The following is a 144179-nucleotide window of genomic DNA, read 5'->3' as shown; positions in this document are numbered from 1 at the left end:
ATTCTGTCTGTCTGTCTCTCTCTCTCTGTTTCTCTCTGCCCCTCCTTTACCCTCTCTCTCTCAAAAATAAATAAATAAACTTAAAAAAAATAAAATAAGTGGTTGAATTCAACTTCTGGAATGGCATCAAATTTCACAGACCCATTCCTCAGCAAATCAATCATGCTGGCACAAATTGTTTAAAAAGCAACCATTTAAAGTCTCTGGAAATTGCCCTAGGGATATATAGCAAATAAATAATTATTCCAGAAATTGTACTCAATTTTGGAAAGAACAGAGTCCACAGCACTTGAGCCACACCCACACCCTCCCCCACTCCTCCCAGCTCAGCAGGAATCTACACTTTTGGTAGGCGTGGCCAAGAAAACGAGGATCTCTCTACCCTCAGCTTCCAGTCAAGGGACAACATACCACACTGGGAAGGACAGACCACCAGCATTTTTCATCATTCTCGGCTCTGAGTTGCAGAGGCTAATTTCCTGGTGAGTGCAGTCAAGAAGCAAGGGGCTTCCTTTCTCATTCATTGGATAAAGGATCTAGGGCAGATGCAGCAGGCAGAGAATACTCGCATCGCGTCCCGATCACACTTGCATAGCTCACCCATAGGGCAGAGATTACACTTCAGGGGAGGCATGTTGAGAAGATAAGAGGCTACTACCCTTGCCCAGCACCCTGCTTTAAAGCAGAGGGAAGTGGGCTACTGTCTCACCACTTCTACCGTCCTAGACCACAGCTCAGAGATTTTGCCTAGAGGGAGGGCAGTCCATAATAAAAAAGACTCTGAAGCTCTCCCCCAGTGAACTGACTTTATTTGGAACTAATTGTAGGGGAGTCCAAGCCTAAGGACACTATCAAAACCAATAGCGATTTGGGTGGTAATCAATTGAGAAATTATATACTTCTCTTAAATAAAAGCAACAAGTTAAACCATAGGCTAGCTAGTTCATCAGAACCAGAAAAAGAGAGTTAAGAGCTCTCCTGCAGTTAGAACCCCCAAAACTATCCGTCCCCAAATTTATTTATTTTTTTAAATTTACTTATTTTTTTTAAATATGAAATTTATTGTCAAATTGGTTTCCATACAACACCCAGTGCTCATCCCAACAGGTGCCCTCCTCAGTAGCCATCACCCACCCTCCCCTCCCTCCCACCCTCCATCAACCCTCAGTTTGTTTTCAGTTTTTGAGAGTCTCTTATGTTTTGGCTCCCTCCCTCTCTAACCTTTTTTTTTTTTTTTCCTTCTCCTCCCCCATGGTCTTCTGTTAAGTTTCTCAGGATCCACATAGGAGTGAAAACATATGGTATCTGTGTTTCTCTGTATGGCTTATTTCACTTAGCATCACACTCTCCAGTTCCATCCATGTTGCTACAAAGGGCCAGATTTCATTCTTTCTCATTGCCACGTAGTACTCCATTGTGTATATAAACCACAATTTCTTTATCCATTCATCAGTTGATGGACATTTAGGCTCTTTCCATAATTTGGCTGTTGTTGAGAGTGCTGCTATAAACATTGAGGTACAAGTGCCCCTATGCATCAGCACTCCTGTATCCCTTCCTTCCCCAAATTTAATTGGATCAGACCGGAGCGATTCCCCAGGGCACTGTCAAAAACTACAGAGCAATCAGGTGGAAACTAGTGGAGCCTAACAGCTGGCTGAGATATGGGTAGTGGAAGACAGAGAGCTTACGGAAAGAGACAAAGAAAAAGCTGACAAAATCACTGCCATCCCAGGGTGATTCTGTGCCTGCTCAAGGATATGCCCTTTGAGAACCAACACCAGACACTTCACACCAAAGGGGAAGTAAACTTTACTAAAATAGTCCAGCCAAGTTATTAAAAAGATAAATTAAAACTTGTCTTACGTCCCAGAGTGTAGTCCTTCTTAGGAAATGTTCTATGTACATGTGAAGGAATATACAATTTGCTGTTGTTGGGTGAACTCTTTCATAAATCTCTATTAGGACAAGTTAGTTGATAAAGTTGTTCAGGTCTTCTATGTACTGATTGTCCATCTACTTGTTCTATCGATTATTTAGAGGTATGGAAATTTCCAACTGTTACCGTGGATTTGTCTATTTCTCCTGGCAGTTCTATCTGATTTTGCTTCCTGCATCTTGAAGCTCTATTATTTGATGCATAAACACTTATGATTTTGATGTCCTCCTGATGAATAGGATGTCTTTTCATTGTGAAAGGACATTCTCGTTCCTTGCGGTATTAACTGCTGTGAAATCTACTTTGTCTCGTGTTAATTTGGCCTCTCTGGTTTTCTTTTCCTTGGTGTTCCAGGTTTTATCTTCTGTTTCATTTCCTTTGTGGCAGTGATGATGTCCTTAGGTTTTTTTCAGCTTCCATAAAGGACATAGAAGGGTGGGAGGAGAGGTGGGAGAGCAAGGCTGAGAGAGGCAGATGAGAACTTGTTCTTGAACTCACTGCCATGCAAGTGCTGGGAAGCAGCAAAGCTCATTCATCAGCTTTCTGCTACATGCAACTTAGCTTAAAGTGCTCCATCTCTAATTGAAAACAGCAGTGGAAGAATGGAGAGATAAGGAAGAAGTTTCCTTGATAGTTTAGCTGGCAGGGGCCAGTCACTGCCATCACTCCTGGGGAAGTCCAACTTCTCCATCTGGACTAGAGGCCACTGGGAGCTGACAGTCTCATGCCACATCACATAGCCCAGGGCAGCAGCAAGTAGAGTGGAATGAACACTGCATAGATAGATATAGGCCTTCTTCTGGTTCTTTAAAAAGGGGGAGAGAGACAGTTTTCATCCATGATCTCAAGTTATCTGTGTGTATGATAGACCACTGGTTCTCAATCTGGCTGCATAGGAAGTACCGTTAATTCCCTCTCCTGCCCTCACCTGATTTAATTAATCTGAAGAGTGCCCCAGGTAGCAGCATTTTTTAAACAACCCACACCCCTGTCAGGTGACCATAACGTTCAGCCAGTTACAGGAAACACTAAACAAAACCAGAAGGGCTTTCTCACAATGTCTCCCAATGCAAAAGCCTGTATGACTCACCTCACTGCAGTTAAAATGCATTCCTTGGATACATATGCTAGAATGGTGATGTGTGAGGTAAGTTTAAACTCACAGTTCTCAAGAAAAATCTTTAAAGGTGCTTCCATGCCCATATTCAAACAGATATGAAGTATGGCTCCCACCCTCAAAGTGATTTCACTCATATGTGGTATCTAGGAAACAAAACAGATCAACATATGGGAATGGGAAAGGGAAAGAAAAGAGAGGGAAACAAACCATAAGAGACTCTTAACTATAGAGAACAAAAACAAACTGAGGGTTAATGGAGGGAGGTGGGGGCGGGGAGGTGCTGGGCTAAATGGGAGATGGGTATAAAGGAGGCATTTGGGATGAGCCCTGGGTATTACATGTAAGTGATGAATCACTTACTTCTATGCCTGCAACCAATATTACCCTATATGTTAACTAACTAGAATTTAAATAAAAAATTGGAAAAAAAATAAAGTAGATCTCAAGGGGAAAAAAATGCTTATGAGCCTTTTTTTTTCCTTTCTAACAGCTAAGCCTAATCTTAACCGAATGGTTACCTTAGTGTCACTTTGAGGGTGGGAACCATACTTTATGCGTCTTTTCATCTCAGGAAACAGACACATAAATGGAAAATTGCCTATGATGTGAAAAGGATTAGGAAGGTGGGCTGCACAAACGGTGGTAATAAAAGTAATGATAATATTACAAATATCTTATATTAAACAGGTATTGTCAATGGGACAGATAAACTGTCAAGCACTTATCCTAGGTTTTCTCATTTAATTCTCTATTATGGAATCTGAACTGTGAGGTCATGCGGGTTAAAAAGAAATTCCTAATCCAGCAATGGCAGCAGCACAGATTATAAACAGCATTGTACATCGGGAAGATGACCTAGGGGACCTGGAAAAAGGAGTGTAAAGTAAATTTTGTTGTATTTATATTAGTTTTCTCAGTTGACATGTTACCTACGGAGAAGAGTCCCAGGCAAAAAAACAGCATGTGCAAGAATGTGAAAACACCAGCGATTACGTGTTTTTAAATAATATCCTCTTGGTATATGCTGCTGTTTTGGAAGATTCTAGAATGATCTAACAGAGCCAAAATTAAATGGGGTTCCCAGGGTATCAAGTAGAAATTCTAACCAACTATATCTAATGTAAGCAGAAAATGGGTCGCTTTACCAAGGTCACTGCCAATTAGCAGAAACCCTGCTAGACATGGACACATGCTGACCTAAAGATAGTAGATACACACAGCCACAGAGACACTGCAGTTGTTTTCAGGTGAGGATAGCCTAGAATCAGCACACGGCACAGGGAGAATACTCTTGTTTTCCTACCTGGAAGTTTTTCTATCAGATTTCTATATCAGCTTAGAAGTTCCCATTTTTCTTCTAACATATGGGTGAAAAAGCCATTCAGACCATAAGCTCTCTCCCAGTAGTGTAATTTTGGCCAGAGTATCTTACAGAGGTTGTCCTCTGACCTGACATAGCACCCCAGTATTACCCTCATAATAGGTGACTATAAGGAAGGATATGCTATCTTTCCTGTCTCCTTTCTAGACTAAACAAAGTACTATCTTGCAAGTATCCTCTTATGATCTAATGAGAGAAAGGACTTTTAAATTTTAAATTACTTTTAAATTACTTTAAAAATTTTTAAAGTAATTTGCTGTTTAACATCCTATAATCACAGGGCAGTTCCCTGTGATTATAGTAAAAGGATTTTAAATTAGATTAAGATTATAGTAAAAGGATTTTAAATTACTTTTAAAAGGAAAATGCAGACAATTTTATAAATTGTTAATATAAAATTGTATTCATGAAAGAGTGAGGATTTTTAACAGTACAACATTTACTAGCCAATCTCCTTAGTTTTAGATCCAAGTTGACAGGCTTACATCTAGCAACAAGAGTCAGAATTCTGAGTGTGCCACTGGGGCCTAAATTTAGAAATAAAGTAATAGAATACGTTAGAAAATAGAATCAAGTGCATATGGGAATGCAGTCTATGTCAATCCTCCTTCCTTCTGGTTACCTAGTGTTAAACACTACTTGGACTTCTATCACCAATCAAAGTTTAATCTGTTTCTGATTTTCATATAAAATAACTTCATGTACTCTTTCCTGATTGACTTATTTGTTCAATGTTATGTTTGTGACAGTTATTCTTTTTTTTTAAATCTTACTTAAATCCAAGTTAGTTAACATATAGTGTAATAATGGTTTCAGAAGTAGAATTTAGTGATTCATCACTTACATATATCACCCAGTGCTCGTCCCAACAAGTGCCCTTCTTAATCCCCCTCATCCATTTAGTCCATCCCCCCATGCAGTATCCCTCCAGCAATCCTCAGTTTGTTATCTGTATTTAAGAATCTCTTATGGTTTGTCTCCCTCTCTGTTTTTATCTTATTTTTCCTTCTCTTCCTCTATGTTCATCTGTTGTGTTTCTTAAATTCCACATATGAATGAAATCATATGACATTTCTCTTTCTCTGACTTATCTCGCTTGGCGTAATACCCTCTAGTTCCATCCACGTTGTTGCAAATGGCAAGATTTCATTCTTTTTGATGGCCAAGTAATATTCTAGTGTGTGGGTATCTGTGTGTTTGTGTATGTGTGTGTGTGTGTGTGTACCACATCTTCTTTATCCATTTGTCAATGGACATTTAGGCTCTTTCCATAATTTGGCTATTGTTGATAGTGCTGCTGTAAACATTGGGGTGCATGTGCCCCTTTGAAACGGCACTCCTGTATCCTTTAGATGAATACCTAGTAGTGTAATTGCTGAGTCATAGGGTAGCTCTATTTTTAATTTTTTGAGGAACTTCCATACTGTTTTCCAGAGTGGCTGCACCAGTTTGCATCCCCACCAGCAGTGCAAAGTGTTCCCCTTCCTCAAGACCTGTTTGTGACAGTTATTCTTATTGTGTACAAGAGTTCACTCTTTCATTGCACAGCAAAATGTTTCTCAGCCTTGGCACTCTTGATTTGGGGCTGGATAATTTTTTGTTGTGGGAACTGCCCTGTGATTATAGGATGTTAAACAGCAATGATGGCCTCTAACCATCTGATGCCAATAGCACCTTTTCTGCTAAGCAACCAAGCTGTGACAATCAAATATGGCTCCAGACATTGCAAAGATCACCACTGGGGCAAAATGACCACAATTGGGTACTGAGCTGGAATAAATAAAATCATCTCTATTCAATCACATTCTAGTCTCGTAATAGGTGTTCCAGGGTCTAAGCAGCCATAAGGGCCAGACAAAAGCATGGAAGAAAGGGCCACTTGACAATGTCTAAGGAAGAGGTCGTCTTTGCTTCAAAATATGTTTAAATTTACTGATTCTCTATGGAGAAGCTAACAGTAACATTATCCAACCCACTGATTCAGGTTATAAATCCTCTCGGTCAAGATAAAAAGAGAGAGGGAGGCAAACCATAAGAGACTCTTAAATACAGGGAACAAATTGAGGATTGCTGGAGGGGTGTTGGGTGGGGTAATGGGCTAAATGGGTGACAGGCATTAAGGAGGGCACTCGTTGGGATGAGCACTGGGTGTTATATTTAAGTAATGAATCACTATATTCTACTCCTGAAACCATTACTACATTATATGTTAATTAGCTTGGATTTAAATAAAATTTAAAAAATCAAATTAAAAAAAAAACAAAATTAAAAAAATCCTCCTGGTCTCTGTATTTTGTGACTTTATCAATGGGTAAGAATGTTTACCCAATTTTATCAAATTTTTAAATATTTTTATGTGAAGTATTTTTCATATTTTGAAGTTGAAAATATCTAGTTCAAAACATTGCCAAATGCCGAGAGTTCTTGTAATTTTCCTTTTTACCGTCTTATTCACGATAATATTAAATAATTGAATTCAGAATGAAATCTAAAACTTTCACTAGAAATATATAACAAATCTAAGTAAAGCCTTCAAACTTGCTGCCTCTGGTACAACATGTTTACCTCATACAGATAACATTAATTAATCCTTGGATTAATGATCCATCAAATCTGAAGGTAACATGATAAGATGATGATGATGGCACTGTTAAGGATGACAAATGTCAACATCAAATAGGTTAGTAACACAAGCTCACATTCATGAAGTCATTTGTGAGCACTATGGGATGGATTTTCCATAGTTTGTCTTATGAGACCAAAATACCAGGATGCTGTGAATCAAACTCAAATGTAGTCCTTACTAACACCAAAGCAGGTACTTTTAAACATGATTTCATCTAGTTGTTCAATAAGTATTCACCACTGACCATTTCCTAGACAGTGTGGAAAGGATCAAGGATTTGTGGTTAGCAAAACAGACTTGGTCCCTGTGCTCATGTAGTTTTTCATTTAGAAATAAAGACATTAACCAAATTGTTATACCAATAGGATTTTGAACTTATAAGCATTGTAAAAGAACAGTACAAGGTACCAAGAGTAAATGCAGAAAGGAGCCCCAATTTAGATTTGTCAGTCAGTGACCCTCCCCTGAGGAAATGAGAGTAAGATGAATTTATAAGAGCACAACCAGGAAAGATACGAGAGAAGTGAGTTTCAGGCAGAAGACTGTGCCTAATTCCTTACTGGGGAAGAGACTGCTGTGTTTGGTCCGGGGAGGATGATCCACGTGGTGAAGTAGAGACAGCCCATGTTTAGAAGGGCAGGCAGGAGCCTCATTGTGTAGGACCTTACAGGCCTTGTGTGGAGACTGGACTTTACCCTAACTGCAGTAAGAAGCTTTTAAGATTTTGTGCAGAGAAGTGACATGACTTAATTGGTGGGGGTTTTTTTTTGAAAATCGCTGTGATGGCTGCATGGAGAATGAATTGGACGTGGCCCATTGATGATTCCTGGCCATGTCAGCAGCCCTGAAAAAAGTTCAACCTACAGCTTCTTAAAATGACCAGCCTTTTGAGGGTGTCTGGGTGGCTCAGATGGTTAAGCTTCCAACTTTGGCTCAGGTCATGATCTCATAGTTCATGGGTTCAAGCCCCATATCAGGCTCTGTGCTGACAGCTCAGAGCCTGGAGCCTGCCTCAGATTCTGTGTCTCCCTCTCTCTCTCTTTGCCCCTTCCCCACTCATGCTCTGTTTCTGTCTCAAAAATAAACAAACATAAAATTTTTTTTAAATGATCAGCTTTTTGTACAAAGAATGAAAATGCCAAGGGCTATCTATATACTTTTTTTCTGACAAACAGTAGGCTCTTTCCTTCCCACCTGCACATACTTCCAGTCATTGTTTCTTGTTTTAGATTTTTTTATAATCATTTTAACCATTTGTAAGTGTACATTTGAGTAGTATTAAATACATACATATTGGGTTTTTTTATTTTTACCTCTTGAATTTTTTTTAATGAAATTTATTGTCAAATTGGTTTCCATACAACACCCAGTGCTCATCCCAGCAGGTGCCCTCCTCAATGCCCATCACCCACTTTCCCCTCCCCCCCATCCCCCATCAACCCTCAGTTTATTCTCCATACACATTGTTATGTAACAGATCTCCAGAACGTTTTTTATCCTGCAATGTTGAAATTATATCCATTAAATAATTTACATTTCCCCCTCCCCTAAACCTCTGGTAACTACCATCCTACTTTCTCTTCCTATGAATTTGATTAGTCATTATGTTTTTTCTTAATTAACTGTTGAAGTGCAATTGATAGCATATTTTTTCCTCCCAAATTCAAACATTTGAAATTTTATTTTTCTTAGCTTGGTACTTTTTAGTTTAAGCGAACTTTGTTCTGTACCTTTCCTGCCTCTCCCTACAAAACAAACTGGACTTTTTCCACCCTCTCTTTTCTCATCCATACACTTCTGTTACATATGCCCTTATTCAAACCTAGACACATCATGCTGCTTTGCCTCTACTTCACCAAGAACAGCAGGAAACCCCCAAGGGGTTAGACAGAAAGCTGACCCAATGGAAAGAGTCTGTTTGTTGCTGTTTCATAGATGTTACCTAGAAACTGCACCAAAACTCGGCCCTTGTTATCAATCTCTCTGCTCCAGACTTTCCCGTTTGCTGCAATCCCTCATAGCTTTAAACTGGAGAGTATGTTTTAAAATAAACTCATGCAAAGGTTTCAAGCCAGAAAAACAATCTCTGAGATCATGCAAGTCTACTGGAAAGGTATTTCCTGAAATTGTACTTCAGGTTTGAAACCGAAAGCAATGACCTGCTATTTTCAAAACAATTCTAGGAAATCAGTTGCTTTTCAGTTATGGGAAAAAACAAACATGATTTTTAAAGTCTCTAAACTATTAGCAGACTGCATAAAAAGTGTTCAAGGACAACCAGACCACTGTCCCTGAGGAGCCTCTCTCTAGATACCACCCTCCACAGGGGTTATCTGTGTTTCACCAATCAGAAAAATGTGATGGCATGTGCAGCTACTGCTTATTTCAAAACCATCACCAAAGCTCCAGAGCCCTCAAAATGTCTACTCAACGTCAGCTCCATGTCTCTGTCCACCTGTGGAACACCCTCCCCATTGTTTCCAAAGCAAGTGTGTCTGGGCACCATTTATAAAGCTCACGATTTACATATGGCCTCCTTCTCTCTCATAGCAGAGTAACAATTGGGATAACATGGTCATTATGTAAAACAAATGTCACTATTTTAACAGGTCTCCCAAATTCGTGACATAGAGGAAAATGTGTATGTTTATAAAGATACTTTGAAATGCTTACTGGAACATAGGAGACTATACCAGGTTGTAAGTCTCTGCAGAAAGCTAAATCATGGAAAGTGACAGTGAACTTGCCTTGCCAAATGATTTTATTTCCTCCTAAAGCAGATGGTGGGTGAGAAAAGAAAACAGAAAAGGTGGAGGAGAGAAAGTGCAGACCCAAGGGCTTCAGAGGACTGGAAGTCTAGTCACTCTCCACAAAACGGACAGTCAAAAACAGCGGAAGAAATGATATCCCCAAATTAGGGGAGCTTGGGAAGATGGCTGAGCAGGAGGACCACATTTAAAACTAGATCTCATCCACATCCAAGTCAATAACAGTAAGCCTGGCAGAACGAACTCCATAAGTAAATACAGAGTAGAAGCTGCATCTGAAAGGTTAGGAAGGTCAGAAAGGCAGAGGGAGGCTGCTGGCAAGAGGGAGCCAGCTGCGTGCTCTGAGAGGGTGGAGAAAAGGCCCAGGCCCTTGCACCCCATAATGTTTGGCTTTAAAGACCAAAGGGGATGGATTCCATGAGTTTTTTGGGGGGAGGGCTTAAGATTTTTTTAAGTTTATTTATTTTAACAAAGAGCACAAGCAGGGGAGGGGCAGAGAGAGAGAGAGAGAGAGAGAGAGGGAGAGAGAGAGAGAGGGAGAGAGAGAGGGAGAGAGAGAAGAGAGAGAGAGAGAGAGAGAGAGAGAGAGAATCCCAAACAGGCTCTGCTCTGTCAACGCAGAGCCAGATGCAGGGCTTGATCCCAGGAACCATGAGATCATGACCTAAGCCAAAACCAAGTGCTGTACCCAGCCTGGCACCCCCATCCACTGTAGCACACTGAGCTCATATGCTGGGTGAACCAGCAACAAATTTGAGCACCACACCCAGCTGCCCCACTGCACCCAGCCTCTTGGCCCCCAGTCATTGCTGTATGCTGCACCCAGCCTAGGCCAGGGACCCTGCTGAGCAGCCTCCAGCCGAGGTATCGCTTCAGGGGATCTGGCCTAGGACTAGAGGCCCAACCAAATTTTGCTGACACTGCCACTCCAAAGTATGTAACTTACACAACTCAACACCCAAAAAGCTAATAATCCAATAAAAAAAATGAGTAGAAGACATGAACAGACATTTTTCTAAAGAAGACATCCAGATGTCCAATAGACACAGGAAAAGATGTTCATCATCACACACAGATGTTGGCAAGGATGCAGAGAAAGGGGAACCCTCTTGCACTGTTGATGGGAATGCAAATTGGTGCAGCCTCTGTGAAAAACAGTATGGAGGTTCTTCAAAAAACTAAAAATAGAACTACATTATGATTCAGAAACGGCACTACTATTTACCCCAAAAATACAAAAACACTTATTCAAAGGGATACATGTACCCCCATGTTTGTTGTAGCATTTATTACAAAAGCCAAGCTATGGAAACAACCCAATTGTCCATCGATTGATGAATGGATAAAGAAGATGTGATGTATATATACAATGGAATGTTATTCAGTTATAAAAAAGAATGAAATCTTGCCGTTTGCAATGACATGGATGGAGCTAGAGAGTATAATGCTAAGCGAAATAAGTCAGACAGAGAAAGACAAATACTATACAATCTCACTCATATGTGTAATTTAAGAAACAAAACAAACAAGCAAAGGGAAAAAGAATGAGAAAGAAACTAAGAGACAGACTCTTAATTATAGAGAACAAATTGATGTTTACCAGAGGAAAGGGCGAGGGGGTGTTGGGTTAAATAGGTGATGGGGATTCGCGTGATGAGCTCCAGTGATGTATGGAATTGTTGAATCACTACATTGTACACCTGAAACCAATACAACACTGTAAGTTAACTAACTGGAATTAAAATTAAAACTTAAAAAAAAAACAATAACCCCTTCCACATATTCAGTAAAATCCGTTACACTTACACCTGCTTTTTAGATAGTCTTGCATTTGAGTGGAAATGAAAAGAGAAGCTATATCCAGCCCTATCTCTGATTCAGGTACACCCCAAAGCTGAAAGATCATCATCACCATGACTACAAAAATCATGCTGTATGGGAATAGAAAATGATTGAGTGTGATCTCAGCTTTCCCTGGAAAACCACTCAAATATTACAAATATTACATTAACACAGTGAAAATCAGTCCTTCCACTTCTTCTACTTTTGGGAGGGTGTACAGGTTGAGATGATATGTTTGAGTGAGAAACAAGGTTTTGCCGTAATAGGTGTTCATTGTAGAGTAAGTAAGTCCAGCGTGACCTAGTTTGTGAGAGAGAGCTCTGAAAGTGAGGTCTCAGGAAAAGGAATGGAGGTCCTTCCCATAATCTTGGACCAAAGAACATAAATCATTCCTTTGTCTCATGTGTCAAGAGAGTGTCTTGCACAGTAGTTCCTTGTGTAAGATTGAAACTGAGATATTCCCAGGGCTCCTGGGTGGCTCAGTTGGGTAAGTGTCCAACTTCGGCTCAGGTCATGATCTCACAGTCCATGAGTTCGAACCCCGCATCAGGTTTTGTGCCAATAGCTCAGAGCCTGTAGCCTGCTTCAGATTCTGTGTCTCCCTCTCTCTGTGTCCCTCCCCCACTCACACTCTGTCTCTCAAAAATAAAATAAAAACATAAAAAAAAATTTTTTAAAAAAGAAACTGAGAAAGCTTATGAAGGAAATGAAGACGATATAAAGAAATGGAAAAACATTCCGTGCTCATGGATTGGAAGAATAAATACTGTCAAAATGTCAATACTACCCAAAGCTATCTACACATTCAATGCAATCCCAATCAAAACTGCACCAGCATTCGTCTCAAAACTAGAACAAGCAATCCTAAAATTCATATGGAACCACAAAAGGCCCCGAATAGCCAAAGTAATTTTGAAGAAGAAGACCAAAGCAGGAGGCATCACAATCCCAGACTTTAGCCTCTACTACAAAGCTGTCATCATCAAGACAGCATGGTATTGGCACAAAAACAGACACATAGACCAATGGAATAGAATAGAAACCCCAGACCTAGACCCACAAACGTATGGCCAACTCATCTTTGACAAAGCAGGAAAGAACATCCAATGGAAAAAAACAGTCTCTTTAACAAATGGTGCTGGGAGAACTGGACAGCAACATGCAGAAGGTTGAAACTAGACCACTTTCTCACACCATTCACAAAAATAAACTCAAAATGGATAAAGGACCTGAATGTGAGACAGGAAACCATCAAAACCTTAGAGGAGAAAGCAGGAAAAGACCTCTCTGACCTCAGCCGTAGCAATCTCTTACTCGACACATCCCCAAAGGCAAGGGAATTAAAAGCAAAAATGAACTACTGGGACCTTATGAAGATAAAAAGCTTCTACACAGCAAAGGAAACAACCAACAAAACTAAAAGGCAACCAACAGAATGGGAAAAGATATTTGCAAATGACATATCGGACAAAGGGCTAGTATCCAAAATCTATAAAGCTCACCAAACTCCACACCCGAAAAACAAATAACCCAGTGAAGAAATGGGCAGAAAACATGAATAGACACTTCTCTAAAGAAGACATCCAGATGGCCAACAGGCACATGAAAAGACGCTCAACCTCGCTCCTCATCAGGGAAATACAAATCAAAACCACACTCAGATATCACCTCACGCCAGTCAGAGGGGCCAAAATGAACAAATCAGGAGACTATAGATGCTGGAGAGGATGTGGAGAAATGGGAACCCTCGTGCACTGTTGGTGGGAATGCAAATTGGTGCAGCCACTCTGGAAAACAGTGGTGGAGGTTCCTCAAAAAATTAAAAATAGACCTACCCTATGACCCAGCAATAGCACTGCTAGGAATTTACCCAAGGGATACAGGAGTACTGATGCATAGGGGCACTTGTACCCCAATGTTTATAGCAGCACTCTCAACAATAGCCAAATTATGGAAAGAGCCTAAATGTCCATCAACTGATGAATGGATAAAGAAATTGTGTTTTATATACACAATGGAGTACTACGTGGCAATGAGAAAGAACGAAATATGGCCCTTTGTAGCAACGTGGATGGAACTGGAGAGTGTGATGCTAAGTGAAATAAGCCATACAGAGAAAGACAGATACCATATGTGTTCACTCTTAGGTGGATCCTGAGAAACTTAACAGAAACCCATGGGGGAGGGGAAGGAAAAAAAAAAAAAAGGAGGTTAGAGTGGGAAAGAGCCAAAGCATAAGAGACTGTTAAAAACTGAGAACAAACTGAGGGTTGATGGGGGGTGGGAGGGAGGGAGGGTGGGTGATGGGTATTGAGGAGGGCACCTTTTGGGATGAGCACTGGGTGTTGTATGGAAACCAATTTGACAATAAACTTCATATATTGAAAAAAAAAAAAAAAAGAAACTGAGATATTCCCTGGATGATGAGCCAGAGATAATTATATTACCAAAACTAGAAACAGTCTCAGAAAAAAACAAAAAAATTTAAACTGCCTAAAGGGTTTCAGTTGGGAAATACAAATGTTATATCTACTCTAAGCAGCTATTCAACACCACCACCACCACCACCACCACACAGACACACACACACACACACACACACACACACACACACACACAGAGGCATGCAAAAGATCTCCAAATAGAAACATAAACAAGCAAAAAAAACGCACATTAAAAACAGACACATATATAAATGGCAATATTTTTGTTAAAAAAATCATGAAAGAGGATCTCTAAAAAGCATATCAAGACACGTCATTCATAAGTCATTAAAAACACAACACATTACTATTACTCATCTACCAAATGAAGAAAAGGCAGACCTTACTGAGGTTTGGCGAGCTTGCACAGCACCTGGAATGTTCTACACTACTGGTGCAAATATAAATTGGCACAACCATGAGACTGTTTGACCAGTGTCTGTCAGATCTATTGGGCGGAACATGTGCTCTTCAGCAACCCATTCATAGGTATATACACAAGGAGAATGTGCAGGCATGATGTGATCTACAAGATGCATGCAAGAATGTTTATAGCAGCCAAGAAAACAGTAACTGCTCTAAAGTCTGTCAATAAATGAGGGGATAAATAAATTACAGAAGATCCTTACTGCTGAATACTATACAGCATAGAAAATAAACAGTCTGTAGCTATACACAAAAATATGGGCAAATCTCACATGCGTAATATTGAGTATAAGACACGAGACATTACAGAATACATACTTCAGGGATCCAGCTGTATCAAGTGCCAAACAAAGCAGAATAGTTGTTCCCTTGATGTGGTCAGGGAGAGACGGTGGTGACAGAGGGAGCAGGCGGAGAGAAAGGTCTCCTGCAATCGTCACCATCTTAGCAGAGCTTTCAGGGTTTCAGCACAAGGTCAAAGCTTCTGCATCAGAAGGTCACTTGCTATTTGAAAAGCTACTTTGGGGCTGCTGAGCTCCTGACTCTAGTATATCAAGTCAGAACAGGAGCAGAGCTTTCCATCATGAGGTACATACTGTCTGACCATCCAAATCTCAAGTTTATTTGGGTGGCTACCAGACAAAACAAAGTTACATGAGCAGGTGGCCTAATTCCCATATCAGCAACCTCTATCACACTGCTGACTCTCCCTCCACCAGATTCATTGTGCAATGAGGAATTCTCTGAGACTCACTGAATTTCATTCCGGGTAGGCTGGCAGGACTGAGCCCCAGGAGCTCAGAGTGGCACCATAACACATCAGTGGATTTGTTTACTTTCTTTCCTTCCTTGCTTCACTCTTGGCTACAGTCTCCTGGTTGTGTGTGAGGCCTTGCATATGCAGAAATAATGCCTTCTGAAAGGCTATGGACAAAGGATAATTTTATCAGCTCGAGGTATTTAAGCATAAATTCTAGCTTAGCATGGGCTCATCAGTAAACTATGATGACTCAGAGGTCAGAGGTGACTTTTAAGAAGTCTATCTTAAAAACTAAATGAAAGAAAATTTTTATTTTTTTAAAATGTTTATTTTTGAGAGAGAGAGAGAGTGCAAGCAGAAAGGGGCAGAGAGAGAGGAAGACACAGAATCCAGAGCAGCTCCAGGCTCTGAGCTGTCAGCACGGAGCCCAACGCAGGGCTCAAACCCACTAACAGTGAGATCATGACCTGAGCCTAAGTCAGATGCTTAACTGACTGAGCCACCAGGTGCCCCTAAGTGAAAAATACTTTAAAACATAACCAAGCAGAGTCATGAGTGGCCACATATGGCAAGCTCATCAGACCATACAGAATTAGTCTCAGTAAGGGGCTCCTGGGTGGCTCAGTTGACTTCCACTCAGGTCATGATCACTCAGTTCATGGGTTCGAGCCCCACATAGGGCTCCATGCTGACAGTGCCCAGCCTGGTTGGGATTCTCTCTCTCCCTCTCCCATGCATGTGGTCTCTATCTCAAAATAAACACAACTTAAAAAAAAAAAACAAAGAATTAGTCCAGCCAAGTCACTAAACAAAGTATAAAGCCATCAACAATCTCTTCAGGGGACACTGGAGTCCACATCATATTATTTATAATGTCCAGTTTTCAAAACAAATTATGAGACATGCAAAGAAACAGAAAAGTTGGCCTAATCATAGGAAAAAAAGTTAATAGAAACCATCTCTTGGGGCTTTAGCAGACAAATACCTTATTTAACAGGCAAATACATCAAAGCAGCTATTATGAGTATGTTTAAAGAACTAAAGGTAACTATGTTTAAAGACCCAAAGTGTGTTGAAAATGACTCATGGTATAGAAGATACTAATAACAAGAAGAAGTTAACCAAAATAATGAAATAGAAAGTGGCTCAAAAACCAGATTTGATCTGGCAAAGGGAAGATCTGTGAACTGAAGATAAATCAACAGAGAGAACCCATTTTGAGGAACAGAAAAGAAAAAGGAATTAAGAATAATAGAGCCTCAGTGACTGTGAGGCATCACCAGGCATGCAAATATAGGCAGAATGGAAGTCTCATCAATAGATAAAAGGTAGAAAGTGTTAGAAAAAAATATATGAAGGAATAATAACCAGAAACATGCATAATTTCTGAAAAACATTAATCGACTCATTCAAGAAGCTCCATGAATTCCAAGACATAAAAGTACAACAGAATGCACACCTACAGACATCGTAGTCCTGGAAAAGGATCGAGTCTAGGGAGGACTCAAACTACCCACATTTTGACTTCAGTCTGTACTTTCTAACTGATTAAGTTCTCTTAAGACCAGCAAGACCCTGGGTGATTGACCCCAAGACAATGATCCACCTGACCTTTGCTGCCCAATTGCACCTACCTACCACTTTGTCCCACATTTTCCTTATATGAACCTGGAAATATTTTTTGGCACTTTGGGGACAGCCTTTGGGACACAAGCCCACTGTCTTCCCAGTGTCGGCCTCCCTGAAACAAATTCCTTTCCTGACTCGCCACCACTCTTCTCTCTGCCTTTGGGTTTTGTCAATGGCCAGCTGCCAAACCTAGTCTGCTTGCGGCCTCTGGAGCCAGCAGCTCTGTGCCCTTGGTCTCAGGCAGCAGTCCCTTTGTGGACAGGCGAGCTGGGGAGAAAATAAAGCTGGTTTGGTGCAATTTCCTAGGGCCTAACTGCAGAGTCATCGGGCTGCTCTCACTTGCTTCACCCTCATACCTTCTCTGGCTCTGGCGTCTGGGTTCCAGCAGGTTTTCCCCAAATAATTAAAAATAGCATGAAGTGCTTTTACTTTCAGGTTCAGCTTTATGCTCATTTCCTTTCTTAACAACCTCAGTTTGTTTTCAGCTTCTGTGGGAGAAGAAAACAGCAAGGGTGAGTTAAGAGGTACCTGGATGCTCATTCTTGAACAGAACAGCAATCTATGGCTCAGGTATGTTCATTTCTAAACTGTCTTTTACATGCACTTTAGGTTTGGGCTTAAAACCCTAATTTCTGACATAAACATGAGAACTCAGAAGAGGAATGCAATAGATACATGTAAATATGTAAGCTATAAAACCTTGTGTTTGAGATTTTCCACTTAATGCTGTTACATATTCTTGTTCTAAAATCTACACATTAAAAAAAACTGAATTACAGAGGAAGTTTAAGACTACAATGAATTCTTACACACCATTCACTTGGATTTGCCCCTGTGGTGATATTTTGTGACATCTGCATGCTCTCTTTCTAAATAGATATGTAAGTTTTTCTATTAACATTCTTATTCTGATTATTATTTGGAGCAATAAGTAACAGAGGCTGTGACTCTTCACCACTAAATACTTTGGCACGTAGATCTTGGGATCCAGACATGCTTCTATTTTCTTTCTTTGGATCCATCTCATTCCCCCACAGCCATTCCTACCTCTCCCTCTGGCTACTATTCCGTCACTCTGGTAAGGACATCCCTGGCCATCCTGCTAATGCTTGCAGTGAATTCTCTGGGTATTTAACATAGCTAACCTCTCCCTTCTTCTAGGGCTCACTCTGTCTGCGTTGCCTCTGAAACCCCATGGTCTGCCAGTGCTGTCACCCCTTATAGTTCCCAGAGGCTTTTCTTCTTTTGTATTCCCAAACTGAATTAAGTCGTCTCCACTTGTAATTCAATGAACCCCTATCACTCACATCTCTCTCTCTCTCTCTCTCCTCAGGATTATTTCAGTTTAACCGGTGTACCATGTGCCCAACATGGGGACCAGGCAGAGAACAGAATAGTCAGGACACCTTTCTCCTCAAGCTTAGACCTTGGTGGAGATGATTAGAGTTGTGATCAACAGTAAAGTATAATCCTTGTTGCATTGTCCGTCATCTTCCTAGTTTGAGATGGTTACTGGGAAGTAGTGTTAACTATCCCCTTGTAACCATTCTTCCTTTCTCCCCTACTAATAGAACTCCTGCTTCTTTGCCATGCACATAGTTTCCCAGAATAATGATGGCAATTCCAGCCTCTCTTGTGGTTGTGTACGGGAATATGGATAACCTAAGAAGCGATTTAGTTTACATAGACTTTACATAGTAAGGTAAAGAGTTAGTATTCTCTGCTTAGAATACAAATGACAGCACACCAGGGACTGCCCCTTATAGATGGTTGAGCATATGATAGGATCTGAAGCTTCCGTCCTTATGAAACACAACTACATACCATCCCCAGACTACTAACCCTGAAATTTATGAGGGAGAAATAAGTGTAAACTGCTTATGACACATTTCTTTCCTAACTGTCACAGCTAAGCCTAATTCTAACCTAATAGTTATCTTAGTATCACTCTGAGGGCAGGGGCTGCAGCTTATTTATCTTTTAATCCAAGCACACAAGCACAACATGTGGCAAATAAGAGATGTTCAACCAATGAGTTGAAGTAAAAAAAAAGGGGGGGGCACAGTGAATGGGACTAGATATCAAGGAATAAAAATATGAAAAGATATCTTTCATAAACCTGAGCTGAACTGGAGCCCTTGGTGAAGCACTGAGCTGTGCCAGGAGAGAGCCAGGTCTAGAAACTGCTGAGTGGTTTGCAGCTGTCATCCTGACTCTGCAGAAACAAGAGGAGCCCATCGGGTCACAATAATACATTAGAGCAGGTATTGTGAAGATAGGAGAGTCAACAGAAATCCCGTAGAAGTTACTGATCATGGCATATGGGTAACCAATGTTTTTGAAGAAAATTATCTTGCCAGGTAATTGGGTGTCAAACATAGAATAGTAAAACAGACCTTCAGGCTTCTAGTCATGGGTCTACCATTTATTCACTATGTGCTTTTGGCAAATACCTTACTTTGACTTTCTGATCTCATTTGCAAAGTGAGTAGAAGAAGCCTACTTTGCAGGTTCTTGTTAGAATCAATGAGAGCAACACATCAGAGACTGGTGATACCCAGGATTTTGTCTCTAGCTTCATCAGAGATTTGGAGAATAATGCAGGCAGCACTCTGCAGATGGCCAATGGTAGCCTGCATTTTGTGCCATGGAAAAGTACAGAAGTGCTGATGTATTCATGCTTCGGATAACTCTGAGGCTAGAGAATGACTTTGTGGTCTTATTTTACTGTGAAGCTCTTCTGGGTTTGCAATTTTCCATTGTATCTGAGGAGACAACCTGTATGAGAAATGCTCTTCTCAGAGATTAAATATATATAATATATAATATATAATATATAATATATAATATATAATATATAATATATAATATATAATATGTAATATGTAATATGTAATATGTAATATGTAATATATATAATATATAGTATATTATATATATATTCCAAGAAAACTAAATTTCCAACAATTAATTCCTCAAAGTCGGTAGAATTTTAGTAGGAATATATACAATCTCATTCACCCTCCTTCACCTCATATCTACTTTATTTTTATTTTTATTGATATAAATGACATATAACATTTTATAAGTTTAAGGTATAAAACTTGTTGAATTGATATATTTATATATTGCAACATGATTACAATCATATTAGTCTTAACTAACATCTCTATCATGTCACTTAATTATCATATGTGTGTGTATGTGTGTGCTTAGCAACTTTGAAGTTTATAATCTGGTGTTGTTGTCTATAATCACTATGCTGTGCACCTCTAGGACTTATTTATTTACTAGTTGCAAGTTTATACCCTTGTAAACCACAAACCTCCACTTCCCCCACCTCCCAGCCCCTGGTAATTACCCTTCTACTGTCTTTATGAGTTCAGGTTTTTTAGATTCCACATACAAGTGCTGTCATAGAGTATTTGACTTATCTCACTTACTATAATGCCCTTGAGGTCCATACATGTCACAATCAGCAACATTTCCTTATTTCTCATGCCTGAACAATATCCCACTGTATATATGTACAGAATTCCTTTATCCATTCATCTATTGATGGATATTTAGGTTTCCATATCTTGGCTATTGTCACTTATGCTGCAATAACATGAGAGTGCATATATCTCCTTGAGATCCTGATTTCAATTCTTTTAGATAAATACCCCTAAGTGGGATTGCTGGATAATAACAGTAGTTCTATTTTATTTAATTTGAGAGAGAGAAAGAGTGAGTGAGTGTGTGTGTGTGTGAGAGAGAGAGAGAGAGAGAGCAGGCAAGGGGAGGAAAGGGAGGAAGAGACAGAGTCCCAAGCAGGCTCTGCACTGACAGCACACAGAACCTGGAGGGGGAGGTGAGGGGTTCAATCTCACAAACCATGAGATCATGACCTGAACCGAAATCAAGAGTCAGATGCTTAACTGACTGAGGCACCCAGATGCCCCATGGTAGTTATTTTTTAATTTTATGGAACCTCCATACTGTTTTCCATAGTGGCTGAACCAATTTACAATGTACATTTCTACCATCCGTGTACAAAGGTTGTCTCATTTCCACATCCTCACTAATGATTATCTCTTGTCTTCTTACTATTAGCCATTCTAACAGGTGTGAGGTGACATCTCATTCTGCTTTTGAGATATCTCTTATTTTCCTGATGATTAGTGATCTTTTCATTTACTGTTGGCTATTTGGATGTCTTCTTTGGAAATATGCCTGTGTAGTTCTTCTGCTGATTTTGTAATTGATTATTAAGTTGTGTGGTTGTCCACTATGTTTTTATGCCTCATTTGGAAATTCTTTTTCCAAAAGATATAAGAGCATGTTAACTGAGAATAGATACTGAAAATTTTTAAGTGCAGTGATCAGGAGGAAAACACTTATTTAGTAGGAGGAGATGGGATTTATAAAAAGTTTCAAACTTCATAGCGTCTTTAAAAAATCATTTTAGAATTTATAGTTTCTAATTTTGAATCTCATTGATACCCTAAACTTCTTGCCTCATTCAGGGCTGGGGATTCTGGTGACCTTAGTGGATGCCTTCAACAGCGGAGCGGTTCCCTCTCTGGAGAACACGGTGATATCTGTGTCCTAGTGTGAGGACTCAGTGGCTCTGCAGAGTGAGGTTCCCACAGAAATGGTCGTGGCAGTACCAGACCTGGGCTATGGAGCCGCCCCCACGGAGCAGCCCCCCCAAAATGACGAGGAGTTATGGAAGAAGTACATGGTACTTAGTCTTAATAGTTGATTCTTCATGTTACCCCCTCTACCTAAAGGGCACCTGATTGGCCATAGATTAGCTAACATTCACAGCAGAAGGATGCTGATTATTCTGAATAAGAGAGTTAAAAGGACACTATTACTCTATTTTATCTCCTTCTCCTCCAAATGCAGGCACTTTATCTGGAAATCTGTCTAATGTCTGAAGCAAAGTCAGTACAGACACTCAGATGGCCTCCTTGACGGAACATCTAGTTTCCCTGTGGGCTTGAAACATGCTTCAGTTATTTTGAGCTGGCTGCTTTTCTGTGCACTCTCACCCATTCAATCCAAAGTTCTCTGGGAAGATTGTTACCAGATCATTCTTTACCTTTATTTTACTTTGAGTTGTATGACTGTGAATCATGCCTTGTAGATAGCATTACAGGATGCCATAGCTGCACAGAGCCATAGAGATCATATAATACAAACTCAACATTTCACAAGGAAGGCTCAGGGAGTTCAGAAACTTAACCAATAGTCTTGAAGGAGTATTTCTGAGATGGTAGTAATTCAAGTTTCATTGAACAGTAATTCACACACCATAAGTTTCATGCAGTGAAAATGTACAATTGACAAAAATGTACAAATGTAAATGTACAGTGATTTCTTTCACACAAGGAAGGTGGTCTAAGAAATCTTCCTGAAAGAGGAGTGTGACATACATTTTGAAAGATTTGTACGTATCATCCAGGGTGGAAGTTACTGGAGGAGTCACAAGCAGGAAAAAAAAAAACCCAGCATGTGAAAAATATGAAAGCATCTGAGGTTACACGTCTGGAAAACTGCAATTTCTTCTGACTGGTGGAACCTAGCACGAGTGGAGGGAAGCAGCATTGGCAGACGAGGCTGGAGGAATAGTGAGACAGGCAGGGTCTTAGAACATGCATTTGTAGGTGGGGGGCGGGGAACAACTAGGGAATTTGATCAGAGCAGTTTTTTTCTCAGAATATTTCAATGGAAGTTCAGGTTAGACCTGCCTGATATGTCTCTGCCCTTTGTGGTTCCCAGAGTTTAGTGCAGATGAAGAAGGAACTAGAGGGAAGCTGCATGAAGAAAGATGAGCTTCTCCATGAAGCACGAGAAGCCTTAGCAGGTATGGGGAGGGCTCTGGGCATGATGGGGAGGGAGGTTCCTGCCAGGCCCTCTGAGACCTCTGACAGGAAGATCTTCTCGAAGCAAGGAGTTTCCTCTCCTGTGGAAGACATGCTCTGCTAAATCTGAAAATAATGAGACAAGGTGTGGTTGTTCGTTGGCCAGCCAGTCAGGGGGCCTTTCCCACCTTGTTCTCAAACCTGCCCTCGATGTGTGGTCACGAGTTAAATTTGGACATTTCTGTCTGCTCTTCCCAGACAGTTTGGTGTCTGAGAAAGTGGTGGTTGTGGGACAGAGGGTTTTTGCTTTCAGGCTTAACCATTGTTTTCTTGCCTGGAGCAGAGGAGCAAGCCAAAAGAGAGACAGCTGAGAAGGAAAAGCGGCTTCTTGAGAAAAGGTGTAAAATGCTGCAGCAAAAGTTAGAGACTCTAGAAACAATTTTCCAGGAATCCATGGCCCAAATGAGAGAGGAGATAAAGAGAGAGAGAAAAAACCTTCTGAGAGGGCAGAATGAGAGGATTCAGAGGCTGGAGGTAAGCCTGGCTCGGGTCTGGGCAGTGACTGCAGAAGAAAGCCCTGGAACCCTAGCAAGGGAGGACTGAAAGTTAAAGCAAAGCCAGACAGAGAAGCACTGCTGTCATTTACTGCACCCAATTCACTACAAGCCCTGAATCTGTAATGGCTTGTGTCAGGGCACGTGGGCTGTGTTCACGCTGAGTTTCTGGAGAGTCCCATAGGAACTTGGTAGCTCCAAGAATTTCCGGAATATAAATCACCTTCCCAGGACATGTGCTGCTGTTCTGAGGGATTCCTGGATGATCTCACGGAGCCAATATTAAATGGGGTCCTCAGATTTATCATCGAAGATGTCCTAACTGGGTGTATGTAATAAAAGCAGCAATTGGTTCACTTTCCCAAGATTATTGCCAGTTTTCAGGCACCCTACCCACCCAAAGACCCTAAGACAGATCCTTGCTGACCTAAAACCATCAGATATGTATAGACTCAGAAGTGAGGGGGACTGATAGCTCCGAACCTGTAGCTGTCCCCAGGAGAGGATGGCCTGAGTCAGCATGCGACATAGGGGAAATTCTCTCTTCTCCCGACTGGAAGTGTTTGCATCAGATTTCTCAACCAGCTTAGACATTCCCATTATTTCTAAGATGTGGGTGAGCATTTGTGTCATTCAGATGAAAGAGTCCCTCCTAAATAGCATTAATAGAATATCATACAATTGTCCTCACACCTGTTTAGCACCCACGCAAAACCTTAGTGATGGATGAATATAAGTAAGGTGGTACTGTGCTTCTTATTCTTCAGCCCCAAACCAGGAGATATTCCTGCTGTAAATGATCTAATAAGAGAGAATACTTGAAAAAGGAAAATGCAGATAATTTTATAAACTATTAATATGTAACCTTACTCCTGAAAGTTTGGGATCTTTAAATGTTTTTCTTTTATGAATGTATCACACAATTTTAGGCCCAAACAAAAATCATGACTGGTAACAAGCAACATACTGAAACTGACTGCACTCCAAAGATAATGGAGAACAATGACAGAGAAGATACTTCGCAGCCTTCGTGGTGGCCTCAAATTTGTGAGCTGCTACAAGAGTTGATTTTACTAATGGTCAAGTTTTTCTCTTGTATGTAATTTCAGGTAATTTTCACAAGTTTTCATAACAGCTTTTTGATATAGCTTATTTTCACGCGTATGTACCTTTTCTATTTTTCAGCAAAATTTAACAGAAAAATTTTGAACAGAAAAATTTGAACAGAAAAAAAAATTTGAACAGAAAAAAAAACAGAAAAGTAGAAAACAGAAAAAATAGAAATGCCCTACTATAGGGCATCAATGGTTGACAAAAGATAGAGTAAATGTGGCTGGACAGTTAATTTAAATGGATGTGGAAATAACTGATTAGAAGACAAAGAGAAGGTCAAATTTGTAGCCTCCTGGAAAGAAACACATTGGAATATATTTATCAAGAAGTGCTTCTGAAAGTTGCATCTGAATAATTACTCAAATAGATATCCATAGTGTGTTCTTGAGTAGGATGGGACAGCACCATATGCAAAGCAATTCTTTCTTGGTTTACCTGTAAATTTTATGCATTGCAAGTTAAAATTTCAAAAAGGCTAATTGTAAAATTTAAACAGAGCTGATCAAAAAAATCAAAAGCCAAGACAATTCAGAAGAGGTACAATGAAATGTATAGATCTGCAAGAATGAGAACAGTGTGTCACCGAACATAAATATAAAAACATAAGAACAGAACACACCGTGTAGTCTAAAAGTAGACACCCCACCACATATAGGAATTAAGTGCATGTGAACAGTGTTATTTACGTACTTATTTTTTTAAGTATATTTATTTTTTTTTTAGAGCAAGAGAAAGCACGTGCATGCACACACACACAAGCAGGGGAGGGGCATACAGAGAGGGAGAGAGAGAATCCCAAGCAGAATGCGCACTGTCAGCCCGCTGCGCCACGTGGGGCTCAATATCACAAATCATTAGATCACGACCTAAGTCAAAATCAAGTCAGTCACTTAATTGACTGAGCCACCCAGGCACTTCCCCCAGTAATTTAAAATAACACTTTGGGGGCACCCGAGTGGCTCAGTCAAACAACAAACTTGATTTTGGCCCTGGCCATGATCTCACAATTTGTGAGATAGAACCCCACAGGCAGCAGGCTGACAGTGCATAGTCTGCTTGGGATTCTCTCTCTCCCTGTCTCTCTCTCTGTGTGTGTTCATTCCCCCACCCCAAAATAAATAAATGTTTTTAAGAAATAAAATAAAAAAGTAAAATCAGTGGGAACATACAGTTCAGTATGAACTACATAACAGCTGTTGTCAGACAACTGTAGAGCTGTGTAGAATAAGAAGGTGAGTAGATCTATTGTAAATTTTGTGTAAAGTAAGTTCCAGCTTGACTTCAGATGAAACATCAAAAAGCTCCACAGAAACAGTAAATGTCAGATAATTATAAAATTATGTTGGAACATCAAATTTATTTTTAAATGCCATAAAACCCAAAGATGTATAAACACTGACAAAAACTACATTAAAATAAAGATAAATTCATTATAGTGAAAAAGAACCTAAAGAAATTCAGAAGCCAAGAATGTTCTGAAGAGACAGCCTTGATTTCTGTCAGAGGAAAGAGCTGATTTATATGAGTTATACATCATAAAGGGCCACAAATCAATAAAAGTGGGCAAGCTTTGAACAGATAGCTTATAGAAAAGCAAGATATTCAAGTAACTCAAAATAAGAGAAATGAAACAAAACTATAAGATGCAATATTTTACCTCCCATGCTATCAAACTGTGTTTCCAATGTTTCTGAAAACCTGTCCTTTCATGGAAGCCCAAATTGTATAATATCTATTGCAAATTGTGTCTAATATATATTAAATGTTAATAGATGTCCATTTTGGCACCACATATTCAGTTTTAAGGTATACACACACTCTCTCATACACACACAGAGTCATGAAAATTGTGTATTAATAACATGTCCATTGTGGCATTGTCTGTAACTCTAAAGATTGGAACTACTTATATGTCTATATGGGAGTGGTAATGTAAATTTCAGCACACTTCTACAATGGAAAATTATATAGCCAGAAAATTGAGAAATAGCACGATTTGTAATGACACAGAACAACTTACTAGATCTATTGCAATGTGGAAAAACTGGGGTGCCAAGCAATGAGACTAGGGCACTATTTCTGCAAAAAAAAATGGAATTCATAATACTTATTGGTATACACATGAGGAACTAGCACTGTTGGTTGATTCTAGGGGAAACTAGGTTTCTGAGATCAGGAATGAGAGGAATACTTATTTTATTCGGTATAAACCTTTGTATCTTTGGAAATTTTACAAGGAGAATGTAATACTTGTTCAGGAGTATAAGAAAAAAAAACCAACGATGCTGTTTATGGTGATGATGGTGGTGGTGATGATGACAATGATGATGGTATTTAGGAAATTTTACATTCTTAGAAAAGCATCAACCAGTTCAAAAGAGAGGTGTAATAGTGAGGTCCAATACTGGGGGGAAAAACACATATCCTAATCTTGTTTATATTATAGGGTTGAATTCTACTTCCTTAAATTCTTTGAAAAATAAAGTCTGAATAAGAATATGATGCAATTCTGAAATCCCAGCTTGTGTGTCTTCGCTTTCCAACTTCAAATTACAGTTTTAGATGTTAGTTGTATAGTGTGTCTGCGGTGTATCTTGATGTTTTTGGACTTCCCTTTCAGCTGATGTTTGCATGCTTTGTTTTTGTTATAATGAACTACTTCCAACTGCACAAGCGTGACATGTTAACACCTCTATTCTAGATACCTGTGCACAGTATTCAGACTTCTTCCAACAACCTCTACGATCCTCACCTTTATGTTGCAGACTGGTTTCTCCATGAAGTCTTGGATTTCCTGAATCCTCTAAAGCGGGTTGGGTGGCCCTCCTTTGTGATCTCATTGTACCTATGGCATGATTTTGAAAACTTAAGTTATCCATTGACTCTGTTTCGCTGATGATACCTCACTGCTAGGGACAAGTTTATCTTTATCATTGTAATCTTAGTTCCTATTTGCATGTCCAACACTTGATCAGTAACTGCAAAATGATGGTTGAACACATTCCCCACTCTCTAAAGATTCATCTTTAACAAAAGGTTTATTTATTTATTTTTGAGAGAGAGAGAGAGAGAGAGCGAGCATGAGTGGGGAAGGGGTAGAGAGAGGGGAAGAATGAGAGAATCCCAAGCAGGCTCTGCACTGTCAGCACAGAGCCTGACGTGGAGTTCGAACTCATGAACTGTGAGATCATGACCTGAGCTGAGATAAAGAGTTAGATGCTTAACTGACTGAGCCGCTCAGGTGCCCAGTTCCTGTTTTCTATATATATCCTAATTATGACAGATGCTTTAAAGGACCCTTAAAACAAAGGGTATAGTTTTTGACATAGAGAACAAAGACAAAAGAAGATGTAGATAAAATTAAATTTCCTCATAACCTGCAGCCCAATGACAAATACTTGAGACAGGGAGAGTATGACATTCCTCCAGGAACTCCCAACTGTGTTAATATTAATGCTTTGCTAGTGGCAGAAACAACCTTACCTCGACAATAGTCAGACTTCCACGATCTTGTAAGTCTTCTTTAATATACGAAAATCCTCTTGGAGACTTTCTTTTTCTCTACCCCTCCCACCTTAAAAGTATGTAATCAATCACTCCTCACAACCCCAGTACAACTCTTTCTCTCCAGGAGTCCTGTCCCTGTGCTTCAATTAAAGACACCTTTTTGCACCAAAAATGTCTCAAGAATTCTTTCTTGACTGTTCACTCCTGAACCCTACATCAAATCACATAAGTTTTAAGATTCTAATACAAAGGGTGTGGAATGAATTAGGACTACAATTCCTAGGAAATAGGACTGTGAGGATATGCATGCTAATTGAGACTTGCTATAGTGTTCTTCCTGAGAGAAGGCTGATTCATCATGTATTCAGTTCGAGTTTCCTATGACAACTACTCATGAATGACATCACTCACTTTTGACTCACAGGTCAAAGGAAAACATTTAAAAGAAAATATGAAAAGATACTCAACATCACTCATCATCAGGGAAATGCAAATCGAAATGACAAGATATCACCTCACACCTATCAGAATGGCTAAAATCAACAACACAAGAAAAAACAAGTATTGGTGAAGATGTGGAGAAAAAGGAACCCTCGTGCACTGCTGATGGGAATCTACACTGGTGCAACCACTGTGGAAGACAGTACGGAGGTTCCTCAAAAAATTAAAAATAGAACTACCCTACAATCCAGTAATCACATTACTGGGTATTTACCCAAAAAAAACATGAAAACACAAATTCAAAGGGATACATGCACCCCTATGTTTATGGCAGCATTATCCGCAACAGCCAAACCATGGAAGCAGCCCGTGTCCACTGATAGATGAAGGGATAAAGAAGATGTGGTATATGATGTGGGAAACAAAGGCAAAAGAAAAAAATTATATTTCCTTACAACTTACAACCCATTGACAAGTCCTTGAGACAGGCAGAGTGACCTTCCTCTAGAACTCCACTGCCTCAATGATGATACTTGGCTGAGGGCAAAAGGCAATCTTAGCTTAACATTATCCTGACCTCCAGGATCCTGTAAGTCTACTTTAACATATAAAAATTCCTTTGGAAACTTCTTTGATCTCTACCCCCCAAGATATAGGTGGGCAATCCTACTCCAAGCTTATGTGGCCCACTGATATACATCTGAAGGGTCTCATGACTGAGTTTTTACTAAATGGTAATAAATGACCTTTTCCTAACAGCAGCTAGCCCCCTCCAGGTCCTTAAAACCTTGTTTCCAAAATACCTTGGAGATTTATGCTATCTCTAACCCCCGCCCAACCTGAAGGTATATAATCAGTCACTGGTTTCAACCCCAGTGCGACTCTTTCTGTCCACTGGACCTGTCCAATATCTAATAAAAAAGAGATCAATGAAGTTGTTGCTGATATCTCTTTATGCTTGTTTATGATCCATCATCCTTGAATTACTCACAATCAGGGAATTTTTCCTATATGAATATTCCTTTTTATCTGATAAACCCATGTGCCCTTCTGATGTTTTGAAATTGCAGTTGTTTTCTTCATTCCCACATGGATACATTCTTTCTTTCTGATTTTAGTAGTTCTCCATATGTCCTCTCTAACGACTTGACACAGGCATGTTGCAAGGATGTGTAACATTTTTTGTGTGTATGATTTTAGGTAGTGTTTTGGTGAGGGCTTCAAGAAGCTCCAATTAACTACATATACTCTGAACTTCCATTAGGGATTTTAATCAGCTTGTCTATTAAAAAAATCAAATATATTCATATTCTAGGGTTTTCAAACTGAGCTGTTATTCTTAGGGATAATTTAATGTGACAATGAGGAAGCAAAAGGCAAGCTGAGGTCAAAACACAAGATAACACCCTGAAACACCCGCCCCCCCCCCCACCAGGTGGGATATGTGTGACATTCCTTATGTACTCCTGGCTTCCCAAAACAAAGGAAAGGGAAAAACAAATGGTCAACTGATAGAGATCACAGTAGTGTAGGACACGAGTCTCCATCAGTTGGCAACTGTCTTCATGATTTATAAGAAAAAGGCAATCTCCAGAAACCTATAGATGCAACTTCCTAGAGCCCTAACATCACCCTCCTCTTCCATAGGATAGAAAATCCTATATAATCAGTCACTCCTCAAAACCCCAGTGCAGCTCTTTCTGCCCACGAGTCCCGTCCCCATGCTATAATAAAAACACCTTTTTGCACTGAAAATGTCTCAAGATTTCTTTGTTGGCCATTGGCTCCTGAACCCTACTTCAAACCACATCAACAAGAAGCAGATTCGATTTTAATTAAAACAGAAATAATAATTATTGAGTGATTAGTACTACATATAAAGTCCAGAAATTAAGCATTTAGGACACTGAGACATGTCTGATTGATAACTTGTATCAAAGGTACCAGGAGAAATTCCAGATTAGAACTGTTTCATTACTTTGGTTTTTATGTCAATTTGTGGTGAGGAAAAGAAAAAAATCCTGCAGTTGTCAACTTATAAGGTATTTTATTTAAATGACTTTTTGTTAGTGATCATTGCTAGTAGTGTCTTCATCATTTAAAGGAGATGTACCACAACTGTACAGTCTCTAAAATAGACATGAAGGACTACTTTGGAATTTTTGTAAACAGATGTGGAACAGTAAGTGTGAAGTGACCTCATGCCTTCTCATCTTCTAGTTAACTAGATATCTTTATAGAGACGAAGGGACTTACTCGTAATAATATAGATTTGTTAGCCAGTAATACTTTACTGCACAGATATTTGCAGATTCAAGGTCACAGAAAACAAATATGAAAACAAAGCATTGTATTCACCTTGGGCACTGTGATGTGATATAACAAATATACATTTGGTCTTTATCTCAGGTTCCAGGCACAGAGTTTTTAAAACTCTCGGAATTTCCTGAGTCATTGGAATGATTAGAGCACTTTTTTGTTATTCTTAATAATCCTCTTTCAACTACAAGGGAGTTTATGGTAATGGAATAACCTGGGAAGATGAAGGCTGGTAACCAGGGTAACTAATTATGTGATTAGAGGGTTAGGATTTTCAGCCCTTCTCCCCAAGGGGCAACAAGAGGTGAGGGGTTGCAGACTGACTTAATCACCAATCATGCTTGTATAATGAAGCCCCATAAAACCCCTAAACAATGGTGTTTGGAGAGTTTCTGGGTTGGTGAACACATGGAGATCCCGGGATAGTGGTGTGACCTGAGAGGGCATGGAAGCTGTGTTGCTTTATACCTTGCCCTCTGTAGTTCTTCTTCTGGAGCTTTTTATCTGTATCCTTTATAATAAAACAGTAAACACAAGTGTTTCCCTGAGTTCTCTGCACAACTCCAGGAAATTATCAAACCCAAGGAGGGGATCATGGGAACCTTCAAACTGTAGTCAAGTTGGTCATAAGTACCATAGGCCTGGGACTTGTGATTTTGAAAAAAAAAAAATTTATGTTTTAACTTATTTCTGAGAGACAGAGAGAGAGAGACTTGCACACACACACAAGTCCCGGGAGGGGGGTGCAGAGAGAGAGGGAGACACAGAATCTGAAACAGGCTCCAGGCTGTGAGCTGTCAGCACAGAGCCTGACACGGGGCTCAAAGTCATGAACCGCAAGATCATGACCTGAGCTGAAGTCGGACGCCAAACCAATTGAGCTACCCAGGCATCCCAGTGGAACTCGTGATTGATGTCTGAAGTGGTACCGAGCCACTACCCTGTGGGGTCTGATGCTAACTCCACGTAGACACTGTCAAATTGATTTGAATTGTAGGACACCCATGTAGAGTATGAAGAGCTGGAGACGTGGTAGTTAATATGGAAAAAACCCACACATTTAGTGTCAGAAGTGTTCTAGGTGCAGATGAACAGTTTTCCTTTAGAAAACAAATTAGTTTTTTTAGAAAACTCTAAGCTACATTAGTGCATCTGTGGTTAAAGGACCAGGGATGTGTTAGGAATGCCAGTATCTTCTGTTTGTTTCATGTGGTGAGGTAAATGAGAGTTAACCACAGTACTGTTTGAAAAAAATAAAAATAAGACACTGAAATCTTTTCCTGCTTGTTGTATCTACTCACCATTCAATTCAGAAGACAGAAACCATCAGAATTCTTGCCAGATGAAGACAAAGTCCTCAGTTCTGTTTGCTGCAGTTTATATGACTGACTTCACAAGGTCATGGAAAGACAGAATAACTATACTCTCTCCTCTAAGAAAAAGTACACAATGTGGTCATCTACATGACAATAATTTAAAAAATTCTCTTTGCTGGAATAGCATACATTATTCATCTTGCCATGTAGTATGTTTAAACACCTAAACAGCAATAGCAAAAGCTAAGCATCATCAGATTTAGAAAAAAATGAGGCAAAACAGGGAAATAATCAGAAAGTAGAGTTGAGAAGATTAGATATTTGTCTGCACCTTGCAAAACGTAAGTGCATGGTTTCAATGTCAATAGAGCCAGAGTTCTTAGAAACAGACCTATCTAAAGTCATGTTTCTGAGTCAGTAAATAATAATATTTTAATAAAAAGACAAAATACACACATACACATATACATAAGACTTTTATTTCAGGTAGCTGTACTCTTCCAATTTATATACACATGTAACTCCCACCAGACTAAAATGGAGAACATTAACATCCCATAAGCTTCCCTTATTCGACTAACCCAAAGTTAACCGCAATTCTGACTTTTATTACTACAGAATAGTTTTATTACAAATTTTGTGATATGACAACCTTCCCAGAAGGAAAACAGGATGTATTTAATTAACAAGATTAAGAAATATGTTTTGATTTTTTAGAGTTAATTAAAAGTTGCCAATTAAAAAAATTTTTTTTCAAAGTTTATTCATAATTTTGAGAGAGAGCTTGAGTGAGAGAAGGACAGAGAAAGGGAAAGAGAGAATCCCAAGCACACTCTGCACTGTGTGGAGCCTGACGTGGGGCTTGAACCCATGAACCATGAGATTGTGACCTGAGTTGAAATCAAGAGTCAGATGCTTAACCGAGTGAGTCACCCAGGTGCCCCAAAAGTTACCAATTTTAAATGATCATGATGAGCTTGATATGTGATAGGCCTTTTATATGCATTATCTCAAGCTTCACAATCCTTTAGAATTGGGTAGATGATGGAGGAGGTGACAAAGAAAGACAAGGGGCAGTTGATTTACACAAGTGTTATGCGGGCAGCTCCTTCTAGTGATTCTGTTTTTCTTCCACTTTCCTAATTTGACAGAGCTGTGAGGTAGATTACATGCCCTTCTTGCTCCTTATTATGACTTCCAGATCATTTATCCCTTTTTTTAGCCCCCTAGCCCTCCCATAAAAAAAAAAAAAAAAAAAAGAAAACACACACAAAATGACAAAGAACAACAAAACGCATAAAGTATCTTTGAAGCACATGTCATCAGACTCTATTACTCGTTACTCCCTGTTATTCCAGGGGTCCTAGATCTCACAGCCCTTTCATTTACTGAAGATTTTAGCACCTGATTCTTCCCCACTTTACCACTACTCTTGTTAATCTTGGGGCCTTCAGCATCCAGCAGACAGCCATCTAATACCACGACCTCTCGGTCTGTTGACTTTCTCATATCCAAAGTCTTATCAACCACCTCACCTCAGCCTGGACATTTTTCCAACGGGAACTAAACCTCCCCCATAATCTCAATTGCAAGCATTCCACACAATCAGTCCTCAAGACCTCCTCCCATGCTGCCACAGCAAGTGGCCAATTCTCCTCCCTCCTCTTATTTTATGTTTCAGCAACATTTGACAAAGTTAATCAACCCTCCCTTCCTTCTTAAAGTATTTTATTTTTCTGGCTGCTTCTCTGTCATACCCTCCTTGTTTTTCTTTACCTCACCAGTAATTTTTTTTTCAGTTTCCAATTCCATATCCTCTGACTTATTAATCTATAAATATTATACTTCTCAGTTTGAGAAATTTTTCTTAAGGACCATGGCTGGAGTAATCATATATAAATACAGTCCTGAAAATTTATGTTTTCAGTCCTATCTTTACTCCTGAACTTTAAGCTTTTAAATTTAACTACCCATTTAACATGTCCACCCCTGTTTTCAACAAATATTTCAAATTTAACATATACAAACTAAAAGTCTTTATTTCCCCCATGATCCAATACCTGATCGTCCCATAGAGCCCTGTATCAGTAAGTAATAACTCCTTTAATTCACCCTTGATTCCAATTTTTCTCTCCAGACTTAAATTCAAACCAACAAGTCCTATCAGCTCTAAATTTGAAATACATCTAGAGTCAGGTCCAAGTTCACATCACCATCCACCTGGAATGCTAGACTTCTAACTCAACGATCATGCTCACTCTTGTACCCCTGTATTCCTGGCCTAGCAATATTCACTTTGAAAAAGTTAACTAGAAAATCATATGCACAAAGAGTTGCAATAAAATCATACACTTACAGGTGACTGTCAAAAAGTAAATATGTACTTGCACTATCACTTAAGTTGAGGAATACATTTTTACAAATACTTTCTGAAGCTCAATCATAGCACCTTGCAATTTCAACTCCTTCCCTTCTCCCACAAGAAAACTATGGTAGACAATTTCTGATGTAGCCCCAATGATCCTAGTATCATTCCACTTCCTACTGTCCACACCCTTGTCACCCTTGTTACCCTTGTTCTATACTCTCCCCTTCAAGGGTGGACCAAATCTAGTGAACTGCTTCTAAGAATACAGCAAAAGTTATGAGACTGTACTTCCATAACTAGGTTATAAACGACTGATTTCTCTCTCTTTCTCTCTCTCTCTCTCACTCTCATTCTCTCTCTCATTCTATCTCTCTCTCTCTCTCTCTCTCTCTCCCCCTCTCCAAGTCTTAAGATGACTGTGGTCCCAATTAGAGGCTCTAAAGCAGAGGATCTAGCTAAACTACACCTGAATTCTTGACATTCTGAGTCTCTGAGATAATAAATGTTGTTTCAAGCCACTGAGTTTTGAGGAAATTTATTATGCAGCAATAGATAACTAATTCAGACAACTTTCATCAGACTCCTAATGCCAGAGACTGCTATGGTCTATTTTTTAACTTTATATAAATTAAATTACATAGGATGTTTTATGTTTGACTTCCTTTGCTAAACATTATGTTTTTAGATTCACTCAAGCTGTTGGGTTCAGTAAAATCATTTCACTTTATAAGCCTATGAAAAATTTTCAATGTGATTGTCCCAATTTTTTACTTTCACTATCGATGTATAAGAATTTCCAATGTTCCCTATAGTCACCATTACTTAGATAGATCCAACTTTTAAATCATAATCATCTTGATGAGTATGGAATTTTAATTACAGGTTTAATTTGTTTTTCTTGGATAACTAGGGAGGTCAAGGACCTTTTCATATCTATTGATTATTTGGATGTCCTCTCTTTGTCATGCATATTCAAGACTAGTATATTTTTCTAACAGACTTTCTTATTGTTGATGTAAAGATTGTTTTCTATATTCTGAATTTGAGCTGTGTTAGTTCTTAATTTTTATGTAAACTCACCAATTCTTTGTCTACATTTAGTGTTCTGTGTCCTGTTCCCCAATCTGGAGGACGTGAAAATATTATCCTTGATATTTTCTATACACTTTGTTTTTTTCTTTCCTAGTTGGCTCTACAATCCACATGGAATTTTTTTTTTTTTTTAATGCCAGAATGTATTGACAGTGCACTTGGTTGTTCACTTGGCTTAAAAAGAGAAATGACTGTCAATAAAAAGTTGGCTCTATTTAACTGAAATAATTTTTTTCTTTTCTTACACTTATACAAATATTCTATAATAGACTGTTGGAAAGTTTTCCCAAAGGCAATTAAGCTTTTTGCTAATTAGGTATATGAAAGCTGGATTTTTTTCTGTTGCCATTTATCTGAACTGGCTAATACCTATTAGTCTTGTAAAAAGTGGCTAAGGATCAACCATGTATTCCTCTATTTGTATAAATAAATGTTTAAATAATGTAAAGAAAGCCAGAAAGATGGGCACAAAAATATGGACCTGTTATCCTACTCTGGATGGAGAGATTAGATATGAATCATTTATTTTCTACATAGTTTCTGTATTTTTAACCATGAGCATGTGTTTATTTTATAATTAACTATTTTATAATTCAAAATCAATAAACATATTCCCAATTTTGAAAAAATAATCCATCTCATTTTAAAACACACTGAGATACTAAATAATTTAGATATTGCAACTCAATTATTTATTTAATTGGAAAGTTACTTACTAAAGAGTGACTATATATACAAAATTGTGTTTGTTGTATCAAAGGCCAGTTATTTAAAAGTAGGACACACTGTAAGAACCAGTAGAGTAGAACACAGAAGAGTTGGCATGAGTCGAGGAGAAAGGATGGCTTAGCTTGATGAATAAGTCAAGGGATTACAACCGTTGAAATCTGTATTCTAGGCAAGCAAATAGCCAGTTCAAATAAGCAGACCATCTGTGCAGAGTAACAAAGAATCAAGGCAGTCCTATAATATTTGGAAAGTATTTTACAGCAATCAGAGCTTCAAGTTCAGAACAAAATTCATGGTCAGGGTTCTAGTCCCTCAGAGGTGGACAGCTGTAAAACAGGTCAGGGTGCCATACAAAGCAGTGGTGAGATTTTGTGCAGTTGTCAGCATATGGGCTCAGAAGTGGAGGGCAAAGAAATCCAATCCTGGACTACTCTACTCAGTGGGATACAGGAGTTGAGGCATGAGATAGGAGTCAACTTTTGGATCTGGCAGCACTAAAATATGTTGGTCTTCAGAGACTGAAGTATTTTCTACATCAAGTTAGAGTGTACTTTGAAAATTAATAGGGTGCCTGAGAATGAGGGCTGGGGAGGACAACTAATAGAGCTAAAGGAAGTCCAGGTTGTGGAAAGCAACACTGAATCAGCAGAGCAGGGCTTCCCAGGGAGACCACTTTATCCAGTAGTCTCTTTCAAAGACAAGGAAACTTAGACACTAAGTAGACCTTTCCCATTAAAAACTCAACTTTAGTATTTGTAATATAGCAAAAACCTTGGATTGCGAGTAATTTGTTCTGTACTCTGTTCTGCAAGATGAGAACACATTTCTAATAAATTTTAACTTAATAAACGAGCGATGTCTTCCAATATGAGTAGTACATGATGTTGAACATCACATGATCACAACTGAGCCAATGGTTTTTGAAATTCACTTTGATATACAAGTTCTTTGGATTACAAGCATGTTTCCAAAACAAATTATGCTTGCAAACCAAGGTTTTACTGTATTTCACAAACACACCATCAAGAGCTGCTTAGATCTTGTCCTACTTTTACTTCTGTCAGTGGAGACCACACATTTTTGAATTTGCCTTACCAAAAAGTTAATGATCATAAACTTTCTGAATTCTTCACTATTAGAAAAAGTCTTATTTTACACATACACATAAGTGATATTTTTTCTCGATATAGAATTCTAGGTCAAAATAAAGCGTTTTCTATGGTATCATGGATGGAAAGTTTGATTCTCTTTACATTGTAGGCAAACAGTATTTCATTAAAAACTTTCATTTTCTTTATCCTTGGAATTCAGAAATTACTCCAGGATTGATCTGATGATTTGTCTCTTCAGATGAAGCAATTTTTCTTAGAGTATCTTTTGATAATCATTTAGATTGCTTTTGCTTCTGTTCTTCCATCTGGAACTCCCAAAATGTAGATAATGCACCTCCCGGACCACTCTCTGTGTCTGTTTTCACGTTGTCTCTTTGTCCTTTTGTTCTGCTTTCGAAGATTCCTTGATTTGATTTTATTATTAATCAGTTTTAAGCAGTATCCATTCTTCTTCTTCAGTGCTTCTTTTGATTTTATATGTCAAAGTATTCATCTTTTTATTTTGAGACTATTTTTGTGTCACAAAATAGTCCTTTCTCCATGACAGCCTTCTCATTTAATTAGAGCAAAGTCACATCCATTCTCACTGAGGATACAAATTAGAATTTCCTAGATTGCTGTTCTGCTCTCCATATTCTCCTTTTTTCAATTCTGTATATTTACCCTGATTGTTTAGCTTAGTCAAGCTCTTTTGAATTACTGATTTACCACAGCTGTCTAAATATATATTTGTATATGTGGTTGATCTATTCTCTCATCATGTCATTGAAAATCCAGATCAGTGTTCCTTAACGAAGGAAGCACTAGTGAATTAGCTCAGCCTAGGTGCCCACCATTATACCAGTAAACTGTGGCCAGTGGAAAAACGATCTATGAGAGGCTATAATTCAATCAACTACCCATCCCAAATTTGTATCACATTTTACAAATATTGCAGATACCACAGGTTACTTGTTCATTCGTCTATTTATTCGTTCATTTAATTAGTATTTGTTAAGTACCCATTTTATGTTATGTAGCATTTGAAGTGCTAGGGATACAGCTGTCAACAAAACAGGTACAAACAACCCATCACATGGAACGTTCTAATAAATGAAGATACGAAAAAAATAAACATATGAAGTAGTAAAATATATCAGATGGTGGTAACTGTTATGGGAAAAACAGAGGGGGGAGATAGAAATTTAGGTCAGAGAAGGAGGGAGGTTTGCAAATTCAATCACAGAGATGCCATGTAGATATCTAAAGGAAGAACTCTGCTATGTAAAAGGAGCAGCCATGTGCAGTGTATTGAACGAAAGAATCTTTGGCATGTTCTAGGAACAGTAAGAAAGCAGCAGTGTGCAGATGAGTTGAGGAAGAGAGCAGAAGCCAGATTTATTGAGCCAATATAAAGCCTCTGGTTTACAGGTCTTTTAAACATGTAGTGAAGTCACTGAAAACTTTTGGGCAATGAAATTACAGTATCTGACTTACATCGTAAAAAGGACAACAATGGATGCTGAAAGGGGGCAAGAAAGAAAGAATGGAAGGCAGAGAGACCTACTGGAGTTTCCTGCAATAATCTCGACTGGAGATGCTAGAGGCCTATACCAGGGAGACAAGTGGAAAAGTGTTGAAAAGTGGTCAGATTATGGATCTATTTTAAAGGTAGAGCTGTCATTTCCTATATACATGTCATTAGATAAATAAGCACCTAGATGTCCAATACAGATATCAAATTTTAGAAGTGAAAAAAATGGAAGTAGAATGAAGAGAGGAAGTAAGAAAACACACTTAGCCCAGTTTGGTAAATTTTATCTAATATTGGTATACTCCAATATCTAAGATAATAAATTCACATTTTCTTAGCTTTAGTTTCTCTAAAAGCAGAGCCTAGAAATAATGGCTTGCTCATTGGTTCTCTAATTGGGAATACAATCCCAGAGAGTAGAAATGAGAAATGGAATGAAATAGGGAAAGGAGGAAAGTCAATAAAAGAATGGGGTGATCAAGTTGGGCACTTCTGGTACAGAGCTGCTTAATTCCACTGGGAGATTTGGGGAGTGTTACAAAATGTATTTCATTTTTTTTTTTAATATTCATTTATTTTTGAGAGACAGAGAGTACACACGAAGAAGGGAAGGGGCAGAAGTACTAAGAAGTACACATGAGCAGGGAAGGGGCAGAGAGAGAGGGAGACACAGAATCCGAAGCAGGCTCCAGGCTCCGAGCTGTCAGCACAGAGCCGGACGCGGGGCTCGAACTCCCGAACTGAGAGATCATGACCTGAGCCGAAGTTGGACGCTTAACCGACTGAGCCACCCAGGTGCCCCACAAAATGTATTTCAAAACTATTCCCCCAAGAAGTTGAAAAAGGAAAGCATGGACGCTTCAGCACCCAACCCTTACTGATTAAGGAGGTCGGACCCGTGTTACCTTTGAGTTTTGCAAGAGTGAGCGCTAGGCATGTTCTAAGGTTGATCCAGACTGCAGCATCAAAAAAGCCTCAGGGCAGGAAACAAATGGTATAGGTACGAGCCTGAGGCAAAGGGTTCACCAGCATAAAGCCTGTCCCAGCCCATGTGGAATAGGTTGCAACACCAGGACCTAGACTATGAGGTAGAGCCATGAGAAATCTGACGTGGTGCAAAAGGGCTGCCTGTACAGTACAGTGCGCATGACCACCTGATCCACTTGCTCTCTCCATTAGGATCAGTCAATCATACAGTCCCCTTCAGGGTGTCTCAGATGGAAACTGCAGGGATTTCATAAAGGAGGCTTAGTGGGAAAAGTTATCTCCTGCTTCAAACAGCAGGCTTTGAGACCATAATTGATATTCTTGACCTCCCTCTTGTTCCATCCATTCTAGATTTCCTTAACCTTCAGCCGGCCCTTTGGATATTTTAAGTTGCTTGTGGGTGTGGGGTGAGCATTATTTCTCCCTAGGGAATCTGAACGCTTAGTTATCTTGATTTTTGTTGAGTGGTGGCTGCTGCCATTGCCAGTACAAAAATCAATCACAAACAAAAACAAATAAAAAATAAAACAAAAAAACCCACAAGCTATGCTCTATGTTCCAGATATAATCTTCTGTGCATCCACTATATAACTCCAGTCCTCATTGTAATCTGGGTAAATTACTCTGGTCCTATAGTTTTGCTTAAAAATTTACCCTAGAATTTAGTGGTTTAAAGCAACAAACATTTTATTACAGCCAATGATTTCACAATCATCTATGTCAAAAATTTGGGCCAGAGTTGGCTGAGTGACACTTCAGCTCCAAGGAGTTCCAACTGAAGATACTCTGGTATTCAGTTAACAGATGGTTTAGAGGGTTCAGGATGGCCTCATTTGCATGCTTGGGTCCATCTGGGAATGTCAATTGAAGTGTCTACATTAGTTTTCATCTCTGGTTGTACTAGTCTGTACATTTTCATCTCTAGTTGTACATCTTACATGGCATGCTAGGGATCCCAAAGAACACTGTAAGCCTGTTATTTTTTTCTTTTCATGATTTTCCAAGCAACTAACAAGAGTCCACAATTCTGAAATTCTTATAATTTCCATGGACCCATACTGTTTAAAATCTCAGAGCATAATCTAATGCTCATTTTCAACCTGCACTTTATCTTAATTTACTTACATGTTAGAGATTATCATACCACTTACCACCACTGATGGAGCCCTTATAACTCTTTGCTGAGTAAATTATCCAGTCTGAATACCACCATTAGGGTTGCTTTCTAGGGTCTCCATTATCACCTGTCTTAGTCTGGATACTCCTCACCTCAGAACCTGAGACAAAGGCCTGAGTGAAAACAGTTGTTTTTAGAAAAATGATCCCAGGAAAGGATATAGGGATTAGGATAGAGGATCAGGGGAGTAAAACAGAAAAGGAGGGAAGGTCAATGAAAGAAGAAGTCATTGGGTTGGTCACCAGTGTGAATAATTGCTAATTGATCTCGCCAGAACTTTCTGAGATACTTTATCTCAGAATGGATAAGCATCTCAGAATGGAATATACAGGAAAAACAATAGGAAAGCATTTCCTCATTGGCTTCCATTCCTATAAATGTTAACTTCACTTACACTTTGTAGTTGTACATGAAAGAACATCAGGTAAATTCTCATTAGAGCCCAACACTGCAAAAGCATAGAAGAAATGAAGCACCAGCCCAGGGGAGAAACCACTCAATGATACCTATACAAACCTGCAGAAATGGTAACAATGGCAGAGGCTAGAGTAAGATATAAGGCCAATATAATTTAGAATTCCTGTGCAAGAAATTTTCAATACAACTGAGAACCTCAATTCAAGGTATGACATTATATGGCAATTCTAATTCAGTGTTCAGGTTTTTCTATTTATAAAAACCAAATGGAAAATTAATTGCTGGTGCACATAGGGATAGCCCCCAAAGACATTGATGTAGAGAAATCTTCCCTATGGATAGAGCTTCAAACAACAGGGTATCAGTTTTGTACAAAGGTCTGAAGTAACAATATACATAGAATTTTGAGCAGTGGCAATGGTTTATCTAGTTGGCCACAGTTTAGAAGGAGCATGACTAGATAATCAGAGATAAGGAAGTCTGAATTAACCTAGACAGTGGTCATATAAAGTATGTGGATCTTTATGTCAACGTTCACTAAAGAGGATACATTTCATAAAGACACTAAGCAATCGGGTGGTTAGAATGACCTGTTCAGTAGATTTGAGCCACTCTTTCTCCTCAGCCACCCATTTCTTCAGAGTAGACTTGGCTGCAGGGATGCAGGATTCATATGAACCTATTAGCCTGAACTCCATCTCACCAAGGCTAATCTCACTGCATGTCAAATGTTTGACCTGAAGGCAAAAGAGATCAATACTGAACCTTTAATGTGTTACCATCCATTGAGCATACCAATCGGCCACTAAATGACAAGGTTATCACATGTCCCTTTATACCCTGAAGGAGGGAGGGTTTTTGCTTACTGGAATTAGGTGTGAGTATGGATTTGCCGCCCCTGCTTAGAGTGCTTTGGCTACCACCTGCCAAGGACTCATAGAATCTGATTTATTGTCAAAGATTCCTATTAAACATCACCTTAGACAAGTTTCTGACTTTACCATAAAGAAGTAAAACAAAGTGAATATAACCACAAATCCACTAGTCCTTTCTTATACATCATTGAGAAGCTGTCTGCCTAATAGAATGGCCACTTAAAAGATGTAGCTATGACAACTTCTTGGGGTACCTGGGTGACTCAGTGCATTGACATCCGACTCTTCATTTCAGCTTAGGTCATGATCCCAGGGTCATGGGATCAAGCCCCACATCAGGTTCCATGCTAAGTGTGGAGCCTGCTTAAGATTCTCTCTCTGTCCCTCTGCCCCTCTCCTCCTCCTCCTCTCTCTCCCTCTCTCTTTCTCAAATAAATATTTTTAAAAAAAGAGATAGCTATGACACATTGAGATGCTGGGCACCATCATTTCAAATGCAATAAAGAAAAAAAATAAGATGCAATATGTAATTGGCAAACTAATGGCCATTGTATAGTGTTGTGTCCTTAACAACTAGCTAGAACAAGGTCTAGAACCAAAGAGCGGAGGTAGGGGTGCTCCCAATGACTCACTTGACAACTTGTGCTCTACTGTCCCACTAGTTGAGTCTCTGCTGGCCTAGAGGACCTGGATCCCAGGGTGAGGGGTTAGCAGCAATTCTACCAGGGATCACAGTAAGGCTCCACTAACCTAAAACTATGGCTGCCACCCGATCATTTGTGAACTTCATGCTAGTAGATCACCCAGCAGGCAATGAAGCAGACTGCTCTGCTGTATGCTTAAATGATCATGATTTTCATGCTGAGAGAGTACATAATAGAAGCAGAATAGAGCAGATCTGGAACTCAAAGAATTCACTGGGATACTCTTGGTGTTTCCATGGCCTGTTAAAATGCTTTGGCAGCAACCACAGCCTAATTTGAGCACTGTAATAGGTTTTATATTTCCTTAGGAATAAAAATGTATGCTCCGCCTCCAGGAAAGCAACCTAGATCAGCATAATTGCTGGCCAAATATGAATAAAATCTAGAATTAATAGAATAGGGGGAGATATTAAGTATTAATTATGACCATGAAATCAGTTGCAACAGTGAGGACTGTATCTTAGATTTTCCGTGTGTGTGTGTGTGTGTGTGTGTGTGTTGAAGAAGACTGACCACCAAACTGAAGAAGCAATGATGGAAAAGAGTCAACTTTATATGAGATACAAGAGGATCTGAACAATACAAAATATGGACTTACAGATGCTGTGAGTGCCCCACTTATGGTTCCTTGTCACTTACCATTTCTGTATTCCCTGTGGAGCCTTACTATATAACCTAAGACTCTCCATCTGAGGGTCTTTTCTTGACCTTCACATGGGGCAGGCCAGAAGTGTTAGGGGGTTATATTCACAGGAGAGGTCCCCATCCAATAATGGAAGGAAGTACCTCAGATTTCTCACCCATCCTAGAGGGTATTTGGAAGCAGGTTTTACACTGTTTCCTAGAGTTATCTCAGGAGATTTGAGCCCCTGGTCCCAAAAAAGGGACTCACAAAATAGGTTTCAATTTATTAGTTTCCTTCCCTTCCACTTTTCAATTTATCACTCTGCTACCATGCTTCTTAGGATCACCTTCCAAATAAACTCTTGCTCTAAAATACTTGCTTCGGGAACTGCTTCTAAGGAAGTACAGCCTAAGAGCCCCTTTATTCTTTATAAAATAGAGATAAAATTAGCTATATAATAGAATTGTTGTCAGGATAAATTGAGATATTTAAAGTGTCTAGATCTTGTAATCCAATTAATAAAAAGAAATGATTATGGTGATGATGATTATGATGATGATTCCGTCAGCAAATACAGAAATAGTACAATGAAGTGGTTCAGGGTACTTGAATTTGAATCTTAAGATCTATTTATTTGCAGTTGTATGATTTTGGACACGTTACTAAATCTCTTGTTGCCACAATTATTGTATAATTGGGAGCAAATATTTGTTACAATAATAAAAATAGTGTAATCTATATAAAATAGTGAGCACTCTGTATGGATCATAGCACATATTTAATAATGTTCTTACTACCATTTATTATATCTTATGTGTCAAGAGTTTTGTCCTTTCCTGTGGGATGAAGTTCTCAGCTACTGAACCCACTGTAAAAGCAATAAACTTAGTCTTATATATATCTAATATTTTGGGAAATTAAACTTCAGAAAGTATGTGTAGTTTCTCCCTGCTCTGCCTCCAAACTTCAGATTAATATCATTATACTGCAAGCTGGGTAAAATACCATATACTTGGAAAACTTGGGAGCCATTTAGAGATCATGACATAGGAATCTCTGGAACTCACCTACTCCCACAGATACATCTAATCAGCTATATATAGGAAAATTCCCTCTGAAAGAATCCCAAAAACTAGCTGGGTGACTCTTACACTGTAGGCAATTGAGAAAAGACCCACATGGAAACAGGTAAGTGAAGCTAAAACACAATCTTTCCAAAAATCCCACCCCTTGCAACAACACACAATTGGGAGGAAACTCACATCTTCCAGCTTCTCCTGGAGAAGTGAAGGATTTGGACCCCACATCCAGTGCCCAACTTTCAAGACTTCCATCTGAGAGATGGACCTCTAAAACATCTACCTTTAAAGGCTAACAGTGCTTTGCATCCATGAGACCCACGAGGCTCTAACAAACTCAGAGACAGTTCTTAAATGGTTCAGGTGAACTCACCATGGCTAACCTCCCAAGGCCCACTGCATAGGCAGCAAACTGAAATGCACCAGTCTTTCCATGAAAGAACCATTTGCTTATACTAAAGCTTTGGCCTGAGGGGCAGGATTCTAACTTAAAACACATCGAGGGGCCAATTTCAATATTCTCCAGAGATTGCAGAAGCCAATGGGTGCCATCTTCACCTTCTCCCTCTGCCTTGCTCTAAGTCACAGGTGTCTCCTAGAAAGGAGACTGTGTATATGTCTCATCCCCCAGTTTCACAGCTACTGCTTATAGAATACTCGTTGACCACCTGGCTATGGTGGGCAGAAGAGCTTACATTCATAGGTCCCACAGAACTGTAATAAATAGAGAAAGAGTTCTTAACTGGACACCCCACCACCACCATGGTGCAGCACAGAGGCAGTAGACACAAATGCCCAGTCTTTCAATGAAAGAGGTCTATTTACTTATATTAAAAGCTGTGTCCTGAGGGGCAGGATTCTAATTTAACACGCATCATGAGGCCCACTGCAATCCTCTCTAGAGACCAGAAGGCAAGCAGGCACCTCTTTGCCCTCTCCCTCTGCCCTGTCCTAAGTCACCAGTGTTCTGAGGAAAGAGCTTGTGCACCTGTCTGGCACCCTGGCTTTTGTGGCTGCCACCCAGACAGAGGACACATCCCTTAATAGCCTGGCTCTAGTGGCCAGTGGGGCTTGTGTTCATGGGATCAACAGGATGGTAATAAACAAAGAAACAGTTCTTAACTGGCTATCCCCTCAGGACTCAGCGCAGAAGGAACATACAGAAACACCCATCTTCCAGCATTTCCTTAACAGAGGTATACCTGTATATTTTAAAAGTTTCTGCTTGAGAGGCTGGCTTCCAATTAGCTGCATCTAGGTGCTGACAGAGATCCTCCCCTTTGGGACAATGACAGGTATTGGCACACCCTCAACACCTGAGAGCCACTAAGAAAAAAGAAGGCTGCTTAGATCATCACAAAGGTTTGAACTAGGTACAGGTTAAACAATAAGGTTTATCTCCCACATGAGACAACTTTTTCAAGACTGGGAGAGGTGACTGTTTTATCTAATGCATAAAAACCAACACAGAGAGTCAAGGAAAATGAAGAAAATGACTGTTTCCAAGTGAAAGAAATGATAAAATCTTGGAAAAATAAATTAATGAAACAGAGATAAACAATTTACCTGATAAAGAGTTCAAAATAATAGTTATAGGGGCACCTGGGTGGCTCAGTCGGTTGAGCGTCCGGCTTTGGCTCAGGTCATGATCTCATGGTTCGTGAGTTCGAGCTCCACGTCGGGCTCTGTGCTGACCGCTCAGAGCCTGGAGCCTGCTTCGGATTCTGTGTCTCCCTCTCTCTCTGACCCTCCCCTGTTCATGCTCTGTCTGTCTCTGTCTCAAAAATAAAAAAAAAAAAAAATAATAGTTATAAAAATGTTCACTGAGGTCAGGAGAACAATGCATGAAAAAAAATGAGAATGTCAAAAAAGAGATAGAAAATATAAGAAGATACCAAGAGGAAATTACAGAACTGAAAAAAAATGCAATAATTGGACTGAAAAATTCAATTAGAGGGGTTCAACATCAAAGTAGGTGAAGCAGAATAAAGCAGCAGCATCAGACTTCTGGGTAAGATGGTGGAATACGAGGACCCTAAACTCATGTGGTCCCATGGATATAGATAAATAACACTCTCATAAGAGCAAACAACCCAGAAAAGGGCCCAAAGACTGGCCAAACAAACTCAACAACTAAATATGGAGAAGAGGCCCCATCGAAGAGGTTAAGAAGATTGAGGACTTGATGGGAACCTAAACCCCATGGGTCTGACCACTAGAGGGAGGAGGCTGCAAGTGCAGAGAGGGGTGAGAAACAGACAATCACAATGGGGAGGCTGCAAGGGGAAGAGGAATCCCCATAGCATTCTGTCTGGAAATTGGAGAGGCCAAAATTTCATGAGTGCTTACAACCATTGGGATGTAAAACCTGGAACTTTAAAAATCAGCAGGCTGGGCTCTGAGAGAGCCCAGTGGGTGATGGGCAGATGAGCCCCTGCCCTTAAAGAGACAGCACAGCAAACGGCCCACTAAGACACAACTTGAAAGCAGCATTTTGAAAGGCACTTACTTATGCAAGGGAGAGTGAGTTACTAATCCCACTTTGCTGAGGGACTTCTCCAGGAAGAAAGGAGCTAGCAGGTATCATTTCCCTCTCCTGCCCTCAACATTAAACACACAGCCACCCACGGGAACAAGTGGGACATGCATTCACTACCTGAGTTGTTTATACCACACCCTGCCTCAGTCCTGGTGTTGTGGATCCCTCCCCACTGCCCAGAAGACCCACACAAACTTTGCCAACACCACATCTCCCAACATTCCTGGAAGGACACGAGCACCTTGTTAAAACTGTATGTCCCATCCTTGCATGTTCTGTAGAGCAACCTCAGCAGGCCCTGGTTTCTGCAGTGGCTACGCATCCCCTGCGGAGGAGGATGAGCACCCTGCCCCCTCAACCCACGCACCCATGCTTTGTGGAGCAGCCCTGACAGCCCCAGTGTCCACACAGTTGCATGTTTCCTGTGGAGGAGAACCAGTACCCCCAAGTTATAAGTGTGTGACCTACCCACTACTTTCAAGAGCAAGAGGCAGAGTTGACTTTCCTAACACAGACAAACAGACACAGAGTGTTAGGCAAAATAAAGAGATGTAAGAATGTCACAAATGAAAGAACAGGAAAAAAAATCACAGCAAGAGACCTAAGCGAAACAGAGATAAGTAACATGCCCAATAAAGAATTTAAAGTAAGGATCATAAAGATACTCACTAAAATTGAGAAAAGAGTGAAGTACATCAGTAAGACCCTTAAGAAATAGAAAACATAAAAAAGAATCAATAAGAGAAGAAGAACACAATAAATTAAATTAAAAATACACTTGAAGGACTAAATAGGTTGCAAGAAGTAGAGAAATGAATTAATGAACTAGAAGACAGAGTAATGAAAAGTAATCAATCTGAACAAATGAAAGAAAAAAATTATGCAAAATAAGAATGGACTTAGGGAACTCAGTGATTCCATCAAGCATAATCATATTTGCATTATAGGGATCCCAGAAGGAGAAGAGAAAGAAAAGGGGGCAGAAAATTAAAAGAAGTAATAGCTGAAAACTTCTCTAATCTGGGGAAAGAAACAGATATCCATATCCAGAAGGCATAGAGATTCCCCCAAGTAAATAAACCAAAGGAGGCCCACACCAAGATACATAGTAATCAAACTGGAAAAATTAGTTTAAAACATTTTTTTAAGCAGCAAAAGAAAGAAGACAGTTACATAAAAGAGGAAACCTCAAAAAGTTATCAGCTGATTTTTCAGCAGAAACTATACAGGCCGGGGTGAGGGGTGTGTGTGTGTGTGTGTGATGATATAGGGAAAGTGCTGAAAAGAAAAAATCTACAGCCAAGAATACTCTATCCAGAAAGGATATAATTTAGAATAGAAGGTGAGATAAAGCGTTTCTCAGACAAACAAAAACTAAAGAAGTTCCTGACCACTAAACCAACTTTACAAGAAATGTTAAAGGGGACTCTTTGAGTAGAATATAAAGACCAAAAGTGAGAGTATGAAAAGTAGGAAACACAAAAGCAATAAACATAAGTATTTCTATAAAAAAAGAGTCAAGGGATTTGCAAAATAAAAGGATGTAAAATATGATAACATATACCTAAAATGTAGGAAGGGGGGAGAGTAGTAAAGAATGGGTTCAAACTTAAGTGACCATCAACTGCTCTGTGCAAAAGATGTTATATACAAACCTAATGGTAACCACAAGTCAAAAACCAGTAATAGATACGCAAAGAATAAAGAGAAAGGAATTCAAGTGTATCACTAAAGAAAATCAGCAAACCATGAAAAAGAGCAAGAGAAGCAAGAACCAGAGTAAAATTACAAAGACAACCACAAAACACATAACAAAATGGTAATAAATACATATCTATCAATAATTACTTTGAATGTAAATGGACTAAACACTCCAATCAAAAGACATAAGGTGATAGAATGGATTAAAAAAAAACAAAAACAAAAAAACAAGACTCAACTATATATTGCCTACAAAAGACTCATTTCAGACCAAAAGACACCTGTAGATGGAAAGTGAGAGGATGGAGAAGTATTTATCATGCAAATGGATGTCAAAAGAAAGTTAAAGTAACAATACTTATATCAGTCAAAATACACTTTAAAACAAAGACTGTAACAAGAGACAAAGAAGGACACTATACAATAATAAGGGGACAATCCAACAAGAGGATATAATAATTCTAAATATTTATGAACCAAACTTAGAAGTAGTCAAATACATAAGAGTTAAAAACAAACATAACGGAAATAATCGATAGTGATAAAATAATAGTAGAAGACTTTAACACCCCACTCACATCACTGGACAGATCATCTAAACAAAAAATCAACAAGGAAATGGTATCTTTGAATGACACACTGGACAAAATAGATTTAATTGACATATTCAGAACATTCCATCCTAAAACAGCAGAAGACATATTCTTTTCAAGTGTACATGGGACATTCTTCAGACTAGATCACATATTAGGCCACAAAACAAGTCTCAACAAGTTCAAAAACATTGAAGTCATACCATGCATCTTTGCTGACTACAATGCTATGAAATTAGAAAGTAACATAGGAAAAAATCTGGAAAGACCACAAATTCATAGAGGTTAAATAACATGCTACTGCACCATGAATGGGTCAAACAAGAAACCACAGAAATCAAAAAGTATATAGAAACAAATGAAAATGAAAACACGACCGACAGTCCAAAACCTTTCTGATGTGGCAAAAGCAGTTCTAAGAAGAAAGGTTATAGCAGTACAGGCCTACATCAAGAAGCAAGGAAAATCTCAAATGAACAACCTACCCTTACATGTAAAGGGGATAGAAAAAGAAAAACAAACAAAACCCAAAATTATCAGAAGGAAGAAAATAATAAAGATCAGAACAGAAATAAATGATGTAGAAACTAAAAAAACCAAAAGATCAATGAAACCAGGAGCTGATTTTTTGAAAAGATCAAAAAAACCCACAAAACTGATAAAGCTCTAGCTAGACTAAAAAAAACAAGAGGACTCAAATAAACAAAATCACAAATTAAAGAGAAAGAACAATCAACATCACAGTGAATCAAACAATTGTAAGTAGATATTATAAAAAACTATTTGCCAACAAATTAGACAACCTAGAATGGATAAATTTCTAGAAACATATAAACCATCAAAACTGAAACAGGCGGAAATCAAATTGGAACAGACTAATTACCAGCTAGAAAATTGAATCAGTAATCAAAAAACTCCCAAGAAACAAAAGTCCATGACCAGACGGCTTCATGGGTGAATTCTACCAAACATTTAAAGACGAGTTATTACCTATCCTTTACAAAGTATTCCAAAAAATAAAAAAAAAGAATAAAAACTTTCAAATTCATTCTATGAGGCCAGTATCACCCTTATAACAAAACCAGATAAAGACAGTAGAAAAAAAGAGGACAGGCCAGTATCTCTTAAGAATGTAGATGTAAAAATACTCAACAAAATACTAGCAAAGGAAATCCAGCAATACATTAAAAAAACAACATTCACCACAATCAAGTGAGATTTATTCCTGGGACACAAGGATGTTTCAACATTTGGAAATCAATCAAAGTGATACGTCACATCAATAAGAGAAAGGATAAGAACTGTATAATTTCAATAGATACAGAAAAAAGCATTTGACAAAGTACAACACCATTCATGATAAAAAGCCCTCAACAAAGCAATTTTGAAGGAACATAGTTCAACAGAATAAAGGCCGTATATGAGAAACCCACAGTGAACATCATACTCAATGGATAAAACAGAGCTTTTCCCCTAAGGTCAGGAAAAAGACAAGGGTGTCCAAGCCCACCACTGTTATCAACATAGTACTGGAAGTTCTAGCCACAGCAATCAGACAACAAAAAGAAATAAAAGACATCCAAATTGGTGAGGAAGAAGTAAAGCTTTCACTTTTTACAGATGACATGATACTACTGAAAACCCTAAAGACTCCACCAAAAAACCACTAGAACTGATAAATGAATTCAGTAAGACTGTAGGATACGAAATCAACATACAGAAATCCACTGCATTTCTATGCACTAATAATGAAGGAGTAGAAAGTGAAATTAAGAAAACAACCCCATTTACAACTGCACTAAAAATAATAAAATATATAGGAATATACTTAACCAAAGAGATGAAAAACCTGTACTCTGGAAACTATAAAACATTGATGAAAGAAATTGAAGATGTCACAAATGGAATGCCATTCCATGCTCACGGATGGAAGAATAAATATTGTTAAAATGTCTGTACTACTCAAAGCAACCTACACATGTAATGCAATCCCTATCAAAATACCAAAAGCCTTCTTCCCAAAACTAGAACAACAATTCTAAAATTTGTGTAGAACCACAAAAGACCCCAAATAGCCAAAGCAACCTCGAAAAAGAAAAACAGAACTGGAGATTTCACAACTCCAGACTTCAAGTTATATTACAAAGCTATAGTGATCAAAACAGTATGGTATTGGCACAAAAAAAGATACATACATCAATGGAACAGAATAGAAAATCCAGAAATACACTTCAATTATATGGGCAATTAATCTTAGACAAAGGAAGAATGAATAAAGAATGGGTAAAAGACAGTCTCTTCAGTAAATGGTGTTGGGAAAACTGGACAGCTACATGCAAAAGAATGAAACTGGACTATTTTCTTAAACCATACACAAAAATAAACTCAAAATGGATTAAAGACCTAAATGTGAGACCTGAAACCAAAAACTCCTAGAAGAGAGCACAGGCAATAATTTCTCTGACATTGGCAGTAGCAACGTCTGTAGTGAGGTTTTTCTAGATAGGTCCCCTGAAACAAGGGAAACAAAAGCAAAAGATACTATTAGGATAACATCAAAGTAAAAAGATTGTGCACAGCAAAAGAAACAATCAACAAAACTAAAAGACAACCTATGGAATGGGAGAAGATATTTGCAAATGACATACCCTATCAAGGGTTAGTATCTAAAATATATAAAGAACTTATAAACTCAACACCCAAAAAATAAATAATCCAATTAAAAATTGGGCAGAGGGGGCACCTGGGTCACTCAGTTGGTTAAACATCTGACTTTAGCTCAGGTCATGATCTCACAGTTCGTGAGTTTGAGCCCCATGTCAGGATCTGTGCTGACAGACCGCAGAGGCTGGAGCCTGCTTTGGATTCTGTGTCTCCCCCCTCTATCTGCCCCTCCACCGCTTATGCTCTGTTTCTCTCTCTCTCAAAAATAAATACATATTTTTAAAAATGGACAGAAAACACTAACATTTTTTCCAAAGAAGACATACAGATAGCCTATAAGCACATAAAAAGATGCACAATATCCCTCATCATCAGGAAAATGCAAATCAAAACCACAATGAGATATCATATCACATCTGTCAGAATGGCTAAAATCAAAAACAAGAAACAAATACTGGCAAGGATATGGAGAAAAAGGAACCCCTGTGCACTGTTGGTAGGAATGCAAACAGGTGGAACCACTGTGGAAAACAGTATGGAGGTTCCTCAAAAAGTTAAAAATAGCTACGCCTGAGTGGCTCAGTCCAACTCTTGATTTCAGCTCAGGTCATGATCCTAGGGTCATGGGAACAAGCCCTGCAATAGGCTCTGTGCTGAGCACGGAACCTGCTAAAGATTCTCTCTTTCTCTTTCTCTCTCTCTCTCCCTCCCTCCCTCCGTCCGTCCCTCTGCCCCTCTCCCCACCTCTCACGCTCTCTCAGAAAGAAAAAAAAAGAAAGTTAAAAATAGAACTACCCTATGATCCAGTAATTGCACTACTGGGTATTTTCCCAAAAAATACAAAAACACAGATTCAAAGATATACATGCACCCCTATGTTTATTGCAGCATTATTTACAGCAGCCAAACCATGCAAGCAGCCCAAGTATCCATAGATAAATGAATGCATAAAGGGGATGTGTACATATATACAATGGAATATTATTCAGCCATACCAAAGAATGAAATCTTTTCATCTGCAACAACATAGATGGATCTAGAAAGTATATTGCTAAGTGAAATAAGTCAGAGAAAGACATATGATTTCACTCATATGTGGAATTTAAGAAACAAAACAAACAAAGGAAAAAAGAAAAAAGACAAACCAAGAAACTCTTGACTACAGAGAACAAACTGATGGTTACCTGAGCAGAGGTGGGTGGCAAGTGGGTGAAATAGGTGAAAGGATTAAGGAAGGTACTTTTCATGATGAGCACTGTGTGGTGTATGCAATTGTTGTATCACTATACTGTGCACCTGTAACTGATATAACACTGGCCATTAACAATACTAGAATTAAAATAAAACTAATACAAAACGCAAGAAAGAATCACCAAACTCAAAGATAGGGCACTGGAATTCATCCAGTCAGAGAATAGGATTTAGAGGGAAGGAGGAAGTAGCAGATTGTATTTATCTAGGCTGAAATTTCCTCACAGAGATTATGATGTTTTTGCTTGTTTGTTTCTTGCTTGTCTTTCAACACTGCAGTATGCAGTAGATATTCAAAGTGTTTGGTTTGAATATTTGCCTGACTTATGAAAGATGCAGTTATAAAAAAAACTGCTGACCCACTAATGACTGATCATTTTCTAAGTTCTTAAAATTTTTTCAGCATTTATCTCTTAACTCAGGAGGTTAATTTTCTTTTGTCATTGAAAGTATACCATTTATTCTCTGTGTTGCATAGCATGGCTGCTTCCTTAAAAACAAAAATAGAGAGAGTTCCGGAAGATGGCGGCGTAGGAGGACGCTGGGCTCACCGCGCGTCCTGCTGATCACTTAGATTCCACCTACACCTGCCTAAAGAACCCAGAAAACCACCAGAGGATTAGCAGAACGGAGTCTCCGGAGCCAAGCGCAGACGAGAGGCCCACGGAAGAGGGTAGGAAGGGTGGCGAGGCGGTGCGCGCTCCAAGGACTGGCGGGAGGGAGCCGGGGCGGAGGGGCGGCTCGCCGGCCAAGCACAGCCCCCGAGTGTGGCTTGCAAAAGCGGAGGGGCCGGACGGACTGTGTTCCGACAGCAAGCGCGACTTAGCGTCTGGGAGGTCATAAGTTAACAGCTCTGCGCGGAAAGCGGGAAGGCTGGAGGACAAAGGGAGGGAGAGCTGCTGAGCCCCCGGACGGCAGAGCTCAGCTAGGCGGGGAACAAAGGCACTCGCCAGCGCCATCTCCCCCGCCCATCCCCCAGCCAAAATCCCAAAGAGAACCAGTTCCTGCCAGGGAACTTGCTCGCTCCGCGCAAACACCCAACTCTGTGCTTCCGCGGAGCCAAACCTCCGGCAGCGGATCTGACTCCCTCCCGCTGCCACAGGGCCCCTCCTGAAGTGGATCACCTAAGGAGAAGCGAGCTAAGCCTGCCCCTCCTGCCCCCGTGCACCTTGCCTACCCACCCCAGCTAATACGCCAGATCCCCAGCACCACAAGCCTGGCAGTGTGCAAGTAGCCCAGACGGGCCACGCCACCCCACAGTGAATCCCGCCCCTAGGAGAGGGGAAGAGAAGGCACACACCAGTCTGACTGTGGCCCCAGCAGTGGGCTGGGGGCAGACATCAGGTCGCACTGCGGCCCCGCCCACTAACTCCAGTTATACACCACAGCACGGGGGAAGTGCCCTGCAGGTCCTCACCACTCCAGGGACTATCCAAAATGACCAAACGGAAGAATTCCCCTCAGAAGAATCTCCAGGAAATAACAACAGCTAATGAACTGATCAAAAAGGATTTAAATAATATAACAGAAAGTGAATTTAGAATAATAGTCATAAAATTAATCACTGGGCTTGAAAACAGTATACAGGACAGCAGAGAATCTCTTGCCACAGAGATCAAGGGACTAAGGAACAGTCACGAGGAGCTGAAAAACGCTTTAAACGAAATGCAAAACAAAATGGAAACCACAATGGCTCGGCTTGAAGAGGCAGAGGAGAGAATAGGTGAACTAGAAGATAAAGTTATGGAGAAAGAGGAAGCTGAAAGAAAGAGAGATAAAAAAATCCAGGAGTATGAGGGGAAAATTAGAGAACTAAGTGATACACTAAAAAGAAATAATATACGCATAATTGGTATCCCAGAGGAGGAAGAGAGAGGGAAAGGTGCTGAAGGGGTACTTGAAGAAATTATAGCTGAGAACTTCCCTGAACTGGGGAAGGAAAAAGCCATTGAAACCCAAGAGGCACAGAGAACTCCCTTCAGACGTAACTTGAATCGATCTTCTGCACGACATATCATAGTGAAACTGGCAAAATACAAGGATAAAGAGAAAATTCTGAAAGCAGCAAGGGATAAACGTGCCCTCACATATAAAGGGAGACCTATAAGACTCGTGACTGATCTCTCCTTTGAAACTTGGCAGGCCAGAAAGGCTTGGCACGATATCTTCAGTGTGCTAAACAGAAAAAATATGCAGCCGAGAATCCTTTATCCAGCAAGTCTGTCATTTAGAATAGAAGGAGAGATAAAGGTCTTCCCAAACAAACAAAAACTGAAGGAATTTGTCACCACGAAACCAGCCCTACAAGAGATCCTAAGGGGGATCCTGTGAGACAAAGTACCAGAGACATCACTACAAGCATAAAACATACAGACATCACAATGACTCTAAACCCGTATCTTTCTATAATAACGTAATGTAAATGGATTAAATGCGCCAACCAAAAGACATAGGGTATCAGAATGGATAAAAAAAACAAGACCCATCTATTTGCTGTCTACAAGAGACTCATTTTAGATCTGAGGACACCTTTAGATTGAGAGTGAGGGGATGGAGAACTATTTATCATGCTACTGGAAGCCAAAAGAAAGCTGGAGTAGCCATACTTATATCAGACAAACTAGACTTTAAATTAAAGGCAGTAACAAGAGATGAAGAAGGGCATTATATAATAATTACAGGGTCTATCCATCAGGAAGAGCTAACAATTATAAATGTCTATGCGCCAAATACCGGAGCCCCCAGATATATAAAAACAAACAAAAATAGTATATTCACAAAATTCATACATACTTTGGGGTTATATTCACTGTAACTGTGGACTTATGGTTTCTCACAGCCCTAAGGACAAGACTTGGAGTATTAAAAAAAATTGCAAATAACCGCAATCTCCAAGTTGCAGTCTCAAAGGTTGCAAAACAGTCTCTTCCACTAATACATGCAGTTTCTGAGAATTCAGGCCAAATACACCCAGCTTGTTCAGTGAGAAATATTCAGGAAGTTACCGTTGAAACGACTTACTGAGCTTGCTTTGTGGTTTTAGTTTCTGTAGTGAGGTTTTGAAGACTTACCACTTTTGGTTTTTATTTCATATTCTAATCACCTGACCTCTGAAGGTCTGGGGGAGTGGGTGGTGGTAAGAAATCCCCAGGACCGGGTAAGAAGTATATCAGAAACCAACACAGCTAAACTGAGGAACAAGGGACTCCTGGCACATTTTCATGTAAGCAGCAGAATTTCTTACCTGCTCTAAAGTATCTCTGCTACTAATTTTACAGTTAAGGTAAGATTGGGGCAAGGGTGGAGAAGATTTGCCAGTGGTCAGAATGTTTTAAAAACTTTCTATCCAGGATATGCAGCCGAAACCTGATGTGCACCATTAGATGTCATTAAAGACTAAATTGTGGTGTTGTAAGACAGGTGGCAGAGTTCCTCAAGCCCCAGCTATGTCTGCTTACTGATGGATTAGACATGTGCATGTGTGGGGACTAAACCGACAATCTGAAATGTCTTAACACTGTTTTCCTCCCTTTGCCACCTTAGGATCTATGGAGATCATAACTGCCACTTATGTTACCTTTGTCTTTTGATAAAACCTGATTAAGTTACCTCAAGCTGCAGCCTGAATGTTTGAAGAATTGTGACTGTATTATTTTTGTGAGAAAGAGAAATGAATGAGACGCAATGCAAACAGCTTGCTTACATTGTTAAAAATGGAAAAAAAAAATTGAAACTCGGAGTGAACAATTAAGAGGTTTAATGAAAACAGCTGCACATTTTTAGTCATAGTCTTGTACTTTGAAGGTGGATTTCTTCCTTTAGAAATAGTACTGGATTAATTGATTTTCACTTCTTGGCTCACACTCATTCCTTAAAGCTTTTTGTGCTAGGTTCTATTTCTACTACTCTATTGCCTCTACTATTATGGAATCACTTCAGTCCAGTTGCCCAACTTGACCCGTCCATAGTGTCTGGCAATTTTGATCGCTCCTTAGAACTCACACCTTTGAATTTCTTATCATGGCACATACTTCAGGCATCTCCTTCTTGTTTGATTTCCGCTTGTCTCCTTGCTAAGAGCTTTTCCTCCTCCTCCAAACTCAAACCAAAAACAACACAAAAGCAAAAAGCAACAATTACAAACAAAACCAACTAGACTTGTTTGGCTGAAAACAGATGGTTTCTTCTAGATACCTCATCACTTAGTACTTCTGAACTTTTTCTCCTATATTTCCTCACATTTTCCTTCTTTATACTTTTTCCCCATCTCCTGCAGCTCTCTTTTTTTAAGCTAGCAGTTATACTGGTACATACAACTATTTTATTTACTTCCATTTTTTCACAAACAGGCTAAGAGTGTTGAGTAGAAATGCCAGTATCATACAGATAGCCAGTTGTAGGGCTGGTACTGAAAATCAAGTCTGCCTTACTTCAAAGCCAAAATGTATATTTGTGTGTGTTTGTGTGCGTATCCATTCTTGCACTGTTTTTATTTACAAAAGTTTATGAGGCTCTAACAAAATTAAGAAGGATGCATCTCAGAGCACACATCACAGTTCGGGTTAGGGATGGCAAAACAATAGTTATATGTCGGTGTGAACACATTGAATTTGCAAAGATATTTTGGAGACTGGGCTCTCCTAAAGTATTAAGATGCCACCCAGATATCATTTGGGAGCAATGTGTAAAATACTTCTATTAATAGAAATACACAGTACTAAATTATTCCTCAGGAGTTCTCAATATTCAGACAAATCTACTCCCTCTCCCATGAGCGACATCATCCCAAAGCACAACAGCTTGTAAGCCTCCAACATCTGCAAACAGACTGATTGTGTATCTTCTGTTTTCCTAGATAATTGTTGTAGATCATCACTGCCAGTTCCCCATACCTTTGTAGTCTAAAAATGATTATGATCCCTGCTTTATACAAATCAGGCAACCAGAAATCTACAAATGTAAGGTACTAATACTGTATTGGATATATGTCAGAATGGAAAGAGACTTGGCATATGAGTCTGTAAAATCATGGAATCCCTCTCTGGGTTCAGGTTGGCCTGGGTATTTCCTGGCTTCCAAGTCCATGATGCTATCTCATTTGCAAAGGATCACCTATGATCTGCTCATAACCAGTTTGTTTTTATTTGTCACCTGAATAGTTTCCAGTGCATTAGCTATAAGGAAGAGGGAAGAAGGGGGTTTTATAATTTTTAAAAAGCAGTTTTACCACTGGCTAATAAGGGAATCCATAATTTTTCATTGCATGATTTTAGTGAAAGAAAAAGCCAAGCAGATGTTGGGTTTTTAGCTTCTGTAGTAAATAACCATGTCTACAATGGAAGAAAATTGCCCTTTATAAGGCAAAGCAGAAAAGCAAACATTTGCTTGAGTATCAGATAGCCTAAAATGCTTTAGCAGGAACTCTTCAGGTTAGAGGAATTGATGCCTAGAAGTTAGAAAATAAATGGTCAAGTATTCTTTAAGAAGTATTTTCACTTACTCCCTCATTCATAAAACAATTATGCACTGAAGTTTTGGTTGAAGGCACTACTATAGCTATACAAAAAAATTCCTTGAAAGTACAGCTACAAGTAAACAATTATGATTTGTTAGTGCTACATAATGACATGGCAAGATTTAACATAATATGGTTTGACTAGACATAGCCCTAAATGAGAGTGAAGCAAGCTGATAAAGGCCAAGCAAGCGTAATATGGCAAATAGTGGTCCTAAAGATTCAATCTAAGGATTCACGGAGGTAAAAACTAAGAAACATAAGTAAGCCAGAAACCAAAGGGAAGGAGTCAGATTTAAACTAGTCAGTAGGTAAAACTCATGAAATGGATTTCCTTATGCCCATTAAACATTTAAGAACCAATGGGGCAGCCTATAATATAGTCCTCCTTAGGGCCTACAGCTTTTTTACTCTGACCCTCTTGGCTGTCCTTTTTTCAAAACTTTCTTCAGAAACTGAGGCCATTTGGGGAAGCAGTACGTCACCAAGTTCAAAAAGTAAAATGACCTTCTCTTCGGTAAGACTGGATATTTCAGTCCATCTCATCTCTTCCCTTGCAGACCAGGGAACATGGCCTCAGAGATCCGCATGCCGGCCCCAGTGTGCCTCATTGAGAACACTGAAGGGCAACTGGTGGTTAATCAGGAAGCTTTGGAGATCCTGTCGGCCACCAAGAATCCTCTCGTGGTGGTGGCTATTGTGGGCCTCTACCGCACAGGCAAATCCTACCTGATGAACAAGCTGGCTGGGAAGAACAAGGGTGAGTGGCGCCAAAAAGCTCCGCCGAGTCCCTTCTGTCCACCTACACTGCCTGCATTGAATGTGGTGATGTAAGGACGGGAAGTTAGAGAACGCGGAGGAATATTGAAAACTGATGTTTGGGTCATAGCTGGCTAATTATGTCCCGAGAAACAAAGGCAGAGGTCTTTTTCTGACATATCACCTCTTTTTTTCCCCTTAGTATTGCCTTGGGAAAAACATACTTTCCAATCTTAAGGAGTAAGACGTCAATAAAATAATTTTTTATTGTTTTTAAAATTTTAGTTTTTGGGAGAGGGAGAGAGAGAGCACAAACAGGGGTGAGGGGCAAAGGAAGGGGGGAGGGAGAGAGGGAGAGGGAGAGGGAGAGAATCTTAAGCAGGCTCCACACTCAGCACAGAGCCCAATGTGGGGCTCAATCCCACAACACTGGGATCATGACCTGAGTGGAAATCAAGAGTTGAACATTCAACCAACTGAGACATCCAGGTGCCCCAATAAAATAATTTCTATATATGCAATTATAAACTATTAAAATTTTAGCAGCATGACATTCTTGTAAAAAGGAAAAACATCAAATTTCCAACCTATGATATTTGATATTTTAATTTTTCCATTCCTCTATTCTAATTCAGATCAATATTGGTTATAGTTTTTGACGTGTCCTCATCTTGAATTTCTTAAACCCAAGTTCAGTTGTCAAGAAGGTCTCCAACTGGCAGATCCCCTCCTCTATTACAACCTCTCCCCTACCCCTTGCAGGCTTCTCTATTGGATCTACAGTGCAGTCTCACACCAAAGGAATCTGGATGTGGTGTATGCCTCATCCCAAGAAGCCAGACCACACCCTAGTTCTTCTGGACACAGAGGGTCTAGGAGATGTAGAGAAGGTAAGGAACAGGAATCCCTTTTGATTCCTCCCCACCTCTGAACATTCTTTACACAGGGAGGTTTTATGTTTTGTTTTGTTTTTCTAAATTTGTACTTCTACTTGACGGAGTATACCTTTTTTTCCTTTTCTATTATTTTTAATAGTCAAGACTTGGAAATCTCAGATGAGAAAAATATATTTATAAGCCAGAATCATGACTGGGACAAGACACTAAAATATGGAGTTAGGAAGTTAACTGAAATACGGAAAAGATGATACAAATAAAACCACTGTCCTAAGTCTGATCCTGCAGAGAAGAGTGATTAGGAGTGAGCTCTGGGTCAGAGGATCTTGGATTCAAATCAGGGTTCTGGCACTTGTAGCTCTCTGACTTTGACAAGCAAAACTCCCCCAAATCTTTTATTTCCTCTTTGGTCTTATCCAACTTAACATTTGAACAGTAGACACATGGACTTTTTTCCAGTTCTATGCTGGTATTTAACAACCAGCCCACTGAGTGGGCGGGGGGGGGGGGGGGGGGGGGGGGGCCTTGACTGGTAGCACCTGCCAGTTTTCTAAATACTCCCATCATGGCTGATTCCAACAAACTGCAGGTTCAGAATAGATGTATACAGTTAGCTCCTGTGACCTAGTAAGAACTGGCTCTAGCACATAACTGAATCTTTCCCTTGAACTTCCCTAGTCTTTTATGTTTTCATTTTGCTTTTGATTTATCACAAAATCAAAACAGTCACCTCATTTTGTGCTTTAGTTTTTCTCATCTATAACAATTGGAGATAGTAGTTATAAAGCTATCTTATGGCACTGTTTTGAGTATTGGATAAGATCAGTAATATGAATTAGTGTGTGTTTTTAAATTCTTTTTTAAAAAATATTTATTCATTCTGAGAGAGATAGCACACACAGGGGAGGAGCAGAGACAGACGAAGACAGAATCCCAAGCGGGGCCACACTGTCAACATGAAGCCTGATGTGGAGCTCAAACTCATGAACTGTGAGATCATGATCTGAGCCAAAATCAAGAGTTGGGACACTTAACTGACTGAGTCACCCAGGCATTCCTGAATTACTGTGCATTGTACTGTAATAACTAGTCAATAAAATAAATAACTAGTCAATAAAATAGATACATGCATGTGTGTACAGGCCAAATTTGTTTTACACAATTGAAAATCTTGATTTTTTTAATGCCAGTATAATTAATGTATACTGTTATATTAGTTTCAGGTGTTGAATCAGAGATTCAACAATTCTATACATTACTCAGTGCACATCACTATATGATGTGATCAACAATAATGTATACTGTTATATTAGTTTCAGGTGTTGAATCAGAGATTCAACAATTCTATACATTACTCAGTGCTCATCACTATAAGTGTACTCTTAGTCCTCTTCAGCTATTTCATCCATCTACCCACCCACCCACCTCCCCTCTGGTAACCTTCTGTTTGTTCTCTATAGTTAAGAGTCTGGTTTTTATTTTTGTCTCTTTTTTCTTTGTTTTATTTCTTAAATTCCACATGAGTGAAATCATATGTCTTTATGAAATTATTTAAGAAATTACTTGTCTTTCTCTGACTGACTTATTTCACTTAGCATTATATCCTCTAGATCCACGTTGTTGCAAATGGCAAGAATTCATTCTTTTTTTACAGATGAGTAATGTTCCGTTGTATATAAATTCCACATATTCTTTATCCATTCATCTATCAACACTTGAGGAGCTTCCATATTTTGGCTACTGTAAATAATGTCACACTAAACATGGGGTGCATATATCTTTTCAAATTAGTTTCTTTTGTATTATTTGGGTAAATACCCAATAATAGAATCACTAGATCATATGGTAATTCTATTTTTAACTTTTTTTTAATGTTTATTTGTTTTTGAGATAGAGACAGAGAGACGAAGCATGAGCAGGGGAAGGGCAGAGAGAGGGAGACACAGAATTTGAAGCTGGCTCCAGGCTCTGAGCTGTCAGCACAGAGCCCAACGTGAGGCTCAGACTCACAAACCATGAGATTATGACTGGAGCCGACGTCAAATGCTTAACCAATGAGCCACCCAGGCATTCCTCTATTTTTAACTTAAAAAAATTTTTTAATGTTTATTTATTTTTGAGAGACAGAGAGACAGAGCATGAGCAGGGGAAGAGCAGAGAGAGAGGGAGACACAGAATTTGAAGCAGGCTCCAGGCTCTGAGCTGTCAGCACAGAGCCCGACACGGGGCTTGAACTCACAAACTGTGAGATCATGACCTGAGCCGAAGTCCGACGCTTAACCAACTAAGTCACCCAGGCTCCCCTATTTTTAACTTTTTAAGGAATCTCCATACTTTTTTCCACAATAGTTGCACCAGTTTGCATTCCCATCAACAGTGTACAAGGGTTCCTTTTTCTCCACATCCTCACCAATACTTGTTTTTGTGTTTTTGATGTAAATCTTGATTTTAAGTATTCTAGTTACTCCACAAACTTTGACTATCCATTTTTCAAATACCTAACTAGTTATAAAAGGAACTGATGAATTAAAAATATATGGTTCTGTATAAAAATTATCAATGTTAATAGAACTATTCTATTCAAAGTTCATATGTTTCTCACAATCATTTTTGTTTGTCTTGTTTAACATTTGTAGGTCAAGGGACTATTTTTAATGATTGCTCATCTGGGAATACCATGAGACATGACTTAAATTTGTTCTTCTAGGGTGACAAGAAGAATGATACCCAGATATTTGCACTGGCAATACTACTGAGTAGTACCTTTGTATACAATACTATGAACAAAATTGACCAGAGGGCTATGGACTTGTTGCAGTATCCTTTTGTGGTCCAAGATGGCACCAAAGCCAGAGAGAACTCTATTCACCAGTTGTGTTTGTGAGTCTTTGTGAATCAAACACAAAAATGAAAACATAATAAGTGTTAAGGTACAAGAAAAAGAGTCCTTATATTTACAAATGAAATGAGGAGTTGGTTAAGACCCAAAGGGGAAATAAAAGCATAGGGAGACATGGAATTAAATATGGGCTTAAAGTAGTCCTATATCCATGAGTTTTCCTTAACTGCATCCCAGCTATGTGACAGAACTGTCAAATCTGCTCTGGACAGTATCCTCACCTGATCTTGATGGGGTTGAAGATACAACTAACTTTGCTAACTTCTATCCAGACTTAGTGTGGACTCTGAGAGATTTCTACCTAGACCTAGAAATAGACGGGCAACTTATCACAGCAGATGAATACCTGGAGAAATCACTGAAGCTAAAGGAAGGTAACAGGGACTTCAGTTTTGGGAAGAGAGAGAGAGAATTAATACAAGAAATTACCTCTCATGTATAGGCAGTTAAATTCATTGTCACCTGGCTAAACTACCAAATAAATATTAATTTATAGTGAACTAATAGACTCATCAATATTAAACTGTATTACTCCTCTGTTCTTGGAGCAAATTTTCTTTTCCTTTCCCTGATTAGTTACCTTTTAGCTTTTTGCCTAGGTTCTGTGAACATGTATTGAAATAATCAGGTGGAAGGCACACTTAATTGAAGAGAATAAATTAACACAAATGTTAATATTATACTAAATGAATCCTACTTTTCCTTCCCCAGGCACCGATAAAAGCCTTCAAAATTTCAATTTGCCCCGTCTATGTATAAAAGAATTCTTTCCAATAAGGAAATGCTTTATCTTTGACTCTCCTGCTCACTGGAAGAAGTTTGCCCAGCTTGAGACACTGCGTAATGATGAGCTGGATCCTGATTTTGTGCAACAAGTGGCAGCATTCTGTTCCTACATCTTCAACCGTTCCAAGACTAAGACTCTTTCAGGAGGCATCAAGGTCAATGGACCCCGTGAGTACCTTTTTTAGGTTTTTCCTTCAATTCAACATATAGAATAGGGTACTGTTAAAAGTTTCTCCTTCCATTGTCAATGTTGAAAATGCATTTCACGAAATTCCAGTGGGTACCAAAAATATTTCTAGTCCGTTTTTAGTAATGCCTCCAAAGTAGAACAAAATAGAAACGTACCCTGAAAAAAAGGTCAAGGTAAAGAAGTTCTCCCCATAAGTGGTCCACCATTGAACTAGACTAACCCACATGGGTTGGCATCATTTGTTTCACCAATAGAGCACATTATATATCACAGCCTTTGGGAGACACAAGATGAGGATATATTCTCTGTAGAAATGAAGTAAGCTCACATAAACATTAAACAGAGGCCCAGGTTGTCTAGAACCCTAAAAGAAATCTAAGCAGAATTTTAGGTCCAGTTTCTCCTACAATCTGTACGTCTCAGAAGTCTGTAAATTATTACTGCACTCTGGAAGGAAGTTGAGTGCAAACAAAAGTATGCAAAGGACAAGGGAGACAAACAGGAAAGTTCCAACAAAGGGTAGAGGAGACGTAATCTAATGTGCTTACTTTGTGCTTTTCTAGAGCAGGATAACACTCATGCCAGCTTTACATACTGAAGTGAAAAACTGAAGGTAATTCTGAAGAGAATAGAAACCTGAGGAAGAGGGAAATAAAGGGAAGAGTAAAGAGGCAAAAGGCCCATAGCCTTCTAATCAAATGAAAATGCCTAACTTTATATAACCGTTTTCTCATTCCACAATGGGAAAAAGATGAAATGTGGATGATCACACACATCTTAAGTCTTCCCCTTTGAATACTTTCTTTTCAATCTTTTTTTTTGTTTTTTTAAAATTTTTTTTCAACGTTTTTTATTTATTTTTGGGACAGAGAGAGACAGAGCATGAACAGGGGAGGGGCAGAGAGAGAGGGAGACACAGAATCGGAAACAGGCTCCAGGCTCCGATCCATCAGCCCAGAGCCTGATGCGGGGCTCGAACTCACGGACCGCGAGATCGTGACCTGGCTGAAGTCGGACACTTAACCGACTGCGCCACCCAGGCGCCCTCTTTTCAATCTTAAAAAGAACAATCTTGCTTCTTGGTCACATAATTTCCCAAAGGAACTTATTTGGGCCACACGAACAGTGTGCAGAATGCTAAGAAAATGCAGGCAATGTGTTGGGAAATTAACATGCACAGAATTACCCAGTGTGCCACATGCCCTCTTTCTTGCAAATAATATAAGCATCTCTTCTCCCTGTGAAGATCTGAAGAGCCTAGTGCAGACCTGTGTTAATGCCATCAGCCGTGGGGATCTGCCCTACATGGAGAACTCAGTTGTGGCCTTGGCCCAGATCAAGAACTCAGCAGCAGTGAAAAAGGCCATTGCCCACTATGACCAGCAGATGGACCAGAAGGTGCAGCTGCCCACAGAAACTCTCTCTGAGCTCCTGGACCTACACGGGGCCTGTGAAAGGGAGGCCACAGAAATCTTCATGAAGAACTCTTTCAAGGATGTGAACCAAAAGTTCCAGAAGCAATTAGAGGTAATTATCTTTTTCCCCCCTCTAGTTCATGGGACTTATGAGCCATAAGAGGCAAAGTTGATTTTTATTGCTATGAAAGGCAAACAGGGGATGAATGATGAAAAGCAATCCTCACTAGACTGAAAAAATAATAATTACCACTTCTGTGATCAAGTTATCACTGTTATTCTGAAAACAAACAAACATGTGACTACTCTGGGCCTTACAGATTCTGAAGCTTCCACATACACACAACCCACCTTACCACGTTACACCTATGTAGAGTCATCTTTTCCCTTAAAACATTTTATGCATAAGGTATTCATTAGCTTTCCTTTTTTTATTAAATAAGCATACAGGATTGCCAAATGGGCCTACTAAAAGATTATGTCTCCAGGTTTAATAGCACATACTATATCATTCCAGCCAGGTATTGCATTCCCCTTACTCACTGGTAACCCCAGAAATGTTGTCAAATAGTAGGTTGCATTTAAAATTAAGGCTTGAGGCTAGAGATCTGTAGTCTAAAGACATCCAAAGCAGAAATAGCAAAAGAAAGAGGTTTTAGGGGATTCCATACACAAAAGCAAAGTAATTTTTCTACAGTGTATCATCTTTAGAACCTTTCTAGGTTTTGGTGGGAAGGATATAGTCTTACTTGTAGTCCTCCAGTTTCTAGAAAAAATATAAAGATTCTTCTTGAGAACCATTTCTAGAAATGCTGAAGTGCTGCTAACAGTTTTTCCATGGCCGCTTATCCCTTTGAAGACTCTGCTAGAAGCCAGAAAGGATGACTTTTGTAACCAGAACATGGAGGCATCATGGAACCGTTGCTCAGCTTTACTTCAGGCTATATTTGGTCCTCTAGAAAATGAGGTGACGCAGGGGATTTATTCAAAGCCAGGAGGACATTTTCTCTTCATTCAGAAGACAGAAGAGCTGAAAGCAAGGTACTATCAGCAGCCCAGGAAAGGAATGCAGGTATTCTGAGTTTTATCTATCAATTGCAGGAAAGTGTTAAGGGGCTTCTTTCAAAAATCAATGAGGACAGGAAGGAAGTATTTACACTCTAATCATAGCTGTGGAATTAAACTGAAGTATGTCACCATACTCACCAGACTTTTATTGCAACCATGAACATTCACTGTAATGAAGGGACTGTCTTGGTTACATGGCACAGAATCCCAATAATCGAAGCTAGCTTGAGAAAAAATGGTAATTCCTTGGCTCACTTAAACTAAAAGCAAGACATTTAAATGTCGTTGCAAGTATAGCTATGTTCAGGAGTTGAAACAGTGTCATAGATTTCCCCCCTTCCTTCTTTCTTTTCAATCTCCACTTCAGTTTTTTGTTCTGTTTTCCTTACTATTGGTTTCATTCTCAGGCAGGCTCACCCCGCATGGCAGCAGGGTGACACCAACAGTTCCAAGCATAACTAGTCTTTCGTGCCTTCAGTCTCAGGAGAGAGTATATTTGCCCAGCATCCGTACCCGCCTCTAACACATCCGCGTGTTATTTCCCCACCTGTACCCAAATTCTTTGCACCTAGTGGCCTTGGATGCTCTGATTGGCCAGCCCAGGGCTTGTACCCACCCCTGTGACAGAAGAGACTTGACTGGCAGTTTTACCAAGTATGGGGCTGAGCACTTACGTGAAGGAAAAGATCCTGGGACAAAAAAGAAATAAAGGCTTGTAACATTCCTTGTCACGGTTTCCTACTTCTAACTACATGTTTTTGGGGTTCCTAGGCTGAGAAAGCTCTGCAGAAATATTTGCAGTCCAAACAGTCTACAAGTGATACCATCCTACAGACAGACCTGGCTCTCACAGTGAGGCAAAAGGTGATAGAAGGTGAGACAAAAACGAAGGAGATGCAAGACAGACATTTCTACAGATTTTAACTTAATTTCGCCTGGTTCACCTGCGATCAGAAAACTGGAGCAAGAATGCCAAAGATGATTCCTAAATGTGAACAGGGCACATACAGTCAGCTGCAATATGGTTTCCTGGAAGGGAAACACAGTTCCAGGCAATCACAAGAGTGGGAAGCAGAAGGAAGAGGCCCTTTAATCCTAGAGAGGGTTGTCATTTTCTTTTTTCCTCAGAGGCACGTATGAAAGCAGAGGCTGCAAGGATTGAAGCACAAAGGTTGGAGGCAATTCAAAGGTATAACCAGCAAGTGATGGAGCAAAGGCAGCGACTCCATCTGGAACAAGTGAGACAAATGGAAATGTTCCAAGAGTACCAGTTAAGACAACAGCAGAGGGTCCTGCAACTTCGATTCCAGGTATTCATCAATTATTGCATCTCAGGGTTTTCTCACATCTCCCCTCCCTGTATTGATGAGAGCAGGAAGCAGTGACAAAGGGGAGGGGCAGCATAGTATTATGGCTCAGGACAAGGACTCTGGAGTTAAATATCCCAGGTATGAATCCCAGCTCCCACCTCCTAAATATATGTTCTGTGCCTCGGTTTCCTCTTGTGGAAAACAGAGACAGTAATAATACCCACTTGATAGGGTTATTTTGATAATTAAGTGAGAACATTTGCGTTTTGAACTGTGCATGGCCCAGAATAAGCACTAATATGTGTGAAACGCCCAGGAGCTTTCTAACCCCTGGTAATTAGCACTTGTTTGTTTTTGTTGCTGTTGGTATCTTGGTCATTGCTCTAGACAGTCTTCTTTGGTTGTGATTACCTTATTAAATTAATTCATCTTTTTGTGTCTATGCCATGTCCTTGCCTTAATCATCACTGGTTCTGAAGGCCTTTACTTGTAGTTTGTTTCATTCAGTCCTTTACTATTATCATTGCTCACAAAGCAGTAGCGCCTATTTATTTCGCACTATACAAAGCACTTTGCATTCATGCTCTCACCTATCCTGTTCATTGCGAAGCGCAAGTATTAGGTCCCTATTTCTGCAATGAGAAAAATGAAGTTCCAAAGAGAGAGAACACAATGTCAATATCGACTCAGCAAGTTACCTAAACTGCCTTCCCAGAGAGGAGGATCTGCAATGGTTTGTTTCTGCAAACCTGGTAGAAAAATCTTAGGTGAATACTCTTCCGAGACAACACTTCCCCAGGGTGGCCCGTCGACCAGCAGGTCCCAGTTTCCCAGGCACAAGCTCCAAGACCTCTTGAGATTACAGTTCTGCACTGAAGGGCGGTATAGTCAACCTGACGCTCTTGGTCCCCTCGCTCTCCTTGTACTTCTGCCCCGTAACTGTGAAGACCTAGAAAAAATTGCCTCATCAGAGACTCAGACTCCTCGCGTGATTGTAGAGATCACCTACACACCCTCCTACACACCTACACACCCTCCTCTGCAAGCTAGAGCTGACATTCCTCTCTGTATAGATGAGAATTAAAGTTGAGGTGTGACAAAGATCACCTGAGGAGGATGTATAAAATAAGGGGACAAGGAGGAGGGGGCCTCAGGGTATATTTCTTGGGACACCAATATTTCAGGGATCGGGAGATGATGTTCCTGGAACTAGAGAGAGAGGTATGGGAGAGGGATTAGACAATAGGAGACCAAGAATGAGAAATGCACATGAATGGGAAAGAATTCAGGGACTGTCTTCAGTTATTTACTGATGGATTAAAATAAACAAAGAAAAATCAATGATTTGGGCTTTTTCCCCTCAAGTGATCTGGACATGAGTGTCTGCTAAACTCAATTGTTTTACTTATCACTCTTTAGGAACAGACCGTAAATCTCAATAGGGAAATCGAAGATGAACGCAGAAGACTTCACAACGAAATCCAGGATCTCCAGAGGAATATTGTCTCACAAGATGATACATGCATCTTACTTTAAAGAGCTAAACATCAGAACTTTCCTCATTCACTTTCACTAAAGAGAAAAAAGAATGAGAAACTATAGAACTTGGGACAATCACCACTTAAATAAACTTCATAATTATTGTATCAAACTTTTGTACAGTTATATAGTTGCAAGGCTTGTAATTAGTAAAATGTACATTTCAATAATTCCATAGTTTAATTGATTATTGCTTCCTTAAAGAGACTGTGAATTGTGTAATAAGGGAATTTTATCAATGTCTCTATTTGGGGTGATACTGGGTTGGTTCCATCAGGGAAAACTTTGTCTTATAACTCAAATTCATCCCTCCAATTTTCCATTTTTGCATTGGGGGGATTAGAAGTGGCCTAAGGGGTGTTACTCACAATGAGCTAAGTCAAGTAGAATTTGGCCAAAGTCATGGGCTGAGTTGAGTATCACCCCTGCCAAGTGGTCTTATGCTGGATGTCATCAGAGGGAGGCACCAATGGTAAGGACAACTAACCTCGCTTCTTAGGGAAATAATGTATGGTTCTCAAGTGCGTGTAGGCTCTAGGGGCAATGATGTGAATCCTAGGTACAGTTAGTAAACAGTCTGCTTAGATTTTAAGCTGAAAAAAAAAAAACCCACATGGTAATAAAATAGGGGTACTCCAGAAGATGGAAAGAACTACCAGTATAGAAACTATGCCATAAGCTGAGGGCTAAATAAGACTTTTCTTTGTTCATCCTCACAAAGGGCATAACTTAAATAGGACAATTTATATCATGAGGCAATTTATATTAGACTTAATGACTGTGTGTCACATGTTTATAATCCTTTAAGGCCTATAAATAAAAGGTATATGGAATGCTAGATAAGGTGTCAAAAAATCTGATGGGGATCATTTAATTTTATGCTTACCTTAGTGCTTAAGTTAAATCATTATAATTTTTTGCAATAACATATAAAAGCCTACTGATTTTTTTCTAAAATTATGGATTGTGTAAACATTTGTTCGCATATATTTTTAACTATAAATAACGATTAAATTTTTCAAAAACGTAACTGTACTCCTTTGTTTCTATTTTCTACAAAATTGGAAAAATTTGGAAGGTCCTAAATGTTTCAGACACAAGGTTATCCACTTGTACCCACTGCTCTCTCTCTCTCTCTCTACATGCACCAAACATGGCCTCTGAACAGCAGGACACTCTCTCGTGGCTAGCTTCCAAGACAGAGTGCTCCAAAGAGCAAAATAAGAAATTAAAGATCTCTTAAGACCCAGTGAACTCAACAGCCCTTTCGTTGCATTCTGTTGATCAGGATAGTTCCTAGGGACAGCCCAAGGCAGGAGAAATGAAATCTACCTCACTCTGTGAAGTATGGCAATATATTTGCAGCCATTTTTAATCCATCACTGATTTATGTACAGAGCAAAGGTGGTACATTGATCTCAGAATTCAAAAATTAAGACTGAAGCTGATGGGCTATTTGGAATACTGACTATGTACAGACACAACTGCATTGTTGAGGGATTTCTTACTACTCAGATTCACAATGGAAAGCTGGTTCACAGACCCAATGAAGTAAAGGCCACTCCTTAGCTTCTGCCAATCCATAGCAAACTGCTATAATGACAGTCTTGTCTGCTGTCCTAGCAGCAGCAAGGCTTGAACTGAAAAGAAGGAAAAGAAGCAGCAGCAGCAGCAAGGGGCGCTTGGGTGGCTCAGTCGGTTAAGTGTCCCACATTGGCTCAGGTCACAATCTCACAGTTCGTGAGTTTGAGCCCCACGTCAGTCTCTGTGCTGACAGCTCAGAACCTGGAGCCTGCTTCAGATTCTGTGTCTCCCTCTCTCTCTCTACCCCTCCCCTCATTCACACACACTTTCTCTCTGTCTCTCTCTCTCTCTCAAAAATAGATTAACATTAAAAAAAAAAAAAAAGGCAGCAGTGGCTGCGGCAGGTTGCCCTTACGTATGTCACATTGGCGCACTGGCTATAGTTGCTTCCCAAGTGCTCAGCATGCCACATGCATGCCTCAGATTGTGCAGGCAGAGAGAGAACCTGCAGATAACCTTCTCATCACCTGAAGAATTTTGCCTAAGATAGAATGCCAGCTGGACGTTCTGAGTCCTGTTTTATTTACGTGGAATTTTAATTGAGATTCTATGTAAAGACATAGGCCTCAACTTATTTACACTCGACTAAAGTAGAGGTCACATGAGAGAAGAACTGCTATTAGGCTGACATTACAACGACTACTTTGCTTTCGACTTAACCACTTATCTATAGTCCTTGAAATTTTCCCCATTTTCACTCACTTGCTACGTGTCGAAAAGTGGTTTCTGTTCCTTTTGTAAAAACTCTAATTTTAGGCTGCTTACAGTTGTGTGGTATGGTAAAGTCTCTATGCCCACATTCATTACATCCAAGCATTTATACATTGACTAAACTATCATTGAACTGGTTAAGTCTTCACAATGAGAAATCCAGACCAAAGGTTTTCATGGTATTAGAGGGGTAAGTATACATATAGTTTTCAAGAGTTTCACAATGCCTCTCATTAGCAGGTATATATACACTGTGTACTTATACATAAACACTGTGTCAAGTCTATATATACACACATATGTATATTCATATGTATATATACATATATATATACACACACATATACATATACATACATACTGTGTAGCTACATACACATACTGTTTCAAGCATGCAATATATACATACATATATGTATCTATATGCTGAGTAGCAATGGTTCAAGCTGAAATACATTAGGTGATACATTAGATAATCTTCAAAACTATAATGATTTTTGAAACAGAAATAGCTTTCCAGAAGTGCTTTACTTTAACAAAAGTGGAAAAAGTATATATACATATATATTTCTATGATTATAAAAATAATTCAATCACTGAAAAATTCATAATATACAGAAAAGTATAAAAACAAAATATACCCTCTAATCCTTTGAAACTAGCAAAAAATGCATGGGATATACTTTGTTATAAAACATATTGCTGAACTAGAAATACTGTTAATTTTGGACTATATATTCTTCTAGGAATATATATTTATATATTATTGATTTATAGGGCTTTTTTTTTCAGGGGCAGAATGATCTTATACACACCATGAATTATTCTTTTTATTATTTATGTATTTATTTATGCATTTATTTATTTTTATAATGTTTATTCACTTCTTGACAGACAGAGACAGAGTATGAGCAGGGCAGGGGCAGAGGAGAGGGAGACACAGAATCTGAAGCAGGCTCCAGGCTCTGAGCTGTCAGCACAGAGCCCGATGTGGGCCTCCAACTCACGAACCAGGAGATCATGACCTGAGTTGAAGTCGGATGCTTAACAGACTGAGCCACCCAGGCACCCCATGAATTATTCTTTAAAAAAAAAATGTTTAAGAAAGAGAGAGCATGAGCTATGGAGGGGCAGAGAGAGAGACAAACAGAATCCCAAGCAGGTTCCGTACTGTCATGCAGAGTCCAACTCAGGGCTCCATCTTGCGAACTGTGAGATCATGACCTGAGCCAAAATCAAGAGTCAGACACTTAACCAACTGAGCCATCCAGGTGCCCCCACCTGTTGATGAATTATTCTTCATCAACATTTCCAAATTTGTCTACAGACAATATGTTTATCAGAAAGCAGTTTGAAGGGTGCACAAGAAATTCAGCTCTTCTACACACAAAATTCACAAAACATTCAATTGTCCCTGGAATTCTTTTTAGTTCTCTGGAATAAACAGTAGATTGTAATGAATAGGAAAAAGCAGCTCATTTCTCAGCATTAGACCAATTTCAAAGTAGCCCTGCCCTATTGTCACTTTCAGTCTCAACTATATTAATAGAAAATAAAGTTTTAAACTTTGTCTTGAAATTGGAACCACACATTTATGGAGAGACAAGGAACTTTGGAAATTACCAATTGCAAAAAAATTACCAGACAGAAACTTAGGGAGACAACAGGAAAGACAGACAGAATCAATGAGTCCTTGACTAATATCACTCAAATTATTGTGGAATATAACTCCAAACTCTTTTGATGCAATGACCATTTTAAGATCTGAAACTATTTTCTTATGGCTTGGGTAAGAATCCTAATTTATATCAGACTTTATATTATCCAGTAATCCTCCAGTGTCCTGACTTTATTAGATAACTTTGACATAGAAGAGGTAGAAGTTTGGAGCATGTTTCTTTTTGTCTTTCTTTTTTTTTTTTTCTTTGTGATTAAGACAAATATTGGTAACTAAAGGTCTCAAGCAGACTTTGTATTAATATAAGGACTTCTAAGAGAAATTTTTTTAACTTTTCAATTAAACTATAACATAGGGACTATAGAATGCTCAGGTGAAAAGTATACAGTCGGTGAAATATCACAAAATGTACATATCCCTATAATTATTACCCAGATCAAGAAAACAAAGACCTTTTTTTTTCTGAGAAAAGTAACATTCATAGGTTATGGGAATTAGGACATGGATATGCCTTTGATAGGTCATTTTTTTAAACCTATCACACTGTCCCAGTATGGATGAGCACTTAAGATATGACACTAGCTAGGGGTGCCTGGGTGGCTCAGTCGGGTAAGCATCCGACTTCAGCTCAGGTCATAATCTCACAATTTGTGGGTTTGAGCATCAGCTTGGAGCCTGGTGCCTGCTTCGGTATTCTGTGTCTTCCCCCTGCCTCTCCTTCTGCCTCTTCCCTGCTAATGTCTTTCTCTTTCAAAAATAAATATTTAAAAAGATACTAAAGTAGCTATATTATAAATAAACACTTCTATGATTATTCTTCTTTGGAGGGAATGTGTATATGTGCCTGTTGACTATATAATTAGGAGGGAAATAGGCAGGCAATTGGCTACTTACACTCAACTTTAGGGTTTATGGCTTTAGGGGTGCCTGGGTGGTTCAGTCAATTAAGTTTCCAACTTCCACTCAAGTCATGATCCGTGGTTTGTGGATTCAAGCCCTGTGCTGGGCTCTGTGCTGACAGCTCAGAACCTGGAGCCTGCTTCAGATTCTATGTCTCCCTCTCTCTGCCCCTCCCCTGCTCATGCTCTTTCTGTCTCTCTCTCAAAAATAAACATTAAAAAAAATTTTTTAAATGACTTCAAATAAAAAAATGACTTCAAATCATCCTCAAAATTATAACGATTTCTAAAACAGAAACAGATTTTCAGGAGTAGCATTTTTACTACCATACCCATTTGTGTGTTTAATTAGCCTATTCATAGTAGATATATCGGTTTACAAATGATACACTCCTGCAAAATAGCCAAATAATGTGAAGAATACACTTTGTAATAAATACACATTTCTGATTCAACAGGCTGTGCATGACACCCTATGAAGAGGAGGAGCTGTTTGGCTTCAGAGAAGGAGAAAAAGAGGAGGGAAAGAAGGAACGGACGCTGATTCTGCCAAACCTCTCTGAAACATGCTGGGCACACCACCTCAGCAAAAAGTGGCATCACTGTAACAATAACAGCTCTCCTCAGTTGCAAGGGGTTGATGCTCTCCTTCATGTTTGCTCATTACTCCCACAGTGGGAAGGATTCCCATATTGGAGAAGGATTTTTTCCTAAGTAGCTGGTCCAATTAATGATCTAACTCTGGTGTTTAGGTTCTGGCTGGCACACCTCAAGTAATATTGGGAAGCCTCTCTAACTACCAGACTCCAGGATGTCCTTAGACCTTGAACCCTTCAAAGAGCACTCAGGGGATCTAGATCAGGGAATTCAGAGCCTTGTACACTTCCTAGTATGAGCCTTTTTCTTAGATTATGCTGTATCTATTAATTCTGTTTTATCAACACAAATGCTGGTTTTGAGATCCTTGGAGCTATAATAATGACAAATAGGCAAAATGCAAGTCAATTGCTTTTAACAGTGGATTTTGACTGACATGATACCAAATTCATAAATTTGAAACTTCCTTAACCTTAAATGAACTATCCTTGAAAAGTTTTAAAAATGTATAACAGATACATGCAATTTTACAAGAATCTACCCACATGTAATATTCACCACCTGGAAACCAATGTCAAGTCCAAACAGTTACTGTTTTAATTTCACAGTTTGGATCTTGAGACCAAAGGTGAAGATGTTCTTTCCAACTGGCCTCACTTACAAATCACTAAATCTGTTCTTGGGGAAAGAGGCCAAGGCAAGCGAAGGAAAGACCGAGTCTGGGCAGTCCCTGCAGGTAGTACCTGTGGTCACCATCGACAATGTGGCATGAAATGAATAGAAGGAGTTAGGTGTAAAAGAGGAAAAAAGGTACAGTCAGCTGAACCTGTGCCAAGGAACAAGGAACCCAAGTGTTTCTCAGAGGGTGACATAAAAGATCTTTTTCTTTTTCATATTTACAAATAGGTGATACCATATTTGGAAGGAAGCTATTTTTGTTCTCTAACCATTCATCCTACAAACAGGAAATCTTCCTAAATTTTCATCTTAGTGGTCTGCCATTCATTTCCCTTAAGGCTGCTGCTGATGAAACCTTGGCTGAGGACAGCAGGAGTTCTCATTACTGCTTCCAATATGGCCTCTGCTGTTACTCACAGTTTGGTGGCCTCCTTACCCCTGAAAGTCTTGCCTGTCCACTATAGCTTCTCTGACACCACCCAGTGAGAAGGGGGAAGGGTGCCTCATGATCACACAAAAAGAATGAGAGCCTAGGGGAGCCTGGGTGGCGGGGTTGGTTAGGCATCCCACAGGTCATGATCTCACTGTTTGTAAGTTTGAGCTTGGGATTCTCTCTCTGACTCCCTCCCCCCTCTACTCTCTCTCTCTCTCTCTTTCAGTATAAATAGAAACTTAAAAAAAAAAAAAAAAGAATGAGAGTCTACATTCCTAGTGGATTTTCTGACACCATTTAGGCAGTGGATAACGGTACCTCTTTACTCCTAGGTGAGGCAGAAGTCTAGGCCTTTCCTTGCTGTATGGGAGTCTGGAGGTTGGTCCACAGATTTTACTGTGCTGTTGGGCTGGAACAAAGTGCTTTGTCTAGAATTTTCTTGTCTTACCAAGTTGCCTCTTTTGTAGGCCTCTGGCTAAAGAAAATGTGCTTTGCTGAGGTTTTTTTGTTCGGGAGCCTACTGATATTTATGGGTTGTCAGCTTTTCCAGCACTAAAACTGGTACACAGCTAATTTGCCTTCTCCTCCCCTTCCAGAATCTTCTAAGGTTTGTTATGCCAACAATATCCAGGACAGTTAGTGGTAATTAGTGGGGGGAATAGGGAAAGCATTTCTCCTTTATCTTTCTGGAAACAGAAGTCTTCTCCTCAACACTGAATATTTTTTACTTAGGGTAAAAATAGTGGGGAAGATAAAAAGGAAAAGGCGCAGGAAAAAAATCCTCTCTTGACCCGTATTTCAATCACAACACAATCTTTTGCTCCTTTTCAAAGCAATATTTTGACAAATGGCATCCCCGTTTTTGAAGATTTTGAAATATGACACATACGTAAGAGTGCACAGAACATAAATGTAAAATATACAATATAAATATAATTTTAAAACAAATACCTAAATTACCACTAGGTATAGAAATTGAACATTTCTAAAATTCTAAAGGCACACATTTCAACTTCTGACAACCCTGCTAAGGGCCAACTAACATCACACATTTCACAATCCCTTTCTAGGATCTGATCATGTACATCTGAGCCCTAAATAACATTATTTACTTTGGCCTGCTTTCAGGCTTCACATAACTAGAATTACATTGTATGTATTGTATCTTGCTTCATTTGTTCAATAAGCTATTTGTAAAAGTCTCCTAGTTCATCGTGTGAATTGTAAGCTGCAAACGTTGAGCTGTACGAAGATAATTTATTCATTCTACGAAGATAATTTATTCATTCTACTATCAATAAGTATTTGGATTTTCAGGTTTATTTTTTATGAAATAGTAAAGATTTGTTGAACACAGGTATAAAACTCCCTTGCATAATAAACTCAGAAGTGGAATCCTTGGTCATAGAGGAAGGTTTGTCTTGGTATTGCTGAGTAGAAGGACCAGAAAATGCTTTCTAAGCTGTACCAAAGCCTCCTGAATAAGCTCTCTCTCCGGTGTCCCCTCTCTATTCCCCCTCCCTCTTCTCCTCCCATCAGGGTGATAGAACTCAAGCACAGCTCTGAACGTGTCTAACAATCTTCAAAGACTACCTGCCCTGGAATAAAGTGTATGATCCAGGTAGCAATTGATATATTTTTTAATTTTTTTAATGTTTATTTATTTTTGACAGAGCGCGCAAAGCGGGGAAGGAGTAGAGAGAGAGGGAGACACGGAATCGGAAACAAGCTCCAGGCTCTGTCAGCACAGAACCCAACATGGGGCTGGAACTCATGAACCGTGAGATCATGACCTGAGCCAAAGTTGAACATTTAACTGACTGAGCCACCCAGGCACCCCAGCAATTGATCTTTCAACCTCAACCTCAAAGAGCCCGCTGGCTACAATAGACTCCAGCTGATTCCTAGCATTTACTCACTACCTTTACATATTTGCTCATTCCCTTCCTTTGCTTTCCAATCTCTGTTTGATGAAATCAGAGTGGTCCTCCAAGATTCAGCAGAAATGGTACCTTCTTGTGAAGCCATCTACATACAATTTTTCCAAGTACAATTAATTGTTGCTCTGAAAAAGACTCAAATGTTTCATTTGTAACATATTAGCACTGATCACTTCTTATTTAATTTACAGTATCTGCCCCTTCAAGGTATGGTTTTACCAAGAGTAAGAACTCTGCTTTGGTCGTTTTTAAATATCCATTAACAATGAGTTCCATATTGGGTTACACGCACTAGTAAAATGTGCCCTGGAGCGTTGCAGAAGGAAAAAAAAAACAAAACAAAAAAAACACCTCATTGCCCAATTTGAATAATCCCAAATAAAGACAACTGAAAAAAATAAGAATTTAATTTCACCATGATACTACCTAAGAAGAGTACACTTTAATATTTAATATGAGGAAGTACGGTATACAGGCTCATTGAGGTCAACTTTCCAATAAGAATGTGATTAATAGCATTACATAATACATCAAAGAAAAAGAGATTTTAAAACAATATGAAATTTCATATTGAAATTCCTTTTATATGGTGGGGTACACTGTTATGATACAAGTTTGTCACATTAGGAACTTTAAAAAGCTATGAAAGTGAATCTCTAATATCTAAATGTTGGTACTTAGTTTCTACCTCATTATTGTCAGTCAATTTCACAAAAATATACTGGTGAAATTGGGTAAATCCTCAGTATCTTCTCAATTCACTCAGAACATTCTGGACATAAAAAAGCAGCAGACGAACCAGAGACCACATGGGTCTATTAAAACAGCTCCTACCTATGTCCATCCAGAAGACAACATAATGTCGTGAAAGACTAATTTCAGTTCCTGTTCTGTTGCTCAGTATAAGGGAATACAATTTTAAGATGCATTCAAATAGTTCACCTGTATGCCTCAACTTTATATGCCAGAATTATTGCTCAAACTGAAATTCAAATATGACAGGAAGGAAGCACCCTAACAGAACTAAAAACTGGAAACGAAGATAAAATGTTTGTAGCATTTGTCAGCTTAAAAAAAAAAAAAAAAGTTGCTTATGATTCCTTTGCTCGTTTTAAATATTTAGAGTTTTTATTCGTTATTTTCTTTAAAGCAGAACCCGAAATTATATAAGCTTCACGATACCAAAACTCATATGAACACGTAGAGTAAAATTCAAGAAAAATATGCAACAAAATCATAGTGATTACCTCTGGACTGTTAATACTAGGTGTTTTATAAACGCATGTGCATATATGTATTTTATTATGAAAACAATACTCACGTTAACTACAAGCGTACTTTTTAAGGTAAGCGTGAGAAGAGAGAAAAAATAAGAAATAAGTAAATATTACAACTCCCACCCCAAGCCCATTCAAGGAAACCAGCCCCAAGGCATCCCGGGAAACCAGCGGTTTCCGGAGGAGGCAGACGCTGGCGGAGAGCGCGAGGGGCGAGCGAGAGCTGCTGAGAACTTGTCCCCTGACCGCAGCGCCAGCGCCACGTAAGTTCGCTCCTAAACCCGGCTTTCCGCGCGCGCTTCGGCTACCAGGCTAACAACACAGGCCCACGCGCAGGCTCCGCGCCGCCCGCGGGAAGGCAGCGGGAGGCCGGCGCGGGGCGCTTTGCTCCCGCCACTCGGCGAGTGCGCGTCCACGCGGGCGCCTGGGGGGCGACGGCGCGCGCGCGCGCGCCACCGTCCCGGGAGGTGCTGCTCCCCCTCGGGCGTCCCGGGGAGCCCGGCGCGGGAAAAGGACCTGTGCCGGCCGCCGTGGCTGCGGAAGTGGGGGCCGTAGCCTTCCTCCGGCTGGCTGGCGGACAGACCCCCGACCCCTCCTCGCAGGGACGCCCGGTGGGGTCACTCCCTCCCGGCAGCCCCTCCCTCCTCAGGCCGCCACGACGGTCCTCAGCTCCCCAACAACTTCAATCCCAAAAGATGGTTTCTGGTTTATTTTGTATTGACTATATTGAATTACATAGAGGCTACAAAGCTGTGTTATATGGAACAATTCAGTCTCGTTTACACTGATCAACTGTTAAAAAGATAAAGTTTATTCATGTTTATGTATCATGTACTTTTTAAATACATGGTCCACGCACAAACTACATCAGAATTAAGCGGTTGCAAATACGGATGGAACACTTTAAAAAAAAATTTTTTAACATTTATTCATTTTTAAGAGACCGCGATCACGAGTGGGGGAGGGCAGAGAGAGAGAGAGAGAGGGATACCCAAAACCCGAAGCAGGCTCCAGGCTCCAGGCTCCGAGCTGTCAGCACAGAGCCAGACAGGGGGCTCGAACCAAGAACCGTGAGATCACGACCTGAGCCGAAGTCAGAAAGCCTAACCAACTCAGCCACGCAGGTGCCTCATGGATGGAACATTTTTAATCATCACTCTAGATTACTCTTATGAAAAGTTTCTTTTGGAACTGTTGATTGGCTACAGATCTAATAGAATTATCTCATTCTACTTGCATAATTTGGCGTTAAACGCTTCTTTGCTTGGATATCTCAGCCCTCCAATAATATTTAATGTTATTGATCACTGCCTCCTTCCGGACATCCGCTCCAACAAGGCTTCTGAGGCATGTTCTCCTGGAACTCATAAGACCATTTCTGACCACTCCTTCTCAGTTTCCCTCATGTCTTATTCTGTCTGTAGTAACACCCAAAATATTAGTGTTCTCAGGGCTCCATCACCATTCCTTTGCTTTTCTCATTCCAACTTTATGCATCCTCTGGGCAAAGTGTTATAAGGATATTCCTACTGTTTCCATGCATACACTAGAGTCTTACAGATATAGAATGCATGTGTATCTAACTTCCCTGGGAGAACTTTCTCCTAAGCCACACATTAGTTCATGATAGCAATGTTTATTTAGTATCCTGTATGAACTGAGAATTGGCTTCACATCACAGAACAATACATATAGCCTCTGCCCCCTTGAACTAACTATCAGGAGATACCGATAAGTATGATAAACTGTGAATAAATGCTTTTCTATCAGGAGATACTTGTATTCAGGGTTATGTAATTCCATTTGAATGTTCTATGAATATACAAGAAATTAAACATGTCTAGAAAAAATTCAACATCGACTGAATTTTATTTTTGTTACTTTTCGCTAACAAAGTTATTCAAGCTAAAAACCTAGGAATCATTTAGATACCTTCTAATCATCTTAATCCTTTAAATCATTCTATATTCTGTTACTTTTCAATTTTAACTCTCTTCATCTTTACTAACTTGCTCCTTCTAGAAACTTTTTTTTTTTGCTCAGTTTTCCTTCAGTGATATTAGATTATCCTTCTTTTTTGAGTATAGTTGTCACACAATGTTAGTTTTGGGGGTACAACTTACTGATTTGGCAAGTTTATACGTTCTGCTATGTTCATCACAAGTGCAGCCACCATCTGTCCTGCTACATTGCTATTACAGTATCATTGATGGCTTCTTTTGAAGCTGTTCCAAAAAATAGATACGCAAAGAAAACTTCCAAACTCATTCTATGAAGCCAGGATTACCTTGATTCCAAAACCAGACAAAGACCCCACTAAAAAGGAGAACTACAGACCAATTTCTCTGATGAACATGGATGCAAAAATCCTCAACAAGATACTAACTAGCCCACTGGATTCAAAAATACATTAAAAAAATTATTCACCACGACCAAATGGGATTTATGCCTGGGATGCAAGTCTGGTTCAATATTTGCAAAACAATCAGTGTGATACATCACATCAATAAAAGAAAGAATATGAACCACATGATCCTCTCAATAGATGCAGAGAAAATATTTGACAAAATACAGCATCCTTTCTTGATAAAAAACCCTGTAGAATGTAGGGATAGAAGGATCATGCCTCAGGATCATAAAAGCCATGTATGAAACACCCACTGCTAATATCATCCTCAATGGGGAAAAACTGAGAACTTCCCCCCTAAGGTCAGGAACACGACAGGGATGTCCATTCTCACCACTATTATTCAACATAAGTGGAAGTCCTAGCCTCAGCAATCAGACAACACAAAGAAATAAAAGGCAGCCAAATTGGCAAGAAGGAAGTCAAACTTTCACTCTTCACAGATGACATAATACTCTATATGGAAAACCCAGAAGATTACACCATAAAACTGCTAGAACAAATCCATGAATTCAGCAAAGAGCAAAGTCTCAGGATATAAAATCAATGCACAGAAATCGGTTGCATTCATATACATCAATAATGAAGCAACAGAAAGAGAAATCAAGGAATCGATCCCATTTACAATTGCACACACACACAAAAAAACATAAAATACCTAGGAATAAACCTAACCAAAGAGGTGAAAAATCTATACACTGAAAACTATAGAAAGCCTATGAAAGAAACTGAAGGAGACACACAAAAAATGGAAAAACATTCCATGCTCATGGATTAGAAGAACAAATATCGTTAAAATATTGATACTACCCAAAGCAATCTACATATTCAATGCAATCCTTATCAAAATAACACCAGAATTCTTCACAGAGCTAGAACAAACAATCCTAAAATTTGTATGGAACCACAATAGACCCGAATAGACAAAGCAATCCTGAAAAAGAAAACCAAAGCTGGATGCATCACAACTCTGGACTTCAAGCTGTATTACAAAGTTGTAATCATCAAGACAGTATGGTACTGGCACAAAAACAGACTCATAGATCAATGTAACAGAATAGAGAACCCAGAAATGGACCCACAAACATATGGCCAACTAATCTTTGACAAAGCAGGAAAGAACATCCAGTGGAATACAGTCTCTCCAGCAAATGGTGCTGGGAAAACTGGACAGCAACATGCAGAAAAATGAACGTGGACCACTTTCTGACACCATAACACAAAAATAAACTCAAAATGGATGAAAGACCTAAACATAAGACAGGAAGCCATCAAAATCCTAGAAGAGAAAGCAGGCAAAAACCTCTTTGACCTCAGCCACAGCAACTTCTTACTCAACACGCCTCTCAAGTCAAGGGAGACAAAAGCAAATATGAACTATTGGGACCTCATCAAGATAAAAAGCTTCTACACAGGGAAGGAAACAATCGGCAAAACTAAAAGGCAACTGACAGAATGGGAGAAGGTATTTGCAAATGACATATCAGATAAAGGGTTAGTATCCAAAATCTATAAAGAATTTATCAAGCTCAACACCTAAATAACAAATAATCCAGTGAAGAAATGAGCAGAAGACATGAATAGACACTCTTCCAAAGAAGACATCCAGAGGGCTAACAGACACATGAAAAAATGCTCAACATCACTCATCATCAGGGGAATAAAATCAAAACTACAATGAGATACCACCTCACACCAGTCAGAATGGCTAAAATTAACAACTTGGGCAATAACAGATGTTAGCGAGGATATAGAGAAAGAGGATCTCTTTTGCACTGCTGGTGAGAATGTAAACTGGTGCAGCCATTCTGGAAAACAGTATGGAGGGAGATTCCTCAAAAAATTAAACATAGAACTACCCTATGATGCAGCAATTACACCACTAGGTATGTATCCAAGGGATACAGGTGTGCTGTTTCTAAGGGGCACATACACCCCAATGTTTATAGCAGTGCTATTGACAATAGCCAAAGTACGGAAAGATCCCAAATGTCCATTGATGGATGAATGGATAAAAAAAGATGTGGTATGTATGTATATATATATACACATATATACATATATATGTATGTGTGTGTGTGTGTGTACACACACATACACACATAATGGAGTATTGGCAATCAAAAAGAATGAAATCTTGCCATTTGCAACTACATGGATGGAACTGAGGGTATTATGCTAAGCGAACTTAGCCAGAGAAAGACAAATACCATATGACTTCACTTATATAAGGAATTTAAGATACAAAACAGATGAACATAAGGGAAGGGAAGCAAAAATATAAAAACAAGAAGGGGGACAAAACATAAGAGGCTCTTAAATACAGAGAACAAACTGAGGGTTACTGGAGGGGTTGTGGGGGGGTGGGCTAAATGGGTAAGGGGCATTAGGGAGGACACTTGTTGGGATGAGCACTGGTTGTTATATACAGGGATGAATCACTGGAATCTATTCCTGAAATAGTATATTATAATCAGGAATTATAGTACTATAAGCTAACTAACTTGGATGTAAATTTAAAAGTAAATTTAAAAAATAAAATTAATTTTTCAGGTGTGGAGTTTGGTGAGTTCTTTATAGATTTTGGATACTAGCCCTTTGTCCAATATGTCATTTGCAAATATCTTTTCCCATACCATCGGTTGCCTTTTAGTTTTGTTGTTTCCTTTGCAGTGCAGATCTTATGTGGATCTTGAGAAACTTAACAGAAGACCATGGAGGAGGGGAAGGGGAAAAAAAAAGTTACAGAGAGGGAGGGAGGCAAACCATAAGAGACTCTTAAGGACTGAGAACAAGCTAAGGGTAGATGGGGGGTAATGGTGAGGGGAAAGTAGGTGATGGGCAGGGAGGAGGGCACTTGTTGGGATAAGCAATGTGTGTTGTATGGAAACCAATTTGACAGTAAATTATATTTTTAAAATAATAATAAAAAAAATAAAATTAATAAAATAAAAAACAACACCCAATTTTTACCTGGGCACATGACACATAGGTTGCAATGACAATGAGAAATTAGAATTTCTAATTTAAGTAGAATAAGAAATTACAACTAGAGAGATTAAACTCCCCAGGCTTCTTTGCAGATAATCTTGCCATGAGATGTAATTCTAGTAAATAATTGTAAGGAGATGTTATTATACATAATCATTTAAGAAATGTATTAAAGGGAGGAAACATTGCCTCTTTTTCCCTATATTCTTCTGCTGAGTTGAAGATACATGTGAAGATAAGAAAATTTTGACCATGATGTGGCATGTTAAACAGCTAAGGCAGCATATGAAAGGAACCAGGGATGTTCAATTCTTATAAGAGAGGGGGAGAAAAAAAACACATACACACACATTAGGCCACCACGGCCAGCTGAATGGGTGCGGACTGCACATGCATTGGACTCTAAAGTAAGGGGAGCCAGGGACCAGGAACAGGATGAGTGTCAACAAAGCCTAATCACAGGAGCAAGCTCTTAGGGCTATAAAGTATCAACCTAATTGCAAGACATGACCTACAGAAAAGCCCATATTCTCCATGAAGGCAAAGCAGAAGGAATCAGAGCTCAATCCCAGTATAAGGCAGGGGGAGCTGACAAGGGGTTTTATCCAGTAAAACAAGCTAATCAGAAAGGTCCAAAAGGGGGACAACTGTAACCCATTTGCAGCAGCCCTTTCAGAACAACTTTTGGGGAGTGGCCTCCCTCCCTGAATCCATGCTGGTGGTTGGGGCCATGCTGGAATGTCACAGGCATGAAGGACCCCTGGGAGCAAGGCAGTGGGAACAAGGCCTCCCACTGATCACAAACCCTGGCTACCCAGTGGGGAATATTGCCCCTGAAGGCAGAATTGGAGTCAGTGGCCTTGCCAGGGAGGTGCCAGGGCCTGCTGGCCAGGTGACCCTCTAATAAGTGACACCTGGGGGCCCTGGCTGCTGGAGAAGCCTGTGACCTCTCTAGTGCACAAATCCAAATGGGGATTGGCTGTTGCCAGTTTAAAGCCACCCCTCAGAATGATTTTCACCAAGTGAACTTCCTCCACCCTGGAGTCTCTGAGGGGGCTAGAGACTGGCCCAAGCCCCACAGACAAGGAGGGCTTAGGCTGCCCCAAGCCAGCTGATGAAGTGTCTACTACCTATGTGTGGTCTGAGCGGGGCAGGTAGCCAGGCACCTGGAGCAGGGTTAGTGCGGGCAGAGGCTGACTCACAGCGCACACTCTTGGAAGTACAAGTCATCTGCCTAATTCCAAGCCCTAAATTACAGAAATGTGCACATTCCCCCTGAAAGCAGAGCTGGAGGAATCTGGATTGCCTTACCTGGTTCTGGATGGACTGGCTAGTGCGCTGACCTTCCATTAAGATATACCTGGGAGACTTGAATCTTGGAGAAGCCAGAACTCCATTATGCAGCAGGTTCAAACGGAACCTGTCGCCCAGTAGCACCTGAAACCTCAGGATTTTTAGGAGATGGGCTGCTTCCACCGTGGAGGGTATACCAGTAGTCACGGAGAGTCGAGCTCTACAGGTCGGGAGAGCCTAGGCGCCCCAGGCCAGCTAATTGGGTGCTTTATGCGCGTGCGCAGTCTGCAAGGAGCCAAGAACCAGCAGCCGGCAATTGGCCAACTAAGCATGTGCATATCACAAACTCTACCTACCCAATGGGGTATAGTTTCTTTGAAGCCAGAGCTGGGGCAATCTCCATTGCCTTCCCAGATTCGGACAGCACTGCCTGGCTGAGATTCCTCCCGTGACAGACTCCTGCAAACCTTGATTGCTGGAGAATCCTTGGATCGTATCAGGCAGCCAGTCTAAATGAGAACTCACTGTGGCCAGTTTAAAGCTAGTGTCTCAGAAAGGTTTCAGGATATGGACTCTCTCTGCCCTGGAAGCTACGGAGGTGGCTGGGGCCTGGCGGAAGTTCTACAGGTACGGAGGACCCTGGCTACCTAAGGGTGGCTGATGGGAGGCTTACTGCGCATGCGCAGGCATTGCAGGGTAGCATAGCCCTGGGCCTTAGAATAGTGCAAGTGTAGGCAGGTGTCCGGTCTCAAGAACAGGCTTTTGGAGGTGCAAGGCATCTGTCTAATCCTACGCACTAGGTACCCAATAGGGAATATTTCTGAAGGCAAACTGGAGATTTTTCACAGCTGCCTTGCCAGGGAGGGGCCGGGCAGGCAGGATAGGGTATCCTCTGTTAGGAAAAACCTGGGAGTCCTGGTTCCAGGAGAAGCCTGGGTCTCCATCAGGTGGGAAGGCCATATGGGGACTGACTGTTGCCAGTTGAAAGCTCCTCCCTCAGAAAAATTTTCTTGTGGTCAACTTTCTCTACCCTGAGACTATGCAAGTGTTTGGGGATCAGCTTGAGCCACACAAGCATGAAAGGGACAAGCTGTCCGAAGCTGGCCTATGGACTGCATAGTTCACATGCATGTGCCCTTGCAGAACAGGGTAGTCAGCGGTCTGGATAAGAGTGTCAGGATAGGCCAGGTCACAGAAATGGGCTCTTTGGGATACTAGGCATCTGCCTCATTCCAAATATTAAACTACACAAACGTGCATGTTCTCTCTGAAGGCAGACCTGGAGGAATCTGGGCTGCCTTGCCAGGCAGACTTGTCATGATATCCTCTAATAAGAGACACCTGGGACTCTTAACCGGTGGAAAAGCCCAGAACTCCATCAGGCAGAAAATCCAAATAGAGACTGACTGTCACCAGTTTAAGGCTCCCGCCTCAGAAAGATTTTTAATGACCCAGTTTCTTCCACATTTGAGGTTATGCAGGTGATTGGGGACAGGCCTGAGTCTCTCAGCTGCCCAAGGCTGGTTGACAGAGTGTGTACTGTTCGGACATGGGCCAGAAGGTCAGAGTAGCCAGGGACATGGATCAAGCAAGTGTAGAAAAAGGCTGGGTCACAGGAACAGGTCTTAGGCGTTGCGGGCATCGGCCTAATTCCAACCTCTCACTTAAACAAATGAGCATATTCCCCCACCTGAAGGCAATACTGGAGGATACTATGCTGCTGACTTGCCAGGGAAGACGTGGCTGGCTTTCCAGTCTATTCCAATAAATTATACCTTGGAGCTCTGGTGGGGAAAGTCTGGTCTGCAATCAACAGCAAGTCTAAATGGAAAATGACTGTAGCCCACTTGCAGCTGCCACCTCAAGAGTAGCACCTTTTGAGATGTGGGCTCCTTACATCCTGGGAAGCAATACAAATGTTTGGGCCCAGGCCCTAGATTCCCAGTTCTAGTAAGTCCCAGCTGCCCAGTTTACTAAAGGGGTGTGTACTGTACATACACTTGCAGTTCATTTCAGTATTGTCAGTGATGTGGAATATAGCAAGGGTTGGGAGAGGTTGATCACTAGGAGCACAATCTTGGGTAAGTAAGGCATCTGCCTAATCATAAGCCCTAAACTACCTACTGGTTAATATTCCCCCTGAAGGCAAAATGTGAGGTTACTGGCGTGGAGGTGCTTGGCTGGTTCATCCTGGTTTCCTCCAACAAGAAATACCTGGGATTATGGGAGAAGCCTGGGACACAATCAGACAGCAAGTCCATTGGCACCTGGGTGGCTCAGTCGGTTGAGCATTTGACTTCGGCTCGGGTCATGATCTAGTGGTTCTTGAGTTCAAGCCCCACATCAGGTTTGCTGCTGTCAGCCTGTCAGCACAGAGCTCACTACAGATCCTCTGTTCCCCTCTTTCTGCCCCTCCTCTGCTTGAGCTCTCCCCAAATAAATATTTTAAAAAAAGACAGCAAGTCCAAATAAAGACTGACTGTTGCCAGTTTAAAACTGTTGCCTCAAAATAATTTTTAGCAGGCTCTCCATCCTGGAGTCTATACAGATAGTTAATCATGCGCCTGAGCTCCACAGGCCTAGGGACCCTGGATTCCCAAGGCCATAGGATGGAATATGTACTGTGTTTGGGAGAACAAGGCATCTGCCATTTATAAGCTCTAACATACCCAGTGGATAATGTTACCTATGAAGGTGAAAGAGGAGTTTACTTGACTGTCTTGCCAGGGAGTTGAGTGGACTGGCTATAGTAACCTTCAAAAGGAGACACCTGTATGCCTTGATGGGCATAGTCTCATGGGAGTAGGTAATGGCAACCTGGGTAACTTCCATTTCTGAAAGTCGATTTGTATCGTGTAACCTAATCGTGGGTTGAAAATCCAACAAATTCTCAGGGATGATACAAATGCTTTCTTTGACTTAACCTGGAGGTTGATAACTAGTGTTCTATACAGGATCAACAGTTCTTATTATTTGTTATATGCATGAGCTTATGCTACCTCAGTGGAATTGAGACTTAATTAGGATCAAACTTACAGTCCCTCCCCAACAGGAATAACATATTAAGGGGATGGTACTTAGGCCTGACCCAGACCCAGCTCCTCCCCACTCTCAGTGGGATGGTACCGACGGTATCATGGGAAGGTATAAACCCTGGACACTCCCACTTTTCATGTGCAGTCATATGCAAATATTGGACAAACTCATCAAAGAGCACCCTAAAGTGGTAGAGAAATAGACATAGTACTTGTTGAAATTGTTAAATATGAAATCTTGACTCTTCATAACTAGGGGTTTTCAAAAGTGGACCCTTTCTCTTTTATAGAACTGCTTAATGAAGAACTGCTTAATGAAAGATTTAAAAAACTGAGCAGTAGGGGTGCCTGGGTGGCTCAGTTGGTTAAGCCTCTGACTTCAGCTCAGGTCACGATCTCACAGTTTGTGGTTTGTGAGTTCAAGCCCCGCATCAGGCTTTCTGCTGTCAGCACAGAGCCTGCTGCAGATCCTCTGTCTCCCTCTCTCTCTGCTCGTCCCCAGCTTGCATGTGTGCATGCTCCTTCTCTTAAAAATAAACAAGCATTTTAAAAAGTCTAAAAAAATAATAAAAACTGAGGAGTTGCATTTAGAGATACATTGACTAAAAGAAGAAATTGAAACAACTAAAAAAATAAGTGGTTATTGATTTCAAAGCTCATTGATATGTCTGGCAGTGTTATAATTGTTTTACTATTTGGTGTTGGGATAAAAATTTTCAGTTCACTAACAAAACAGGTGTATATTTCCTGGCACGGATATTATAAAATGAAGTGTCTTTTATTTTAATAACATAATACTGTAGCTCATTTTTGAAGTCTGTACGTCCTGCGACTTTCATTCAACAAGAGTTCAAAAATAAAGAAATTGTAACAAAAAATATTAGTATATTATAATTATTAATATTATCAGCACTTTGCTTAATTTCTCTTTTTATATTTAATACACATTTGTAAAGTCTATTCGACTTTATTGCAGACCTTATTGCAGAGTTTTCTTCTTTGTAAAATAATAATCTTCTAAATACAAGTTGTTAGAACCATGGATTTATAGACACCATATTCTAATTAAATGACTTTCCTGTTTTTGTCCAATGGTCATAGGTGAAAACAGCACAGGGGAACAGCACAGTGAACACTCAAAAATGTTCACTGACAGGCTAAGCTGATAGAGAATGTGACTCTTGATCTTGGGGTTGTAAGTTCAAGTCCCATGCTGGGTGGAGAAATTACTTAAAAATAAAATCTTTAGGCGTGCCAGAGTGGCTCAGTTAGTTATGCATCCCAGTCTTGATCTCAGCCCAGGTCTTGATCTCAGAGTCATGAGTGCAAGCCCTACATTGGGCTCTGTGCTGGGTGTGAAACCTACTTAAAAAATAAAATAAAATCTTTAATAAAAAATGTTGGAATCCTTCTCTATTGGAAGTTTATCCTCCTATGATGTTGGTTCATCAGTATGGATTTGGTCAGGAAAAAAGGGCTACCACCATGCATTAGAGAATTAGGGAATTATGTCAATATAGGACTAAATGATGCAGGAGATCTGGGGTGTGAAGGTCTGTATAGGGGAGACATGGTGGGATAAAGAGTTACTAAGCACTTCTGCCCGAAGCTTTTGTGCAGCTATAAAAAGTGGAGTTTGTAAGAAAGTCCAAAAACCTGTGCCCATCTGACTATCAACATAACACTGGAGAGATCTTCTGAACAGTTGCATCTGACCAGCACTGTGAATGAAGAAGCCAAAATTGCTCTAGAATAATGGTGTTGGCTCCCCATCTGCCTTCCAAATAACCCTTGAAACTTGTATCTAGAATGTATAAAGAGCTCTTACAACTCAATAATAAAAAGAGAAATTACCCAAAGAACACATGGGCAAAAAATCTGCATAAACATTTCTCCAAAGAAGAAGATATACATGTGGCCAACAAACACATGAAAAAATGCTCAACATCATTAGCCATTAGGAAGATTAAATCCAAACCACAATGCGATACCACCTCACACTCACTAGGATGGTAATAACCAAAAAGACAGTAACATGTGTTGGTAAGTATGCAGAGCAATTGTGACCTTCATACATTCCTAGTAAACGCAAAGGGGGACGGTCACTTTGGAAAACAGACTGGCATCTTCTCAAAAGATGAGACGTACAATTCTCATATGACCCAGCAATTCCAATTCTAGCTGTATACTAAGAGTAATTAAGTCAGGCACACAAAACCTCATATTGTATAATTCCATTTATGTGAAGTTAAGGTTGAGATACATTTAATTTGGTTTCAGTTTGGTATGATGAAAAAGTTCTGTAGATGGATAGTGATGATGGTTGCATGACAATGTGAATGTACTCAATGCCACTGAACTATATATTTAAAAATGGTAAAATGGTAAGCTTAATGTTACATGTATTTTACCACAATGGAAAATTAAAGAATCTGTTTACAGCTTTATTGGGCCAGCAACACCTAAATGGTCTGTTTTATGGTAGAATCCATTGAGTCCATGGTCACATGAATTTAAACTCATTCTGTATTGTATCAGTACCCAAGTTCATCTGCAAGAATTGAAGAGAAGCACACCTTGAGAGGAAGCCGTTGATGTTATGTTGTCCTCCTGGTATCCAGTGTAGAAAAGGAGCTAGCCAAAGAGCTATGGCTTTAACAGCAAATTAATAAGATGACTTTTAAGAATGAGCTACTTTTATTTTCTTATCATTTTGATGTGCTAGAACATGTGTGGAGGAAAAAATAAAGAGTCAATATAAGTTGAAGATAATATTGATAATATTGAAGAATTGAACATGCTGAAAATATTGAAGAGTTGGGGGTGCTGAAAATAAAACTATCTGATTCCTAATCAAAGTACACCTCTGGCAGGTCATTAGTGCAGTTTCTGTTTTTTTCATACTCTAGGAAATGTAACAACCAAGACAAAGGAGGTTGGGTTTAGTGATGTCTCTAATTTCCTCCCACTGAAGGAATAGTGTGAAATGATAAAATGTAGTCTAAGTGCTGCACTCTACTTCTATATTTGTGACGTGATTGTTAGAAACAGTATTTTGAAAGAGTAGTGGAGATGAGTAAGAAAGCAGGCACTCCTGCTGGTGTATGTCTTGAGCTAGGAGGCTTAATGGAACCCATGGAACTGAATGTGAAATTTCCATTACATTATGAGCTCTTTATGGTGAAGAGGACAGACACTTAGGTCTTCAGGTTTTGTATTAGATTTGTTTTATCATCATTATTGTGGTAGGAATACTCAATATGAAATATACCCTCTTAACAAATCTTTTTTTTTTTTTTTTAATTAATTGTCAAGTTGGCTAACATACAGTGTATACAGTGTGGTCTTGGGTTTTGGGGGTAGATTCCCATGACTCATTGCTTACATATAACACCCAGTGCTCATCCCAACAAGTGCCTTCCTCAATGCCCATCACCCACTTTCCCCTCTCCCCTGCGCCCCCCATGAGCCCTCAGTTTGTTCTCTGTATTTAAAAGCCTCTTATGGTTTGCCTCCCTCCCTCTCTGTTTGTAACTATTTTTTCCCCTTCCCCTCCCCCATGGTCTTCTGTTAAGTTTCTCAAGTTCCACATATGAGTGAAAACATATGGTATCTTTCTCTGACTGACTTATTTCACTTAGAATAATACCCTCCAGTTCCATCCACGTTGCTGCAAATGGCAGGATTTCTTTCCTTCTCATTGTCAAGTAGTATTCCATTGTATATATAAGCCACATCTTCTTTATCCATTCGTCAGTTAATGGACATTTAGGCTCTTTCCATACTTTGGCTATTGTTGAAAGCATGGCTATAAACATTGGGGTACATGTGCACCTATGAATCAGCATTCCTGTGTCCTTCGGATAAATTCCTAGTAGTGCTATTGCTGGTCATAGGGTAGTTCTATTTTTAATTTTTTGAGGAACCTCCACACTGTTTTCCAGAGAGGCTGCACCAGTTTGCATTCCCACCAACAGTGCAAAAAGATTTCTGTTTCTCCACATCCTCACCAGCATCTGTTGTTTCCCGAGTTATTAATTTTAGCCACTGTGACTGGTGTGAGGTGGTATCTCAGTGTGATTTTGATTTGTATTTCCCTGATGATGAGTGATGTTGAGCATCTTTTCATGTGTCTGTTGGCCATATGGATGTCTTCTTTGGAAAAGTGTCTATGCATGTCTTCTGCCCATTTCTTCACTGGATTATTTGTTTTTCCAGTGTTGAGTTTGGTGAGTTCTTTAGAGATTTTGGATACTAACCCTTTATCCAATGTCATTTGCAAATATCTTTTCCCATTCCGTCAGTTGCCTTTTAATTTTGTTGATTGTTTCCTTTGCAGTGCAGAAGCTTTTTATCATGATGAGGTCCCAATAGTTCATTTTTGCTTTTAATTCCCTTTGGAGATGTGTCAAGTAAGAAATTGCTGTGGCTGAGGTCAGAGAGGTTTTTTCCTGCTTTCTCCTCTAGGGTTTTGATGGTGTCCTATCTCACATTCAGGTCCTTCATCCATTTTGAGTTATTTTTGTGAATGGTGTAAGAAAGTGGTCTAGTTTCATTTTTCTGCATGTTGCTGTCCAGTTCTCCCAGCACCATTTGCTAAAGAGACTGTCTTTTTTCCATTGGATACTCTTTCCTGCTTTGTCAAAGATTAGTTGGCCATATATTTGTGGTCCAATTCTGGAAGATATACATGTGGCCAACAAGCACATGTTCTGTATTCTATTCCATTGGTCTATGTGTCTGTTTTTGTGCCAATACCATACTGTCTTGATGATTACAGCTTTGTAGTTGAGGCTAAAGTCTGGAATTGTGATGCCTCCTTTTTTCGTTTTCTTTTTCAACATTACTTTGGCTATTCGGGTCTTTTATGGTTCCATACAAATTTCAGGACTGTTTGTTCTAGCTTTGAGAAGAATTCTGGTGTTCTTTTCATTGAAATTGCATTGAATGTATAGATTGCTTTGGGTAGTATTGGCATTTTAACAATATTTGTCCTTCTAATCCATGAGCATGGAATATTTTTCCATTTCTTTGTGTCTTCTTCAATTTCCCTCATAAGTTTTCTACAGTTTTCAGCACACAGATCTTTTACATCTTTGGTTAAGTTTATTCCTAGGTATTTTATGGTTCTTTGTGCAATTGTAAATGGGATCAATTTCTTGATTTCTCTTTCTGTTGCTTCATTATTGGTGTATAGAAATGCAACCAATTTTGGTACATTGATTTTGTATCCTGCAACTCTGCTGAATTCATGTATCAGTTCTAGCAGCTTTTTGGTGGAGTCTTTTGGGTTTTCCATGTAGAGTATCATGTTATCTGCAAAAAGTGAAAGTTTGACTTCTTCTTTGCCAATTTGGATGCCTTTTATTTCATTTTGTTGTCTGATTGCTGATGCTAAGACTTCCAAAACTATGTTAAACAATAGTGGTGAGAGATGACATCCCTGTCATGTTCCTGATCTGGGGTGGGGGGGACTCTCAGTTTTTCCCCATTGAGGATATTAGCAGTGGGTCTTTCCTATATGGCTTTTATGATCTTGAGGTATGATCCTTCTATTCCTACTTTCTTGAGGGTTTTTATCGAGAAAGGTGCTATATTTTGTCAAATACTTTTTCTGCATCTATTGACAGGATCATATAGTTCTTGTCCTTGCTTTTATTAATGTGATGTATCACATTAATTGATTAGTGAATATTGAACCAGCCCTGTAGCCCAGGAATGAATTCCACCTGATCATGGTGAATAATTCTTTTTATTTGTTGTTGAATTCAACTTGCTAGTATCTTGTTGAGAAGTTTTGCATCCATGTTCATCAGGGATATGGGCCTGTAATTCTCTTTTTTTGTGGGGTCTCTGTCTGGTTTGGGAATCAAGGTAATGCTGGCTTCATAGAATGAGTCCAGAATTTTTCCTTCTGGTTCTATTTTTTAGAACAGCTTGAGAAGGATAGGTATTAACTCTGCTTTAAATATCTGGTAGAATTCCCCTGGGAAGCCATCTGGCCCAAGACTGTTATTTGTTGGGAGATTTTTAATAACTGATTCAATTTCTTCATAGTTGTGGGTCTGTTCAAATTTTCTATTTCTTCCCGTTTGAGTTTTGGTAGTGTGTGGGTGTCTAGGAATTTGTCCATTTCTTCCAGGTTGTCTAGTTTGTTGGCATGTAATTTTTCATATTATTCTCTGATAATTGCTTGTATTTCTGAGGGCTTGGTTGTGATAAATCCATTTTCATTCAATGATTTTATCTATTTGGGTCCTCTCTCTTTTCTTTTTGAGAAGCCTGGCTAGAGGTTTATTAATTTTGTTTATTTTTTTTAAAAGCTAGCTCTTAGTTTCATTGATCTGTTATACTGGTTTTTGGGAAATCTATATTGTTTATTTCTGCTCTGATCTTTATTATTTCTCTTCTTCTGCTGGGTTGGGGGTATCTTTGTTATTCTGCTTCTAGTTCCTTTAGGTGTGCTGTTAGATTTTGTATTGGGGATTTTTCTTGTTTCTTGAGATAGGCCTGTATTGCAATGTATTTCCCTCTTAGTACTGCCTTTGTTATATCCCAAAGGATTTGGATTTTTGTGTTTTCATTTTCATTTGTTTCCATATATTTTTAAATTTCATCTTTAATTGCCTTGTTGACCCATTCATTATTTAGTAAGATGTTCTTTAACCTCCATGCATTTGGAGGTTTTCCAAACTTTTTCCTGTTGTTGATTTCAAGTTTCATAGCATTGTGATCTGAAAATGCGCATGGTATGATCTCAATTCTTTTATAGTTACTGAGGGCTCTTTTGTGACCCAGTATGCATTCTGTCTTGGAGAATGTTCCATGTTCATTTGAGAAGAATGTGTATTCAGCTGCTTTTGGATGAAATGTTATAAATATATCTGTTAAGTCCATCTAGTCCAGTGTGTCATTCAGGGCCATTGTCTCTTTATTGATTTTCTGCCCAGATAATCTGTCCATTGTTGTAAGTGGAGTATTAAAGTCCCCTGCAGTTACCATATTCTTACCAACAAGATTCCTTATGTTTGTGATTAATTGTTTTATATATTTGGGTATTTCCGAATTGGGTGCATAAATGTTTATAATTGTTAGTTCTTCTTGATGGGTAGACCCCATAATTATGATATAATGCCTTTCTTCATCTCTTGTTACAGCCTTTAGTTTAAAATAATTTGTCTTATATAAGTATGGCTACTCCGGCTTTCTTTTGACTTCCAGTAGCATGAAAGATAGTTCTCCATCCCTCACTTTCAATCTGAAGGTATCCTCACTTCTAAAATGAGTCTCTTATAGACAACATATAGATGGGTCTTGTTTTTTATCCATTCTGATACCCTATGTCTTTTGATTGCAGCATTTAGTCCATTTACATTCAGAGTTATTAATGAAAGATATGGATTTAGTGTCCTTATGCTATCTGTAGGTTTCATGCTTGTGGTGATGTTTCTGGTCTTTTGTAGTCTTTGCAACATTTCACTCACAGAGTCCCCCTTAGGATCTCTTATAGGACTGGTTTAGTGGTAATGAACTCCTTCAGTTTTTGTTTGTCTAGGAAAACCTTTATTTCTCCTTCTATTCTGAATGACAGCTTTGCTGGATAAAGGATTCTTGACTGCCTATTTTTCCTATTCAGCACATTGAATATTTCCTGCCACTCCCTTCTGGCCTGCTAAGTTTCAGATGATAGGTCTACTACTAGCCTTATGTGTCTACCCTTGTACGTTAAGACCCGTTTGTCCCATGCTGCTTTCAGAATTCTCTCCTTATCTTTGTATTTTGCCAGTTTCACAATGCTATGTCGTGCAGAAGATCGATTCCTGTTACGTCTGAAGGGAGTTCTCTGTGCCTCCTGGATTTCAATATCTTTTTCCTTCCTCAGATTGGGGAAGCTCTCAGCTATAATTTGTTCAAGTACACCTTCTGCCCCTTTCTCTCCTTCTTCTTCTTCTGGAATTCCTATGATACGTTTATTATTACGTTTCATTGAATCGCTAAGTTCTCTAGTTCTCCCCTCATGGTCTAGAATTTTTTTTATCTTTCTTTTGCTCAGCTTCATCTTTTCCATACTTTTATCTTCTATTTCACTTATTCTCCCCTCTGCCTCTTCAATCCTCACTGTCACCACATCTAGTTTTTTTGCACCTCATTTACAGCATTTCTTAATTTGTCATGATTATTTTTTAGTTCCTTGATCTCTGCAGCAATAGATTCCCTGCTGTCTTCTGTGCTTTTTTCAAGCCCCACAATTAATCTTATGACTATTATTTTAAATTCTTGATCAGATATATTGTTTATATCTGATTTGAGCAATTCTTTAGCTGTCATTTTTTCCTGGAATTTCTTTTGAGGAGAATTCTTCCATTTCATCATTTTGGCTAGTTTTCTGTCCCTTATATGTTTTTTTCAATTTTTTTTAATGTTCATTTATTTTTGAGACAGAGAGAGACAGAGCATGAGCAGGGGAGGGGCAGAGAGAGAGGGAGACACAGAATCCGAAGCAGGCTTCAGGCTCTGAGCTGTCAGCACAAAGCCTGATGCGGGGCTCGAACTCATCAACCACGAGATCATGACCTGAGCCAAAGTTGGACGCTCAACCGACTGAGCCACCCAGGCTCCCCATGTCCCTTGTGTGTTTTAAAAGCTTGTTATGTGTCCTGCACTTACAAGCACTACTATATTAAAGAGGGGGTCATACAGTGTCCACAGCCTGGCCCTTCAGGAGGTGGTTTTTGGAGTGTGTTACTTGCTCTCTGTTGTTGTGACTCTGGTTGCTTTATCTCCCTTCTCGTAGTGATGTTTTGGGCTCTCCACCAGGTGTGCTTTGATTTGTTCATTGAAGGGAGCCCTTTGTATTTCCAGTCATAATCACAGAGCCAGGTCCAGGTGCTCCAAAAAGGATGCACAGGTGAATGATTAGCCCTTTGGTGGCCTCGGCCAGTTTTCCCAGAATACCTTCTGCTGGCTGTGGAGGGAGCAGGATACTCTGCATTTTCATCCTGGTGACCAGATACTTTAGAAAAGGAACAAAAATTTTCCCTCTGCCCTTAATGGTGAGTGCTTGGCTGAGACACCTTTTCCTGTAGGGCACCTCATAGATGCATGAGCTTATCTAGGACAGAAGTTCTCCACCATGGCCGCTGTAACTCAAGATTGTCTTTGGTGGGGTTAACCTGCTATTTCAGCCTTCCAACAAAGACTCACTGGAGGCCTCACACCAGATCCACTCTGGCACTGGAACCAGTCAGTTTTTAAAGTGGACGCAGAATAACCCTTACCCTCTTAACAAATCTTTAAGTGCACAGTACATTACTGTCAGCCATAGGCATGTAGTTACACATCAGATCTCTAGAACTGATTCATTTTGTAAAACTGAGACTTTATGTGTGTTAAGCAGCAACTCCCTGTTACCTCCTTTTATTAGATCCTGCTTTTTCCTCTGGGGTGGCTCTAAATACAACCTTTCCAAAGTCTATCAACTTTTATTATGTGAACTCTCTGATACTCAAGAAATGGTAACATTAATCCAGGGATAACATTTTCTCCCTTATAAATTGGGCGTGAAGAGGCTTTAGAGTGAGTACTGCCTAACAGTGAGACCTGAAACCAAAGTCAAAAATTTCAAAATTTCTCAACTTAAAGTGAACCAGCCCTGACAAGTGTTGCAAGCATGTAAGGGGGAGTATTTCTTGAGGTGTGGCCCAACAACAGTGCACTTACATATGTCTTCACAGCAAAACAGATGTGCTGGGCCATGGTGGGGCCACACAGCTGACTGTTGTAAAGGTATTTTCCAGATTGGGTCTCTGGGACAAGGAAGAAATGTTTTTTTCACTTCAGGCCCACTTATAGTCACTGAATTTTTCTCTGGGGGAGTCAAGGCAGTGTCTCTGAAGGGTGACCCTGAAGCAAGAATAACCAGGTACTTGGAGCTATAGCCCAGGGAGTGCAGTGATATGGCACCAGACTAAGTCTCACATCATTTAAGGGTGAATGAATGAAGGGAACACACTGGACTGAACTAGTGTGGAAAAAGGGAACAGGGGATCTCCCAGGGCCTCTCAGAGAGTGACACGAGAGGTACTTTGGACTTTGATAAACTCATAAATATGTAATAATAGCTTTCCAGTGTCCAGACATTCCTCATGGCTCTTTTTTCTCCTAAATATCTATCCTACTAATTAAAATCCTCTGTAATTTTAGTGGCCATGTGTTCCAAAAACATCATCACTGAATTGAATATGTACCCTTCCCTCTAGTGATGTAACCGTTGCTCTAGCTTCCTGGCAAGGCGACATATTTATTATAATCAACATCCAAGCAAGATCCATTGCCTTACATTTTGCATAGTTCTGAATTCTTTTCTTTTATTGTGTTTTTCTTTTTGTGTGTGTGTGGCAAAAATGCCATCTATCCTTTAAGCAAATTTCAACAATAGGATACAGTATTGTTAGCTATAGTCACATTGTGGTAAATTAGATCTCCACAACTTATCTTGCACGGCTGAAATGTTGTACTCCTTGACCAGTATCTCCCCATTTCCCCTCCCCCAGCTCCCAGCAACCTCCATTCTACTCTCTGCTTCTATATTATTATTTTCGATTTTATACATATAAGTGAGATCATGCAGTATTTGTATTTCTGCATCTAGCTTATTTAAGATTTGTCCTCTAGTTCATTCCATGTTGTCACAAATGGCAGGATTTCCTTCTTTTTTTTTTTTGTTTTTTAACGTTTTTATTTATTTTTGAGACAGAGAGAGACAGAGCATGAAGGGGGGAGGGGCAGAGAGAGAAGGAGACACAGAATTGGAAGCAGGCTCCAGGCTCTGAGCCATCAGCCCAGAGCCCGACGCGGGGCTCGAACTCACGGACCGCGAGATCGTGACCTGAGCTGAAGTCGGACGCTTAACCGACTGCGCCACCCAGGGGCCCCTCCTTCTTTTTTTTTAAATGAATAATATTCCATTTCATTTATATGCCACATTTTCTTTATCCATTTATTGAGTAATGGGCATTTAAACTGTTTTCATATCTTGGCTATTGTGAATAATGCTGCAGCGAACATGGGGGTGCAGATATGTCTTTGAGATCCTGATTTCATTTCCTTTGGACATATATCCAGAAGCTGGGTTGGTGGGTAATATAGTAGTTCTGTTTTTAATATTTTGAGGAACCTCCAATTCATAATAGCAATGAAAATAATAAAATACTGAGAAATAAACTTTACCAAAGAGGGGGAATATTTGTACACTGAAACTTATAAAACATTACTGAAGGAAAATAAAGAAAACACATATAAATGGAAATATATACTACATTCATGGGTTGGAAGAATTAATATTGTTAAAAGGTCTGTACTACCCAAAGTGATCTACATAGTCAAAGCAATTCCTATTCAAATCCCAGTGGCATTCTGTGCAGAAATAGAAAAATTATCCTAAAATTTGTGTAGAGTCACAAAAGACTCTGAATAGCCAAAGCAATCTTGAGCAAGAAGAACTAAGCTAGAAGCATCACATCTCCTGGTTTCAAAATATATTTTAAATCTAACAGTAATAAAAAGAGTATATATACTGGCATAAAAGCAGACATATAGACTAATGTAACAGAATATAGAGGCCAGAAAGAAACACACATGTTTAAGGCCAACTAATCTTTTACGAAGGCACCAAAAACACACAATATGAAAAGGATAGTCTCCTTTAAAATGACGTTTTGGGGGCACCTGGGTGGCTCAGTTGGTTGAGCATCTGATTTTGGCTTAGGTCATGATCTCGTGGTTCCTGAGTTCAAGCCCCACATTGAGCTCACTGATGTCAGCCTGTCAGCACAGAGCCCACTTCAGATCCTCTGTACCCATCTCTCTGCTCTTCTCCCACTTGGGATCTCCCCCAAAATAAATGTTTTTAAAAAATAAAATAATAAAATAAAATGATGATGTGAAAACTGGGTATTCATATGCAGAAGAATGAAATTGGACCCTTACCTTACATCAGATGCAAAAATAAACTCAACATGGATTAAAGGCTTAAACGCTGTGGTTTTTAATGCTCAAAAACACCCAACATGCTTAGTTTGCAGTTGATTTTTATAGTAATATCACAGTGCCTACCCTTTATGATTCTAGAATTCTTTAAGCCCTGTGCATCTTGTCTCTAAAGGACCCACATTCCTTTGCACACACATTTTTCTCAGCAACAGAATTGCATTAAACAGATTTCTAAACAAAAACTACTATAAGCTTGTGTTCCTTCGGAAGGGCTAGGACATCCGTAGATTTATCACCAAGCTTGGTGTAGCAGGATGTTACAATGAAACTCTTCCTGTCTGAGAATTTCCATCAAATAAACAGTTCCTAAAACACCCCATTATTTTTGGAGTTAAAGTAGTATAAAATGAAAAAATTTTCACTTTAGCTAACCTGTTTCATTAACTTCCATAAGTTTAGGAAACTATTCAACCATTCTTTCATTACTAACATTATACTCTCATTATTACTTGGACTATAATTTTAAATTTAAACCTTCAGAGATTTTTTTTTTTTGCAGTAATTACAAACCTGGAAAGCTGGAAGAAAGACTCAAAATTAATTTTCTTCCATTGCTGAATAATAATTATTATTACCTTATTATTATAATTTTTAAAGTAAATATATATTTTACTTAAATATATAAAATATAAACATCAAATTTAAAAGATATAAAATAATAAATTAAAATAACTTCTTAGATCTTTTAGGCAAAAATAACTAGCTTGAAATTCTTCATCCCTAGATTTGCATTTTTATAGCCTCATGAGCAAAAACAAAAGAGACAGAGAGAAGCTTTTAATCAAGTTGGCTGAAGGATTGTACTCATGGGACTTGGCTCATGTGCCCACCCCTCCTCCAACACAAACCTCCGTTTCTCAAGATATACATGGTCGTTGTACTTAGCCCAGCTAGGGTTCAAGTTTTGAAGCTGCCATGTTCAATTTCACAACTTAAAAACATCTGTCTGTGATATTTTTGCATAGGCTTTTGAATGATAACCGACCATTAAATTCTAAATTTTGTATTTTTCTATTTTACCAAGTATCCCGCCCCCCAGCAAAAAACCTGAATCCATCCTAATATAAGCTGAGAAGAAAACTGGAAGACAATGAAACAAAATATTGATGAATATCTCTGGAGTATAAAATTAGGGATCTTATATATACACACATGTATTTTTTTGTTACATATGGAAAAAAAGCAGTATTAAAATAAGAGTACTTCTGAAAAGCGGGGGGAAGAGAAAAGAAATTACTAGGTAAAATCTTTTTTAAAAAATGCCTTCTCACTAACAAAAAATACTCTCAAGAGAGACGCTGTAGAAATCTTCTCAACCTGCCACTATTTTGTTCACATTCACACCTGGTTCTCTAGATGTATTGTGCTAGATGAGGATGTCTAAGGCACTTGTGGAAATTCCATAATACTTCTTTGTAATGGGCAGAGACAAGAAAACAGGGGTAAATACTAATGTACAAAGAAGACTTTAATAGACTGCAAGAGACAAAGAAGGACATTAAATAATAATGAAAGTATCAATTCACCAAGAAGATATAACAATTATGAATATGTATGTACCCAACATCCGAGCTCCTAAATATATGAAACAAACACTGACAGAATTGAAGGAAGAAACATTTACATAATAATAGGAGAATCAATACCTCCCTTTCAAGAATGAATAGAATAATCAGACAGAAGATCAATAAGGAAAGAAGGACCTGAGCAACATTAGAGGCCAATTGCACCTAACAAACATTTATAAACGCTACACCCAACAACAGAATGCACATTTTTCTCAAGTGCATATGGAACATTGTCAGGGTAGACCTTATGTTAGGACACAAAATAAATCTTAAAACACTTAAAATTATTGAAATCATACCACCCGTCCTGATCATAGTGGAATGGAACTAGAAATAAACAGCTGAGGGAAAATCGGAAAATTCACAAACATGTGGAAACTACACAACACATACCTAAACAACAAATGGCCTAAGATGAAATCACAAGAGAAATTAGAGACAAATGAAAAGTAAAACATAACATACCAATAAATAAATAAATAAATAAATAAATAAACAAATAATAAAACATAACATACCAATGCTTATAGATACAGCAAAATAAGTGTAACAAGGGAAAGTTATGGCTTTAAATGCTTACATTAAGAAATAAAGAAGATCTCAAACTAACCACCTACCTGTACACTTTGAGAAACTGTAAAAAGAAGAACAAACTAAATCCAAACTAGCAGAAGGAAGTAATAAAAATGGGAGCAAAGACAAATGAGATAGAGAATAGAAAACACAGAAAATCAACAAAGTCAAGAGTTGGGTTTCAAAAATATCAACAAATTTGACAAATGTTTAGGTAAAGTAACCAGATAAGAAAAAAGGAGAGAAGACTCAATTAAAATCAGAAATGAAGGAAAAGACATTACAACCAATTTTATAGAAATAAGGATTATAAAGAATGAAAAATTGTATGCCAACAAATTAAATAGCCCACATGAAATGGATAAGTTCCTAGAAACACAAGGCCCACCAAGACTGAATCATGAAGAAATAGAAAATCTGAACAGACCTCTAATTTGCAAGGAGATTGAATCATTAAACAAAAACCTCCCAACGAAGAAAAGCCTAGGACCAGATGGCTTCACTGGTGGCCACTACCAAATACCATTACATTCTTTAAAGAAGTAAAACCAAACCTCTTCAAACTCTTCCAAAAAATTAGGAGGGAACATCTCCAAGCTCATTCTATAAGTCTAACATTATTCTGATATTAAAACCAAACATCAAACATACAGAGAAATTGAATCACTCTGTTATACATCTGAAAGTAACATAACATTTTGTGTCAACTATTCTCAAAAAGACCAATATCCCTGATGAATATTTATACAAAGGTCTTCAACAAAATACCATCAAACAAAATTCAAAAGCACATTAGGAGGAATATATGCCAAGTGCGATTGACTCCTGCAATGCACAGGTGGTTCACATTTGAAAATCAAGCAATGTAACATACCACATAAACAAAAAGAGGAAGAAAACCACCTAAAAATATCAATTAATGCAAAAAGTATTTGCCAAAATTTGACAGCCTTTCATGATAAAAACACACAACAAACTGGGAATAGAAGAAAACTACCTCGACATACTAAAGCCCACATATGAAAAGCCCACAGGTAATATCATACTCAAAGGTGAAAAACTGATTTTCCTCTAAGATCAGGAAAAAGACAAGGACCCTCACTTTTGCCACTTCTGTTCAGCATAGTACTGGAAATCTTAGCCAAACATTTAGGCAAACAAAACAAATAATAGCTGCTAAAATTGAAAAGGAGGAGACAAAATTATCCCTGTTTGAAGACAATATAATCTTATATGTAGAAAACCCCAAATATTCCACACACACAAAAAAAGATGTTGGAATTAATTCATTCAGCAAAGTTTCGGGATACAAAATTAACACTCAAAACCAGTGGCATTTTTATAAGTTTATAACGAACAAATCGTAAAGGGAGTTAGGAAAACAGTTCCATTTACAATAGCACCCAAAACCAATAAATTCTTAGGAATAAACTTAAATAAGAAAACTGAAGATGTATACACTCAAAAACTACAAAACATTGCTGAAAGAAATTAAAGAAGACAACAATAAATGGAAATACATCTTGTGTACATGGATTGATGCAAGAGTTAGGATTGTTAAACTGTCAAGACCATCCAAAGAGATGTATACATTCAGGGCAATTCCCATCACAATCTCAATGTCACTTTTTGCAAAATTAGAAACACAAACAACAAAGCATAATAAACATCCTAAAATTTGCATGGAATCTCAAGGAACACAGAATATCCAAAACAATCTTGAAAAGAAACAATGAAGTTGGAGGTCTCACAGTTCCTGATTTCAAAATTTATTTTAAAACCACAGTAATCAAAACAGTGTGATACTGGCATAATGACATATAGACCAATGGAAAAGAAGAGGGAGCCTAGAGAGAAACCCGGCTTATATGGTCAAATGATTTTCACCAATGGTGCCAATACCATTTAATGGGAAAAGAGCAATCTTTTCAATAAATGATGTTGTGAAAACTGCATTTCCACATGTAAAAGTATGAAATTAGACCCTTACCATATACAAAAAATAATTTAAAATGAATCAAAGACCTAAACATAAACATAAAACCTAAAAGTGTAACACTCTTAAAAGAAAACATAAGCAAAATGCCTCATGACATTGGCTTTGGCAAAGATTTCTTGAAAATGCACAAAAAGCAAAGACAAAAAATAGCATATGAAAATTAAAAAGTCAAACATCTGTGCATCAAAGGACACAATCAACAGAGTGAAACACAACTTTCAGAATGGGAGAAAATATTTGCAAACCATATTTTTGGTAAGGGGTTAACATTTAGAATATATAAAGAATTCCTACAACTCAACAACAAAAAACAACCCAATTTTTAAAATGGGGAAAGGACTTGAGTACACATTTTTCCATAGATGATACACAAATTGCCAACAAGCATATGAAAGGATACTCAACATCCCTAATCATTAGAGAAATGCAAATCAAAACCACAATTTTACCTCACACCGTTAGGATGTCTAGTATCAGGGGGGAAAAGACTATAACAAGTGTTAGCAAGGATTTAGGAAAATTAGAACCCTCGTGCACTGTTGGTGAGAATGTAAAATGGTGCAGCTACTATGGGAAACAGTATGGTACTGCCTTAAAAAAGAATTACTATATGACCTAGCAATACCATTTCTGGGTATACATACAAAAGTCTTGAAAGAAGGATCTTTTTTTTCAATGTTTGTTTATTTATTTATTTATTTATTTATTTATTTAGGGAAAGGAGGGGGCAGAGAGAGAGAGAGAGAGAGAGAGAGAGAATCCTAAGCAGGCTCTGTAAAGTAGGATTTTAAAGAGACTTGCACACCCATGTTCACAATATTATTCAAAATAGCCAAGAGATGTAAACAACCCAAATGTCCATCAATGGATGAAAAGACAAACATAATGTGGCATTATACATGAAATAAAATATTATTCAGACTAAAAAAGGAAGGTAATTCACATGCTACAATATGTGGAAATTATGCTAGGGAAATAAACCAATCCCAAGGTTTATATGGGGTATCTAGAATAATCAAATTCACAGAAAGAGAATGTAGAATGGTGGTTGCCAGGGACTGAGGGAGAGGGAAATTCGAAATTACTGTTTAATGGGTATAGTTTTGCGCGATGAAAAGAGTTCTGGAAACTGATCTTTAACACTATTGAACTTGACGCTTAAAAAATAGTTAAGATAGTTATGTTATATATATTTTTACCACAATTAAAAAGAAATGTGATTGGCTGCATTCCATCAAATATCACAGGAAATGGATCTATTCAAAATTGACAATTAAAAATTTGTTTTCTGATACTCCATGTACTTTCTTGATTCAAATCTGTGATTTTAAGAAGCCATTTTTGATAGCGTTATAAACAATGAATCTCTAACATCTCTTAGTACTTCGTTTTTACCATGTTATTTTCAAAGAGCCGATTTCACACAAACATATTAGCAAAAACGTAATTAATACTCTTAACATCTTTTCAATTCACTCAGAACGTTTTAGGCAGAGGAAAGCCGTCAATGAACCAAAGCGCACAGATTCCATGGCACAGCTCCTGTCTATATTCATCCAGAAGGCAACACACTGTAAAAACAGAGTAATCTGTTACACAGTCCAGTCCTGTAGCTCCATACTATGGAATGCCTTAAATTAACATATTTTGTTATGTTAATAACATTTTGTTATGTTCCAGAATTTGGAACATTTTGTTATGTTCCAGAATTCTTGCTCATACTAAAGTTCAAATATGACAGGGAGTACCCTAATAGAAGAAACACTGAAAACGGGGGGGGGGGGGGGGGGGGGGGGGGGGAAATGCAGCATTTGTTAGATTTAACTTTTTTTTTGTTCTTATTTCTTTGTTCGTTTTAAATAAATACCTGCTTCTGAAATTTTCCTGATATTTGAGTGACCCCCCCCTCCCAAATATATAAGCTCCAGTTTCCCAAAATCTGCATCCACCTAGGGAAAAAAAATTGGAAAAACATGACTTAAAATAATAGTGATTATTTCTGAACTATAATTATTTCTAAACTACATGTACATATCCCCCAATTTTATACGTACACATACATATTTTATTATTATTTTTAAAGTACTTACGTTAATACCAAAAAGACTTTTTTTAAAGCAGTGGGATAAGAAATAACCAAGTAAAAACTTAAAACAGACAAACAAAAACTTGTTCCCTGACAAAGTACCGCTGCGAAAACCGGCTGTTGAAATATTCACAACCTACTGTTACTTCGCTCACATTCGCTCCTACTGCTCTGTATTTACTGGGGGACGAGGGAAGCCCAAGCCAACTGTACAGGAGGGACCGGTGTGGAAGCTTCTACTTCTAGGATTTCCTGCTTCGCCTCATTCACACACTCCAGAGTCCTGACTTAGCTAAAAGTGAAAATCCACCGCAGTTGAAACACGACTAAGCATGTCGTTTCGATTTCAGGTCTCCTTCATCCCGAACCTGCAAAGAATGGCTGTAATATCCGGTTTGCTTTTCACTTCTAAAGAGAACGGTCCAGATCCGTAGAAGGCAGACGCTGCAGGAGCGCGAAAGGATAGGCGAGGGCAGCTGAGAACTTGTCCCTGACCGCAGCGCCCGCCCTAGGTAAGTTCGCTCCTAAACCTGGTCTTCCATGCACAAATCCATTAACTAACAACAACAAATTCCCAAGCGCAGACCCCACGCGGGCAGGCGGCAAAGACAGCATAAGAACGGCGAGGGTGCTCCGCGGTGTGTGGCCCTTGGGATGGTTTGCTCTGCCTGAAAAGCGACAGCGCCTGCACCGTGTCCCCGGGATGCGCTGCCCCTCTTCTGGCACCCACCCGGGTTTGCACCAAAAGCCCTGCATGGAAGGACTGCATCCGACTGCATCTTTAGAAAGGGGGATTGAAGTCCTTTCTTAGACTGAGGGACCAAACCCCGACCCAGTCACAGAGGTGCGGCGTAGACTCGCCCACTCCCTTCCCAACGCCCTTTTTCAGACAGGTCCTGCCTGCGCCCCTGCTGGGCATTGGGAAAACAGAGAGAAAAGATGATCCATACCTTAGGGACCGTGTAAATCTAAATTTTGGACTGTTGGTTGTTCTTTCATTAATTACACTAAATATTCTGAAGTTGCCAAAAAGCTATATTACATGAAATAATTCAACATTCTTCCTGATCGATTGTTAATCAACTGTTAAAAATAACCGTATGACCGAACTATATGGTTTGCTCATCGCGCACTGTTTCTAAACGCACCATCCACACAAATAATAACCTGCAGTATTTATTAAAAATACAGGTTTGAAGCATTTTTAACCATCACTCTAGATAACTCTTACAGTCAGTAACTTTGGAAAATAATGATCATTTATCAGTATATAATACAGCTATCTCATTCTACTTTTTATTTTGGAGAGAAAAGCTTCTTGCCTTGCTTCCACAGTCCTGCTTTGCATTAAACATTTTTTAAAAGAAAATCACTTTGTAAGATCATCTCTTTCCCAAAGCTTTTCATAACATTAACCATGAGAACTCCACATTTCCTCCTAACACGGCATTACAAAGGCTCATGTTTTACTTCTAATTTCTCCTTGAACAACCATAGAAGAAGTCTCATGAGAATCAGGTTGAATTTTTTACCAAAAAATATTATAGTTACCCTCTTACTCCTTGGTAATTTCCAGTTTACAGAATCCTATTGACACAGAACTTGTCTCACTATTCTGTGGCTTCACAGGCTCATTATTGAAACAGTACATTAATTGTGGAAAATTTAATGTATTGAGAGGTTTTGTCATTGATCCAGACAGTAATGAATTAACCAGGAATTACCGTTTTACCCATAACACTGATAAGAAAGTTGTAATTTACCGAGGCGAGTTCCTTTTTCAAGGTGTCCAGGCAATAGATGACTAGAGCTCTAGGTGTTAATTCATAGCAGTCTCCCTCCAGAATCTGTACTGTGACATCCCAGGTGTCTCTGGGTTGCCCCTGCCTAACACTCTCCACAGTGCCCTCCTTGGCTGTGGTTCCTGTGGGGTCTGATTCTGCCAGCTCATACTTCTCATGGGATAGTTTGTTTGTGATAATCCTTCCTTCCTTCATACCAGCTTTAACTTGTGGGAAGGAGTTGTCACCATTTCTACCCAAACCAATTCTTTGCCTTCTTTTGGAATTTCACCCTTCCTGCCTCCTTCAATACTTATTTTTTAAGCAATACTTACATAGCATTATTACGTATCAAATATAATTTTAAGTGGTTCATATGTATGCAATCTGGGATACTTTTTATTCTAGTGGCCCTACAATTTAGTTATTATAAGAATTCCCATTTCACAGATGAAAAAAAAGGAGACAGAGAGATATCTTTCCAGTAATCACTCAGCTTGGAAAGTATGAATCCAGTGTTTGAGCCCAGGCAGTTGAGCCCCAAACAAACAGTATGATGCTGTCTCTCTTTAACTTATCAGTCATCCATTTCTTTCCAGGATCTTCAAACAATCTCTCTTTCTCTGTCTGTCTGTCTGTCTGTCTGTCTCAATCTTTATCTCCTTGCTCTTGGTCTAATTTTACTTCTACTCTACATCTCCCCCTCTGTCATCAACACCTTTGACAAATCCCTTTTATGGGCCCAAAAATTCATGGATATTTGCCATGTAATTAATCATTTTTGTTTCTCATAAGAAACAAATGGACAATATTTTCTATTCCCCCCAAATGTGGAGAGTAAATATAATATTGAAAAGTTATTTAAGGATGCATTCTTTATCCAGAAATTATCCTTAGTTGCAGACTGCTATTTCAATTAATATCTCGAATTAGCTAAGAAATTTGTAATTGCGTGTTACCACCTGTCCCAAACTATACTGGATCATATTATCCATACTCACCTATAATGATACAGGAGTGGTGAGCTCACTTCTGTCTCCTGAAGGAGGTGTCCAATTGTGCCTAATGAGCATTTACTTTACTTGAGGGCATGCCCTTTTAGGGGCACCTTTTTGCATGAGACCTCCAACCACTTTGGGTCCCGTACTGCCTAAATGACTATTCAAGTAACCCCACCTTAGGCAGAGGACTGGAACCAGTGTGGAGACATGTGAATGTTGCTTAGCGTTATCTTAGAATAAAGGCACAGTAAATGTTCTTTGGATGGTCTCTATCTTTTGGTATGATGAAATGTTCCATTCATTTAGATGACAACAATCAAAGCAGAGTCTAGCTCAGATGTGGAGCTCTGTCAGATCCGGGAAGATCCTCAAACATCCTCACAACTGGCTCTCTTTGCTGTAAACTTATAAACGAGAAGTGTTTTTCAGTACATGAATGAATCCTGGCCCCATATATTTCCTTTTTTAATCTTTCTTTCTTTCTTTCTTTCTTTCTTTCTTTCTTTCTTTCTTTCTTTCTTTCTCTTTCTTTCTTTCTTTCTTTCTTTCTTTCTTTCTTTCTTTCTTTCTTTCTTTCTTTCTTTCTTTCTTTTGAGAATGAGCAGGAGAGGGACAGAGAGAGAGATTGAGAATCCCAAGCAGGCTTCTCACTGTCAGCTCAGAGCCCAATATAGGGCTCGATCTCATAAGTCCTAAGAGTCTGACGCTTATCACCAACAGAGCCACCCAGGAACCCCTGGACCCATATATTTCTTTAAGCACTGTGTATAAAGGTTTTGGATATTGAGACAAGCTGCATTATTTCTTTTCCCTTCTTCTACGCTCACTCCCCCAACCAATCTACCTCCTGTCCTCTTCCTTTCACTAAATCTATCCTTATCATGGGCACTGTTCACCTTCATTTTCTCTTTCTCAGAATATTTTGTGTATAATTCAACCCCCAATAACCCTATCTATTGCCGTGTATTTCATCTCCTGCTTACTCTTCTCCAGACCACTTACCATCATCTAACACATGTAGATCTTTTCTCATTTGTTTTGTTAATTACCTGACTGCCCCTACTAGACTGGAGCTCCACGAGGCAAGAATCTTATCCATTTTGTTCATTTCTGGATACTGAGCACCTAGAACAGTGCAGCATACAGTAGATACTCAATAAATATTTGCAGAATTGATGAGCCACTGTATTGTCCTGGAATTCTTAGAAACTCTATGACCACTCTTCTCATTTCCTTCGTGTCTCATTCTGCCTTACCCCCAAAATGTTGGTTTTCTCAGGACTCTATCATCAGTCCTTTGCTTTCTTCATTCTGTTCATTTTATGCATCTCTTGGATATGATTATTTTAGGATTCACTTTAAGAACAATTAAGATAATAGATACAGGTTTTCTGTACCAAGCCTTAAGGCACTAACTAGGGTACACACTTTTCCCTTAGGAATGATGTCTATATTCCATAAGCAGAAAGTTGATATGTGTGTAATTTGTACAACCATTAGAGGTGACTTCACGGGGCGCCTGGGTGGCTCAGTCGGTTTAGCATCCCACTTCGGCTCAGGTCATGATCTCGTGGTCCGTGAGTTCAAGCCCCATGGTGGGCGCTGTGCTGACAGCTTGGAGCCTGTTTCAGAATCTGTGTGTCTCTGTCTCTCTGACCCTCCCTCGTTCATGTTCTGTCTCTCTCTGTCTCAAAAATAAATAAACGTTAAACAAAAAAAATTTTTTAGAGGTGATCTTGTGTTTTTAGAGGTGATCTAGATCACCTCTGAATAGAGGTGATTTAGAGGTGATCTTCAGGATCTTGTGTTATGTTGAACAGTTCTTCTGGATTACAGGTCACCATGGCATCTGAACTCACCATGGAAGCCCCCATTTGCCTGATAAAAAACAAGGAAGAGGAGCTGGTGGTGAATCCAGAAGCACTAGAGATTCTTGACAAGATATCTCAGCCTGTGGTGGTGGTGGGCATTGCAGGGCTGTCTCGGACAGGAAAATCCTACCTGATGAACCGCCTGGCAGGACAGAACCATGGTGAGTGTTGTCCTGGGACCAGGGCCATTTGCTTGGAACCATCAATATAACAGGCTGTTCAGGCCTCCTCTAGTGTCGTCTCAAGGAAGAGCCTAACCCTTCCCACTGAAGAAAAATTCTAATTCTCACCATCAAATTTACAACCTAACCCTATCTATCCACAAAATCTTACTCTTGTATCTAGTAAAAAAGAAGAGTCTCCAACCCTGCTTGTTCTCTGGAACCCATCCACTCTCATCAGCTCAGCTCCTGTCGTGATTCCCTTTCTTTCTTTTGTGTCACTTTTGCCCAAATTACAGGGCCATTCCCAGCAGCATAAAATTTTAGTTTATTGTGTCTTCTTTTTAAAAGAGATAGAAAAAGGGGCGCCTGGGTGGCTCAGTCGGTTGAGCGGCCGACTTCGGCTCAGGTCATGATCTCACGGTCCATGAGTTCAAGCCCCGCATCAGGCTCTGTGCTGACAGCCTGGAGACTGTTTCAGATTCTGTGTCTCCCTCTCTCTGACCCTCCCCTGTTCATGCTCTGTCTCTCCCTGTCTCAAAAATAAAAATAAAAAAAACGTTAAATTGTTTTAAAAAAAATTTTTTTTAAATAAAAGAGATAGAAAAAAAGAGGAAGGAAGGAATGAAGGAGGGAGGGAGGAAGGAAGAACCTGTTATTCCCAAATCTCAAGGGAGCTAAGATTAAATTTTTTCTTCCATTTCATAACAAAAGTTTGATAAATTGTGCTCCCTCTCTTTCTGTATTCAGTGTTTTCTAATGTGAAAACTGTAATATGCCCAGAAAATTTTGTAAAACATACATGTACTATAAAGTTATTAAATGTAAGATGGTCACCTGATCAGGTAAAGAAATTTAATATTACCAACACTCAAAGCCCAAATCACACCCTCTCACACTCTTATCTGTGCTCACCAGTATTTTTAATTTTGATGGCACTTCTTTGCTTTTTAAAGATGGTTTCAGGGGCACCTGGGTGGCTTGGTCAGTTGACTGTCCAACTACTGATTTTGGCTCAGGTCGTGATACCAAGGTCATGAGATAGAGCACTGCGTCAGGCTGTGTGCTGAACCCTCTCTCTCTCTCTCTCTCTCTCTCTGCACCTCTATCCTGTTCGTGTGCGTGCGCGCTCTCTCTCTAAAAAAAAAAAAAGAAAGAAAGAAAGAAAGAAATGGTTTTATAGTCTATGCATTTCAAAAAAGTTTAATTTGGTCTGCTTTTAAAGTTTATATAAATGAAATTGTACCATGTGTATTCTTTTGTGTGTTGTTTTTCTTGTATGTATTTGTAATTTATTTCTAACTGCTGCATAGTGTACAATCATATGAAGATATCAGAATTTGTTTCTCCATTTATTATTAATGAATGTTGAGATTGGTCCCAGATTTTCTTGTTTATGAATTCAACTATCATAAATGGTTTTGTACTTAAATTCCAGTACACACTTACTCAACCTTCCCCCGTTGATTATACCCAGAATTGGACTCACAGGGTGACAGGCTATCTGTGTTTTCAGCCATTCTGGACAGTATCAAACAGCTTTTTAACTTTTATGTACAATTTACATGACTGTTAGCAGTCACTGAGATTTTCCCACATCCTTATCACCATTTCGTAATGTTAGACATTTTGGCTTTTGCTAACCTTGTGACTATATAGTCACATAGTCTATGTCTCACTATGAATCAGTTTGAGAACCTTTTCATATATTTATTTGCTGCTTGTATTTCTTATTTTTTTCAGTGCAATAAAGTTTTTTTTCCTTTTAAGGGTCAGCTAAAACTACACAGGTTAGTAGAGTTTACATTAATCTGTCCTATGACCTATTTGAGCCTATACAGGTACAAGATGAATAGGGGGCCCAAAGTGTTTCCTCAGAAAATCCTTAATGTCTGTAAACAGTAGATTGTCACTGAAATGGAAGAAACTCCTTTCCCTGCTGGACCCTGAAATGGAAGACATTTATAAGTTTCACCACTGTAGCTCCTGGGGAACCTGAACTATCTACTGTCCCTGTATGTTGTTAACTCCTCCCTCACAGGTTTCCGCATGAACGCCACAGTGAGATCTGAAACCAAGGGCATCTGGATGTGGTGTGTGCCCCACTCCTCCAAGAAGAACCACATCCTTGTCCTTCTAGACACTGAGGGCCTGGGGGATGTGAAAAAGGTAAGGAAGAAAGTTGAGTAAACTTCCTTGCTCTTGCCTATTAATTCACTACCTCAATTCCACTTCTGTGACCTATTCCTACAAATAGCAAGTGCAAATTATAGATAATGAGGTTAAATTCTCTTATCTTGAACTTTTTTCCTTGAGAGCACAAATATTTTGATATTTTGAGTTAAGATATTCATCTTACTTTTAACACCAGGGTTAATGACACAATTTAATAAACACTTTTGAGTAGCTACATCCAGGCCTCTCTGCTAAGTACTACAGACACAGCAGGGAAGAAAGTAAAGACCCAGAGGTTAGCGGGGAGACCTCAAGTACTTAGTACAATCAGTACAAGGTGCCATGGATGCAACCTCGTAGTGGGTAGGGATTAGATTTCAACTTTCCTGGTGAAATAACACGAAAACTGACTGAAGTGTAACCCATCAGGTCAATGGGACTACCAGTTAAATTGTATGGATTGGTGAGTTTGATTATAGTAGCCTCAAAAATAGGTTTGAACAAAGTAATATATTTAAATAAACTCCAGAAAAGCTTTGGCTGTTCCAAGAACATCCATAATGATTTTAGTCTAAGTTTCTTCACTGACTTCTAAAAAGCATGATCTTGACCAATAGAAAATATTGTAAACAGGATACTTGTAGGCGTGTTGTCTTCCCAGTATTAGGCACAATCAGTAGTTTCTCCTTACTTCATATAAGTCTGAGTCTACATTGTAGCAGCAGAAGATGGGTTGATTCTGATACTGCCCCTCAAAAAATAAAGTAGAGACTTAGAAATTCTGAATGTTTTAAAACTTTAAGTTTTAAAGTCCTCAATATAAAATAAAGTGTAAAATAAAAACAGAAGAGAAACTAAAACAAAACCTATCAAGCCTCATGAATTCATCTCACCATATGTTTGGATTTTAACAAGTTTATCCCTTCTTTGAATGTACCAGCAACTTCTCAAACTAAGAAAAAAGAACAAAAGTACCAACTTGTTACTTACCATTCAAGGGCCCTGCAACTTAATTCCTAGTGAGTTAGATCTACTCTAATTACCACCCCCCACCCAAAAAATGAAGAGGGACTCTTGATGGTGAAATATATTATATTTTGGCCAAAACTTGTTTCTTTTTATCTAATTACACTTGTTTAAGGGACCCAAACATACCATATTATTAATAACTGGTGGCAATAGAGAACAACTCACTAAATTTAGATTTAGGTAGTGTCTAATTCTGTTTTCCTGGCCTTCAATGCCCCTCCCATCTTGTCTTGAATCTCCTTCCCAGTCTTGTCATCTATTCTCACACATTTATACATTGCTTCAGCCAAATGGAGTAATTCTATAATACATTTATATGATTGTGCTTTTTAATTCCGACTTGGCTTGTGTTGGTCCTCCCATGATCTTTTCATTTCCACAAATCCACACTGCATCATTTCTTTAAAACCCACCTATTTTTTTTTACCCACTGCCATCATTTCAGTCAGATGTAATCTCTTGCTCAGAATTTGCGGGGCACTTTTCTTTTTTACGTTTTTGGTTTTTACCCCTTTTCCTTTTACATTTTAGGCTTCTGGTTCTACTCCTGGCAGAGATCATTAACTTGGTTAACGTTTCTTGGTTGTATGTTTACTCATTGGTTGACCAACCCAGAAAGTCAACTTCTTGAGGGCAACGACTATCATATGGGTGGTTGTGTCCACCCAACCAAATGTATTGCCTGACATTTAGAAGACAACCGATGAATAGTTGTTGAATTTAACTGAATGACATTGTGTTTTTAATGTTGTCCATGACGCATAAAGTTTGCTGTAGGAATAATTTCCTGCTTATTGGCATATATCTACTGTGTTCTAGTCACTGTGTTAATGAATGGAAATGTTAACAAGTAAATGAAGGGGAGACTCTTTAGTCTTTTGCTCTAATGTGCTTTCCAGGTCAACCCTAAGAATGACTCATGGATCTTTGCCCTGACTGTGCTTCTGAGCAGCACCTTGATCTACAACAGCATAGGCACCATCAACCACCAGGCCCTGGAGCAGCTGCAGTATCCTTCCAGGGACCAAACCACCACGTTTTATTGAGTTTACAGGAATGGCAACAGAGACTGTCATCTTAATTGTCTGGTTGAGGAGAAGGGACATGGGAAATAAGTTAATGTTTATAAAATTTGTTTTTATAAGACCTGGAAATTGTGGTATAAATCATTTCTCCTTCCTTAGCTGAATTCTCAGCTACGTGGCTGAACTAACGCAGCTCATCAGGGCAAAATCCTCAACACCTGATGAAGTAGAGGACTCCACCGAGTTTGTGAGTTTCTTTCCGGACTTTGTTTGGACTGTCCGGGATTTCACTCTGGAGTTGAAGATAGATGAATCCTCAATCACTGAAGATGAGTACCTGGAGGATGCCTTGAAGCTAATTCCAGGTCTCAGAGCATGGCATGGGTGATGGAGGTTCCAGAGGGAGTGGGAGCAACTAAGCCCTGTCCTTCAGGACTTGAAATCAAATTTTGTTTGCCCTTGGTTCGAGATATAGTCTATTAGTGAGGGGTGATTGGTGAATGATGTGTGGTGATTGTTTTTCATAGGTTATTAGCTGCAAAACTCCAGCTGCTGGAGTAAGCTCGCTGAGGAAATTTAAGGACCACTGTGGAACCAAATGATTTTAGACCAAATGGGTGTTGTGAGACATTTTTCTAGGTTACAGTGCTGCAGCTTCCTAAGGCCCACATACTCGTGTTCCTTTTATGTGCTCCTCTTGTTTCATACTGACAAAAATAGCTCATCAGATTAGAAGTTGGTGAACATTGAATCACAAGAAATAAACGGACATAAATTGTTTGTTATGGAAAAATATACAAAACATAAAATTTACCATCTTAACCATTTTTGAGCTTATACTTCTGTGGCAATAAATGCATTCACATTGTTGTACAAGCATCACCACCCACCAACTCCGCAAACTTTTTATATTCCCCATCCAAAGTTGTACCTGCTAAACACTAACTCCCTGATACCCCTTACCCACAGCCCTTGGCAACCACCATTCTACTCTCTGTCTCCATCTAGGTACCTCATAGAAATGGAATCATACACTACTTATCTTTTTGTGACTGGCTTATTTCAGTAACCATAATGTCCTCAAGATTCATTCATGCTGTAGCAGGTGTTAGAATTTCTTCCTCTCTGAGACTAAATAGTATTCTACTATGTATATACCATATTTAAATGACCGTATTTTAAAAATATATTTCATGTTTCTATGAAATATTCTATGAATACTTTACTAGTGCCTGGACAGTTACAAATTTCAGAGAAAGGATATTTACACATTAAGAGTCCAGAAAAAAAAAAAAAAAAGATGTCCTTCTAGTAAGACTTTCAGATCCACATCTATCTGTCACATGATTTCACTTTCTTCTTTCTTACGGTCTTGTACATTATGTTACCATTTTAATATCATTAATTCACTACATGTTAATTTTACTTGCATTTTATTTTTACTTTATTTTAGCAGAGTGAATAATTGATGGCACCTGGAAATAATACAAGTTTTTATTTAATCATTCATGTATTCATTTTTCCAAAAAAATTTTATTGAACATCTTATATATCCCCCAAAATCATTCTATGAAGTACTTCCAAGTCAGATCTAGCCTGATATAGTGTTAAGACCTCCAAATTACCTGCAGGTTAACCTTACCACGTGGACACTTCCACTAAAAGAGCTCCAAACATATTTTTTTAGTGTGATTTTTTTTTACTCTGAATTTTAGAAATTTTTTTCTTCCCTTGGTATTATTTGTCCATCTCCTGTTATTTTCACAAACAATGTCTTACTCTTCTTTCTGGCATTACTTTATTTTAGGAATTTTCACTACTTTTGTTCATTCATCAGTCATTTGATAAACATTTTATAAATACTTAAACCACTAAACTCCATACCAATGCTAAGGAAACCAATTATAAGTTTGTTCAGTTGAGCCTCATGCCTTTCTTTCTTCTCCCATAGTATTTTCTTGACTCTGCTCCATGCAGAAATGGATTTTCCATACCTGTGGTGATGGCCCAGGTTGGTTAGAAATGATTGGATGAAAGGAGATTTACAGACACAGGAGCTGCAATGATGGAAAAATTCCTGGAAATGAAGTCCTCACTCCTCTACCTGAAGGCTGCCATTCAGTGATCACCTTTTTTCCACCTTTGCAGGCACAAATCCCAAAATCCAAAATTCCAACATTCCCAGAGAGTGTATCAGACAGTTCTTTCCAAAACGGAAGTGCTTCATCTTTGACCGGCCTACAAATGACAAAAATCTCTTAGCCCATATTGAGAACGTGCCAGAAGACCAGCTGGACAGTAGTTTCCGGGAGCAATCAAACAAATTCTGCACCTATATTTTCACTCATACAAAGACCAAGACCCTACGAGAGGGAATCATTGTCACTGGGAACCGTGAGTCACCTTTGTCCCACAGCATGTCTCTGTATCAGTGTGCGTGGTGGAGCTTTGAGTATACTCTGAGTTTGGCAGTAATTTTGTTGACATCTGCGTGTAATGATGGGGAAGCAGATATTCATGCCATGAAAAGGTATCCATACATGTTTCTTAATTAGTCTCCCTATGTGAGGGTTTGCTGAGACTTAATATATCTCAAAACCCTAATTCACTAATTATAAAAAGGCAAGACAGAGTTAAAGAGAGGACATCTGCAGATTGAGAAATCCTATGCGATATCTTCTGGTCTTTAAGGATATAGTAGATATTTTGTAAACTTACATGAGTCAGATCATGAATAGGAAGATATAAGTTCCGGCAAGCCCATTGACAAAGAAAATTATGTATAGTCTTATATGCAGGGCCGGCTTCATGGTCATGTGACTTATACAGTCCGGTAATACCTTGTGCAGAGATGAGCCAATACTCTCTGTGTGTTTTGTTTTAAGTTTCCTTATTTATTTTGGGAGAGAGAATTCTAAGCTGTCAGCGCAGAGTTTGATCTGGGGCTTCAACTCAAACCATGAGATCATGATCTGAGTGGAAATCAAGAGTCGATTGCTTCACCAGCTGAGCCACCCAGGCACCCATCTATCCGTGTTTTGAATTCTTGATCATTTTCAACTAGGAGCCCACATTTTCATTTTGTCCTGGGCCACACAAATTATGTAGCTGGTCTTGTTTGTATATACTACTTCACCTGTATAATCTATTCCTTTTTATTCTCATTGAATGGGAAACTATTTTCCAGTGACCCATGAGCATATTAATTGCAATTAATCAATTATTAAACAAATTGTTTTAATGTTTATTTTTGAGAGAGAGAGAGAGAGAGAGAGAGAGAGAGAGAGACAGAGCGCGAGCGGGGAAGGGGCAGAGAGAGATGGAGATGCAGAATCCGAAGCAGGCTCCAGGCTCCAAGCTGTCAGCACAGAACCCTGCCCAGAGCTTGAACCCATGAGCTACAAGATCATGTCCTCAGCCAAAATTGGATGCTCAAATGACTGAGCCACACAGGCGCTCCTGTAATTGATCATTTAAATTATAATATGAAGAAATGGAGAACAATAAAAGAAAGAATAGGAAAACAATGTTGTTAGAAAGAAATAGATTCCCAAAGAAGAAAATAAAGTTTGTTTCTAAATAAGGTGGGGTTTTTGTGATCTCAGGATGATGCTCCATAAAAACTGGAAGCCAATGATTAAGACCTCGCTATTTATCCTCAAATTTCCTGCCTTATTCAGGGCTGGGGACTCTGTTGAAAGCCTATGTGGATGCCATCAAGACGGGAGAAGTTCCTTGCTTGGAGAACGTGGTGACAGCTCTTGCCCAGCGTGAGAACTCAGTGGCCGTGCAGAAGGCAGCCGACCACTACAGCGAGCAGATGGCCCAACGAGTGAGCTTCCCCACAGACACGCTCCAGGAGCTGCTGGATGTGCATACAGACTGCGAGAGGGAAGCCATTGCAGTCTTCATGGAGCATTCCTTTAAGGATGACAAGCGGTCTTTCCAGAAAAAGCTTGTGGTAGTGTGTCTTAGCATTTATCCTTCCTAATTCCTACCCTTCTGGATGAATGCTTACAGTACATTTTTTTGACTCCGCAGCTCTTCTACCTCTCATGGTGGATGGAACCTGGGTTCTTGTGAGTGACAGGGCACTACAGGGTTACTAGTCACCTTTCTACTAAAAGATGGGCATTCTATTAATTTTCTATTGCTACATTTGAAAATTACCATTAATTTAGCACACTGTAATAATAAATATATATTTGTATATATATATTATTCATATATAATATATATAATACATATATAATATACATGCATAAGCTTACCATTCTGTAGGTCAGAACATAGGCATAGGATGGCGCCATCCTCTGCTCAGAGTGTCACAGACTAAAAACAAGATGTTGGCCAAAATGAGTTCTCAGCTGCAGGCTCTGGAGTGGCTCCAAGTTCCTTCAGGCTGCTGACTGAATCCCCTTCCTTTTGGTTGTAGGATTCATGTTCCCTTTTTTGTTGGCTTTCAGACAGGGGGTGCCTCCAGCTCCTAGAAGCATTTTTTGTACATCTCCATGTTCTCCTTTCATCTTCAGGACAACAATGACACATAAAATTCTTTTCATATTTTAGTTTTTTTGACTTCCTCTTCTACCAAGAGCTTGGGAGAACTCTCTGCTTTAAAAGAATATATGGTCTTATCTAAGCTTTCTCCAATCCTACCCTCTAGTAATCTCCATTTCTTAAAGTTAACTTGTACCATGTAATATCTAACCACTGGAATAAAATTCAGCAAATTCATAGGCTCCAGGACCATGCAAGGGGTATACATCAGAAGAAGGAAATCTTGGAGGAGAGTTTAATTCCTGGGGACAATTAATTACCATTGGCATCTTTCTGGAAGTTTGTCTTTCAGTCTATGACCACCCTACGGTGAAAAAAATCTCTTTGTTCGTATTGAGAAAATGCCAGAAAGTCAGCTGTATTGTAATTTTCAAGAGCAGGGGAAATGTTTATTTTTTCCTCTTTACACACTCAAATTCTTGTTAAAAGAATTCATGGAGAGTTCCAAAGTCTGCTCAGAATACACTTTAGTCATTACCAGATGATTGTTTGGAGGGCAGGGGGATGTACATTTTCATCCATAACAACCCAAACTCTCTGAGGAAACTCTACTTCTAGCCACAATTCAACTTCCTATTGCTCATTGTTGATGATTGGGTCACTGTTAATCATACTACAGCAGAAGGAACCATGGAGTTCATGTCTTCCAACCCCAGGGAAGTAAAGGGACTTTCCACAGGTCACACAGAGAACTGGTCAGAACTAGGGCTAAAAGTCTCTTGACTCCTGGTCTGTCCCATGTTTCATTGTACTCTTAGGTAATCAGGATGCTTTTTCTAAAAGGATGACAGTTGAACTTTCCCTCCTAACAGCTTCTTCCCATTGGATTTCTCTACATTTCCCTGGCAGGACACCATAGAGAAAAAGAAGGATGGTTTCTTGATGCAAAATGAAGATGTATCTTTCAAATATTGTCAGGCTGCAATGGAGCAGCTTTCAGAGCCTCTGAAGGAAAGCATTTCAAAAGGAACTTTCTCTGTTTCTGGAGGATATGATCTGTACTTAAAAGCAAAGAGAAATGTTGAACTTGGTTATAAAGAGGTACACAGGAAAGGAGTTAAGGTAAGGAATAAAGGGAAAGAGGTTGAACAGTAGAATGGAGTCAGGTGGCCTTTGTTGCACCTTCTGAATATCTAAGACCCTAGTACCAATTATGGGGAAAAACAAGAGCAAGGCAATAATTCCCTATGGAGCATATGATAATATTTGTGCTAAGTCCCTGGGGAATACAAATATTAGAGACACAACTTTGCTCCCAAGATGCTGATTTTACCAGAGATACAAATAGTGAACAGGATAGGGTATGATAAAGGTTATACTGGTATGCTAATAGACTAATGATAATGGTAATGATGATAATAATGGTTAACACATTGAACACTGACTCTCTCTACCACACATGGTCTTTAGGTGCTTTTGTTGGGTTATTAATTTAATCATCAGAGTAATATTGTGAATTAGGTATACTACCATCTACATTATACACTTGAGAAATGTGATGCACAGAGAAGTTAATAAATTGCCTAAGCCCATGCCACAGTAAGTGGTAGAGCTGGTAGGGCAAATCAGTATCTTGGTGGCCATTCAAAGCTCAGATGGCAGCTTAGGAAACATTACAGAAGGTTGCTCCTAGAAGTTTAAGATGAAGTATTCATAGATGTTAGCTTTATTAAGAAAAGCTAGAAGAGCTTCCAGGAAGAAGAAAAGAATGTCCAAATACATATGAACAAAGTTTTAATATGTTTGTAGAATCAGGAGTCTGGTTGGCTGTAACCCATGGTGGGGCTTGGGGGTGGGCATCAGTTAAAAAAGGGTCTCAAGAACTAAGAAGACTATGATGGAGTTTTTCCATTCTCATAAATAGATTAGAATTTATGCTGTGGACATAGAAGGAAGGGAATCACTCAGGGATACACAATTTACTGGGCCACATTTGAGGTTTTGTTGAACAATTATTTCTGCAACCAGAGACAAGATCTTTGTTGCCTGACATGTATTTGCTCCTTGTTGGTTGGTTCCTCAGGCAAATGAGATCCTCCAGAACTTCCTACAGTCACAGGCAGCAGTAGAGGAATCCATCATGCATTTAGACAAAGCCCTCACTGCTGGGGACATGGCCAAAGCAGGTACAGGGGAGGGCTCAACTCACAGCGGGATGGGTAGATTCCTGCAGTGCCCACTGACAGATCTGACCAAAGACCTTCTTGCAACAAGGAGTTTCCTCTTCTACCACAGAAAACATGCTCTGTTCAATCAATTCTGAAAATAACAAGACAAGTGGTAGTTGTACATCAGCCAGCCAGGCAGAGTCTCTAACTTCAAAGTGAGAAACCTGTCAATGGTGTGGCCATCTGGTGAAATTACACATTTCCCAGTCACCTTTGCAAAGTCAGTTTAGTCTCTAAGCTCAGGAGGGTCAGACCTGACCTGTTATTTTATTCCCTTTAAAAACTTTCATGGGGCAGTGGAGCAGGCCAAAAGGGAGGCCTCTGAGAAGGAACAGGAGCAGCTAAAACAGAAAGAAAATGAACAACAGCAAAAAATGGAGGCTCAAGAGAGGAGCCTCAAGGAAAACCTAAGCCAGCTGGAAGAGAAGATAAAGAAGGAAAAAGAAAACGTTCAGGAAATGCTGGAAAGGATGTTGAAACATTATCTGAAGGTAAGTCTGGCCTGGATTTGGGCAGATCCTCACTCCTCAGGAAGAGAAGGACAAAATTTTAAGCAAAGTCATGATCCAAGAGTGAAACACAAATGGCATGTGATTTACTAACTGCCTCAGTCCATGTGGATCCTGCTGTAACCCTTAAAGCCATAATACATCTGCCCCTTCCATAGTGCTAGACTTTCGAGTATACAAATAACACCCCTTGAGGAATGGTTTGCTATTTGGAGTGGTTATGGAATGGTCTTGTGAACCCCAATTGAGTAGGGTCTTTGCCTTCTAGTCCTATAGTCCTTAGGATTCTTGATACAACCATCAGAGAGATCAGAAATAGATTTTTTTTTGTCTTGAAAGTATCCAATTAGGTCTGATATGAAATGAAAAGGCTCCAAAACTTGCTGCATTTTTTTCCAGATCTGTCTGAATATCCTGGGATTATTATAAAACATAGAGGAAAATCTTTCCTTGGTCCAACCTGCAGCTTGATAAGCAATATTCTGTACAGAGTCAGTAGTTACCATGTTTTATTAGATGATTGTGGCCATGCAACCTCAAATAGAACTGAGAATTAATTAGAATTAAAACTGTATTCCTACCCAAAGAGCATTGTTTGGGCTAGAATGCGTTATGGGGAAAGTTCTCATGTCTGATCTAGGCCCAACACCTACCCACCCCCAGAGAGATGATGCTGAGGACATCTTAGGATGTTATAAACCATGGATACTCTCATTATCCAGGTCAAAATGTATGGACACATTGGATATCCTCCAAACAGCAGTCTAAAGTGGCAGAAAAATAGACACCTACGTTTGCTGCTGGCTGAATCCTGATAATGGTGATTTTCACAAGTGGACTCTTTTCATTTTATAGGTCCAAGAAGAATTGCTTAATGAAAGATTTGGAAAGAAATCCGAGGAGTTGAATAAGGAGATAAATCGACTACAAAAAGAGATTGAAAGAAACAAAAAAACTGATCCGTTATTGATTTCAAAGGCGATTGATGTGGCTGGGAATGTATTAATTGTGGCACTACCTGAAATTTTTAGGCTAGTCCGTCAAGGGAGGAAAATTCTCAATGAAAACAATTAAATAAGCTTAGATGTCTTGTTAAGGATACTATAAAATGAGGCTTCTTTTGTTTTAGTAGTGTAATACTGTGTTTATTTTTGAAATACATGTGTCATGCCACTTTCATACAACAAAAGTTTAAAAATAAAAAGCGATTGCAAAAAACATCAGCTCATGGCATATACAAGATAAACTTAATTTTGACTGAATGAAATAATTTAGTGAAATGGGAACCAAGTTGAAAAATACAATGGAAGAAAAGGCTAAATTTTCAATGCCATTGTAACAAAATAATTCTGAATAAGATTATAAAGACATTTGTAAAATTTACATAGAGATATACTTTAAGTGTTACTGAAGAACACAAAAATTTATAAAATGAACCAAAGTAAATAAGACGTATATGGTGTATGTGTGTGTCTGTACATATATACATATATGTATACGTATGTGTATATGTATGTATGTACATGTACACATATATGTACATGATTCCAACAAATATGTCAGAAATGTTTTGAAAGTAGACAAATTTGTTTTACAGTATACATTGAAAAACTGTAAGCAAAAATATCCAATGCAATTCCATAAAGAGAAAAATAATGAGAGGCAGTTATCTCTAACTGTGTGTTAAAACATCCCAACAAGTAGCACAATGAATATTGAATGAATGGCACAATGGTGCTGGCACCTGAATATTTAAACATCAGTAAAATAGTGTTGAAAGTTTGGACATCAGTAAAAATTCAGATAGAAATTTATTATACAATAAGTTTGGCACTTCACATTGGTGAAGGGGTAAGGAATATTCTGTAAGTGTAATTTGGACTCTACATAACCATCTGGAAAAAAAATTTCAAGTCTTCCTTTCACTTCATACCAAAGCAAATTTCAGATGTATCAAAGATTTTTAAATGAAAATTAAATTGTAAAAGATTAAAAAGTAGTTTTGTGGTAGAAAAGTCCTTTTTCAGTGTGAATATGATGATTAAAAAGAAAAGATTAATATATTCAACTACATAAAAATAATGAAATTATTTATAGAAAAGAAAAAGCAAGGCAAGAAGACAAATACCAATATGAATATAAATTAACAACTTCTATCACAACGAGTATATTTCATGAAGCTATAGGAGCCCTTATAAATCAGTGAAAAAAGATAAACAACCCCATTAAAAATGTGCAGAACGGTAAGTAGAAAATATAGTTGGTCAATTCTGCTGATAATAAGAGCTATGTAAAGTAAAACTGTCAGCTACCCGTTTCACCTCTATGATTTGCAAGGAAGAACACATTTGACAGAAGACTAGGTTGTAAAAATATGGAGAAGCAGGAAGAGTCTGCTCAGTAGAGCAAGGAACTAGAAAGACACAGAGATGCTCCCAAATCTTGTTTTCATTAGGACTTTTCAATAAAGCCTGAAAAATCCAGCCCCTCGTTTCTTTTTAGATAAAAATTCACTTAGGAAGTCTTCTGGAGTAGCCTCTGAATTCCAATTCAAATTGATAACATGGGTAAAAGAAAAGGAAATTTTTCTTTGAGGTCAATTCAACTTTTATGGAATTCCTTTCCATGTCTCTGTAGATTCTGTAAATTCTGCTCTGGCTAGAATGAATTCCTTCTGATTCTCCAAGCTTCATGTGTTTTATCTGGACTCTGGGCTTTTGCACAATACATACACTTATTTAAATAACCCTGCTTGATATTCTTTATATGTTAGCCTCTGTTCCTCCTTCTGGTCTCCTATTTCCTGACTTCCTGAGACTAGATGAGGTGACCCTTCTCTATGCTGCCATTGTGCCTTGTCACTCCTACCATAGCACTTTTTATATAATTGTAAAATGAAACTGACCTATTTACCGCTGTCTCTCCTACTGTCTCTTGATCTCAGGTACTCACTCTTCTTCATCATCTTATCTTTAGTTCCCAACAGGCCCACCATATAATCACCCAGCGTTCAAAAAATGTTGATTGAATAATTACATGAGCTGCCATCCAAAAGGACTCCAATTTACCATGTTCTAACTACATTATCTGATCTCTGGGGTCTAAACATAAAAGATGTAGCAGTTTCAAGGCACAGCTGACATGAGCTACTGGCCCTGCCATATGATATGTCGTATTCGTACAAGGGTATCAGATCCTTTCCCTTCTCCTAATCCATCGCATAGTTTAAACTCTACAGACTTCATTATTTAGCCAAACGTTATGCCACAGAAAAGAGTGCTTCCTGTGTTAAATCACCAGCTGTTAAGATGATCATTACAGACCAGGGCAATTCACATGCTCACTAATCACTCCAAGGGCAGAAATTGGAGTTAGCATATAAACACATACATCACACTGCTTATTCTGGAGTATTTAAAAGTAAGTTATCACATTAATAAGGTAATTTACCCCAGTTCCAATCTACTGCTCTCATAGTTTGTCTCCTCTATTTGTTCACCAGGAAAAAGCATCCTTTTTACCCAGCAACTATATCAAAAGCTGCTGGTATCTGTTTAAACCAGAGACTGGTACAACCCTTCATCCCTAGCAACCTTTGCGATCAGAACTATCATACTATAAGTAGCTCAAATGTGTCCAGTTGAACCCTAATATATGACAAAGTTTTATGTATAGTCATTGCTTATTAAATAATTGTCTAACAAATAAATGTCTAAAGGCACTAAACCAGTACATGGAAGGTACTCAGAAAATGTTTCTTGAAAAAAATTGGCATTCTTTTGAAAATAGAAAACACCTTGTAATTATGTGTGTATGTATATTATAAAAATACATCACATTCATTGAAAAGAAATTCATAATACGTAGAAAACTCTTAAAAAAGCTAATTCCTTCAATGAGCTACTAAATTTCAGAATATATATGCTTTTAGAGTTTTATCTATGCATCATTGATTTATAAGTGTTTTTCCAAATAGAATCACACTATATACTATATGTGCCAGGAATTAAATTACTCAGCCAATATTTCGAAAATTTTCCACAGAAAGTAATTTCCTTTTCCCAGAAAGGGCTTGGGAGGGTAGGCAGGAAATTCAGTCCCTTTATAAGCAAAATTCACAGGAAGATTCAACTGTTCCTATAACTGTGTTTGATTGCTCCTTATAAACAATAGACTTGGGCACCTGGGTGGCTCAGTTGGTTAAGTGTCTGACTCTTGGTTGCACCTCAGGTCATGATCTCATGGTTCGTGAGTTGGAGTCCCACGCCGAGCTCTCTGCTGTATAAGCAGAGCTTGCTTCAGATCCTCTGTCTCCCTCTCTCTCTCTGCCCAAGCCCCTCCCCCTCATAAATAACTAAACATTAAAAAAAAAATAGACTTCATTTATCAGAAGAAAAAGCAAGTGATTTCTTAGCATTAGTCCTATTTCCAAGTAGCCCTGCCCTTATTTTCCTTTTCAAACTCACTTATAAAGAGAAACAAAGTTTCAAATTTTGTCCTAAAATGGACACCAGAACTTAAAAAAGATGGAGATAAACTATAGACTTAGTCATTACAATTCGTTAATCACAAACTGAGAAAGATAGGAGAGGCAACAGGAGAGACAAGCCCAATCAATGAGCCCTGGCCCTATTTTTCCCAGACTAGAGTTGAACATAGCCCCAATTCTACTGATACAGTGGTCATTTTAGGTTCTAAGCTTATATTGCTGGTGGTTTGGGTAAGAACCTGAGTTCTGGATCAAGCGTAAAACTGTCCAGTGACAAAGATTCTCTCTTTGACCAAACTTTAGACAGACTCCTCTGAATTCTCTTCTCAAGTAGGCCTTGACTTTGGGGCTTCATGTTCGTCTCTGCATTGTCCAATTTTAGCAAGAATCCTGCTAAGTCAGGTTAGCCAGAATTGCCCACTCCTGATATCTGATTACCCTCAATATCTGATTGGGTTCTTTATCCCCCAGGTGATGTTTGATCACGTTGACCTGCCTTTACCAAGAACCCTGTAGTGTCAGTTTAAACAAAATTCTCCCTTAGTCCTCTTAGTAATTTTCTATCCACTGACCACCCCCTATGCTACTTCCTGGCTGTAAATTCCCACTTTTCCTTACATTTGGCGTTGAACCCTATCTCTCTTCCTACTGAAAAATCCCATTGTAGTGGTCCCTCTACCTAGTCTTCCTTGAAAAAAGTCTTTAGGACCATTTTAACAAGTATCATGAACTATTTTTCAGTGCTGTGATTCTGCAAGAGCCCAAATTCTATTAGCTGCCTGTGACATAAAAGAGGCAAAAGTTCTGAACACGTTTGTTTGTTTTGACACAAAGCATTTATAATTAAAGGACCCAAGGGACACCTTGGTGTCTCAGTCGGTTAAGTGCTCGACTCTTCATTTCAGCTCAGGTCATGATTTTACACTTCATGGGATCCAGCCCCACATCAGGCTCTGTGCTGATAGTGCGGAGCTTGCTTCTCTCTCTCCCTCTCTCTCTGCCCATCTCCCACTCATACTCTCTCTCTCTCTCTCTCTCTCTCAAAATAAATAAATAAACATTTTTTAAAAGTTATTTCTAAAAAAAAAAAAGGACCCAAGTGTTTTTTTATTACGATAAAGACTTATACCAGAAATTTTATTTTTGCATTTTAATTAAACTATAAAATAGGAACAAAACAGTGTTCAGCTTCAAGATGTACAACCAGTAGGAGCGCCTGGGTGGCTCAGTTAGTTAAACATCCGACTTCAGCTCTGGTGATGATCTAATGGTTCACGGATTTGAGCCCCACATTGGGCTCTGTGCTGACAGCTCAAAGCAGGAGTCTGCTTTGGATTCTGTGTCTCCCTCTCTCTCTGCCCCTCCCCTGCTCATGCTCTGTTTTTCTCTCAAAAAATAAATAAACATTAAAAAAAAAAGATGTACAACCAGTGAAACGCCACAAAATTAAAACATTCCTGTAATTAATACCCAAGTCAAAAAAAGGAAAAGAGCACTAACAAAGCCCTAGAAGTTTTACCTGTGCCCCTTTCCCATCATACCCTCCTCTCCTGTTCAATGATGCCCATTTTTCTGAACTTTTTTTTCTAATTTTTAATTTTGGTGAACTACACACAATATAACATTCACCATTTTAACCATTTTAAAGTGTACAAATCAGCAGTGTTAAGTCTTTCACATTATCATGCAAACAATCGCCTGGACTTTCACCTTGCAACAATTCCATTCTTTCCTATGCCGCAGCTCCTGGCAACCACCAGGCTACTTTCTGTCTTTGTGAATTTGACTGCCTCTTTTAATACCTCTTATAAGAAGAATCATACATTATTTGTCTTTTTTTACTGACTTATTTCACTTGGTATCATTTCCTCAAGATTCATTCATGTTAGAGCAGGTGTCAGAATTTCCTTCCTTTCTAAGGTTGAAAAATATATTGTATGTGTATACATACCACATTTTCTTTACCCTCTTTTCTATAGATGGACACTCAGGTTACTTCTACCTTTGGATTATTGTGAATAGTGCTGCTATGAACATAGGTGTACAAATACCTCTTTGGGATTCTGCATTCAATTATTTTGGGTATATACTCACAAGTGGTATTGAACATTTATCAGATGTATGATTTGCAAATATCTTCTCCCGTTCAGTAGGCTTCCTTTTTGTTTTGCTGATGGTTTCTATCACCGTGCAAAAGCTTTTTAGTTTGAAGTAATCCCATTTGTTTATTTCAGCTTTTGTTGCCTTTGCCTGAGGACACTGGTTCAAAACAAATATTGCTAAGACTGATGTCAAAGAGCTTACTTCCTGTGTTTTCTTACAGGAGTTTTATGATTTCAGGTCTTACGTTTAAATTTTTAATCCATTCTGAAATTATTCTTCATATATGGTGTAAGATAATGGTCCAGTTTCGTTCTTTGGCATGTAGCCATCCATTTTTCCTAATGCCACTTATTGAAGAGACTGATTTTTCCCCATTCTATACTCTTGCATCCTTTATCATTGACTGCATATGTGTGGGTTTACCTCTAGACTTTCTATTCTGTTCCATTGACCTATGTGTCTGGTTTTATGCCAGTACCACACTGTTTTAATTACTATAACTTTGTAGTATACTTTGAAATGGGGGAGTGAGAAACCTCCAGCTTTGTCCGTCTTTCTCAAGATTGCTTTGACCTTTTGAGGTCTTTTGTGCTTCCATACAAATTTCAGGATTCTTTGTTTTAGTTTTGTGAAAAATGCCATTGGTTTTTTGAGGAGAATGCAAATAATCTATAGATGCTTTGGGTGGTATGGACATTTTATCAATATTAATTCCTCAAATCCATGAGCAAAGAATAACTTTCTATTTATTTGCATCATTTTCAATTTCTTTCATCACTGTACTATAGTTTTCAGAATAAAGGTCTTTCACCTCCCTGGTTAAATTTCTTCCTAGATATTGTACTCTTTTTAATCCAATTGTAAATGGGATTTGTCCCCCTAATTTCTCTTTCTGATAGTTCATTATTAGTGTATAGAAACAGAACTGATTTGTGTATGTTAATTTTGTATTTTGAAATTTTACTGAATTTATTTATTAATTCTAATAGCTTTTTGGTGGAGTCTTTAGGGTTTTCTCTGTATAGTATCATGCCATCTACAAATAAGAACAGTTTCCTTCTTCCTTTCCAATTCCGATGCCCTTTTTCCCCATTTTCCATACCTAACTGCTGTAGTTAAGACTCCCAATCCTTTTTGAATAAAAGTGCGCAAGTGGGCATCCTTGTCTTTTTCCTAATTTTAGAGAAAAAGCTTTTAGTTTTTCATGGGTTAGTATGATGTTAGAGGTGACAATATGATAGTCATATATGGCTTTTCATGTTGAGGTATATTCCTTCTATACCTACTTTGTTGAGAGATTTTTAAATCATAAATAGATGTTTAATTGTGTAAGATGTGTTTTGTACGTCTATTGAGATGACAACATGATTTTTTCTTTTGTTTTGTTAATATGGCATATCACATTGATTAAATTGCAGATGTTGAATCATCCTTACTCCCTGGAATAAATCCCACTTGATTGTGGTATATGATATTTTAAATGTATTGTTGAACTTGGCTTAATAATATTTTAAGGTTTTTTGCATCTATGTTCATCAGGGATATTGGCCTTTAATTTTCTTTTTTTGTGATGTTTTCTATTTCTGTTTCAGTGTCAGAGTAATGCCATCCTTGTAAAATGAGTTTGGAAGTATTCCCTCCTTTTTGATTTTTGGAATAATTTGAGAGGAATAGATACTAACTCTTGTTTGAATGTTTGGTAGAATTCACCCGTGAATCTGTCTGGCTCTAGACTTTTGTTTTGGGGGAGTTTTTTTTTTTTTTTTAATTTTTTTAACGTTTATTTACTTTTGAGACAGAGAGAGACAGAGCATGAATGGGGGAGGGTCAGAGAGAGAGAGGGAGACACAGAATCTGAAACAGGCTCCAGGCTCTGAGCTGTCAGCACAGAGCCCGACGCGGGGCTCAAAGTCACGAACCGTGAGATCACGACCTGAGCCGAAGTCAGAAGCCCAACCGACTGAGCCACCCAGGCACCCCATGGGGGAGTTTTAAAATAACTGATTCAATTTTATTACTTGTGATTGGTCTATTCAAATTTCCTATTTCTTTGTGATTCAGCCTTGGAATTTGTGTATTTCTCAGAATTTATCCATTTCTTCTTTTAGGTTTTTGTTTGCATGTAATTGTTCATAACATTCTTATATCTGTGATGTCAATTGTAACTCTCATTTGGAATTTTTGGTATTTGGGTCCTCTCTTCTTTTTTTTTTTTCTTTTTTTCTTTTTTAAAGATTTTATTTTTAAGTAATCTCTATACCAAATGTAGGGTCCCAGAAGATGAAAAGAGAGAAAAAAAGGTAGAAGGTTTATGTGAGCAAATCATAGTGGAAAACTTTTCCTAACCTGGGGAAAGACAGACATAAAATCCAGGAAACAGAGAACTCCCATTAGATTCAACAAAAACCGACCATCAACAAGGTATATCATAGTCAAATTCACAAAATACACAGGAAAGGAAAGAATTATGAAAGCAGCAAGGGAAAAAAAAAAGTCCTTAACCTACAAGTAAAGACAGATCAGGTTTGCAGCAGACCTATTGACAGAAACTTGGCAGGCCAGAAAGGAGCGGCAGGATATATTCAAAGTGCTGAATTGGAAAAATATGCAGCCAAGAATTCTTTATCCAGCAAGGCTGTCATTCAAAATAGAAGGAAAAATAAAGTTTCCCAGGCAAACAAAAACTGAAGTTTGTGACCACTAAACCAGCCCTGAAGAAATTTTAAGGGGGGCTCTCTGAGGGGAGAAAAGATGAAACAAAACAAAAAAGACCAAAAGCAACAAAGATTAGAAAGGACCAGAGAACACCACCAGAAACTCAAACTCTATAGGCAACAACACAATGGCAATAAATTCATATCCTTCAGTACTCACTCTAAATGTCAGTGGATTAAATGCTCCAATCAAAAGATGTAGGGTAACAGAATGGATAAGAAAATAAGATCCATCTATATGTTGTTTACAGGAAACCCATTTTAGACCTAAAGTCACCTTCAGATTGAAAGTAAGGGGATGGAGAACCATCTATCATGCTAATGGTCACCAAAGAAAGCTGGAGCAGCTATACTTATATCAGAAAAACTAGATGTTAAAATAAAGACTGTAACAAAAGATGAAGAAAGGCATTATATCATAATTAAGGGCTCCATCCAACAAGAACACCTAGTAACTGAAAACATTTATGCCCCCAACGTGAAACAACCAAATATATAAATCAATTAATCACAAACATAAAGAAAATCATTGATAATAATACCATAATAGTAGGGGACTTCAACATCCCACTTACAACAATGGACAGATCATCTAAGCAGAAAAGCAACAAGGAAACAATGGCTTTGAATAACACACTGGACCAGATGGACTTACAGATATATTCAGAAAATTTCATCGTAAAGCCACAGAATACAAATTCTTCTCAAGTTCACATGGAACATTCTCCAGAATAGATCACATACTGGGACACAAATCTGCCCTCAATAAGTACAATGAGATCCAGATCGTACCATGAATATTTTCAGACCACAACACTATGAAGCTCGAAATCAACCACAAGAACAACAAATACTTGGAGACTAAAAAACATCCTACTAAAGAATGAATACGCTAGCCAAGAAGTTAAGGAGGAAATTAAAAAATACATGGAAGTCAATGGAAATGATAACACCACAGCCCCAAACCTCTAGGACGCAGCAAAGGTGGTCATAAGAGGGGAGTATATGGCAATCCAGGCCTTCCTAAAAAAGGAAGAATGATCTCAAATACACAACCTAACCTTACACCTTAAAGAGCTGGAAAAATAACAACACTAAAACCCAAAGCCAGCAGAAGACAGGAAATCATAAAGATTAGAGCAGAAATCAATACTATCAAAAAACAAAAAACAAACAAAAACAGTGGAACAGATCAAAGAAACCAGGAGCTGGTTCTTTGACAGAATTTTAAAAACTTGATAAACCCCTAGCCAGTTTGATCAAAAATAAAAAGGAAAGTACTCAAATTAATAAAAAAAAATCAAGAATGAAAGAGGAGAGATCACAACCAACACTGTAATAATACAAACAATAATAAGAGAATATTATGAACAATTATATGCCAATAAATTGGTCAATCTGCAAATAATGGAAAATTTTCTAGAAACATATAAAGTACCAAAACTGAAACAAAAAGAAATGGAAAATTTGAACAGACCCATACTAGTAAAGATATCGAATTAGTAATAAAAAATCTCCCCAAAAACAAGAGTAGGCCGGCTGACTTTCCAGAGGAATTCTACCAAACATTTAAAGAAGAGTTAACACCTATTCTTTGAAGCTGTTACAAAAAATAGAAATGGAAGGAAAACTTCCAAACACATTCTATGAGGCCATAATTACCCTGATTCCAAAACCAAAGACCCCACTAAAAAAGAGAACTAAAAACCAATTTCCCTGATGGAGCTGGATGCAAAATTTTTCAACCAGATATTAGCCCACTGGATCCAACAGTACATTAAAAGAATTATTCACCACAACCAAGTGGGATTTATACCTGGGATGCAGAGCTGGTTCAATATCCATGAAACAATCAGTGTGATACATCATATCAATAAAAGAAAGGACACGAACCACATGATCCTCTCAATAGTTGCGGAGAAAGCATTTGACAAAATACAGCATCCTTTCTTAATAAAAGCCTTCAGGAAAGTAAGGATAAAGGATAATATCTCAAGATCATAAAAAGATGAAAGACCCACTGCTAATATCTTCAATGAGGAAAAACTGAGAGCTTTCCCCTTATGGTCAGGAGCATGACAGGGATGTCCATTTTCACAACTATTATTCAACATAGTATTGGAAGTTTTAGCCTCAGCAATCAGACAACACAAAGGAATAAAAGGCAGCCAAATCGGCAAGGAGGAAGTCAAACTTTCACTCTCCATAGAATACATGATATTTTATATGGAAAACCCAAAAGATTCCACAAAAAAAAAACTGCTAGAACTGATCCATGAAAATTCAGCAAAGTCGCAGAATATAAAATCAATGCACCGAAATTAGATGCATTTCTATACACCAATAATGAAGCAACAGAAAGAGAAAACAAGGACTCGATCCCATTTACAATTGCACCAGGAACCATAAAATACCTAGGAACAAACCTATCCAAAGAAGTGAAATATCTATACACTGAAAACTATATAAGGCTTATGAAAGAAATTGAAGACACACAAAAAAAATGGAAAAATATTCCATGCTCATGGATCGGAAGAACAAATATTATTAAAATGTCAATACTATCCAAAGCAATCTACAATTGCTTTCAATGCAATCCCAATCAACATCGCACCAGTGTTCTTCTCAAAGCTAGAACAAATAATCCTAAAATTTGTGTGTAACTACAAAAGACCCCAAATAGCCAAAGTAATATTGAAAAAGAAAACCTAAGCGGGAGGCATCGCAATCCCTCAACTACAAAGCTATAATCATCAAAACAGTATGGTACTGGCACAAAAACAGACACAGAGACCAATGGAATAGAATACAGAACCCAGAATTGGACCCACAAATGTATGGGTAATTAATCTTTGACAAATCAGGAAAGAGAATCCAATGGAAAAAAGATAGTCTCTTTAGCAAATGGTGCTGGAGAACTGGACAGCAACATGTAGAAGAATGAACCTGGACCACTTTCTTACTCAATACACAAAAATAAAGTCAAAATGGATAAAAGACCTAAATGTGAGACAGGAAGCCATCAGAACTCTAGAGGAGAAAGCAGGCAACAAACCTCTTTGACCTCAGCCACAGCAATTCCTTGCTCAACACATCTCCAAAGGCAAGGGAATTAAAAGCAAAAATGAACTATTGGGACCTCATCATGATAAAAAGCTTCCACACTGCAAAGGAAACAATCAACAAAACTAAAAGACAACCAACAGAATGGGAGAAGATATTTACAAATGACATATTGGATAAAGGGCTAGTATCCAAAATCTATAAAGAACTTACCAAACTCACCATCCAAAAAAATAAATAATTTGGTGAAGAAATGAGCAGAAGACATGAATAGACACTTTTCCAAGGAAGACATCCACATGGCCAATAGACACATGAAAAGATGCTCAACATCACTCATCATCAGGAAAATACAAATCAAAACCACACTGAGATGCCACCTCACACCAGTCACAGTGGTTAAAATTAATAACTCAGGAAACAACAGATGCTGGTGAGGATGTGGAGAAACAGGAACCCTCTTGCACTGCTGGTGGGAATGCAAACTGGTGCATCCACTCTGGAAGACAGTGTGGAGGTTCCTAAAAAAAATTAAAAATAGAACTACCCTACGACCCAGCAACAGCACCAGGAATTTACCCAAAGGATACAGGAGTGCTGATTCATAGGGCCACATGTATCCCATTGTTTATAGCAGCACTTTGAATAATACCCAAATTATGGAAAGAATCTAAATGTACATCAGCTGATGAATGTTTATATATACAATGGAATACTACTTGGTAATGAGAAAGAATGAAATCATGCCATTGCAGCAACGTGGATGGCACTGGAAGGTATTACGCTAAATGAAATAAGTCAGTCAGAGAAAGACAGATATCATGTTTTCACTCATATGTGGAACTTGAGAAACTTAACAGAAGACCATGGGGGAAGGGAAGGAGAAAAAAATAGTTACAAACAGAGAGGGAGGGAGGCAAACTATAAGAGACTCTTGAATGCAGAGAACAAGCTGATGATTGATGGGCGGGAGGGGAGAAAGGGGAAAGTGGGTGATGGGCATTGAGGAGGGCACTAGTTGGGATGAGCACTGGGTGTTGTATGAGAGCAATGAACCATAGGAATCTACCCCCAAAACCAAGAGCACACTGTGCCAATAAGTTATATTAAAAAATAAAAATAAAGAAATAAAATTGGTAAGGTACCAGAAAAGATCCAAATAGCCAAAGCAATCCTGAAAAAGAAAACCAAAGCTGGAGGCATCACAATTCCGGACTTCAAGCTGTATTACAGAGTTGTAATCAAGACAGTATGGCACTGGCACAAAAACAGACATTCAGATCAATGGAACAGAATAGAGAACCAAGAAATGGACCCACAAACATATGGCCAACTAATCTTGGACAAAGCAGGAAAGAATATCCAATGGAATAAAGAGAGTCTCTTCAGCAAGTGGTGCTGGGAAAACCGGACAGCGACATGCAGAAAAATGAACTTGGACCACTTTCTTACACCTTACACAAAAATAAACTCAAAATGGATGAAAGACCTAAATGTAAGACAGGAAGCCATAAAATCCTAGAGGAGGAAGTAGGCAAAAACCTCTTTGACTTTGGCCACAGCAACTTCTTACTCAACACGTCTCTGGAGGCAAAGGAAACACAAGCAAAAATGAACTACTGGGACTTCATCAAGTTAAAAAGCTTCTGTACAGCAAAGGAAACAATCAGCAAAGCTAAAGGCTAATGACAGAATGGGAGAAGATATTTGCAAATGACATATAGGATAAAGGGTTAGTATCCAAAATCTATAAAGAGCCTGTAAAACTCAACACCCAAAGGACAAATAATCCAGTGAAGAAATGGGCAAAAGACATGCATAGACACTTGTCCAGAGAAGACATGCAGAAGGCTAACAGACATATGAAAAAATGCTCAATATCGCTCATCATTAGGGAAATACAAATCAGAACTACAATGAGATACCACCTGACATCTGTCAGAATGGCTAAAATTAACAACTCAGGCAACAATAGATGTTGGCGAAGATGAGGAGAAAGAGGGTCTCTTTTGCATTGTTGGTGGCAATGCAAGCTGGTGCAGCCACTCTGGAAAACAGTATGGAGGTTTCCCAAAAAACTAAAAATAGAACTACCCTAGACCCAGCAATTGCACTACTAGGTATTTATCCAAGGGATACAGGTGTGCTGTTTTGAAGGGACACATGCAACCCCGTGTTTATAGCAGCACTATCAACAATAGCCAAAGTATGGAAAGAGCCCAAAGGTCCATCGATGAATGAATGGATAAAGAAGATGTGGTATATATATACAATGGAGTATTACTCGACAATCAAAAAGAATGAAATCTTGCCATTTGCAACTAGGTGGATGGAACTGGAGGCTATTATGCTAAGTGAAATTAGTCAGTCAGAGAAAGACAAACATCATATGACTTCACTCATATGAGGACTTTAATAGACAAAACAGATGAACATAAGGGAAGGGAAACAAAAATAATATAAAAACAGGGAGGGGGGAAAAACAGAAGAGACTCATAAATATGGAGAACAAACTGAGGGTTGCCGGAGGGGTTGTGGGAGGGGGGATGGGCTAAATGGGTAAGGGGCACTAAGGAATCTACTCCTGAAATCATTGTTGCACTATATGCTAATTTGGATGTAAATTTTTAAAAAAATAAAAAATAAAATAAGTTAAAAAGAAAAAAAAAGGATACTGTTATGGCTCAAACTTAACACATCCAATATGTTTGGGAGGGTTCTTTTCATGAAAGTGCTGGTTGACTTGCCAGAGGAGAGCAAAAGAGAGAGTGACTTCTTCCCACTCCAGAGAGGCTGGAAGACATCTCTCAGCATAGTCAGTATACTTGGTTGATTTGGTCTGCCACTGAGGGAGAAGTGGGGCTACCAATTGTGATATTTTTTTCTCCCTCCCTCCCTCTCTCTTTCTCTCTCTCTCTCTCTCTCTCTCTCTCTCACACACACACACAGACACACACACATACACACACGACTTTCATCAAACAGACTGGCTCTGGTTGGTGAATGACACTATATTGTTCCCCTTTAACTCCTCCTTTTCTCCCCCTCCTAACTGCCTTGCCAGGGACTTGTCATGGTCCCTTTTCAGCTTGACAGCATTTTCTCACTTCTTTCCTCCTTCTACTGTCCACCTCAGTCTTTTTTGGCTAAGTCCACATTTCCCAAAACGGAATCTGATTGGCTGTATTGATGCTATCATATCAGGCCACTTGGATCATTGACTCGTATATAGTTGGACTTCCCTTGGATCCAACACTTTACTCAATGTCCAGACAGCCAAGGCCAGAGAGGTGGAGTCAGATGGAACAGACATGGCAAGTGCTCAATTGCTCCTCAATAGGTTATGCTGAGAGTATTCACATCAATAGAAGGAGGACAGAAAAACCCCAAACCTAATGTGGACACAAATCACTGTATAGGTACTTGGCAGACTCCCTAAAGAAAGACAAGATTGGCTAGGATTCATGTTCATGGTCACATTATAAACTCTGGGCTAGGGGTAATAAAAAAATAATTAACTTATAAAAAAAAATAGAACTACCCTATGACCCAGCAATAGCACTACTAGGCATTAATCCAACAGATACCGATGTGCTGTTCCGAAGGGACACATGCACCCCAATGTTTATAGAAGTGCTATCAACAATAGCCAAAGTATGGAAAGAGCCCAAGTGTCCATGATGGATGAATGGATAAAGAAGATGTGGTGCATATACACACACACACACACACACACACACACACACACACACACACACACACACACAATGGAGTATTACTTGGCAATCGAAAAGAATGAAATCTTGCCATTTGCAACAACATGGATGGAACTAGACAGTATTATGCTAAGTGAAATTAGTCAAAGAAAGACAAATATGATATGACTTCACTCGTATGAGGACTTTAAGATAGAAAACAGATGAACATAAGTGAAGAGAACCAAAAATAATATAAAAACAGGAAGGGGGACAAAACATAAGAGATTTAAATATAGAGAACAAGCTGAGGGTTGCTGGGGCGTTGTAGGTGGGAGGATGGGCTAAATGGATAAGGAACATTAAGGAAGACACTTGTTGGGATGAGCACTGTGTGTTGTACATAGGGGATGAATCACTGGATTTTACTCCTGAAATCATTATTGCACTATACGCTAACTTGGATGTAAATTTATAAATGAATGGATGAATGAATGAATGAAGTTTATGGGCCTGTCTCTTCAAAAGAGATTGATACCTTTGGAAATCAGTTTACCTGCTTGCCTTTTGTCTTCCGTTCTTAGATGGGTTAAAACATGATGATTTCATAGAATGTCCTTTTTGTAAAGATGGGAGAAAATAAAGAATTTGTACCTTTTGTTCTCTTTATTTGTCACCACAGCTTTACCAACCTATTAAACTTTGCCAAAGACCAATATTTTGGATACTTTGACCCTATTTTATATTTGTTGTCTATTTCATTGAGTTCTACTTTATTTTTTGCTTTTCTTCCTTCCATGGTTTGTCTACTTTCTAACTTCTTGGGCCTGGTATTTAGCTAATTCTTCCCTAATACATGGGATTAACATGATGAATTTCACAATAAGATATAAGGATTATCAATATTTTTCAGGTTAAAATATTTTAGCTTTTATCATGAAGTCTTCTTAGACCCATAGGTTTTTTTTAGAAGTATAATTTTTAATTTACATGCTTATAGGGATTTCCATTTATCCTTTCATTATTGTTTCTTAACATTGTATCAAAGTAAATCACACTTGGCTTCATTGAAAATCTTTAAACCTGAAAATTTTTCTCTACCATATTTTAGCACCATTATCTATAGAGTAAATCACCATTTGTTCAGCTTTCTTAATTATGACGTTCAAGTCTTCAATATTATCACAGATTTTGTAGTTTTGATCCAACAAATTGTCACTAAAGTATTATAAATGTTTCCTTATAATTGTAGTCTTTTCTATTCTTGTAGTCATTCCCATTTTTGCTTATTTTGAAGTTATATTTTGGGTACAGAAAATTTAACAACATTAAATCCTCCTGAAAACTGGAATTTTTAAAAAAATTTTTTCATGTTTATTTGTTTTGAGGGAGAGAGAGACAGAGTGCAAGCAGGAGAAGGGCAGAGAGAGAGGGACCTCTGAGCTCTCAGCACAGAGCCCAGTACAGGGCTTGAACTCATGAACCTCAAGATCATGACCTGAGCCAAAGTCAAACGCTTAACTGACTGAGCCACCCAGGCACCCCCTGAAAACTGGGATTTACATCTTTTTCTGCATCACTTTTCATCTCTAGGCATACTTTTTTTCTTAATATATCGTTTATATTGTACTATTATACAACACACATAGAGACACATACATTATAATATTTCTATTAGCTTTCTTCTCTGCTCTCATGTAGACAATTGACAGAGTGATTATTGATATAGTGGGGTAAATATCTACTATATTTATTACTGTTTTCTACTTGTTGCTCTTGTTTTTCTGTTCCTATTTTTGTCTTCCAGTCTTTTTCTGCCTTTTTGTGATTTTAACTGAGCTTTTTATATGTTTCTCTTTTTCTCTCCCTTCTTAGTATATTGGCTGGGTTTTCTTTTTCATTTTTTAGCAGTTGCTCTAGAGTTTACAATATATATTTACAACTAATCCAAATGTCCTTTCAAATAATATTGTAGTGTACCATCTCACAGATAGTGTAAGTCCCTTAAAATAACAAAATAAGCCTAATTCCTCCCTCCCATTCTTTGTGTTGTTGCTGTCACTCATTTCACTTATATATAAGAATACATAAGCATATATCTATACCCATATATATGTTATACATACCAAGATATATACATTAGCATACATAATCAAATACATTGTTGGCACTGTAATTTTGAACAAACTGTTATCTGTTAGGTTAATTAAGAATAAGAAAAATCGAGGCGCCTGGGTGGCTCAGTTGGTTAAGTATCCGACTTTGGTTCAGGTCATGATCTCACAGTTCCCGGGTTCGAGCCCCAAGTTGGGCTCTGCACTGACACCTAAGAGCTTGGAGCCTGCTTTGGATTCTGTGTCTCTCTCTCTCTCTGCCCCTCCCCTGCTCACATTCTCTCTCTCTCTCTCTCTGTCTCAAAAAAAAACATTAAAAAAATTTAAGAGTTGGGGCGCCTGGGTGGCTCAGTTGGTTAAGCGTCCGACTTCGGCTCAGGTCATGATCTCACAGTTTGTGAGTTCGACCCCATGTTGGGCTCTGTGCTCATAACTCAGAGCCTGGAGCCTGTTTCGGATTCTGTGTCTCCCTCTCTGACCCTCTCCCCTTCATGCTCTTTCTCTCTCTGTCTCACAAACAAATAAACATTAAAAAAAATTTTTTTTAAATAAAAATTTAAGAGTAAGAACAATCAACACACATGTGTTTTTCACCTAAAAATTGCCCTAGGCAGATATCAGAACTGAAACGCCTTCACATCTGTGCTCTCCGGAAGGGCTGGTACATCCATAACTCTTTGTTCTTTCACAATGTGTAGCAGGATGTTAAAATGAAACTTTTCCTAAGAACTCCCAGTAACTTCAAAAGCTGGTATAGTACGTGCCAAAAAAAAGCTAAAATAACATGATAAGCTATTGTTTTGGATACAAATGAATACAAAATGAAAAAAAAAACCCTTCATCTATGTTAAACGAAGCCTCATTTAAACTCCATCAGTTCAGGAAAATTTTAACAACTCTTCCTTTGCCAGTATTACGCTCCAAAATACAATTATAAAAGATTTTTTGCCTTGAAACAATTATAAGCAAGAAAAACTGGAAGAAAAACTCTAAATTTATTTTTTTCTTTCATTGCTAAATACTAATAAAAACATTTTGCTGTAAAAAACGTAATATTGTAAGATTGAGAGTGGGAGGATGTTGGGATGTTTCAGTGTGCCATTGAGGAAATTACGCCATACATGGATGGTATAAAAAGAATGATGTTCTTAGCTCAGCTTGGGTTCCACTCTCAAAATGGCCAACTTTAATTTTAGGACTTAAAAAAAATCTGTTTCTGATATTGTTGCATATACTTTTGGCATTATAACAGACTTCACAGCTTTAAATATTGTAAGATTCTATGGTATAAGATGATCTCATAACAGTACAGCTAGAGATTACACTTTTCTGACTGTTCTTTCAGCTATAATTACATTATGTTTGTATCTGAAATAGGTGCAGAAGTATATGTCTGTCATTTGAGAGTCTGGGCCAGAGAACTTTGAGTTTATAATCCACCAGTCTCTTTTCCCTCCTATTGTAGGATCACAGATATGTTAGCCATCATGTTTGACCTTACAAATGACTACAACGCCTTAGTGGTAGAGGAAGGAGTCTATATCCCTGAATGATCCTGTGGAACAATGTTTCCATACAAACTTACAGTGGAAGGGCTGTAACATGTCTTTAAATAGTCCAACAGCCTCCAAAATGATCTCTATCTCCAGTACTCCCACTTCATTGTCTTTTTCCTTCTCTCAGAGAGATGGATGATGGAATTTACATACAACTCTAAAGCATGTCTGATAACACTCAAGATTTTACCTGCCTCTGTATTAAAGATCATGACCCAGATCCCAAGTGACTTTTCAATCTCTGGCTATAATAAACCTTGGATCATTCCTAGCATTGCTCATAACCATTGTATATTAGTTCATTTCCTTCCTTTGTTTTCAAATGCATTTTGGGTTGCTTGGGTGGCTCAGTCAGTTTAAGTGTCCAACTTTTGATTTTGGCTCAGTTCACGGTCTCAGGGTCATTAGATCAAATCCCAAGACTGGTTTCACGCTGAGTGTGGAGCCTGCTTAAGATTCTCTCTTTCTCCCTCTTCCTCTACCTCT

At 38.9% G+C, this 144179-nt stretch overlaps 3 protein-coding genes across 4 annotated transcripts; all 3 read left to right on the top strand.

Moving 5' to 3' along the window:
* Nucleotides 1-17202: 17202 nt before the first annotated feature.
* Nucleotides 17203-27589, top strand: LOC102958344 (guanylate-binding protein 6-like). Its single transcript, XM_007079145.3, has 6 exons — nucleotides 17203-17544; nucleotides 21483-21700; nucleotides 22744-22828; nucleotides 23170-23360; nucleotides 24310-24489; nucleotides 27195-27589. The coding sequence occupies exons 2-5, from the start codon at nucleotides 21611-21613 to the stop codon at nucleotides 24481-24483; spliced, it is 540 nt and encodes a 179-aa protein (XP_007079207.1). The 5' UTR covers nucleotides 17203-17544; nucleotides 21483-21610; the 3' UTR covers nucleotides 24484-24489; nucleotides 27195-27589.
* Nucleotides 27590-56650: 29061 nt separating this feature from the next.
* GBP5 (guanylate binding protein 5) lies at nucleotides 56651-69895 on the top strand. Of its 2 annotated transcripts, none has more exons than XM_007079146.3 (11): nucleotides 56651-56785; nucleotides 59578-59777; nucleotides 60539-60666; nucleotides 63380-63489; nucleotides 63749-63945; nucleotides 64283-64525; nucleotides 65794-66074; nucleotides 66822-67034; nucleotides 67802-67904; nucleotides 68159-68340; nucleotides 69760-69895. In XM_007079146.3, exons 2-11 carry the CDS (start codon nucleotides 59588-59590, stop codon nucleotides 69874-69876), a joined length of 1764 nt encoding a protein of 587 aa, XP_007079208.2. In that variant the 5' UTR covers nucleotides 56651-56785; nucleotides 59578-59587; the 3' UTR covers nucleotides 69877-69895. The 2 variants fall into 2 exon arrangements, with proteins under 2 accessions (XP_007079208.2, XP_007079209.2); XM_007079147.3 differs by having other exon boundaries at nucleotides 56683-56725.
* Nucleotides 69896-79881: 9986 nt separating this feature from the next.
* LOC102960142 (guanylate-binding protein 4) lies at nucleotides 79882-125087 on the top strand. Its single transcript, XM_007079153.3, has 12 exons — nucleotides 79882-79939; nucleotides 108030-108191; nucleotides 112298-112493; nucleotides 114535-114662; nucleotides 116597-116706; nucleotides 116894-117087; nucleotides 118871-119116; nucleotides 120403-120683; nucleotides 122132-122344; nucleotides 123306-123408; nucleotides 123748-123941; nucleotides 124815-125087. Exons 3-12 carry the CDS (start codon nucleotides 112304-112306, stop codon nucleotides 125031-125033), a joined length of 1878 nt encoding a protein of 625 aa, XP_007079215.1. The 5' UTR covers nucleotides 79882-79939; nucleotides 108030-108191; nucleotides 112298-112303; the 3' UTR covers nucleotides 125034-125087.
* The last annotated feature ends 19092 nt before the right edge of the window (nucleotides 125088-144179 follow it).

The sequence above is a fragment of the Panthera tigris genome, chromosome C1 (assembly GCF_018350195.1).
Source record: "Panthera tigris isolate Pti1 chromosome C1, P.tigris_Pti1_mat1.1, whole genome shotgun sequence".
Lineage (NCBI taxonomy): Eukaryota > Metazoa > Chordata > Mammalia > Carnivora > Felidae > Panthera > Panthera tigris.
The sequence above is the reverse complement of the archived record's forward strand: the minus strand, read 5'-3'. Positions and strand labels throughout refer to the sequence as shown.

Coding starts and splice junctions, on each gene's coding strand:
- LOC102958344 (XM_007079145.3), top strand. CDS start 21,611: ATGGTCGTGGCAGTACCAGACCTGGGCTATGGAGCCGCCCCCACGGAG. Junction 22,829..23,169: donor AGCACGAGAAGCCTTAGCAG/GTATGGGGAGGG, acceptor TGCCTGGAGCAG/AGGAGCAAGCCAAAAGAGAG. Junction 23,361..24,309: donor AGAGGATTCAGAGGCTGGAG/GTAAGCCTGGCT, acceptor ACACAATTTTAG/GCCCAAACAAAAATCATGAC.
- GBP5 (XM_007079146.3), top strand. CDS start 59,588: ATGGCCTCAGAGATCCGCATGCCGGCCCCAGTGTGCCTCATTGAGAAC. Junction 63,490..63,748: donor AGGGCTATGGACTTGTTGCA/GTATCCTTTTGT, acceptor ACTGCATCCCAG/CTATGTGACAGAACTGTCAA. Junction 68,341..69,759: donor TCCTGCAACTTCGATTCCAG/GTATTCATCAAT, acceptor ATCACTCTTTAG/GAACAGACCGTAAATCTCAA.
- LOC102960142 (XM_007079153.3), top strand. CDS start 112,304: ATGGCATCTGAACTCACCATGGAAGCCCCCATTTGCCTGATAAAAAAC. Junction 114,663..116,596: donor GCCTGGGGGATGTGAAAAAG/GTAAGGAAGAAA, acceptor TGTGCTTTCCAG/GTCAACCCTAAGAATGACTC. Junction 122,345..123,305: donor TACACAGGAAAGGAGTTAAG/GTAAGGAATAAA, acceptor TTGGTTCCTCAG/GCAAATGAGATCCTCCAGAA.